At 46.4% G+C, this 144,179-nt stretch overlaps 1 protein-coding gene across 3 annotated transcripts; it reads left to right on the top strand.

Annotated features, from left to right (window-relative positions):
• Window positions 1-35,581: 35,581 nt before the first annotated feature.
• On the top strand, window positions 35,582-137,505 carry ARR3 (arrestin 3). 3 transcript variants are annotated; one of them, XM_069209797.1, is made up of 17 exons: window positions 35,586-35,692; window positions 63,380-63,423; window positions 71,106-71,171; window positions 76,529-76,559; window positions 90,567-90,627; window positions 91,370-91,414; window positions 93,546-93,736; window positions 96,140-96,199; window positions 98,044-98,111; window positions 98,685-98,820; window positions 98,958-99,042; window positions 102,223-102,295; window positions 104,060-104,197; window positions 112,081-112,164; window positions 119,691-119,714; window positions 124,032-124,084; window positions 137,444-137,502. In XM_069209797.1, the coding sequence occupies exons 2-17, from the start codon at window positions 63,407-63,409 to the stop codon at window positions 137,455-137,457; spliced, it is 1,146 nt and encodes a 381-aa protein (XP_069065898.1). In that variant the 5' UTR covers window positions 35,586-35,692; window positions 63,380-63,406; the 3' UTR covers window positions 137,458-137,502. The 3 variants fall into 3 exon arrangements, with proteins under 3 accessions (XP_069065906.1, XP_069065898.1, XP_069065915.1); XM_069209805.1 differs by lacking the exon at window positions 71,106-71,171 and having other exon boundaries at window positions 35,582-35,692; window positions 137,444-137,505; XM_069209814.1 differs by lacking the exons at window positions 119,691-119,714; window positions 124,032-124,084; window positions 137,444-137,502 and having other exon boundaries at window positions 112,081-112,168.
• Window positions 137,506-144,179: the final 6,674 nt, after the last annotated feature.

The following is a 144,179-nucleotide window of genomic DNA, read 5'->3' as shown; positions in this document are numbered from 1 at the left end:
GGGGATCTCGAGTTCTTTGGGCCACATAGGGGTCGGATGGTATTTGTGCTATTGTCCGCAGGTCACTCGGTGTTGACCATTAGGTCATAACTCATCATCTGTGTTTTTATGACAAAAAGGTAGTCAGGTTTTGAGGAGTAGAGATCGTCCAGACATTCCATTTTTTAAATGATTTCTGCACAGGCTTTCCTTTCTTTGCATGGGAGTGCCCCATTCGATGGTCCCTGGTACGATCACTCTAAAAGTTTCAGGCCCTTTTGTTGGGTGACAGGGAGATAAGAACGCAAACATGGTGAGTGATTGCCCAGCCTGGCAGGGAGTCACAACCATTGGAAAGAATGTCGCTTGACTCCTCAGCTCCAACTTTTCAGGGAAAAGGGTGGTTTTGGGTGGTTTTACTGAAAGTGACTGAAGTTCACTCATGCAACAAACTGACTTTATCACAGGGAGGAATACGGATAGGAAATGGAGCAGTCAGCTATGCTTTGGCTTAAGGGCACACACATTAGAAACGTCAATACCAAGTTCAGATCCCGCTGTGGCATCGCATACGGTTTGGGAGGGAACATGTGAGTCAAACCTTTAACCCTTTCCCAGCTGTGGATGTAATGGTTACGTCCGCGGCTGCGACGCTGAGGCGCCACGGACTTAATCATTACGTCCTGGTACCGGCCCTCGGGGGAAGCGCTAGCGCTCCCCCCGAGGGCTGACCCCCAAGCCCCCCCAGGACAGGGCTGTAAGGGGAATCGCTTTCCCTTCCATCCCGACCCCCCAAACCTCCCCCAGTGACGTCTCATGACGTCAACATGCGATTGCGTGCTGACCTCATCAGAGGTCACCTCCATCGCGCTGGAAGCATGCTTCCAGCACGATGCGGAAGAGAAATGCTCAGCATTTCTCTTCCACTCTGGAGGATAGGGCCGGCAGAGGCATGAAAGGAAAGGAAAGGCCTTTCCTTTCATGTCTCTGCAAGCATTTCTGCTGCGCGATCGGGCAGCAGAAATGCTCACTAGGCCCCAGGGATTTATTTTTATTTTTTATACTGACACATAAGGGGAGCGTCCCATTGGGCAAGGGCCTCCCCAGGGGGCCAAATTATTTTTAGGCCATTTCTGCCCCCCCTGGGAGCAGATCGGCCTAATATAATTTGGCCTATCCGGCCCCGGGGAGGCAGAAACCACTAGACACCAGGGATTTTTTTTTTTATATACTTACACATAAGGGGCGCGGACCCTTGGGAAAGGGCCGCTACCCAGGGGGGAAAAATATTTTTAGGCCATTCCTGCCCCCATTGGGACAGATCGGCCTAATATAATTAGGTCAATCTGCCCCCAAGGCGGGCAGAAACCCCCTAGACACCAGGGATAGTGTTGTTTTTATTTATTTTATATGTGGGGAGCGACCCCTTAGGCAAGGGTCGCTCCCCGGGGGGGTGGGCAAAGTCTTTTTAGGCTATTTCTGCCCCCCCCGGGGGCAGATCGGCCTAATATAATTAGGTAGATCTGCCCCCAGGGGGGGCAGAAACCACTAGACACCAGGGATTTTTTTTTATACTTACACATAAGGGGAGCAGGCCTTTGGGCAAGGGCCGCTCCCAACGGGGGCAAAATATTTTTAGGCCTTTTCTGCCCCTTCAGAGGGCAGATCGGCCTATTATAATTAGGCCGATCTGCCCCTAGGGGGGGCAGAAACCTCTAGACACCAAGGATATATATTTTTTTATTTACTTTATGTTTTTATGTATGGGGAACGACCCCTTAGGCAGAAATCACTAGTCACCAGGGAATTATTTTTTTCTATACTTGCGCATAAGGGGAGCTGCCCCTTGGGCAAGGGCCACTCCCCGGGGAGGGGCAAAATATTTTTATGCCATTTCTGCCCCCCCCCCCCCGGGGGGCAGATCAGCCTATTATAATTAGGTGATTTTCTAGTTTTTTTGCTCTGTTTCAGATTTGTTACATGATTACAATCCAAAAGATTATTTCCTTGTAGAACCTCCTGCTGGTTGGTTACATGGCACAGGTTGATGTCAGGTATTTTGTCTTTACTGACATTGTGTACTGTATTAAAAAGTATGACTACTATTTGATATTTGCTCATTATGGGTCATATTTATGGCAACGTGGTGCAGTGCAGCACAGCAAGCCGCCTTGCTGAACTGCGTCACTGGGAAACGGCAGGAATGCGCCGTATTTAAGGTACACAGCACATTCCTGTCCTTTCCCCCTGCACTGGCACACAGTGGGCTGCGTAGCGTCAAAGCGGGCTCCCTTGCACAATGGTGCACGGGAGCCTGTGTTGCATGCAGGATTGTTTTGGGGCAGGAAGGGGCACCTTCCTTCACAAAAGCAATCATGGGAAACATATTCTTCTTTCTATGCGTGCTGCAGAACACATAGAAAGAGGACGAAACAGGGAGAAATAAAGATATTTCTCCTCATTACGCCTCCCCTGGGGAGGCGTGAGGTTTTGGCGCATTCCCAGGTCTACAGGTTCTTGTAAATCTGGGAATGCATCAAAATCAATGGGAGTTGCGTGGGAACACCCCGGGCATAGTAAGGCAACGCATCGATTTGCACTGCGTTGCCTTACTCCATATTTTTGGAGCCATAGAGAGTAGCTTTGCGTGGCTACAAAAATATGACGTAAGGTTTGTGTCACGCATGTAATTCGTTGCATGGTGCAAGCATGATGTAAACCGCTCATAAATATGCCCCACTGTGTCTTAGTCGCAGCCATGTTTTTTCTGCCTGGAAGACTCAAGTTGAAGACAACTTATCATAATTATACACAGATATTTGTTTCTCTTCACAATTGGACCACAAGTGTTTTTGTTGTGTATTTGCAGTGATCATATGGTGTGTTCATTACTGTGTTGGTTGATAGCCACACCATGCTCCAAAAGTGAGAGTACAGGTTTGATCCAAATTCTCTCACTCTAATTGGTCTTTGTACTATATTTTGATGTATTTCCAGGTTAAGACAACGGTGGATCCCTACCTTCGTTTTCCTGGACCACTGGTTGTACCCTTTATTTATTTTCATTTATGTTTTCATTTGCAGGTAATTGTTGGCAGAGTGTCTACGAATAGGTCCTGAAGAATGCCACTGCACCTACTAAAGGGTAGCAAATAGGCTGAAACACATTGACTATTTACCCACAATTGGGTTGAAGGGACCCCCCTCTCCCTTTAAATACTGTCCCAAAAATGAGCAAGTTTACAGGATCATTTAATATACCAGAACTACCATTTTATTTCAGTAACATTACAAATTTAATAAAAAGATCAAGCTAAATCAGGCATTTATCACAGAGAAAAAGAATATTGTTGAAGCATCATCTCGGCTTAATCCACTCAAAGTGACATAGATCACGACGTACAGAATGTCTCCCTCTAGAAAGAATGGTGCTTGCAACATACAGCAAATGTTAAGTAAAAAAAGAAAACACTTGCAAATAAAGGGTATGAAATTAGTCAACAAAAGGCAGTTTTGAGCATTTGGGACCCTTTGGTGAACATCATATGTTAAGGTGTTTGTACCTTGTTACTAAAGAGGGCTCTCTATGATGGGCATCAAGCTGGACACAGCAGGCTGGTAGCAGCATGGCACAGTTGTCTTCTATAAAATGGCTTCCCCGCAGCTGTTTGCTGTGTTTATTTTTATTTGTTTGTAGGTATGAATTCTCCTGTGTGCTCTTTAGTTCTAATCCCTTTGCAAGTGGCCGCTCTCCATGCATCTATCCCTTGCTCCCACCTCAGCTCCTGTGTCCTTAAGTGTCCTGTAAATGGCAGATAACAGCACCAGGAGCTCTCCTCACGTCTAGCTTAGGCTCCCACCTCAGCTCCTGTCGCGTTGGCTCTCATTACCCTAAATTAAACTGCTGGATTCGGGCGGCAGCACCACTAGGCTGTGGGGAACTGAGTCCAATTCGCCACCGTGTGGCAACTGTTGGCCTAACCCTTCCCACCAGCTAGCAATACCTCACGAGCACCTGAAAATGGCGGTGATTAGTGGCAGCCGTGCGCATGACATTCTCATTTCGCAGGGAAATCGTGGTGCAAGCGATCTCATCTTTTCTCTCAGTTACATTTGTCTCACACATTCAAAAGACAAACAGAAGGACAAATCGGTTCAATGTGTTTTATTGAACCAAATACGTTCTGAATAAAATAGCGTGTACTGCAATGATTAGGATGATAAAACATAATAATAGCAATATGATGACAAAGAAAGTGAAACATAAGAAAAGTCCCACCATAGTGTCAGAATGCTAAGGGTTGGAATTCCTACCTACGCCACTAAGGTACTACTGGAGCACAGCAGTGTTAGCCCTAATCTGCCCTTCAGGATTCCTAGGAAGACTCCATCCCCTATACCTGAATATGGTAGTAGCGAAGAGGGCTGCTGATATACGGAGAGTCCTTTCTCATGTGGCCGGAAAGATGTCAAGTCTCAGCAGAAAGCTGTAGTGAAGCTACAGCATGCAGTGGCAATTCTTCTGGCGAAAACTCTCCTCTAACATATAGGGGGCAGAGGGATGTTTTATAATAAAACCGCTGGTATTCTAAGAAAACTGCCCTAACGTAAGAGCACATATGTTTCTCGTGAAGTGGCAGAGATTGTGGTGTTCCACTTTGTACTGACAACTATATGGGTACAGCCTTGAGCAGAGCACAGAACGTGAATGTCAGTCTAAGAAGAATGAAAACAGTTCCTAGGCTAAAAGTGTATTAGATAAAAGAAATAAAACATCACCGCAGAATGAAGCTTCTGCTCAGAAAATAAAATGAATAAAATAATTTGTTATTAGGCTAAAGGGCACAAACAGGAGGACTATGGCTAAAATAATGTGCACATAAAAAGTTCACTAAAATAACCTCGCAACGCTCCTGTGGCATTTGAGTTTCCTGTAAATGGCAGAAAACAGCACCAGCAGCTGTCCTAGGACAGCCAGAGGGAAGATCTTAAGGAGAACCTTTTTTGTTGGACTTGTGAAAGAGCAGACGCTATCTCACAGCCCTCAGACTCAAAGACTATGGTTGTCGTTCTGCAGCTGCTCTGTGCATACGTGGGTGGATAGCAATGCTGCTTCCATATGGCTAGTGCCGGAGATCCTGAACCAGGCCTCTACTTACAGTGGCGAGAGAGGCTGCTGTGTCGCTTGCATCCTACATGAGTAGCATATGTCACCTTCTGCAACTGAATCCCTCAAGATCTTCACTTATCCCCTTGGCCTGCTGCAGGCCCCACTGGTCACATCCAACCTCTGTAAGGAGCCAAATGGATTCATTATTGTTGTCTAAAGCATCAAGGTCCAGAAAAATGTGGACAACACTCAGCTTCACTTAAAGATTGATCCCATCAATGGCATTGCCCCTGAGAAGCTCCCTTTCCACAGCTCAAGGAAGGATATTAAAGATCTCCTAAAAGCTCAAGCCCCTGAAAGAGAGGTCGCATCGATTGCTAACAGAAAACTAGGAGAGGTCCAAGAAAAGCTCTTGTAACTGAACTGAAAGGAATCAGCCCTAGTACTGTGAAATAGCACCAGAACTTCTGGATTCCACATGGACAGTGGTCACACTTTTGAGGCCCACATCGCCAAGAAGCTACAGACACTGTGACACCAGACCCATCTAGATGTCACCTATTTGAACACAACTTCCAAACAGCCATTCTGCCACCCAGATTCCCACATGGCTGTCCTGAGGAGCACACAGGATATTACATGCAGCCATAGACCTCCCAAGGGGGGAGAACATATTGATAGATTAACCCAACTCTTAAGGAGCTTTTTTCCTCCCACTGCCAGCTTGCATCATTGTTAAGGCTTGCTTCATCACCTTTAATCCTGCGTCCTCTGGCATGATGCTTTACCTGCTGCTCACAATTAAGATCTCGGATAGTCTTGGCAACTCCCAGTGCAGTCCCTTTACCAGCCTTGGGAGCAAGAAGCAGAAGACCAGACATGGAGCCCTGTCCTGCTCCTGTTACTGAATGAGTGATGGGTGAGGGCTCACTGGTTGACTAGGTAGCTTTATGTCATTTTTCTGTAGGCGGAAGCTTATCTGTACTGTTTTGAGAGATACTATGTGTAGGGGAGGTGTTGATATGTAGTGTGAGTGATTTCAATGTGATCAAGGAGCAGATGTTCTTCAGGCTCACCTAAAAGTGGTGAGGATAGTCATGTGGTCTTCAAATGAGAGTATCCATGTAAGCGTGTTACGTGGTGGAAAGGACAGCACAGGGATGGCTTGCTGCCCATGATAAGTGTAGGTTCAATGTTATGTTGCCTGGTGCTAAAAGTCTTGAGGTGGTCAGTGTGTGTGGGCTGCATTTGTTTGGTGGCAGGGTCTCCAGGCAGATTCAGATCCCAAAGGTCAATGTTATTGGCATGGTTGATGTTTGTATTTGTGTTGAGGTCAGTGATTTACTCAGTGCTGTGGTTTATGTTTTATGTGCAGATCAGGCTGAGGTTGACTGGTGGGGGAGGTGGGGACGTAGATGTAAAGGACTAAGGTTTGCTATATGTCCATGCAGGCACTCGTAAGATGTCTTGTGTTGGGATGGAAAAAGGTCACCCCATGGCTCTGGAGACCTTGCCCTTCTGCCGCGAAGTCCTCATAGCAAACTGTTGAGTTTTTGACCCCAACCTCTGCACACGCAACAATCATGTCTGCCAAGTGCAATGAGACTCCGAGCAGGACTCTGTGGTCAACAGGGCCCACCAAGTGCACCTCCCATTCCTAGGAGAGTGTCTACTGTCGTCTCCTTGGGCTGCAAAGAACTTGCAGTGGTGGCAGCAAAAGAAATATAGTGCTGGGTTGGCCTCTTACCCGTTTGACTGCTTTGGGAGAGCAGCCTACTGGCCGCACCCAGGTTTGAAATTGTTCTATCAACCCTTTACAACATGAAATGAAAAAAAAGACTTATAGAGCACTCTAAACCCGCAGGTATCAAGGCGCTGTGTTCTTGAATTCCTAAACCCCCTCGCTCAGGGGAGAGGAGGCAAGCCTAAGATGAAAAAAGGCAAGTTTTAGGTGTTTTCACAAAGGGGCAAAATAATCTATTTTTGCTTTGTGTCTTGCAGAGCATGTGTGTGTTTCTGTTTGTGTGTGTGTGTTTGTGTATTCTACAGTTGTCTTCATATTGCATGTGCTTCTGTTGCCTACATGGGTGGAGTGCATGCGGAGGGTGGACAGAGAATATGGCTCCATCCACAGTAGGTTGCTTGTATCAGGCATAATCAGATCTTTACCTATGATGAAGGCGTGGAGGGAGAGTCTAGACCGCAGGTGAATACTGAAAGACTTCCCCCTAACACTTCAGGGATTACTTTTATTAGATCAGATAGTGGAGTTTTGCTTAAATTAGGAAGATAAAATATGGTCTCTTAGAAGCTACTGAGTTCACTATCCCCTTTCTTGCCCATTGATCCCTGGGAGAGGTTACTTCCCAACAGGTTAACCGGTAGTTAAGGGGGGCAGCCTCCCCGGTCCTTAAGCTCATGCTTTGAGTTACTCCTGAGGGGTGACTTCCACCTCCCCTTGACCTCATGCTCAGGCTTGTCACAAAGACCATGGTCAGGTCAATCTACATAGAATTCACAAAACAGCAAAGAAGCTGATTCAGAACTGAACTGTTAGAGTACACAAAGGACTCTATGGAAACTGATATAAAGATAAGGCACACACTTCCAGTTAGGGTGCCAAGATTTTCAGTCCAGAGTCCTGGAATCCCACACCAGTGGATACCAGGAGATTCCCTTGAGCTCCAATGGTGGGGTGCTGGCCGCCAACTCTCCTCGCCAGGTTTTGGATCAGTTAACTGGGAATACTGGACCAGTCTGCGACACATTGCTGCCTGTAACTAACTTTGAAGGAGAGAGCTGATTGTGCAGGAGCGATGCTAGAGGTGACCATACTTGAACAAGACACTGCTCAGAAGATGCTAATGCTGTTAAGTGGCTCAGCCAGGCAAAGCAACACCATCACTGCAGCACAGGGTGCAACCCACCTCAAGAGCTGCACGAAGATCCAGAGGCCATGTGTGGCTCCCCCTTAGGGTTCGAATTGAGACCTGGGATGCAGAGTGCCAAAGAGTTATGCCAAACGTGACAGTCGGGTATGGTCAGACTTCCAAGAAAGACTTCAAGTGCAGAGACAAGTCTGGAGGAATGTCACTGATGTGCCCTTGGCAAGTAGTTGTTTGGGAAGGAGGGTTTGAGATTGAGCCCAAGGAAGCCCAAGGCGACAGGATCCCCAACACCACAAGCTCTGTGACCCCAAGCGCACCTCCAACTGACTGGCAGTGCTATGACTTACCTGAGGTTGCGGGCTACAGGGGTCCTGTCAGCTGGTCTGGAGTGGGGGTGGCACTGTCTGCACATTGTGCATAGTAAGCTGCACATCACCAGGAACTGGTCTCTTCCTGGTGACAGTGAAGCTTGCAGGAGCCTCCTGCAGAGAAAGATCTCACAACCTCTTCCTCGGGGGACAGAAAGCTACGGTGGCATCACGCCCACACGGGTGAGAACAGTGTACTTGAGTGGAGGGGGAAACCAAGGCAATAAACAAACTCCACAAGGCCCACCCCAGTGAGGTCAACTGTGACTTCCCCCCTCTGGACCAAAGGCCAATGCCCCTGCCCATGAGACTGTCACCAAGTCACCACTGGTGCTCTTTCCACTGGTACTAGGAATAATGATGTATTTGCATTTTCAAATAAAAGGAGTAGATAAAAGCGTATGGACAAAATCTAAATCTCGACTACAGGAAGCTCCCCCTGTGCCATCAATCTCATCAGAGAAACATTGGGAACAGTGAGTTGGTATAATACTCAACGTAGAATATACAGTCAGGCAGATAATACTCCTAGCTAATATTAAATGTTACACAGGCAGTAGTTTATTAATTGTTGCTGGATGTTTTTGAGTGCTGAGTCTTTAACCCAGCACCACATCCCTGAGTAAGACTTTGTCTCTGACTTCGCCTCCCTGAGTGTTAAGGGCTACGGGGGGGGGGGATTAACTTGATCTCAGGTCCAACAGTGCAGGAAAGTCCCTGAACACAAGGGATAAATAACTCTGGTAGCATCTGAGCCCAGTAACCTCTGACTTCCCAGAGTCTCCTGAAATGTTTCCTACATTTGATAATGCAAATGGCTGTTTGGATCAGCTTTTGAGCAGAAAAAACATTTCATACTGTAAGTTGTAAAATGGGTGATCTGGTTTTGCGTGAAATCCAAATGCCAAATCAAACCAGGCACAAACAAGAGGCAAGAGAAGAACAACACGATATTCCAAGAAAAAAGTTGTCTCGTAACCGTGATATGACACATTTTAAGTGGCATACCCTTTGCTAGTTGTCCATGTGTTGAAATCTGTACCTCGAATACAAGTCCCACACAAGCCACGCTGCCTTGAACCACAGTGTAATGCTTGGTGTCAAGCAGAACCAACATTTCTTCCATGGACTCCACCAATTACATCATATTTGTGCCACATTGTGGAGATATGGTGTTGTACCACTTTGTGGAGCTATGGTGTCGTGCCACTTTGTGGAGATGTGGTGTTGTACCACTTTGTGGAGATATGGTGTTGTGACACTTTGTGGAGATATGGTGTCATGCTACTTTGTGGAGGTGCGGTGTTGTACCACTTTGTGGAGCTATGGTGTTGTGCCACTTTGTGGAGATATGGTGTTGTGCTACTTTGTGGAGATATGGTGTTGTGCCACTTTGTGGAGATATGGTGTCATGCTACTTTGTAGAGATGTGGTGTTGTACCACTATGGTGTCATGACAGTTTGTGGAGATATGGTGTTGTGCCACTTTGTGGAGATGTGGTGTTGTACCACTATGGTGTCATGCCAGTTTGTGGAGATATGGTGTTGTGCCACTTTGTAGAGATGTGGTGTTGTACCACTATGGTGTCATGCCAGTTTGTGGAGATATGGTGTTGTGCCACTTAGTGGAGATGTGGTGTTGTACCACTATGGTGTCATGCCAGTTTGTGGAGATATAGTGTTGTGCCAGTTTGTGGAGATATGGTGTTGTGCCACTTTGTGGAGATATAGGGGCAGATTTAAGAAAAGTTGTGCTGCATCCAATGCAGTGCCACTTTTCTTGCGCCCCTTAGCACCCCCCTAACGTCACCATGTGTCTGTCGTATTTAAGATAGTGTACCATGGCAGTAGTTAGGGAACAAGCGTTAAAATTTGGCACTTTGCAGGATTAGCTCAAAAATGTTGACACTAACCCTGCTAAGCACATTGAGGCTCATTATAAATAATGGTGTGCCTCCTTTTAACGCCTGCTCTGTGCTAAAAATGTGTTAAAAATGCTGCAAAAAATGGCACAAAGAAATCTTTTAGATTTATTTGTGCAATTTTTTCACCCCCCCCAACGGGGGAACGCCCCCCTTGCATACCTTATGACTGGCGCAGGCATAATATGGTGCAAGGGGTTACAAAGTGGCGCGATGCAGGCATTGCGCCACTTTGTAAATATGGCGCAGCGATTTTGGAAGCCTACCTCCAAATGTGCATCAAAAAAATTACGCTAATGTGGCGCTAGAGCTTCTTAAACATGGGCCATGGTGTCTAGCTACTTTGTGGAGATATGGTGTTGTATCACCAATGCGGAGATATGGTGCTGTACAATGTTTCCTTGTTTGTGTAATGCAGCGCTACCCAAGTGCAGATGTTTCTTTGACAGTGCATGGCCAGGCTGTTTTGTTATGTTTACTGTTTGTGGTTTCAAGTGATGTGTTCAATGTTGTTACTCTTGGGGATGAGGATGTCAGGGTGTGTGTGGAGGTGAAGATGGCTTGCTTTCCAGTGATGAAGAGTGTGTTGTGGTTGTCTGAGGGGGTGAAGTGAGCTTGTCCTATTGGGAGTGTGTTCTTACAAGCTGGATTGCAAACAGCCAATTTTCTGTTTGTATAAATGTAGGCCCTTATGTACTAAGGCCTTTTTCCATAGACACAGAATGGTTTTTCATACATGAGGCTCCAAGCCTTGAGAAAGACTGCAGTGGGATGAAACGTGTGAGGGTTTCAGTTTATTCTGCTATTTCAAGACAAAACTGGCACTTGTGAAACTGCTCCGAGCTCCGCACCTTGATTAGGAGACTTTGCTGAAAATGATTGTTGAACCAGCGGACCCCTGTTATGGCAGCTATGTGTAATAGTCCACTCTGAGTTTTATACAGAATCAAATATTTACTAATTTTTATGTATTTATGTATTTCTCTTTATTCGTATATTTGTAGTTCCACATTTGTTTTTATTTTATGTTTTTGTAATTGTATGCATCTATTTGTTAACGTGCATTTATTTATTTCTATTTATTTTTGTGTGTATGTAAGTATTGATTTAGTTATATTTATTTGTATTTATCAGAGTTTACTTTTAGCGTCTTCTATTGTAGTGATATATTTGTATTTGATTTTTACTACTATATTGATTTGTGTTTTCTTGTTTATTTTCACGTATTTATGATGTTATTTCAAAGTGTTATATATATTCGTTTTTACGTGATTCTGAGTGTATCTTCAGTAGAAATGCATGAGAATGTATTAGGATTAACAAGAGATAAGTAGAGACCTAAATAGAAAAAAGCAACAAATAAAGAGGGATTGGAAGGAGGAAAGAGCAGCTCTGCCTTTTATGGAGGGTGTGGGTTGGGTTTCCCCATCTCCTGAAACAAAACAAGAAGAAAATGTGCATTATTTGTACACCAGAGTGCCTTTCCGCAACCAGGAACTGTACACTGTGCACGTTTTCACATTCGAGAAATGGCAGCATTTTAAATAAAAAATCACGACTCACTGAGTCGTACGCCTAGAAAGTTCGGTCGTGATTTACATTTCGGGGACGGGTTACTCCGAAATCTTAATCAGGCCCCTAATGCTGATTGCTTCATGAAGAGGCCAACGACTGAATGGGCAATGACATGTCACTTCTTTCTTAGCCCGGGTCGCCCCCATGGCCAGTAAACCGTGAGTGGGCATGACGCCTGTATGTTACTCGGGATCTATGTGTACACGTCTCTGTGTGCATGCGATATACACAAACTGGACATACCGCCAGCGCGCATTCTCTTTGTATTCTGTCCGAGCTGCCAAATGACCCAAAGGGTGAGTGACACCATCAGCCAGCACTGGCTTTCGAGAGAACGTCACTATGCATTCTGGGAACTGTAGGCCCACACTTAGAATGGCAAAGACAAAACGACAAGTACCAGCATGCAGCGGGGCTGACAGAAGACAGCACACGTGGAACTTAGGCCTCTTGGCAGCTTTGTTAACTTTCCATGTGAAATGACAGCAGGAACAGACCCTGGTGCGCCTCTGAGGCCTGACATGGCACAGCTTGAGATCCAGAGCCCCCGGGTCCGGTGCCCCCACCCCAGCTCAGAGTCCAGGTGAGCTGCTGCCCTGCTGGTAATCGCTGTTAATCTATGACAGGACAATCTCCCATCCTGTGCTTGATTAATAGGATCACAGACTCAAGGTGCAAGGAGTACGTGCCCTTTCGGATTAGACACAGCACATGGCACCTGAGAGCTGCCCTTCCATCGGCTTACGCCCCCGGGGGCACAGGTGGGTGAGGGGGGAGGCTATCCGTGAGCACGCACAAGGGGGGGGGGTACGCTGTCCTTGTGACCAGGGCTGGTACAGGTGAAATCTCCTTCCACAGTAAAGCTGTTGCTTTGCACAGAAGAGTCGGGTCCAGGCCTCTCCTACTACAGGCACCAACAAATGTGTGTAAACAGACAAGCCAGGAAACAGCAGGGCACCAACACTCCTGCTATGCAGTCACTAGAGTGAGAGATGAAAAACATCTCCACCCTGTGCTCAGAGCCTTCGTGGCACTGACCCCTTTGTACAATATACCTACTAAAAAGCTTAGCCCTAACTGTGGTGTCAGCTCAGGCCTCTTCCATTACAGGCACCAACAAATGTGTGTAAACAGACATGTAAACACCAGGGCATAAATATTCCTGCTATGTGGTCACTAGAGTGAGAGATGAAAAACATCTCCACCCTGTGCTCAGAGCCTTCGTGGCATTGAACCCTTTGTACAATATACCTACTAAGATGCTTAGCCCTAACTGTGGTGCCAGTTCAGGCCTCTTCCATTACAGGCACCAACAAATGTGTGTAAACAGACATGTAAACACCTGGGCATCAATATTCCTGCTATGTGGTCACTAGAGTGAGAGATGAAAAACATCTCCACCCTGTGCTCAGAGCCTTCGTGGCATTGAACCCTTTGTACAATATACCTACTAAGATGCTTAGTCCTAACTGTGGTGCCAGTTCAGGCCTCTTCCATTACAGGCACCAACAAATTTGTGTAAACAGACATGTAAACACCAGGGCACCAACACTCCTGCTGAGCAGAGACGAGAGTCTGTGCTAAGGGCCCAGAGGAACAGAGGAGCTCAGCTTCAGGACTAGACTGTTGTGTTTCGTCAGTACTGGTGGCAGCATGTTGCAGCGTTTGACAGCGCTCTGTGATGATCTGTTCCAGGTCTACAGCTATCTTAGGTGCAGAGGGTCGATCCATCCCAAATTGTCGATGACGGCTGCTCTTTCCAGAGTCATCGATGCATCAGATAGGGAAAAGTGGTATGTGGGCAATGCGTCTCCAGCCAACCATTTTCTTCAGAGTCAAAGAAATATGTGGTACCCCCTACAACTACATTGAGGCATGCCGAAAAGAGAAGTGAATATTTCAAGTCTAACACACAGATTCGTTTTTTTTCACTGCTATAAATGAGCTACGTTGTTTCTGGATTGTGATTGTGTAATCAGGAAAGAACATAATGTGAGCATTATCCACCTTGATCTCCGAGAATTTCCTGTTTTCACCCAGTATTGAGTCTCTGTCATGAAACTGCAGCAGTCTAAGTGCCATTGGGCGAGTGTTAGACCCAGGCGGGGGATCATCTGGCTGGAACACGGTGTGCCCATGTGCCACTTGATAGAGAAGTATTGTGATAGCACATGTGGAGGAAGCAATTCCCGTAGCCATAGTTCCATGTGTTGCACTGCGTCGCGACCATCCGTGTCCTCCGGGAGACCCACTATGCAGATGTTATTCCTCCTGGATCATCCCTCTACATCTTCAGCTCTCCGCTCCAGGATGCTGACACGCTATTGCAGCGTCTGCGGAGAGGAGGCCATGCCTCTAGATTTTGGCTGTATGCCTGTGAGGGTCTGTTCTGTCAGTGCGACTCTATCAACAAGCTTGCGGTGGTCAGCATGTAGTAACATAAGATATGTGGCCACACTGTCAATCTTGGCTTCCAAAGATGTTCGGGAGCACTCAATAGCAGCCAAGATCATGTGTAGTTTATCGTCTATGGAGGTTTGAGTAAGAGGAGGTTCCATTAACAAGCCTTCTGTGGTGGATGCGGTAGAGGCCGTCAGGCAGAGGGTGCGCTGGTGTGCCCTGAGTATTATTCCGTGTTGGTGAGTGTGAGGGAGTGCTCGGTGTGACCAGTACTCCCAGTGGTGCCTTAGAGTGTTTCACGGTTGGCAAAGTTGTCGATACTAGTGGCAGTGTTTATCCCCTGGCAGCGGTAGGGCTATCCAACCACTGAGTGCGGGGTCAGAGCGCCTGCATGCAAGTGGCGCCCTGGAGTTCATGCGGGTCACCTCTTGGCAGGTATGATTGGATGAGGTTAAATAGATTTTTTTTCCCAATATTTTTTAATAACTTTTTTCCTGTTATACAAGTACAGTACATTTATGACAGAAGTTGTCTCTCGTTTCTGTGTCTCATGATGTTAAATGATCTAAAAGGGTACCACATTGTACATTATATCGTTCCATCAATTTTGCAAATTCTCTTTATTAGGTTAATTTAAGTCTCGTGTGGGTACCTGCAAGCTTTATGAGAGCTATGCCACCAATCTGATTTCCATATCTCCAAAACAGACTTTAACTAAAACTAAACAAACTAGTGATATGATGGTGTCAATGCGGGCAGGTGATTTCACTTTCTGGGATAAACCTCTTTACATTTTCCCCAGAGCGGGGTCAGTTCTCTTCACATTCCCAGTCCACTCATTTCTAGATCGGCAGCCCCTTCATGCAGTGTCTATTTTCCCCTACCCCAATTCAGTCGGTCCTGTATCCTTAAAAGTCGAATCCCCTGGCTACATCCATTTCCCCTCTCCTTTCCATTTAGGATCTGGACCCCGGGCTCGTCTTTCCTCATCATAGTTATTGCGTCCCCTTTTCCCTCTATTCCTGTTCCTCGGTCTGTTTTCATGTCAGTCCTTCTGTTGGGGTTTCCACCCCCTTCACCACTTCCTCCCATTTCGTCAGTATCTCCTCCCACTCTGGGGCAATGGGGGTCTGGCGGAGTCCCCGCTCCTCCTCTCTCTTCAGGATCTGTAGTTCCGCTCCGGCCCACTTCTCTACATCCCGTCTCCATTCCTTCAGTGGGGGACATCTGGGGGATCTCCAACCCAATGTGATCAGTCTCCGGTATAGTACTAGAGCCAGGTCCAAGAAGCGACCCCTCACCTTCCCACGTGAGAGTCCCGTTCTAAGGCCCAGAAGACACACAGTAGGGGATAAAGTCAGTTCCATATCGAACAGTCCTGTCAGGTCTGCCAGCACATTGCCCCAGCCCCGCTGGAGTTCAGGGCAGTTCCACACCATGTGGTCAAGGTCACTGAAGGTGAGCATATAAGTGCCATTATCAAAGAATGTATTAAATCCATTACGCCTTTGCTATTAAAGAGTGGCGGCGCAGGGTCAGGTCCAGATTGCGCGGGGAAAGAGAAGAGCCAGGAGAACCGCAGCAAGGGGGAAAGTTCAGGGGCGCATACACAGGGCAGCTACCAGGCAACCCCAGGGGATCCCACGCCAGCGTGGGGCATACCAAGCAGGGACACCGATCAGGTTAAGTCAATAGGACAACCCCCAGAGGCATACACCAGACCCTCCCTAGGTCGCCCCGCCATGACAACAAGGGCTGCAGGCCTAGCCAACGCCATCCCCTTAACAGTTAAAGAAAGGGTGTGGTGAAAAGAATTTATAGATATTTTTTCTTTGCTGGAAATCCAGCTGGAAGGGTTAGATCTAACGGTATGCGATAAAAAAGATGAGGACAGGCGTGAAAGGAAAAAAGCAAGGAAAGAAAGAAATTTTGAAAATTGGCTAGACGCATTTAGGATCATGGCTTGTGTGATAGTAGAAAAATTCCCGCGTTGCGCAGCTGATCTTTGGTTATACGAATCCAAAATACACGAGGCTCACTGCCAATTCCCAGGGGGTGCATGGCTAGAATATGATAAAAGTTTCAGGCTAAAAATGCAGGCTCATCCAGAAATGGAATGGAATGATGAGGACGTGTCCAGCTACATTCATAAAATGATGGTAGCCAAGGAGGTTAGATCCTGGGCGGGGAGGGCAGAACAGCCCTTTCGGAATTCGCACTCCAAAGGGAAGTACGAGAAACACAAATCATTTCACAGGCACAAGCCTTGGATCAGTAGTAAAGGGTTTGGGGACGAAGGGACGCCGGCTATATGCTGAAAGTACGAAACAGATGAATGCACATGGGGGCACAGCTGCAAGTTCAGGCACAGTTGCTCATCATGCGGGGGGATCACCCAGCTTCTAGTTGCACAAAAAACAGACAGCGATCAGATAAAAAAGAGAAGAAAAAGAAGCATTTATACCAGCAGGCCAGCTCAGGTGAGGGTGACTAGCTGGAAGAAGTACAAATTAGCTAGATCCCCCATAAACACACATGTAATGAGAAAGCTGGCCAACGAATATTACAACAAGAAGGATGCACATTTATTGGTGAAGAGATTTGAGGAAGGCTTTCCCATCCCCATAAGAGGAAAAATTGTAGGGGTTAATGGCAGGAACCTAAAATCAGCCAGGGAACACCCAGAAGTAGTTCAACAAAAGATCAACAAAGAGTTGAGGCTGGGTCGGGTAGAAGGCCCCCTGCCCCTTCCGCTCCCCCAAGACCTGATTATTTCACCACTGGGTGTGGTACCCAAGAGAGAGGCAGGACAATACAGGCTTATACACCACTTATCTTTCCCAGAGGGTACATCAGTGAATGATAACATCCCCCCAGAAACCTGCTCTGTAGGTTATGCTACTGTTGATGACGCCATTGACATGATTAAAGCAACCGGACAGTTTCTACCTGTTAGGTTTCCAACACAACAACGACGTTTACATCGATAAAGCGATGCCTATGGGTTGCTCCATTGCGTGTGCATATTTCGAACAATTTAGTACCTTCTTGGAATGGGCATTACACCAAAGGCACCCTGCTGGGGGAAAATGCATTATCTAGATGATTTTTGATTCGTGGGAAAGCCGGACACAGGCGAGTGCGCCAACCTACTCATGGCATTTCAAAAACTAGCAGAAGAAATAGGTGTCCCCCTGGCAATGGACAAAACTAGTTTTCCTGGGCATAGAATTAGATTCCATTGCGGGAACCTCAAAGATTCTGGCAGACAAGATGACAGAATTGAGGGAAGAGATCAGGGCACTGTCAAGAAAACAAAAAGACACCCTGGCAGAGATACAACGGATGGTTAGCAAGCTAAACTTCGCATCCAGGGTGATCCCTGCTGGGCGAGCTTTTTCTAGCCGCCTATCCAAATTGACCTCGGGTCTGCGCGAAAAACACCACCACATAAGGCTGGGAGCAGGGATCAAGAGCGACCTAGCCATGTGGGATTCCTTTCTAGAACGATTTAATGGCCTACTTATCTGGAGAGAGGGCTGGATTTCAGCCAATGAAATAGCGCTATTTACTGACGCCGCAGGGAGCTGTGGTTTCGGGGCACTCTTGGACAGGGATTGGTGTGCAGCAAAGTGGCCTGACGATTGGCACGAGAGGGGGTTAACCAAAAATATAACTTTCTTAGAATTATTCCCAATTGTAGTAGCCCTGACAGTATGGAACAACAGATTGCGGAATATGCAGCTAACAATCTGGTCAGACAACTTAGGGGTAGTGCTGGCCATAAACAAAGGGTCTGCAACTTGTCCAGACACACTGAGACTGCTGAGGCGATTAGTCAGCATCCAACTTAAGGGGAACCCGGACATCAGGACCAGGCACGTACAGGGCATAAAAAATTCACGGGCGGATGCTCTCTCTCGTTCCCAGATGGTCAGATTCCGGAAGCTAGCCCCGGAGGCGAGAACAGTGATGACACCTTTTCCAGCAGACCTCTGGGAACTGGCGGAGCGGACCTGTCAATTCTGGTGCGCAATGCCCTCAACCCAAAGACATACAAGAGGTACACCAAATACGCCAAGACGGTATTGGAGATATCTGGGCTTCAGTCTCTGGGAGACCCAGCAGCAATTGGGCTAGCTGTGGAGCGGTTCATCAAATGAGCTTACCAGCAAGGAAGAACTAAGTCATGGGCTCAAGCCCACCTAGCTGCCGTGGCCCATTTTTCAAAGATAAAAACAGGGTCAGACCCCACAGCTTCGCATTACATAAAAACTGCCATGAAGGGCTGGAAGCGACTAGAAGGACACAAATCAGACAGCAGACACCCCATAGATTTTAACAACCTTACCCAACTAATAGACGCCCTGAACACGATTGCAGAAAACCCTAGCGAGCTAAGTTTATTCAGAGCGGCCTTTTCCACAGCCTTCTTTGGGGCCTTCAGGGTAAGCGAGATAGCAGCTGCAGCGAAGAAAACAGGCGGCAACTTTTGCCTCCAGGCCAGTGATTATAGACAGTGATTATAGACAAGAGGCTGGGAAAGTGCACCTTTTTCTGAGAAGATCAAAGACAGACCAACAAGGCAAAGGCAGTTGGATCGAGCTCAGATGCATTAGACAAACAAAGTACTGCCCGGTCTGTAGCCTACGGGATTACCTAACCATACGCCCTGGGGCACCTGGTCCCCTATTCATTCACAACAACGGGGATTGGCTGACAGATTCCAGTTCTCAGCAGTCATGCGCAAAGCTTTAGCGCTTGGAGGCCTTCCCCCAGCATTATTTGGATCCCACTCTTTCCTGATAGGGGCAGCCACAACAGCAGCAGGTTGTGGGCTGGAGGAAAGCGCCATCAAAGCAGTCGGCAGGTGGCGATCCAAGGTATTCAAGACCTACATACGACCACTTGATTTGCGGTGTGACGTTCCCGGAGGGTAGGTCCAAAATTCGGACCGGCGACTGAGTTACAATCAGCCGAGTCCCTGGAACGTACTCACCAAGGAGCCTGATCTCGACTCGGGGGCGGGCGACCTTACTGTGACTTAGCCTGTATACTTCAATGTAAGTGACCGGCCTACACAATTCTAACTTTTGCATTGTTAATTTTTGTTGATTTGGAGAAGAGCTGACTCACGTTTTTGCAATTTTGGTCATGATGAAGCGTCATTGGATCCGTGAGGACCGCACGACGCGAAACATGTTGACCCCAGTTTAGGGGGATCTCCAGAGAGACATCCCTCCGAGTTTATTGTTTTCTGAAAGTAATTGAGCATTGATACTCAACTTATTACTTTCTCTTGTTTTTAATCTTGGTTTCATCCCTGACTATTGATTAAAATTATGAAATATGTAGTGATAAAAAAACAATTTTATTCTAATTTTTTTGTTGTTCTCTCCTATGTGCGCTGGTGCCTGAATGCAGGCATGTTCGTTTAGATAGTTAGAACCTACCAGTCACTATTAAGAACAGTACGGCTTGTTGCCCCCCTGTTTGGGAGCCCGTCAGGCACTGCACAGCCGGCCTGGCGTGGAGCATTACCCGATGATGATGCTAGTCATCCATTGTGATGCTTGAGGGTATTCGCTCCTGATTGTTCAAGTCTCCCTAGTCCTTTCTTGCGTGGAACAGTGTACTTTCGGTTTTTGTACTACATACGACCACACCTGATATAATGGGCTATTGTTTGTGATTATATTGACAGGTACTCTCCACAGGACCATGTGGGTGGTGGGGCACTCCATCATTTCTAGACTACAATCTTGGTGGAAGCGGAACAGCAGCATGGCGAACAGAAAACAATCAGCAACAAACATTACCTGGTGGGGGATCCCGGGAATGAAATGGGCGCAGCTGTCACAGACAGTGCAGGGGTTAGTGGAGACAGCCATGAGACATCCAGACGTCCTGATCATACACCTAGGGGAAAATGACCTGGCCACACTAGGGAGAAAAGCACTCATGAGGGAAATCAGAACGAGCCTGCTTGAGATAACACGGCTCTGTGGCAACACCACCGTCATTTGGTCTGAAATAATCCCCAGAATCAAGTGGCGTGGGGCCGTCTCTGGCAAGGCTGTCGACAACTCCAGAAGAAAGCTAAACATTGCAATCACCAAGCACTGCAAGGCAAATGGCCTTGAGAGCATTCACCATGGCTTAATCCACCCCAGGCGGCCAGAGTTATACGAGCACGATGGAGTACACCTGTCAGACGAAGGAATGTCGATTTTCTGGGCAAACCTGGCAGAAGCATTTATGTAATTCGGCAAAAAAAAAAAAAAAAAGTTTTGAAATAGGATGGGGGGAGCTGCCTGGAGACGTAAGCCCCTCAGGCAGCGTGGCGGAAAGTAATGGAGGTTTTTACCAAAAATGGACAGTGAGCACACCTAGTAAGGCGGTGTGCAATGGAAGGCCACACACCTGGGGATGCCTCACGGCAGGGTGTAAGGAGGCCGGAGAAGGGGAGTAAGCGGAACACGGCACTCGCAGCCCAGGGCACAGGCACACGACAGGTAGCGAGTTTGGGCCTAATCCATAATAGAGGCTACCCCCTCAGAGTCATAAGGTAAAAACAACATTATGGAATAAGACCCCTCCAAAATAACGAAACGTGGGATTGCCCACGCCCATAAGGGAGCAAAGAGACATTACAGAGGCCAGGACTAAAGGGCCGATCAGTCACTGTCAAAAACAAATCTTTAACACTAATTTGAACACAGTTGAAGTCTTGTAGTATTGAGCTCTACGCTAAGTGTGATGTGATATTTGTAATCTTTCAAAATGGTCATGGGTTTAACAGTGCAGTCAATGTTAAGGTTTTCATGGGCAATTACTCACATTTGTGATGTCAAATAAAAGCGGCCAATTTTTACCCACTGTCAGGTGAGCCAAGTATGGTCTTTTGCGCGCCGCTGGCACCTTACAATATCATGTCTAAGGACTGGAGTGCGACAAATGCGGGAGTTAACTAAGATGCTGACCTGTAACTGAGGCGCCACCTCAGGCCTCTTCCCATACAGGCGCCAACAAATCGGTGTAAACAGACGGGTAAGGAAACTCCAGGACAGCGCTGTGAAGAGGGAAAGAGACGCTCAGAGCTGGGGGCCTTCGTGGCGCTGAACTCAGTGCCCAGTGCACTTACTAGAGTCAGCCAGACCTGGGCCCTGGCGGAGCGCAGCCAGTCCAGAAGTGCCAGACCTAGGCCCTGGCATAGCGCAGCCAGTCCAGAAGTGCCAGACCTAGGCCCTGGCATAGCGCAGCCAGTCCAGAAGTGCCAGACCTAGGCCCTGGCATAGCGCAGCCAGTCCAGAAGTGCCACACCTGGGCCCTGGCAGAGCGCAGCCAGTCCAGAAGTGCCAGACCTGGGCACCGGCAGAGCGCAGTTAGTCCAGAAGTGCCAGACCTGGGCACTGGCAGAGCGCAGCCAGACCTGGGCCCTGGCAGAGCGCAGCCAGTCCAGAAGTGCCAGACCTGGGCCCTGGCAGAGCGCAGCCAGTCCAGAAGTGCCAGACCTGGGCACTGGCAGAGCGCAGCCAGTCCAGAAGTGCCAGACCTGGGCCCTGGCATAGCGCAGCCAGTCCAGAAGTGCCACACCTGGGCCCTGGCAGAGCGCAGCCAGTCCAGAAGTGCCAGACCAGGGCACCGGCAGAGCGCAGTCAGTCCAGAAGTGCCAGATCTGGGCACTGGCAGAGCGCAGCCAGACCTGGGCCCTGGCAGAGCGCAGCCAGTCCAGAAGTGCCAGACCTGGGCCCTGGCAGAGCGCAGCCAGTCCAGAAGTGCCAGACCTGGGCATGGGGGCAGGCGACGGCCGCAATAACACCCCTGCTGCGGTCCTAGCCCACAGGTGACCCTGCCGGTGGGTTAATTACCCAGGAGGCCTTTGTTTGTGCGGCTTGAAGCATGTTGATGAGTGTGTGCCTTGATGGATGGGACTATGGAGGAGGATGGGTGAGGCCCTGAGGACGGTGAGTGGATTAGAGTTTCAGGGTCGATGATGGTTGAAAGAATGTGTGAGGAAGGGGAGTGTCCTAGTGGATGCAAAACTGACTAAAAGAATGAATGAATGAATGAATGAATGAAATGTGAGGATGATTGAATGATAGCATGTGGCTAAAAGAGTGGATGGGTGAATTACTTAATGCCATTTGAAGGAATGAGTGAGTGAATGAATGAATAAAATATGTGGATGATTGAATGATCGTATGTGTCTAAAAGAGTGGATGGGTGGATGACTTAATGCTGTTTGAATGAATGAGTGAGTGAATGGATGAATGAAATATGAGGATGATTGAACGAGGTCAGGTGTCTAAAAGAGTGGATGGGTGAATGGCTTAGTGCCTTTTGTGTGGATGAATGAGATGGGGGTGGTGGACGTTTCACAAACAGAGACTTCATTCTATCTGCAGCCATGAGATCGGCGGATCCTCACTGCCCTGCCTGTGTTGCTGTTATGTTACTAGGTGGGCACTCAGCCCATGTGACAGGTGATGCCATGGTCTGCCCAGGTGCTCCCCTCCAGTGCTCGCTGTAGTGTATGCCACTGGTGGGCGCTCAGGCGGATGCGCTTCCACGTGAATGTGTGATTTATTTAAACTGTCCTGTTCTTGGCCTCTGCTGTGTTTCTTCTCCAGTGTCTGAATCACAGCCCCCAAGCCGGCATCACCCAAGCGGCCTAGCCTACTGATAATCCTCGCTGCTGGGATATCAATGTCTCCCTGCCTTGGAGTCCATGTCTTCCTGCCCCAGACTCTGTGTCTCCCTGCCCCAGAGTCCATGTCCTCCTGCCCCAGACTCTGTGTCTCCCTGCCCCAGTGTCTGTGTTTCCATGTCTCACTTTCTGTGTCTCCCTGCCCTGAAGGTTATATCTCTCTTCCAGATTCCTGTGTCTCCATGTCCCAGTGCCTGTGTCTCCATGTCCCAGTGCCTGTGTCTCACTTCCCTGGAGTCCATGGCTCTTTGCCCCAGTATCTAAGTTTCAATCACCGTGGATATGTTGCTGGGGTACATTGAGGCCTGATAGCAGAAGCAAGGACCATTGCTAAACCCTTCATACAGGGTCAGAAGGCTAGGGCTGACAGACCCTTCCAAGGAGAAAGCAGGCATGGTGGACCGCACCTTAAAAGAACAGTAACCTCCCAATCTCAGACTGAAATTCAGGCTGCAAAGGTACTTTAAAGGAACAGACATTGAAAGTCCTGGGTATCAGGAACCGTCATGTTTTACTTTTTAACAAAACTGCCCCTCTTTATAGACTGTAATACCTGAATAAACTAAAGCGCCTGCTAGGTTGGGCATGGCTTGCACCCTTGCTGTCGGACTGACACTTGACTATGGGAGAGACCTGCTGCAGACCGGAGCCTGAGTTCTGGTGTGGGTTTGTGCTGCAGATCTGCTGCAAGCAGGAGTTAGAGACATCTAATCTAATGGGCAAGGAGTGCTAACAGGTTATCTTTGTCAGTAGCAATGCTTTCCTGGTCCAGTGTGCACATGTACTATTCAAAATGTATGTGTTTCTTTGCCTCAATGTGCAACCCGGGTCCCCAGGTTCAGTGTCTTCTTGACAATGCCTGTGTTTCACTGCACTGGTGATCATGTTTCCCTGAGTCTAGGAAAGTGTCTTTATATTCACATATTGGTGTCCATTAGTCCTTCTTCATTGGCCCCTTGTCCCAGTTTTAGTATATCCATACTCCAGTGTCCATTTCTCACTGTCATCGTGCCCATGTGACTATTCCCAGTGTCTGTATCTATCAGTTTCACGGTCTGCTTCACTTCCACAGTATGCAGATCTCCCTGCCATTGCATTAATTGTGTAACCCTCTTCCAAAGAGTTCCCACAGTTCTCTTCACACATATTATTGCTTTGCATAGAATACCATAAGTTCTGATAACTGACAGGAGTTTCAATTTACTTCAAAATGATGCTCTTTGCGTAAAAGATTAGATATGAAAGTCTATCGACTAGTTATCATCCTCAGACAGACAGGCAGACAGAATATTTGAATCAATGTGTTGAACAGTATAACATGTTGTGGTAGGAAGAGGTTTTAAGTAAGACAATGCAGTTAGCAGAATTAATATCTACCAACACTGAACATTCTGATCAGGAATATAGCCCTTCTGTTGCATGTATGGACATCAGTCTAGAATAGTGCAACTGGAGTGACCATCTTCTGTCAGTTCCATCAGTACAAGAACGTTTAACAGAACTCCAAAAAAGGTAAGCATCAATATAAGTCATTAGAAAAGGTCAAAGCTAAAGGTTGTATGCCTATCGAAAAAGAATTCCAGCTCCTGATTATACAGTGGACAAAAACGTCTGGTTACTCCCTTAAGGAATTTAAGGAAAGCTTTGAAGTTGCCACCTAAGTTTATTGGTCCATTTATCAATGCCTATATTGTGACTCCTGTAATTGAACACTTAAGGTTGCCCCAGTCCATGAAAATTAATATTGTGTTTCATGTGCCTTGTTGAAACTCTGTTCTGCAAAACCATGTAATGCTCTATGTAGGAAAATGCCACTGTTGGCGTGGTTACCTCCCCCACGTTTTGCCTATTGTTGATGCCAACTGTGATTGAAAGTGTGCTGGGACCCTGCTAACCAGGCCCCAGCACCAGTGTTCTTTCCCAAAAACTGTACTTTTGTTCCCACAATTGGCACAGCCCTGGTACAGGGTTAAGTCCCTTGTAAAAGGTACCCATGGTACCAAGGGCCCTGTGGCCAGGGAAGGTCTCTAACGGCTGCAGCATGTATTATGCCACCGTGGGGACCCCTCACTCAGCACACGCACACTGCCTTGCAGCTTGTGTGTGCTGGTGGGGAGAAATAGGCTAAGTCGACATGCCACTCCTCTCAGGGTGCCATACCCACAAACCACTACCTGTGGCATAGGTAAGTCTCGCCTCTAGCAGGCCTTACCGCTCTAAGGCAAGGTGCACTATACCACAGGTGAGGGCATAGCTGTATGAGCAATATGCCCCTACAGTGTCTAAGTCCATTCTTATACATTGCAAGTGCAGTGTAGCCATATTAAGTATATGGTCTGGGAGTTTGTCATTACGAACTCCACAGCACCATAATGGCTTCACTGAATACTGGGAAGTTTGGTATCAAACTTCTCAGCACAATAAACCCACACTGATGCCAGTGTGGGATTTATTGAAAAATGCACACAGAGGGCATCTTAGAGATGCCCCCTGTATGTTAGCCCAACTGCTAGTGTAAGACTGACCGGTCTGTGCCAGCCTGCTACTTTCAGATAAGCTTCTGACCACATGGGGTGAGGGCCTTTGTGCACTCTGTGGTCAAAAACATAGCCTGTCCTGGGTGGTGTGTTTCACACCTCCCCTTGCAGGAGCTGGTGGTGAGCCTCAGATTACAGTGCCCCAGGGCACTCCAGCTAGTGGAGATGCCCGCCCCCCACTTTTGGCGGCAAGTCCAGAGGGAAAATTAGGAAAAACAAGGAGGAGTCACACCCTCAGCCAGGGCCACCCCTAAGGTGTCCAGAGCTGAAGTGACTCCCTCCTTGAGAAATCCTCCATCTTGCTTTGAAGGATTAGGACCAATAGGGATAGGAATGGACCGCCCTCCCCAAAGGGAGTGGAAACAAGGAGGGTGTAACCACCCTCAGGGACAGTAGCGATTGGCTACTGCCCCCTGACCTCTAAAACGCTCCTAAATCATGTATTTAAGGGCTCCCTGAACCAAGCTAGTCAGATTTCTCATGACCTCAAGAAAAGAAGAAGGAGTGCTGAGCTGAAAACCCCTCAGAGAAGAAAAGGACACAACAACTGACTCGGCCCCAGCCCTAACGGCCTGTCTCCTTCTACAAAGACCCTGCAAAAGAAAAGCAACGATTTCTACAGGACCAGCGGCCCCTGAAAAGCCTCCAGGGGACTGCCTGCATCACCGAGGACCAAGAAACTCCCGTGGACAGTGGATCTGTCCAACAAGAAGAAAAGGAAACTCCTTCCAAGGGACTCTCACTTCACTCCAGAAGCGTGAGTCCAAAACCACTCTGCACCCGACACCCACGACCTATGTCCAGGTGGCCCAACTAGCCAGAAAGGATCCCCAGGCGATTCTGACCGAGTGTCCACCTTGGGCTGACCTCTCCAGAACCCCAGGACGACGCCTGCAGAGGGAATCCCGAGAACCCCTTGACCGCGACTGTCCAGGACGAAGACATCCGACGCCTGGAGAGCACTGCACCCGCAGTCCCCGGACTCGAGAGAACCCGACCACCAGTGCAGCTACGACCAGCAGGTGGTCCTCCTCCCTACCCAGTCAGTGGCTTGCCCGAGAAGCCCCCCTGTGCCTTGCCTGCAACGCCTAAGTGACCCCCGGGGTTCCCACATAGAGTTTCATTGGAAACCTGATGCTCTGTTTGCACTCTGCACATGGCTGCCCCTGTGCCGCTGAGGGTGTGCTTTTTGTGTCTACTTGGGGCCCCTCCAGTCTAAACCCCCCTGGTCTGCCCTCCAACAATGTGGGGCTTATCTGCAAGCAGACCAGAACCAGAGTACCCCCTTTCTCCATAGGCACCCACGTTATTTTAGCTCATGCTTGACCTCCACCCCTAACAGGCCCATGTTGCTGGTACTTTGTGCTTGGGGTTATCTTGAAAGCCCAACGGTGGGTTACCTATGCCCCAGAGACTAAGCCTGTCAGTTTGTTACTTACCTCAAAAACTGTACTTTACTTACCTCCCCCAGAAACTGTTGAAAATGGCAGTGTCTACTTTTAAAATAGCCTTTTGCCATTTTAAAGAAAACTGTATACATTGTTGATTCCATTCAAAGTTCTAAGTATTACCATGCAATGTATCTAACATTTTGTGTACTTACCTGCAAACTGAATCTTGTGGTTCTAGAAATAAATTAACAAAATATGTTTTTCTATGTAAAAACCTATTGGCCTGGAGTTAAGTCTTTGAATGTGTGTTTCACATTTTGCCTGTGTGTGTACAACAAATGCTTAACATTACCCTCTGATAAGCCTAAAGGCTCGACCACACTACCACAAATAGAGCATTAGTATTATCTATTATTGCCTCTGTGAAGCCTCTTGGGGAGCCCCTGGACTCTGTGGACACTATATCTCACTTTGATACAGTACATACAGAGCCAGCGTCCTACAATCCAAAACCTGCACCAATAGAGGTGAACACTGAAAACATATGAAGCACATAAGGTTTTAGATACACAAATTGTTAGACAACAACTGCAATATTCGGTGCATTGGAAAGGGTTCAGACCCAAGGTGCGATCATGGGAATGAGCCTCCAGTCTTCATGCTCCTTGCCCATTCAGAGAATTCTACAACACTCATTGTTAGACCTGACAGCCTTAGGGTGGTCATCCCCTAACTTTTTGCCTGCCTCCCTCCACTTGTCTGACACTTATTTTTCTGGTTTTTGGACTCTGCACACTTTACCACTGGTAACCAGTGCTAAATTGCATATGCTGTCTCCCTTAAACATGGTAACATTGGTTCATCCCCAATTGGCATATTTGATTTACTTATGATTCCCTAATAAAGTGCACTACATGTGCCCAGGGCCTGCAAAATAAATGCCACTAGTGGGCCTGCATCACATAAGTAGCCCCCTTAACCATGTCTCAGGCCTGCCATTGCAGGGCCTGTGTTTGCAGTTTCACTGCCACTTCGACTTGACATTTAAAAGTACTTGCCAAGCCTTAAACTCCCCTTTTTCTACATATAAGTCAACCCTAAGGTAGGCCCTAGGCAACTCATAGGGAGGGTGCTTTGTAGGTAAAAGGCAGGACATGTACAGAGGTGTTTTATATGTCCTGGTAGCGAAAAACTCCTAAATTAATTTTCCACTACTGTAAGGCCTGCTTCTTTCATAGACTAGCATTAGGGCTGCCCTCATATACTTTTTGAGTGGTAGATTTTGATCTGAGAGGGGTAAACTGGTCATATTTAGTATGGCCCGAATGATAATGGAAAATCCTGCTTATTGGTGAGGTTGGATTTTATATTACTATTTTAGGAATGCCACTTAAAACCATCTGTGCCTTACAGTCTGTCTCCAATTAATGTCTGGTCTGTGCTGGTTGACAGCTCCCCGGTTCACCTCACCCAGACAACCACAAACACAGGATACTCAGTCACATCTGCATTCATCTGCACACTGAATGTGTCTTCCTGGGCTGGAAGGGTGGAGGGCCTGACACTTACATTTCAAAAGCCAGGGTCCTGCCCTCACACAAAGGACTGATAACCCCCCACAGGGACCCTGGCAGACAGGACTGGGCTGCAAGGGTAACTTGTGCACTTCAAAAACACTCTTTGAAGTCTCCCCAACTTCAAAGACATTTTTGGGTATATAAACTGGGTCTCTGACCCCACCAACTCAGACACATTTGGACCTATGCCTGCACCCTATCAGAGGAACTGCCTGGCTGCCCAAAGGACTCATCTGGACTGCTGGACTGCTTGTTGCCCTGCTGGCCTCTGACTCTTCCTTCCCCTGAAGTGCTCTCCAAGGGCTTGGATTGAGCTTGCCTCCTGTTTCTGAAGTCTCAGGGCCAACAAAGACTTCACCTCTTCAAGAAAATCCTTGTGCGTCGAAAATCGACACAATGCCTACATAAATCGATGCAAAGCCTGCATTGCGCCTGAGAAATCGCCACACAGCCTACCGGCACGTCGCAGCACCAACATCCCGACTGGAAATTCGACACAGCATCTACCTTGCGACGGAAAATGCGATGCATCTCCTACCGGATGGGCGGAGCACCTGCTCCTTCTTCCAGCGCGTCAAGGATTTTCAACGCATCTTTCCTGGGCGTCAAAATATCCTTGCATCGCAGTGAGGAACCAAACTGTGCACTGAAAAACGACGCAAACCCCTTGCAGCGTGGAAAGAAATGATGCATCGTCTGTGCCGAGTCAAAAAATCCGATGCAACACCTTCTTTTTCAACGCATCTCCTCCTCTGCGGTCTCTGTGCATCGTTATTTTTTACGTATCCCAGGTACTGTGTGTAACAAAGAAACAACTGTTTATTTCCAAGGATTGAGACTCTTTTAAACCTTTTAAAAGTGAAATTTCAACTGGTGCTTATTGGATCTTTGTCACTTTGACCTTATTTTATTCAGATAAATATTATCTATTTTCCTAACCCTGTGTGGTATATTTTTGTGGTGTTTTCACTGGGTTACTATATGATTTATTGCACAAATACTTTACACATCGCCTTCTAAGTTAAGCCTGACTGCTCAGTGCCAAGCTACCAGAGGGTGGGCACAGGATAATTAGGATTGTGTGGTGACTTACCCTGACTAGGATTGCGGTCCCTATTTGGACAAGGGTGTATACCTCTGCCAAAGAGAGACCCCATTTCTAACACTCATCCAAATAAACCAGGAGCCCAGCTGCCGAAATATCAGCCGTTGGTGGGATAGGCACTGTCAGGATTTTTGATTCTGCCCTAGAATGACTGATGGACAGATTATTTTCAGTATCAACACCAAGGTGGTGAGTAACTGTTGAGGTGGTAGCTACCAACCTGTTGGTGTAGTTTCTTTGCACTATATTGTGGTTAGTGTTGAAACTTAGGATCTTCCTCTGTTCCCTACTCATATAGGTGTAGTAGTTGCATGATGAGATCCTGAGATCCTCTCCTTCTACACTCACACCAGACATCTCTGCTGCGCCCAACTAGCCCTGGCCACCATCCCACGGATCCGCAAGACTACGCTAGAGGAGGATCCTTCTCCTACCTCGCTGCGAAGACCAGGAACTCCCTGCCTCTGCACCTCAGGCAATCACCACCGCTGCCGCAACTCAGGAAGGAGCTCAAGACCTGGCTCTTCAACTAAACCACAGATCCACACCCCCCCCCCCACCACTCAGCACCTTGAGACCCTTACGGGTGAGTAGTTGCGCTTTATAAGAATCCCGATTGATCCTGATTGATTGAGGAGACCCCTTAAATACTTTGGGGTCGAAATTTTGACATACCCCCCCCATGTCGGTTGACATCTACAATTAACATGCAGAGATTGTGAATCCATGGAAGTTTCCCTAGATTTACATGAATCTGGTAGATTACAGAACCACTGGGGATTGTACAGTGTCCCTGTGTACTGAATGTTTATTTAATCACCATGTGAGAACTGCGCCGACTGCACTACTTGTTCACATTTGCACACCTTGTTTGTATGTGTATAAATACAATACGTGTATGACGTAAACTCTCACTTGTACAGCACATTATTAATTATTATTCACAGTAATGTTCCTATAGAATTAAGTTTGAATTGAATGTGATTAATTGTATTACAGAGCCCTCGTGCCTATGGATGAGCCCTCTGGATATGAATGAGTCCCACATGACTTTTTGTACTAATTGAATATAGGAATATAGGATAACACTGTGTATAATATCTGTAACAAGGACAGTCCTATATGCCCATGGGACACGTGTGTGTGTGTGTGTATATATATATGTATATATACACACACACACACGTGTCCCATGGGCATATAGGACTGTCCTTGTTACAGATATTATACACAGTGTTATCCTGCATGATATGAATGGGGCCACTAACCTAACTAAACTAAAGTCTTGGTCTGGTTTCCCCCAGAGGACGATGAGTGGAATAGGGAAGTGACAGGGATGGCAGGGCATCGAACAGCTGCAAGCCTTGACCAACATCTGGGATCACTTTCAGCACTGCAATCCATGCGACATGCAACAAGGGAGCACGCCTTGTGTTATAGGCATATGTGACAGGGAACCACTTGGTACATTCCTCTGCCTAGAAGTCTGCTGAGGACGGCTGTGGAGAGGTGCAGTGTGGGACAGGCATAGCTGTCAAGATTCCCAAGTCCATGTGTGATGTGCTACTCCAGTCCAGTTTTTTTTTCCTTTGCATTCTGTTTTATAATTAAATAAACAAGCCTACAATAACCAGAATTCAAAGAAAAAACCTGGACTGGATCAGCACATCATGCAAAGACCTAGAAAACTTGCCAGGGCTGGACAGGAATGGTTTATAAACTCTGCTGTTTGGGATGAGCTACTTCTGAAAGGATTTCAAATTGCAGAAACCCTGTAGTTCAATCAGTCAATCAAAGATTTGTAAAGCACGGTTAATCATCCATGGGGTCTCAAGTCGCTGCTTGTGGGTGTGTCAGTCGAAGAGCGAGGTCTTGAGGTCCTTCCTGAACTGCTCCAGTGATGTGTCTGCCTGCGCTTGAGAGGTAGTGTGTTCCATGTCCGGGCTGCCAGGTAGGAGAAGGATCTTCCTCCTGCTGTGCTTTTCCGGATCTTGGTGACAGCTGCGAGGGCCAGCTGGGAGGAGTGGAGACGTCTGTTGGGTACGTAGAAGGTGAGGCGGCGGCTGAGGTATGCCGGTCCTATGTTGTGCAGCACCTTGAAGGTGTGGATCAAGAGTTTGTATGTGATGCGCTTGTTGACTGGGAGCCAGTGTAGGCCTCTGAGGTGGGAGGAGATGTGGCTGTGTCGTAGGATGTCCAGGATGAGTCTGGCTGCTGCATTATGGACTCTTTGTAGTCTTGATTGTAGTTTCTTGGTGATGCCGGCATAGAGTGCATTGCCATAGCCCAGTTTGCTGGTGATAAGTGCGTTGGTGACTGTCTTTCTCGTGTCGGAGGGAATCCACTTGAAAATCTTCCACAGGAGGTGGAGGGTGTGAAAGCATGACGAAGAGACAGCGTTGACTTGGTGGGACATGGAGAGAGGAGTACAGGGTGATGCCCAGATTGCGTGCGTGGTCCGCGGGGTTGTTTCCCAGAGCAGTCGACCACCAGGAATCATTCCAGGCAGAAGGGGTGGAGCCGATTACGAGGATCTCTGTCTTTTCCGTGTTGACTTTGAGGCAGCTGGCCTCCATTCATGCGACGACTGCTCTCATCCCGTTGTGGAAATTTATCTTGGCCTTAGCAGAGTCCTCGGATGGGGAGAGGATCAGTTGGGTGTCGTCGGCGTAGGAGACTATGTTTAGCCCGTGCTGTTTGATGATCTCAGCAAGCGGGCCACATAGATGTTGAAAAGCATTGGGCTGAGTGAAGATCCTTGGGGCACTCCGCAGCATGTGTCTTTGGGTACTGACGTGAACAGCGGTAGTCTGACACTCTATGTTCTTCCGGTGAGTAAGGACCTGATTCAATCCAGTGCTTTATCTCGGATGCCAGCATTGTGTAGTCTGTCGCAGAGGGTGGAGTGGGAGACGGTGTCAAATGCAGCGGAGAGGTTGAGGAGAATGAGTGCGGGACGCCTGCGCAGTCCAGTATGATGCGTATGTCGTCGGTGGCCGCTAAGAGTGTGGTTTCAGTGCTGTGGTTGCTTCTGAATCTGGATTGGTATGGGTCCAGGATATGGTGTGTCTCTAGGAATTCGGTGAGTTGCTGGTTAATGGCCTTCTCCATTACCTTGGCTGGAAAAGAGAGCAGAGAGATGGGTCTGTAGTTCTTCAGCTCCCTAGGGTCGGCGGTGGGTTTCTTGAGTAGCGGGTTGATTTCGGCATGCTTCCAGTCTGAGGGGAATGTGGCAGTCTCGAAAGATCGGTTTATGGTTTGGAAGACCTCCAATGCTATGGTGGCACTGGTCATGTTGAAGATATGATGAGGGCACTGATCCGAGGGTGCTTCTGTGTGAATGGAGTTCATCAGTCTTTGGGTGTCCTCTTTGGTGATAGGGGTCAGGAGTTCAGTATCTGGTGAGGTGCTAGGTCCGTGGTGGTGGGTGATGCTGGTGAGTTTTTGGAAAGAAAGTTGAAAGAAGGTGGGGAGGTTGTTGCAGAGGTCTGGGGAGGGAGGGATGGATGAGGTATCTGTCCCAGAGTTCGTGAACTCTTTGATGATGGCGAAGAGGTCTTGTCTGTTGTGAATGCTGGCATTGAGACGTGCTTTAAAGCCAACATTTTTGGCGGCTCTGATGTTCTGGTGCTGTGTGGTGTTGGCATTCTTGTAGGCTGTGCGGTCTTCAGTTGATTTGCTGATCCTCCATTTTCCTTCCAGTCGTCTGCAGGAGCACTTGGATTCCTGTAGGTCTGGCGTAAACCATTTTGGTGTTTTGGTCTGTCGATATCCTGGTGATTTCCTTAGGGGGGCTACGTTGTCGCGCAGTTCGATAGCCAGTGGTGTAGATTGTGTGCGGCTTCTTTGGCGTCCACTGCGTCCAGTGGGAGGGAGTGGTTGAGAGCGTTGGTGAGTTGTGCTTCTGCGACTTTGCCCCAGTGTCTGCCGGGGGGACAGGGGGCGTAGTGGCGTGCGGTGTTCTTTGTGTAAGTAAAGTGGACGCACTTGTGGTCGGTCCAGTAGTGTTCGGAGGTGTGAGAGATGGTGATGTTGTCCCCTGCTGAGAAGACTGGGTCGAGAATGTGTCCGACTCTATGGGTGGGGACATTGACGAGTTGTTTGAGGCCAAGAGTTGTGAGGTTTTCCAGGAGGTTTGTGGTGTTGGGGTCATCGTGGGTATCAAGGTGGAAGTTGAGGTCGCTGAGCAGGATGAAGTCAGAGGAGATGAGCGTTTGGGGTGGCGACGAGGTCGGCGATGTGTTCGCAGAATTGTGGTCAGGGTCCGGGAAGCAGGTAGATAAGGGTTTCCCAGAGGGAGGTGTTTGAGTTGGTCTCACCTGCGACTCATTGGTGGTTGTCAGGCAGAGGTTGTTCTTGTAGACTATGGCAATGTCTCCTCCAGGTCGGTTGGCTCTGGCCTTTGTATGATTTTCTAGTTGTCCGGGATGGCTGTGGTGATGTGTGGGGTGGCGGTGATCCATGTCTCTGTGAAGAAGGCAGCGTCTGGGGCTGTTGAGTCGAGGAGGTCCCAGACTTCTACCGCATGCTTGACGAGGGAGCGTGTGTTGAGGAGCGTGCACTTGAGGTGGCCATCCTTGCTTTGTGCAAGATCATGAGGTGGTCCTTGGAGGGTGCTGGAGCAGGTGCGGCAAGTAAAAGATCCATGAGTGTTCTTGGGTCAGCTTGGTGGCAGGCCGTGGATCTTCCTGGGTTGAGGGCGCATGGAGTTCTGGCGTCGAAGTGGCGGATGGGGCGAGAACCAGGGTTCATAGCACTGGGCGTGGTCCAGGCGTGGACGGGTGCAGACGGCCGCCTTTAAGAAGGGGAGGGAGGTCTTGTCAGGTGTGAGGGCGGTTAAAAGCACTTCGTGGGAAGGGGGGCAGGGCTGCAGGGGCAGTAGCGGCACGAGGAAGTACTCGTGAGAGTGAAGGAAAAGAAACAAAAATTAATAGACAGAAAATGAAGACAGAAGTAAAAGACAGAAGTAAATGCAGAAGTAAAAGGCAGGAGTAAAGAACGGCAAAAGATACTTACTTAGATGGCCACTAGGCCACCAGGGATGAGGCGCAGGCGGGAGCCTGCGGGAAGAGGTGGTCCTCGAATGAGAGTCAAGCAGGCTCCCACGTCTCCCAGCGTCACCAGGTGGAGCTGCACAGGGGAGGGCAACAGATGCTGTAGTTCTGTAGAGTTTAAAATAATTGTAAGGTCACGTGACAGTGTCACTGGCAGTGTTCTGTTCTGTATACATTCCTTTACTGACCTTTTGCAGAGAAATGTGTTTATGTTTCATGCAACATCCATTACAACTTTTTTTTTTTCAGATCAAAACAGGACCTCATGTAGGAGAAATGGGCGGGGGTCACAGAAAGTGTTTGCAATAATATTACCGAGCTGCTGCTGTGTTACAGTGTTGAAAACACAAGTCGCTGTCCCTGAATATCAGATGTCAACACATCTAGAATCTGCACCAGTGACCTGTGCACTGTCAGGGACCTGGGCAAAGAGGGCTTCAAAGAGGTGAAACTGGATCATGAATTCAAAGCTGTTCCGAACAGGGGCCCCTAAAATACGTTCGGACCTGGGGCCCCCAAACCCTTAAGATGCCCCTGGTCTGAAGGTGCAGTGATGGGAGGCAAACACCTCCCTGGTCCCCTCCCCCACATCATCTTCCAGTCTCCACCCCGAGGACCCCACCACACCCTCACCTCCCTGCTGAAATCCCCGCCGACAGCCCCTAAGCGCCTTTTGCAGCCCCAGCTCAGGGCGGATATTTTTATCCGCCTCTTCAGCCCCCACCTGCTAACAAACTAATAGGATTGCAGGAGTAAAGAGCACAGAGGAGCCGCCGCCCCCCCGTAGCATCCCTGGGTGCTAGCGGCTCAGAGGCGCAGTGAGGCGGGCGGCGCTAGGTGACCCCCCCCGCATCCCTGGCGGCTCAGAGGCGCAGTGAGGGCGCTAGGTGCCCTCCCCCCAGCATCCCTGGGCACTAGCGGCTCAGAGGCGCAGTGAGGCGGGTGGCGCTAGGTGCCCCCACCCCGGGGGGGGCGCGAGGGTGGGGGCTGTATAAGAGCAGAACCACAGGCCAGTACGTGGACACTGACCTGCTTTCTGACAGCTGCCCCAGACCGCACCGGAGGGTTCTTGGCAGGTACGTTGTGTGCCTTTGGTCTTTATTTTTTTATTTTATTTATTTGTATAGCGCTAGGAAGGACTGGCAGCTCCCTCAAAGCGCTAGCTGGTGAGCGTTACAGAGACTCGGCACTCAGGGAGGGTTTCCATTTTTTATTGACGCCCAGGTGCTTTTGCTCGGGTCAAAGGTCAGGGGTCTGCAGCGCGTGGTTCTTTCCCCCACATCTCTGCAGGTTGTAGCTGGGGGCACAGGCAGGTTATGTTTGTGGTGTCTGGCGTCTTGCTCTCTTTAAGCTTTGTGAATTAAGCAGACCCTTGAAAGCGACCCTTTTATTTCGACCAGTAGCCTCCACTGGCCAGGGACATCTTAAGGATTTTGGGGGCCTAGGGCCAATTGTATTTTAGGGCCCCTTTTTCAGAACAGCTTTGCGTTTATGATCCAGTTTCAGCTCTTTCTTGCCCTCATTGTCCAGGTCACTGGTCCAAATTCTAAATGTGTTGACATCTAATATTCATAGTAGTGATGTGTGATTTCAATACTGCAACACAGCAGTAGCTCACTAAAATTACTGCAAATAATCTCTGTGACACCCTGCATTTCCCATTTGTGAGGTCCTGCTTTCATCATAAATAACCTTTTTATGGATATTGCATACATACAACATTTTCCTGCAAAATGTCTGTGCTAGACTCTCAAACATCACCCACATTAAAAACAAGCATTTGTAATGCAACGGTCTCGCATTTCTCCGAGTTAGAGTTATTAGCAGTTGTAAACTCCCAACCGGACTTTTCTTGCCTCATTAAATGGAAAAAAACCTAGCGCGACGCGCTGCTAAAAAATGGAAATGGAAATACAAACGGTCTCAGAGTCGATGTCATGCAAAGCGCTCGACTTCTGCCAAGCGAGATCGCGCTGCAGAAAAGGGAGAAAAAGTAGTCCACGAACCGGACGGAAAACAGCGAGCCTCGTATGTTTTCAGTACTTGGCCGCTGCGCTCGAGGAGGGCTAACCACCGGAAAAGGCATGACGTATGCATGCCTTCCACTAATGAAAGACAGCAGATTTTAAAAGGCAAGCCCACAAACCAATGAAAGACACTAACGTGAAATGGGCGGGGCTCGTAAGCGCATGCTATTGCAGACTCGACCCTAAAAATAAAGAGAAACTGTATTTAAAACAATGTGTTTGAGAATCATTCAAGGTCATCAGGGCAACACTCTGCAGAACACAGATGGGTCTATCAGGGCCCCCTGCAAGGCTGGGACGTAGGGTCAGAATCCACTTTGCCCAGGCCGTAAAATGTCTCTTCCTTTGGCCAGTGCTACAGAACACAGCTCTAGCCAGCAGAGCTACGCCCAGAATTTTAGATCATTCTAGAGAACGACGGGGCTGGGCACCCCCATCACTCACTGTTCAAACCACTTCTGCAGAACAGGAAACCTCTCTGTTGTAATACAGAGGGGTCTCTATACCGTGGTGTACCAACCATTGCTATACAAGTGTGCCAGGATCCCTTGTTGATAGCATCTGCCCACCTGCTCTGAATGCAGGTTCCATACGTACATTTAGGATCTAGGACCCCTTGGTTCATTCACCTGAAGTACCACAAAAAATTTGACGATACAAATCTACTCAACATGCATGAATCTGCAGTGGGGACAGAACCACTGCTACACAAATTATTTGCATGCCCTAAGTTATTGCGTCCAACTCCTTCATTAGAGAAGGAACCACTGCTACACTAATGTACTAAGACCCTACTGACCTATACTTTACGAGCACCTACATGCTGCTAGACGCATATCTGTATTAACGATCCGTCGAACCATCATGGCAACGGAGTGTACAAAACCATATCCTGATGTGTTCAAGGATGACTGGAGAAAGCTCATAAGATACGGGCCACAATAGCATTGAAGGAAAATACTTACTGTGCTGTGCACAGGGTGTAAAGTGTCCTGGCTGCTTCATGCCGAATTGTAAAAAAATGAATACACTTTGAGAAGCCTACAAGCAGTGATCCGAGTCATCGAAATGGCTAGCACACATAGGGGGTTATTACAACTTTGGAGGAGGTGTTAATCTGTCCCAAAAGTGACGGTAAAGTGACGGATATACCACGAGCCGTATTACGAGCCCATTATATCCTATGGAACTCGTAATACGGCTGGTGGTATATCCGTCACTTTACCGTCACCTTTGGGACGGATTAACACCTCCTCCAAAGTTGTAATAACCCCCATAGTGTTTGCCCAGAAGTCTAATGGGTCTGTGTGCATGTGTGTGGTATTGGGGATCTCCACCACACCAGTATACATCTCATCGGTGGACAGATTTTGGTGTTGTTGAAAAGAGTTGTGGTCTTGCCCATGCTAGACCTCTTCTCTGCTCACCTGCACGTTATGCTGCAAGAGAAGTCTGATCATCAGCCCACGTCTTTTGTAATGTCAGAGTGACATAAACCACGTTTCCACATGCGTTATCTTGGCCCTCGGTGCGATGTACTTTCAGGATTATATTTTGCCACCGTTTACCCAGCTATATAAAACCGACTGGCGGCACAGGGACTTTCACTGAGCGCAGGACACAAGAAGCAGTTACCCTTATTCCTTTGCCTGTGGGACTATTGCTCTAACTTTCTGCCACAGTTTGAGGACAAGATACATCATGTGTGTTGACTGTAAAGTGTTAGAGATATGTTTGCAATAAATAGCGTGAAAGGGAAGTCAGTAGTATTAAAAATGACATCACTAAGGTACCATCATTAAAATGAATTGCTACCAGGCTTATATCAGTGCCGGTGATGGGAGCTGCTATAATTTAGGGCAGTCCTCATGCAAGTCGGTAGGAGAGTGTAGCAACTTCATCGAGAACAAGTACAGAGGCAGAACCTACAAATTTGGAAGTTTCAAAATATTCAGCGTGCATTGTTAGGGTATCAGTAGAATCTAGTTATCCTTGTGGGGAATGAGTCGGTGATCCCCAGTGACTATATCTGCTCTCAAGATTATTCAAACCAAGGGGTGATAGACAAAACTGCAAAATACTCTAAAATGTCCAAGTGCTGAATAGGCTCCAAGTGTTTTCAAACATGCAGGAGTATGTATCAGGTGAGTAGAACTCTGCCCTTAATTTGATAAAAATGAATTGCCAGGGCCCCGGGTATTCCGCTTCGACTGCACCACGCACGGCTCCTGCCACTGCTGCCAAATGGCAGTGCCAGCAATTCTTACGTACTACCACACTTAAACAAGTGTGACATTGTGGACTATTGCAAGTCATCCTGGACGTGCAAGTTTTATCATTTTTAATACTATGTATTGCAAAATATTGGTGCTGTGCTGAAAAAAATAGAGTGACAGTGCCACCATTTGGCGTACTCTCACAAACAAGTGCCAATGTTTAAAATTAAGTGCTGGTGCTGAGCACTGGAAAACACCAGCACAAATTAAGCATGGGTAAAACTTTATCACAGACTGTCACCGATGCCGTACTCTGGGAGGGAGTGATGAAGACAATCATTAATGTATGTGAGGGATGTGTCATATTAAGGATGATGCCTTCAGGAAACTGGAGTGGCACAGGGGATGGTAACTTCATGAAAAAGGTTGAAACTTATATAAACTGGGGGTGGCTAGGCAGGAATAATTGAGTTTTATTAGAATGTTTCTGAAGAGGTGAGCTGTGATGACTGCATGGTTAGTAGATTGTGCTGTTTGTGGTCCTATCAAGTTTGACAGGAGGAATACCTGTTTCAAGCACTGTGACATCAGCGTGACTTTAATAAATCATTCTATAAGGTCTAATATATGATGCCCATCTTTAGATAGATCAGCAGAGCATTAAATGCAAAATTGGGTGAAAAATCATTTATCACTGTGTCCAGTCCAGTCCAACGAGTACAGGCCCCTGACCATCTATGGGTCAATTGAGCCTTGGCCACTCTGGACTCTAAACTGCTTTGCCCATCATTCCTAAATTTGTCTTCATTTTGATACTCTTCCATTCATGAAAGTCTGAAATAAAAATTGTTACTGAGAAGAGATGATTTTCTGTAGGAAAGTGAATCCAGAGGAACAGGAACTTGTGATTCAGAAAGGAGTGCAACCAATATCCAAAGAGTTACAGAGGTTTTAGGAAGGGGTCAAGTGAAGTGCATCTAAAAATCCTTATATCACCCCGTCAGCAATGGGTTTGTTGAACGTTTCAGTGAAGCCGTGAACTTATCATTGGTTAAAATTGTGAACATGATAAACGTGTTGCCAGATCTGCTGTCGGGCTATCGTGCAACATCTCATGAGAGCACCAGTTTGTCTCCACATGTGCTATTTCAAGGTGGGATATCTGGGACCATGCTGCTCTTGGGATGGACAGGAAGGATGCAGGTCAAAGAGACCAAAGCAGGGGAGGTAATAGGGAGATTAGGGGGTCCCAGGACAAACACAAAGGAAGGACAGGGAACCTGGTAAGATGTGGGACTGAGAGTAGGTTGCGAGTTACCAAGCCAATGCTCGCAGCTGTGCTAAAGGACACATCCTACCCAGTGCCTAATTTGAGCCAGTGGTTTCCGGTGCTCAATGCCGGCACTTAAAACAGTCTGCCACATGGTGCCGCTGTTTGTGAAATTTGAAGATAAGCGCAATAACAGTTGTTTATTAGTTCGATATACATTATGGGGGTCATTCTGACCCTGGCGGTCTTGGACCGCCAGGGTCATGAATGACGGAAGCACCGCCAACAGGCTGGCGGTGCTTCACATGCCATTCTGACCGCGGCGTTAAAGCCGCGGTCGGCCCGCCGGGGCCGGCGGTTTTCTGCTGTTTTTGCCCCGGCTGGGAGAATCCACCAGGGCAGCGCTGCAAGCAGCGCTGCCCTGGGGATTCTGACCCCCGTACCGCCAGCCTGTTTCTGGCGGTTTTCACCGCCAAGAAGAGGCTGGCGGTAAGGGGTGTCCTGGGGCCCCTGGGGGCCCCTGCACTGCCCATGTGTAGGAAGTTGGCTCTGTATGTGCTATTTCAAAGTAAGGAATAGCATGCACAGAGTCCAAGGGTTCCCCTTAGAGGTAAAATAGTGGTAAAAAGAGATAATACTAATGCTCTATTTTGTGGTAGTGTGGTCGAGCAGTAGGCTTATCCAAGGAGTAGTGTTAAGCATTTGTTGTACATACACATAGACAATAAATGAGGTACACACACTCAGAGACAAATCCAGCCAATAGGTTTTTATATAGAAAAATATATTTTCTTAGTTTATTTTAAGAACCACAGGTTCAAATTCTACATGTAATATCTCATTCGAAAGGTATTGCAGGTAAGTACTTTAGGAACTTCAAATCATCAAAATTGCATGTATACTTTTCAAGTTATTCACAAATAGCCGTTTTAAAAGTGGACACTTAGTGCAATTTTCACAGTTCCTAGGGGAGGTAAGTATTTGTTAGGTTAACCAGGTAAGTAAGACACTTACAGGGCTTAGTTCTTGGTCCAAGGTAGCCCACCGTTGGGGGTTCAGAGCAACCCCAAAGTCACCACACCAGCAGCTCAGGGCCGGTCAGGTGCAGAGTTCAAAGTGGTGCCCAAAACACATAGGCTAGAATGGAGAGAAGGGGGTGCCCCGGTTCCGGTCTGCTTGCAGGTAAGTACCCGCGTCTTCGGAGGGCAGACCAGGGGGGTTTTGTAGGGCACCGGGGGGGACACAAGCCCACACAGAAATTTCACCCTCAGCGGCGCGGGGGCGGCCGGGTGCAGTGTAGAAACAAGCGTCGGGTTCGCAATGTTAGTCTATGAGAGATCTCGGGATCTCTTCAGCGCTGCAGGCAGGAAAGGGGGGGATTCCTCGGGGAAACCTCCACTTGGGCAAGGGAGAGGGACTCCTGGGGGTCACTTCTCCAGTGAAAGTCCGGTCCTTCAGGTCCTGGGGGCTGCGGGTGCAGGGTCTCTCCCAGGTGTCGGGACTTAGGATTCAAAGAGTCGCGGTCAGGGGAAGCCTCGGGATTCCCTCTGCAGGCGGCGCTGTGGGGGCTCAGGGGGGACAGGTTTTGGTACTCACAGTATCAGAGTAGTCCTGGGGTCCCTCCTGAGGTGTTGGATCGCCACCAGCCGAGTCGGGGTCGCCGGGTGCAGTGTTGCAAGTCTCACGCCTTTTTGCGGGGAGCTTGCAGGGTTCTTTAAAGCTGCTGGAAACAAAGTTGCAGCTTTTCTTGGAGCAGGTCCGCTGTCCTCGGGAGTTTCTTGTCTTTTCGAAGCAGGGGCAGTCCTCAGAGGATGTCGAGGTCGCTGGTCCCTTTGGAAGGCGTCGCTGGAGCAGGATCTTTGGAAGGCAGGAGACAGGCCGGTGAGTTTCTGGAGCCAAGGCAGTTGTCGTCTTCTGGTCTTCCTCTGCAGGGGTTTTCAGCTAGGCAGTCCTTCTTCTTGTAGTTGCAGGAATCTAATTTTCTAGGGTTCAGGGTAGCCCTTAAATACTAAATTTAAGGGCGTGTTTAGGTCTGGGGGGTTAGTAGCCAATGGCTACTAGCCCTGAGGGTGGGTACACCCTCTTTGTGCCTCCTCCCAAGGGGAGGGGGTCACAATCCTAACCCTATTGGGGGAATCCTCCATCTGCAAGATGGAGGATTTCTAAAAGTTAGAGTCACTTCAGCTCAGGACACCTTAGGGGTTGTCCTGACTGGCCAGTGACTCCTCCTTGTTGCTTTCTTTGTTCCCTCCAGCCTTGCCGCCAAAAGTGGGGGCCGTGGCCGGAGGGGGCGGGCAACTCCACTAAGCTGGAGTGCCCTGCTGGGCTGTGACAAAGGGGTGAGCCTTTGAGGCTCACCGCCAGGTGTCACAGCTCCTGCCTGGGGGAGGTGTTAGCATCTCCACCCAGTGCAGGCTTTGTTACTGGCCTCAGAGTGACAAAGGCACTCTCCCCATGGGGCCAGCAACATGTCTCTAGTGTGGCAGGCTGCTGGAACTAGTCAGCCTACACAGACAGTCGGTTAAGTTTCAGGGGGCACCTCTAAGGTGCCCTCTGTGGTGTATTTTACAATAAAATGTACACTGGCATCAGTGTGCATTTATTGTGCTGAGAAGTTTGATACCAAACTTCCCAGTTTTCAGTGTAGCCATTATGGTGCTGTGGAGTTCGTGTTTGACAGACTCCCAGACCATATACTCTTATGGCTACCCTGCACTTACAATGTCTAAGGTTTTGTTTAGACACTGTAGGGGTACCATGCTCATGCACTGGTACCCTCACCTATGGTATAGTGCACCCTGCCTTAGGGCTGTAAGGCCTGCTAGAGGGGTGTCTTACCTATACTGCATAGGCAGTGAGAGGCTGGCATGGCACCCTGAGGGGAGTGCCATGTCGACTTACTCATTTTGTTCTCACTAGCACACACAGGCTTGTAAGCAGTGTGTCTGTGCTGAGTGAGGGGTCTCTAGGGTGGCATAAGACATGCTGCAGCCCTTAGAGACCTTCCTTGGCATCAGGGCCCTTGGTACTAGAAGTACCAGTTACAAGGGACTTATCTGAATGCCAGGGTGTGCCAATTGTGGATACAATGGTACATTTTAGGTGAAGGAACACTGGTGCTGGGGCCTGGTTAGCAGGGTCCCAGCACACTTCTCAGTCAAGTCAGCATCAGTATCAGGCAAAAAGTGGGGGGTAACTGCAACAGGGAGCCATTTCTTTACACCATGCCACTGGCATGGGCAGTGCAGGGGCCCCCTAACAGGGCCCCGGCCAGCTTATCACTGTCTGCCTAGCAGACAGTGAAAAGCGCGACGGGTGCAACTGCACCCGTCGCACGGCCGCAACACCGCCAGCTCCATTCGGAGCCGGCTCCTGTGTTGCGGCCCTCATTCCCGCTGGCCCAGCGGGAATGTCAGAATGGGGGCCGCGGAATTTTGGCCGCATGGCGGCCAAATGGCGGTTTCCGCCTGGCGGCCGGCGGTAGCCGCCCGCCAAGGTTGGAATGACCCCCTATGTGCTGTTCAAGCCACTCTTATAGCTCTGGGGCCTGGAATAGTCTGAACTGTCACACTTGTATGAGTGAGTGTGATGGTTAGAGGAGTTGTGTTGGTACTGACACTGGCAGCGCTGGCTGGGGCAATGGGTGGTGCAAGCTGTGGAGGCCGCCTGACGAGGGCCCCAGCACTTATTATTCTACAAATTAAGCACTGATCCAACTGCACCAATCCGGTGAACACCAAACGTGTGTGGGAGGAAGCAGTGGAACTTAGGGATCAGGAAGTCTGGGAAGAGTCACAGGTGGTCCTGTGGTGCACTGAATGGGTGCTGGGGTGGAGGCCTTTGCGTGAAGAACAGGATGAAAATTACATCTCAAGGGAGGGAAAGGAATAGCCCACGACAAGCATCATTCAAAAAAAGGATCCAATCTACTCCCTTCTGGTGTGAGCGAATATGTAATGCAATAGGCTGCAGAGTCTGGGATCTTTAGTAGGGGCAGTTAGCAGACACCTTCTTCCTTCAGCATCTCCCAGGAGTGCGCCACTGAACTCAATGGAAGGTTTATATCACCAGACTGAGGCCTTCAGTTATTAACACACTTAACTTAGTTAATGTCTTTCTTTGGCAGACCACATTCTCACATGTGTAAAATCGCCCAGTTCCAATCCGAAATCCAAAAAATGAACCACAATTCGTAAAACTGCTTATAAATAATTGAGTGACCACCACAAAAGGCTGGATGCATAGCAGCTAAGATCTGGGATGCTTGATGAAGACTGCCTAGCTGATGCCCCCTGGAAAAATGTCTAGTGGAACTGTTCATACATTAGAAACACACTGGTTTGAAGTAATGTGCAGGGAACAGTTGCCCATCATTGTTTTGTCCCCCATACCTTCTGTGCCAGAAAATAAAAATCGATGCAACTAGATACAGCTGTAAACCATAATATTCTAGAGTACTTCATCTATACATCTCAGTGTTGCTCATATAATACAGAGTTGAGTGATTTATGTTAGGGTGCCGTTCAAGCATGTCAGGGTTCTGCTGGTAGAGGGGTGTGGTGTTTTATCCTTCTGCAGTCTGTCTTGGGACAAACAAAGTGTGTAATCTGGCTTCATGCATGTCCTTGTTTTTGATGCTCAGTGTGGGACTCATGATGCTTTCAGAATGTGCTGGTCTCACAGAACTGACAGGGCTGGGAAGTGGGGCAACTGCTTGTACTTCTACTGATGAGACAAATATGTATTTAGAACTCAAAAAGATTGTACTTTTGATCCCACAGCCGCAGGCCACAGGTACTTTAATAATTCATCATATTATTGATACTGCGATGGTGACAGTTTCCACGTTGTCGTTGTATGTAAAGCATGCATTGCGCCGCCAGCTTCCACACTGATGTAGTATGTAAAGCATGCGTTGTCATCCCAGCTTCCACACTGATGTAGTAGGTACAGCATGCGTTGTCATCCCAGCTTCCAAATTCCTGCAGTATGTAAAGAATTCATTGTCATCCCAGCTTCCACATTGCCACAGTATCCAAAGCATGCATTTTCATCCCAGCTTCCACATTGATGTAGTATGTAAAGCATGCATTGTCATCCCAGCTTCCACATTCCTGCAGAATGTAAAGAATGCATTGTCATCCCAGCTTCCACATTGCCATTGTAAAGCATGTGTTGCTATGCCAGCATCCACATTGCCGCAGTATGTAAAGCATGCATTGCTACGCCAGCATCCACGTTGCCGCAGTATGTAAAGCATGCATTGCCACACCAGCATCCACTTTGCCGCAGTATGTAAAGCATGCATTGCCACTCCAGCATCCACATTGCTGCAGTATGTAAAGCATGCATTTCTACGCCAACTTCCACATTGTCACAGTATGTAAAGCATGCATTGCCACAGCAGCTTCCACATTACCACACTGTGTAAAGCTTGCATTGTCATCCCAGCTTCCACACTGCTGTAGTATGTAAAACATGCATTGCCACGCCAGCTTCTACATTGCCACAGTATGTAAAGCATGTGCTGCTATACTAGCATCCACATTGCAGCAGTATGTAAAGCATGCATTGCCATGCCAACTTCCACATTGCCACAGTATGTAAAGCATGAATTGCCACAACAGCTTTCACAATACCACACTGTGTAAAGCTTGCATTGTCATCCCAGCTGCCACACTGCTGTAGTATGTAAAACATGCATTGTCATCCCAGCCTCCACATTGTCACAGTATGTAAAGCATGCATTGTCATCCCAGCTTCCACATTGTCGCAGTATGTAAAGCATGCATTGTCATCCCAGCTTCCACATTGTCACAGTATGTAAAGCATGCATTGCTATGCTAGCATCCACATTGCCACAGTATGTAAAGCATGCATTGTCATTGTAGCTTCCACATTGTCACAGTATGTAAAGCATGCATTGCTACACCAGCATCCACATTGCCACAGTATGTAAAGCATGCATTGTTATTCCAGCTTCCACATTGCTGCAGTATGTAAAGCATGCATTGTCATTCCAGCATCCATATTGCCGCAGTACGTAAAGCATACATTGCCATGCCAGCATCCACATTGCTGCAGTATGTAAAGCATGCATTGTCATCCCAGCTTCCACACTGCCGCAGTATGTAAAGCATGCATTGTCATCCCAGCTTCCACATTGCCGCAGGATGTAAAGCATGTGTTGCTATGCCAGCATCCACATTGTCGCAGTATGTAAAGCATGCATTGCCACGCCAGCTTCCACATTGCCACGGTATGTAAAGCTTGCATTGTCATCCCAGCTTCCACAGTGCTGTAGTATGTAAAACATGCATTGTCACCCCAGCTTCCACATTGCCACAGTATGTAAAGCATGTGCTGCTACACAAGCATCCACATTGCCGCAGTATGTAAACCATGCTGGCACACTAGCATCCACATTGCTGCAGTAGGTAAAGCATGCATTACTAAGCCAGCATCCACATTGCCGCAGTATGTAAAGCATGCATTATCATCCCAGCTTCCACACTGCCGCAGTATGTAAAGCATGCATTGTCATCCCAGCTTCCACATTGCCGCAGGATGTAAAGCATGCATTGCCACGCCAGCTTCCACATTGCCACGGTATGTAAAGCTTGCATTGTCATCCCAGCTTCCACAGTGCTGTAGTATGTAAAACATGCATTGTCACCCCAGCTTCCACATTGCCACAGTATGTAAAGCATGTGCTGCTACACAAGCATCCACATTGCCGCAGTATGTAAACCATGCTGGCACACTAGCATCCACATTGCTGCAGTAGGTAAAGCATGCATTACTAAGCCAGCATCCACATTGCCGCAGTATGTAAAGCATGCTTTGTCATCCCAGCTTCCACATTGGCGTAGTATGTAAAGCATGCATTTCCATGCCAGCATCCACATTGCCACAGTTTGTAAAGCATGCATTGTCATCCCAGCTTCCACATTGGCGCAGTATGTAAAGCATGCATTGTCATCCTAGCCTCCACATAGCCGCAGTATGTAAAACATGCATTTCCATGCCAGCATCCACATTGCTGCACTATGTTAAAATGCTTTGCCTCGCCAGCTTCCACATTGCCACAATATGTAAAGCATGCATTGCTACGCCAACATCCACATTGCCACAATATGTAAAGCATGCATTTCCATGCCAGCTTCCACATTGCCACAGTATGTAAAGCATGCATTGCTACGCCAACATCCACATTGCCACATTATGTAAAGCATGCATTTCCATGCCAGCTTTCACATTGCTGCAGTATGCAAAGCATGCATTGCTACGCCAACATCCACATTGCCACATTATGTAAAGCATGCATTTCCATGCCAGCTTCCACATTGCCACAGTATGTAAAGCATGTATTGCCATACCTCCTTCCACATTGCTGCAGTATGTAAAGCATGCATTGTCATCCCAGCTTCCACACTGCCACAGTATGTAAAGCATGCATTGCTATGCTAGCATCCACATTGCCACAGTATGTAGAGCATGCATTGTCATCGTAGCTTCCACATTGTCACAGTATGTAAAGCATGCATTGCTACGCCAGCATCCACATTGCCACAGTATGAAAAGCATGCTTTGTCATCCCAGCTTCCACATTGCCACAGTATGTAAAGCATGCATTGTCGTCCCAGCTTCCACATTGCCACAGTTTGTAAAGCCTGATTTGTCATCCCAGCCTCCACATTGCCGCAGTATGTAAAGCATGCATTGTTGTCCAGCTTTCACACTGCCACAGTTTGTAAAACCTGATTTGTGATCCCAGCTTCCACATTGCCACAGTATGTAGAGCATGCATTGTCATCCCAGCTTCCACACTGCCTCAGTATGTAAAGCATGCATTGTCGTCCCAGCTTTCACATTGCCACAGTTTGTAAAGCCTGATTTGTGATCCCAGCTTCCACATTGCCACAGTATGTAAAGCATGCATTGTCATCCCAGCTTCCTCATTGCCGCAGTATTTAAAGCATGCATTGCCACACCAACCACCACATTGCCACTGTATGTAAAACGTGTGCTGCCATGCAGCTTATATGCCACAGGAATAAGCTGTATTGCCACAGTACGTAAAGCATGCATTGTCATCCCAGCCTCCACATTGCCACAGTAGGTAAAGCCTGATTTGTCATCCCAGCCTCCACATTGCCACAGTATGTAAAGCCTGATTTGTCATCCCAGCTTCTACATTGCCACAGTATGTAAAGCATGCATTGGCACGCCAGCACCCACATTGCCAAAGTATGTAAAGCATGCATTGTCATCCCAGCTTCCACATTGCCGCAGTATTTAAAGCATGCATTCCCACACCAACTACCACATTGCCACAGTATATAAAACGTGTGCTGCCATGCAGCTTATATGCCACAGGAATAAGCCACATTGCCCCAGCCTGTAAAGCACAATTGCAATGCTAATAGCCCACATTACCCTAAGCATTCTATGTACCTCCACCATGCCAGTAATCAACATTGCGTAGCATAAAAAGCACCACTGCCACATTGCACCAAGCATGTGTAGCATTATCACCAGGCAAGCAGATGACATTGCCGACAGCATCAAAAGGAGCAACATCATATGAGAAATCTGTACAGATGAGGATGAAAAGTACCATTGCCATGCCAGTAGCCACATTTGCCCTGCATGTTACTGCTCTCTGTATGGATAGTAGGGTAGGACCACGGCGAGGGCCCACTTGCTGCTGCAACATACCAGGTGGGAGGGTCTCTTCACAGTGTGAGGCCAGTGTGTATGCATGTTTCACATAAAAACATTTCAATAAAAAGTTTTGTTGGTCTCAGGCCCTTTATCAATCCTAGAGGCCATTTGTTCAAAGCGATTTGTGTTTGCAAATGGGCTGTGTCACAGAATCAACCCGTTTGCCAACTCAAAAAGCCTTTTTGAAACGTACAAAGCCCTATTTGTGATTCAGTAGCCTATTACCGAATCGCATATTGGGTTTGCGATTCGGTATTAGGAAGGGGCGTGTTTAGGGTGTCCTTTCCTAATACCGAATCGCAGTAGTATGTATGAATGTTTTGCAACTTAAAAACAGTCCCAAAACATTCACATTTTATCACCTACTTTAGGTAGGTGGGTACCCATTCTCAGATGGGAATGGGTCGTCAAGGGACTTCTTCCCATTTGTGAATGTTTGTGACAACATTTTGTAAGAGTAGGCAGTGATCCCAGGGACTACTGTCTACTCTTAAAACCTGAAAAGACAAGTTTTCATGTTCCTTTTTGAAAAGCATGCCATCTTTCTCTAAGAAAAACAGGTTTCTATTGAAAAGCAATCACAGACATGGTGCTATCATCATAATTTTCTTTTAAATATAGCCTTATAGGAAAACGGGATGCATTCAAAAAGAAAAAAGAAAACTTTGAAGTTTCGTTTTTTAAGAGTAGACATTTGTGAATGGGTTATAACCTCCTTCAAGGAGTCAGTAAAATATGAATGCTTTGCAACCGTAATTCGGCTGCAAAACATTCATACATCCCATTCAGATTCGGTATTTGGGAAGGGACACCCTAAACAGAGCGAAATACCGAATCGCAATATATGTTTTGTACATACCTAAAAGCATTTCCAACTACAAAAATGCTTTGTACATGTGGCCCATAGTCCCTTCTGCTAAAGACTGCTTGCACATGGTAAAAAACAACTCACGGTCCCCAGAAGAGCCCGACGGAGCATCAGTTTCGTCCCTGCCCTCCAGCACGCACCCTGGTGTGCCTGGGAGAGGAGTTTGTGTCCCCCCCGTCCCCCTTGGATAATGCATCAGGCAGCTAAACGAGAACATCCCAGACCAGGTGATAATTCAAGGGCTCCTTATTTATTTATCTATTCAGAATTTTATAAAGTGCATGCAGGGTCCTAGAACGCCAGAGCGCTTTACAAATAACAAGACAAACATACAAAGAAGAGGGAAGAACGACATCAAACTGAAAAGACAAGGGACGGATCAGAAGCTGAGAGGTTAGAGACATTGGTGAGCTGGTGCTGCTTGAGGCACAAGTTACAACATGCCTGTAAAGGGGGAAGGGTATATGCAGGTGCCAGGGAGTCACAGCCACCGTCAGACAACTTCCGGCAGTACTTCCACAACTCAGACTTCACTCTGAAGCCTGGTGGACCAGGGTCTGGGAACATGTTAATCAGAATAAAGCCTTCAACAGTGCTTAATTTGTAAAAATAAAAAAAAATGTAAGTGCCAGGGCCCTTCTCGGGAGGCCACTGCAGTATGCACCACCTATTGCCCTTGCCAACACTACCATTGACAGCACAAACACAACTGCTAACCATGGCACTCCTACAAGTGTGACAATTCAGATGATTCCAAGCCACTGAAGCTAAAAATGGTGTGAGCGGCAGGCATTATTTATTCTTCATGTATATTGACTTATTAAACACTGTTGTGCTCATCTCAAAATCTGACAGACACCGCCACCATGTGGTGGACTGCCACCAGATGTGGTGCTGACAATTAAGTGCCTGTGCCAAGCACCGGAAACCACTGTCTCATTATTATACCCTGGTCTTCCAGTTGTTTCCTGAAAGCTGATGTGAGGGTGTGGCTGGGTGTGAGGGGGAGTGAGCTCTACATTTTTGGTGCAGAGCTTGAGAAGGGCGGCTTCTTCCTATAATGAGCCTTAAAACCATCGCTCACTCCCATCGATCATGATTACCCCAACGCTCTCTACGCCACACTTACCAAATGTTTCACACAACACCCCAGGCCATTCAGAATCCCGCTACTCGCCTCTTCTCCATCGATCGCTCCTCATCTTAAGGATCTACATTAGTTGAACATCATAACTCACTCTAAATTCCAAGCCCTCTGTCTGGTTCACAGAGTTCTCTAAAGCTCGGGCCCCCTCAAGCTCAGGAAAACATTTCAGCCCTATCAGGCCTCCTGCAGCCCTTGTTCCTCCTCAGCCAAAATTCTAGCAAGGCCCTCTGCCAAGAAATCCATGCCCATGGATGGCTGTCCTCTCTCTTCCCTGTCTGGCAGGCTTCAGAATTTGCTTACACTCTCCCTAAAATCTATACTTAATTCGATAACCTCTGGCACTCTGACAGATAACCTGATGCACTCCGTCGAGTAACCTGAACCACCCTATGAGGTAACTTGAGACGCCCCAACAGGTAATGTGATGCACCCGACAGATAACCTTAGGCACTCTCTGAAGTAACTTGAGACTCCCTAATAGGTACCCTGATGCACCCTGACAGATAACCTAAGCCACCCTGTGAGGTAACTTGAGACACCCCAACAGGGAGCGTGATGCACCCACACAGAAAACCTGGTGCACCGGACAGGTAACCTGAGACACCCTATAAGGTAAGATGAGGAATCCAAATGGAGAACCTGCTGCATCTCGGCAGATAACTTGTGTCGCCCTGGCAGATGACCTAAGACACCCAGATAGATAACCTGTGGCACATGGACGGATAACCTGTGGCACCCTGATAGATAACCCGTGGCACCTCAACAGAGACCTGTGGCACCCTGACAGACAACCTGTGGTACTTCCACAGATAACCTGTGGTACTTTTACAGATAACCTGTGGCACCCTGAAATAAAACCTGTGGCTCCTCGACGGATAACCAGTGACACCGCGACAAATAACCTGTGGCACCTCAACAGATAACCTGTGGCACCCTGACAGATAACCTAAGGAACTTCACAGATACCTTAAAGAAACACTATAGATAACCTGTGGCATCTTGACAGATAACATGTGGCATCCTGGCAGATAACTTGTGGCACCCTGACAGATAGCCTTTGGTACCTCAACAAATAATTTGTGGCACCGTGACAGATAACCTGTGGCACCTCAATAGACATCCTGTGGTACTTAAAGGGAGGAGGGAGCACACTGCCTCTCATCCCAGCACAGTTCACCCCATTGCATCCTGGTAAATGCTGTACACTTAATTCAAAATTACTGTAGTTTTTCACCAAAGTTGGTGCAGGTAGTGCTGTTATCTCTAGACACGTATTTCTGGGTTTAGCCCTTCATCAGTAGAGAATTTAAGTAGCAGAGATCAGCGGAAAGTCATCTGGGGTTGCTGGTGTGCTGCCCAAGTCTTCACAGGTGACAGAACCACTCCACGGGCACACAGGTGCATCTTAGGTGAGCTTGTCAGCTCATTGGCTCATGAGTGCCTGTGGTACTTCAACAGAAAGCCTGTGGCACCCTGACAGATAACCTAAGGCACCCTGACAGATAACCTAAGGAACTTGACAGATACCTTAAAGAACCACTATAGATAACCTGTGGCATCTTGACAGATAACCTGTGGCATCCTGACAGATAACCTGTGGATCTCGACAGATAACCTGTGGCACCCTGACAGATAACCTGTGGCAACCTGACAGATAACTTGTGGCACCCTGACAGATAACCTGTGGCATCTCAACAGATAACCTGTGGCACCCTGACAGATAACTTAAGTAATCCTGATTTATAACCTGTGGCACCCTGACAGATAACCTGTGGCACCTCGACAGATAACCTGTGGCACTTCAACAGATAACCTGTGGCACCCTGACAGATAACCTGTGGCCCTTTGAAAGATAACCTGTGGCAAGCTGACAGATAACCTGTGGCACCCTGAAAGATAACCTGTGGCACCTCAACAGATAACCTGTGGCACCGTGGCAGATAGCCTTTGGCACCTCAACAAATAATTTGTGGCACCATGACAGATAACCTGTGGCACCTCGACAGGTAACCTAAGGCACTCTGACAGATAACCTGTGGCATCTCAACAGATAACCTGTGGCACCCTGACAGATAACTTAAGGCGTCCTGATATCTAACCTGTGGCACCCTGATAGATAACCTGTGGCACCTCGACAGATAACCTGTGGCACTTCAACAGATAACCTGTGGTACCATGACAGATAACCTGTGGCACATAAACAGATAACCTTTGGCACCTTGACAGATAACCTTTGGCACCTTGACAGATAACCGGAGGCACCTTGACAGATAATCTGTGGCACCCTGATGGATAACCTGTGGCACCTCAACAGATAACCTGTGGCACCTCGAAAGATAACCTGTGGCACCCTGACAGATAGCCTGTGGCACCCAGACAGATGTCCTGTGGCACCCTGACAGATAACCCTTGGCACTTCAACAGATACCCTGTGACACTGTGACAAATAACCAGTGGCACATCAACAGATAACCTGTGGTACCTGACAGCCAGTGGCACGTGGACAGATAAGCTGTAGCACCTCAACAGATAACCTATTGCACCCTGACAGATAACCTGTGGCACCTGACAGATAAACTGTGGCACATGTGGCACATGGGCAGATAACCTGTGGCACCTCAAAGGATAACCTGTGACACTCAGACAGATACTGTGTGGCACTCTGGCAGATAACCTGTGGCACCTCGACAGATAACCTGTAGAACCCTGACAGATAAATTGTGGCACCTGACAGATAGCCTGTGGCACATGGGCAGATAACCTGTGGCACCTCAACAGGTAACCTGTGGTAACTCGATAGATAACCTGTGACACTTCGAAAGATACCCTGTGGCCCCCTGACAGATAATCTATGGCACCTAGACAGATAACCTGTAGAACCCTGACAGATAACCTAAGGCACCCTGAAAGACAATCTTTGGCACATGCACAGATAACCTGTGGCACCATGACAGATAACCTGTCGCACCTCAACAGATAAGCTGTGGCACCCTGACAGATAACCTGTGGCACCTCGACAGATAACCTGTGGGACCCTGACAGAGAACCTGTGGCACCCTGAAAGATAACCTGAGGCACCCTGACAGATAACCCTTGGCACTTCAACAGATACCCTGTGATCCTGAAACTGTTGCTGCTAGCAGAGGCTGCCCCCGGCATCCCAACTCTGCTTCCCTGTATCCATGCCTTCATTGGTACAGTACGTCCAGTTACAAATGGGGGCGGCCCTGGAATCCACTCGGAGGGGGAGAACGTGTGTTGATATTCAGTGGTGCATCTGCTCTGCCAAACTCTACATAAGTCACTTAAGTTTCCCAACGTTGACTTAGTCAGCTCTCCCTAGTTTCTCTCCCAGGTTTAGCAGGTGCATGTGTGACTAGCAGCTCCAGTCCAGGTTTTATTCTTTGCATTTTGTGATCTGTAGTCTTCTTTGTCACATTATCAGTCTGGACTTCAAGTCCCAGAATGTAAAGAAAAACCTGGATTGGAGCAGCTATCATGCATGGACCTGGGAACCACAGCAGCTATCCTGAACACATACCTACACGGACTCCATTGAGGAAATGAGTTGTATCTGAAGTATGTGTAGGAAGCTGCATGGCAACCTTTGTGACTTCCTTGGACGGATGCCCTTCTGGCTGCAAGCTTCTCATGCATCACTGCGGTGTTAGCCATGAATATTCCCGGAGTTCTTGCCAGTAAACCGCATCATCTCCCATTTAGATTGTTGGAAATGTTACCCTTTCTACAGGGCCCCCCCCACCAGATTTTTGCCTTCTGTTGCTGACCTAATTTTTTTTGCCATCTGATTCTGCACTTTTTTCCTGCTAACCTGTGGCAAAGTGGTAAACATGGTAAAAATGGCACACTCATGATTGGCACCTTTAATTTACTTATAACTCCCTGATATATGATAGTACGGGTACCCAGGGCCCGTAAATTGAATACTATCAGTGCAGTATAGAACTCATTGTGCCACCCACTAAAGTAGCAATGTAAACATGTCTCAGGACTGCCGCTGATGCCTTTAGCCCAGGTTTAAACCACTTTAAGCCACTTCGACCTGACAAAATGAAACCTTTTGCCAGACCTAAACCTTCCTTTTAACACTTGTAGGTGACCCCCAAGGTAGACCTTAAAAGCCCATAGGGAAGGGTGCATGGTATCTAATAAGTAGGACATTTATATTTAGTGATTTAGATGTCCTGGCAGTGAAAAATATACAAAGTCGTTTATCACTGTGGCAAGGCTGGCCTCCCACAGACTAATGCTGGGTTACCCGATTATATCTAATAAGAGCTAACTTCAATTTGGGATCCGCTAGAAGGATATTTCAAGGGCTCATTTCAATAGTAATTTAAGATCAAGATCCAAGTTAATGGATTTTAGGTTATACCACTATTTTGTAAATTACACTGTTAGAAAGTTGTAATTTTCCAGTTTAAACCTGAAAGGCTTCTCTGCCAGTGTCACCTGACATCTAATGACGCCCCAGGAGTGTATGTGTAGTGCTCTCAGACAGTAGACAAAGAGTTTTGAGTGTGTGGTGGTGTTCCCCTTCTTTTATCAGGATGGCCTGAGGGTTGGGCATATGATGTGGTTAACTTCCCCTGTTACAGGCAGATGCAGCTAACACCTAGCTCTGCCTAATCTCTTGTCTATCTAGCCAGTTAGGTTCCAATCATAGCCCCTGCTTGTTGACATTATAGTTACAGGCCTGCTGAAGGTTTACTTATAACACTTCAAAGAATAAGATACCAAAACTTCTGTTGTATCATCACTGTCTGGCTTGTGAAAAGCCAGCTTTTGTTGTACCAGATTTATGCCTCTGTGTTTCTTGGGACTACAAGGAACTAGAGTTTGGTTTTAGATGTAGAAGGAAACTAGGATTACCATAGTACGTTCCCTACACAGCCCTAATTCTCTGAGCCTAAAGTGGGTAGGGTTAGTTGCGGTTAGTTGCGGGAACCTTGACGTCATTGACTAGGGCATCCCTAGGAGTCATTCCCACTCATTAGCTGGTGCCAGGCCTAAATGTGGCACTTCCAGGCACGCACTTCAGAACATTATCTGCACCTGAGAAGGGCAGAAGAATGAGTGTCCTGCTGTCTGTGATCTGAGAAGAGATCTGAAGACTGGACCTGCGCTCCTTTTTGTACCCAAGACAAAGAATTAGGGTCCAAGGGCCATAAGGCTGAACTCCTGTTAAAGCTACAGGGACACAACAAGCTACAAGAGGCCTTTTCCTACAACTGCCCAGCTCACCAGTGGCAATTGGACCTGGACTGCACCCGGCTGCGGCCTCCTCCGGCCACCCTGTGAGTCTCTAAGTGCCTCCCCTGAGGTCCGGAGGCTTCAGAAATGGATTGGTACCCAGAGGACTAAAGTGATAAGGCAACATCTTTGATCAAGACAAACCTGGCTAAGTGCATGTGACCTGCGCTCTCTCGCAGGCAGCATCAAATTACTTCTAAATCCTCTTCTTTCACAATCATTGACTAATACTGGCATTTTGTGCTTCTTTGCGGTATTTTACTGAAACCTTTAAATATCCATAACCTGTTCCTCTGATTGGATTTGTGTCATTTTAGTGTCATTTTGTTTATTAAGTTTTAGTCTATTTTTCTAATTCGTTTTGGGGATTTTGTTTTGCATCTCGACTTTATTACTGTTTTAGTACTGTGTAAATACTTACACATTGCCTCTAAGTAGCTTGTAGGCTCCGTGCCATACCTGCCAGGGGATTGAGCACAGGTTTATTTAGTAACCTTTGCGGTTCACCCTGACAAGAATTCTCATCCCTCCTCAAATAATACTCCCAGCAAAGGACTGTGGGAAATCTAGACTCCCAGAAGCCCTCGGTGATTACTTCCGGTCTCGGTTTGTCTCAGACCCTCTCTGAAAGAGACCTCCGAGGCTTCGGATCCCCTAAATTCATCTTTTTTGGATTAGACTGCGGCAGGAACTGCTAGAACTGCCGATCAGGAGTAATCCTACTTTTAACAGGACAAGTTTATTTGTGTGCCCATCCGTTTCTCAATGACGGTCAAGTCAGAGTTTAAAAGGCACATTTTCATCAGAAAATATATTTCAGGGCAGAACTTGATGCTTTGCAATATTTTATTAATTGAGAGGGTTTTGTAAAGCGCTTTACTACTCCAGTGGCGTATCTTGGCGCTATGCAGCCAAGAAAGGGATTTGAGATGTTAAATTTCGAGTTTTTAAATCCTGCTCATAGATCCAGGTTTTCGGTGCTATCCTGAATTTTAAGAGGGAGGACCATACACGTATTTTAAGGGGTGGGGGGAATTCCAGATGGACACTCCGAAATGAGTAAAGTCCGGCCTCTCCACTTCCTCTGTTTGTCGTGGGATAAATTATTGTCTTCATTTGAACTATTTTCAAATTAAATTGATTATTGTGTGAATTTATCTTTACTTGTTCATTTAGCACGTTTTGTGTTTTTTCTGGGATACTTAAGCCGTCACCTAAGAGGGAATAATTGTATTTATCTGGCAGGCAGGCCTGGCAGAGCGGGGCGACCCCTGGCAAAGGGCGCCTAATCTGCTGTAATTGGAGATTAGCGCCCGCAGATCAGGGCGGCGGCGACTCGAGTAAAGCGGTTTTGGAGGGCTTTCGGGGGCTTCCAGGCGCGGCTGCTCGCTTCTACAGAGGGGGCAGCAAAGCGCGCGACAGGCAGGGAGCAGGTGTGACCCCCCCCACCTCAGGTCCATGATGGAGACCTGGAGAGACAAGTACAAGGCTCCCTGGACAACTCAATAACGTGTCAAAATATAAACTAACAAGCATTTGCAATGCAACGGGTCTCGCATTTCTCCGAGTTAGAGCTATTAGCGTCATAAACTCCCAACCGGACTTTTCTTGCCTCATTAAATGGGAAAAAAAACAAGCGAGATCGCGCTGCGAAAAAAGAGAGAAAGTAGTCCACAAACCGGGCAGAAAACAGCGAGCCTCGCATGTTTTCAGTACTTGGTCGCTGCGCTCCAGGAGGGCTAACCACCGGAAAAGGCATGACATATGCGTGCCTTCCTCTAATGAGAGACAGCAGACTTTTAAAGGCAAGCCCACAAACCAATGAAAGACAGTGAGGAGCCCTTTTCTAACTACTAAAGCGCCTCGCAAGCGATACGCATGCGCAAGCACATGCTTTGCAGGCTCGACCCTAAAAATGGAGACTGAAAAAATAAATTAAAGGTTGCAAAAATTGGCACTGCAGAAATAAATACTGCTAAAATAAGGGATACAAAGGTATAGACAAGAAGGATGCAAAATAAATACTGTTAAAATAAGGGATACAAAGGTATAGACAAGAAGGATGCAAAATAAATACTGTTAAAATAAGGGATACAAAGGTATAGACAAGAAGGATGCAAAATAAATACTGCTAAAATAAGGGATACAAAGGTATAGACAAGAAGGATGCAAAATAAATACTGCTAAAATAAGGGATACAAAGGTATAGACAAGAAGGATGCAAAATAAATACTGTTAAAATAAAGATCATGAGAAAATATCTGACAACGATGACAATTAGATGCATCTCATTCCACAATCGAGCACGTGCCCTATGATGTGTGAGCTTCCAAACAAGAGCAGCAGTTATGTTCTGAGGTGATCTGAAGTTGTTTTAACCTCCTAAAGCTCCTGGTGATGCCTACTAAACATGGCTGATACAACGCAAGGGCCTGTGGGGGAACTTCTCTGGAAGGCTCAACACCTCAAGCCTGGCGCTTCGTCCTATGTTCCTTTCAGGCGGGGCTTAATTTGTAAAAGAATGAGTGCCGGTGCCCAAATCTCTGCCCGGCGGTGCTATTAACAATTGGTGCGTCAGATACCAAGGTTGCGTAGTCTTGAATTCATTCCAGGCCTCTTTAATCCACCACCAGACCCTCCCTGCCCCTTAATCTCATTCCCGCAGGTTCCTGCTGTGGCGCTTAGGGATGGTTTAGCCATGCTTCTCTTCCTCCTTCAGCCCCATCGGTTTAGTTTTACCTCTCTTGCTCTCGGTTAATATCTGACGAGGAAAGAATTTGGGGGTCATTACAACCTCGGCGGTCTTGCAAAAAGACCGCCGAGGCTGCAGATGCCAGAATACCGCCATTGCTGGCCGTATTCCTGGCTCCCTATTATGACTTTTCCGCTGGCCCAGCGGAAAAGTCACATCAACATTGCTGCCGGCTTGTAATAGAGCCGGCGGCAATGCTGATGTGCAGCGGGTGCAGTAGCACCCGTCGCGCATTTCACTGCCCGAAATTCAGGCAGTGAAATACGCGACAGGGCTATGCCTGGGGGCCCCTGCACTGCCCATGCCAAGTGCATGGGCAGTGCAGGGGCCCCCAGGGGCACCCCAAGTCCCCTTACCGCCAGCCGTTCCATGGCGGTGTTTACCGCCACGGACAGGCTGGCGGTCGGGGATTATGACCGCCAGGCGGAAGCCTGGCGGTATGTTGGAGGGGCCGGCGGTATGACCGTGGCTATTGCGCCACGGTCATAATTGCTAGCGGAACACCGCCAGCCTGTTGGCTGCACCGACATGCACCGGCTCAAATTAAGCACTGCATCGGGGATCCGTTGTCTGATAAAGAGGTAACTCGCCCCCTTTCGTTCACCTATGCTCTCCTGACCACAGGTAAGGGTATTGCCCTTTCTGCCTCACCATGTCTAGGAGGGGTACCTGGTCCAGGCATATAGCAGGTGCCAGTGCTTAATTTGTAAAAAATATAAGTGCCAGACCCCTCGTCAGGAGGCCACTGCAGCCTGCACCATTCATTACCACTGTGAGCGCTGCCAATGACAGTGCCAACCCAACTACCAGCCATCACATTGCTACAAGTGTGAAAATTCAGACTGTTTGAGGTCACCAAAGCTAGAAGAATGGCTTGGACAGCAGGCATTGGTTGTTTTTAATGTATACTGAATTAAGAAACAATTGTTGTTCTGCTCATCTTTAAATTACACAAACAGTGCCATCAAGTGGCGACTGTCATAAGTGCTGGTGGTGAAAATTAAGTGGTGGTGCCGAGCACCGGAAATCACTGGCTCAAATTAAGCACTGTGCAGGTCCTCAAACTATCTTTAGGTTACCATCTCTTTGTGTCATCCTATGTCTGGTTTCTGAGACATTGACCTCTCGTCCACTTCTCCTACGCAGTCCTCTACTTTACCGGCCTCCCACCCCATTCAATGTGCTGCTGTTCTACGTCTGGCCACTAGAAGCGTGCGCTCTTCTTTGCGTCTTGTGTTACAGGGGGATACCCAGTAAACCTATCTGTTGTGGGAAGATTTGTGTTTGGGGGAAGTTTTAAGCCTTGACTCAAGTAAGTCTCAATAGTATGGCATGACCAGGGGTGCCACACTTAGTGCACATACATCTGTATTATCTGGGTCTGTCATTTATAGAATGGCTGAGGTAATGTAGGTGTGATGTGATAAATAAAACTGCATTTGATGGAACCTGGGAGCATCTCTGGTGTCAAACTGGGGTGGCGTGGTGAGTAAAAGAATGATGGATTTAACTCACATCTGTGACTGGGGGTGATGTGTGCCTTGTTCAGCATTCCGTCCATCATCTGTCCTTTTCGCTTTTGTTGCCCCAAGTGGGAAGGGTATGCCCAGAGGTGGGTCCCGTGCTCCGTGTGCCACTGGATTCAAGCTGGCCTGGCTGATGAGGGGTGATACCCCAAAACCGGTCCAAGGATACTTGTTTCTGTTCCAGGGAAGATCTGGCCTGGCAGTTAAGGCTGGACTGTTCCCATGGGGAGCAGGGTCAAGACAGATTTGCATATGGCTGGGTCCAAAACTGGGGTGGCGTGGCGATCAAAAGTGTGTGGCTATGAATTCTCCTACATTGGAAGATCTACTCAGGCCCTATATTGAAGGTGGCTAGTGCTTCGGTAAATGTCATGAAGGGTTCAACGCTAGTAAAGTAGTATCCCCCCGCTTTTAAAAGGAGAAGCAGGTTGAAGTGGGTTGAACTTGATAATGTTTAAATCACTGTTTTTGCAGGTAGATCTTGGTGTAGATACCTTACTTTTGCTGTCTGCATTTTTACCTCTGTCTTTTGGTAGTCTGTTTTTGCTCGAGCCCTTAGCTTAGATCACTCTTCAATTAGAAGGGAAAAAGGTAAATCCAAGAATTTCAGATCAGGATAAGCAACTTTTACCTGAGATGATATGGGAAAAGTTGAGAGCTTCTTGTCCTCTCCCACATATTTTGTGATCAGTTTTTGGGATATTGTTTTCTTTTCAAATCTATTTGTGAGTCTTAAACATATGAATGAGTCAGATTATAACATTAGTGCATTTTACTGGTTTCCAAGATAAAAACTGGGTTCTTAGGGCAATTTTCCAGTTATTGCAAAGCATCCACAATGTGAGGTCAGGTCTTCCTACTTTCAAATAAGCCTCCCTTCCTGGTTAAGTTCCCCTGTGCTGTGGTCGTAGACCTGACTGATAGGGATTTTATGACATCAAATCAGCCTAAGAAAAGGCCACACTTGCATGCACTGTCATTGCAGTTCTGAGAATGAGAAGGACATATGATCTCCACAGGTGTACAGAACTTTCCAAACCTGGGCTTTCTGCAGTGTCCGAGAACTATAGCTCTGATGGTACCTAGCCTTGATACCCTATAGTCCTGCGACCTGGTCCAGTGGGGAGTATTCACTCCCCATGTCTTCTGAATACCGAGTACGAGGCTGGATGTCTCACATTTGTACTCCTAGAGCAGGGATACTCAAAGTACGGCCCGGGGGCGAATGCGGCCCTCCTGATGTTTAATTGCGACCCCCTAGTAAGCAGTAGCACTGGGCTGCTGTTCACTTGACAGAGCAGGAACAAACAGAAAACTGTGACACAAACCGGTATACTTTATTTACATGTTAATTAAAGTAAAAGTATCGAAGAAAAGGTGTCCTAGAAACCTCTCTTTAGAAACACCTTTAGTTTTAGACATCTTGCACCTAACATGCCGAAACTTGATCAACTTTAAAAAAGTGTATTTTAGCAACATGCATGAGCATTTTACCTTAGAAGACCAGATTATATCACTGCATTAGAGATATTAGCAGTGACAGTTTTCAAACATGATCTTAGAAACATTCATGCCACCCCCATTTGGAAAACAATGCCATTATTGTGAGGTGCACCTTGTGAGTAATCTTGTTATATAATTGGAACAACATTATAGTTTTGTACAGCACACATCCTGAATTTGTATGTGTCAAGGGTCTCTTTTATGTGGTAGTGAAGAAAAGGGAGGCAAAGTGAAATTAACCAATTGCCTAGGATCACACAATTTGGTTAGATGGGGATGCAAGGACTGATAACCTGGTTTCACATTTTGTAATTCACGCACCAGATGAGTGTCTCTTTCCCTCTCATGTTTAACATTAGATGTTAATGCTTTGACTTTAATTCTAGGGGCATGATAATAGAGCATTGATGGCAGACAAAAACCATGAGAAGGCTCATTTTGTTGTCAATACCATGCAACTGCTTCGCGTCTCCCTATGCCAACCTTTCATCACCCCCAACCCTCGCAGTACTGGCATCTGTGCGGCCCTCGGGCATGCCACAGACAGAATTTTGTGCCCCCCGGGAAAATATTTGCGAGTGCCCATGTCCTAGAGTAAAGGCCTCAAGGTGCTTGCGGAGGGAGGTTTAGGAGTAATATTAGAACATGTGTCCTCACCAGCGTTTCAATGGCTGCATAGAGCTGTGGGCAACAGCCGTGTTTTAGACAAAAACAGAAAACAAATTCCAAACAACCTTGAGCGCACCCATGGGAATACTAGAACTGATAGGAAGGTAAGGCTGAAGACCATGTAGATCTGTCTGAAAAGAGAGACAAAGAAATATGTGAAATGTCGGTGCGCTGTCCTCTGTTGTTGGCAGTCACGATTATGTTCCTCATATGATGGGCTTCGAACCACTGGTTAATACTTTATCGAACTGTGGCCAAGCATGGGTGGTGTTCCTTCCCAGGGTATGGTCAGCGCCTTCCCCCAAGGATGGATTGAGTCCCAGGAGCTCCCTCACACACCGTGCCTTCAGGGGGTCCCACCGGTGCCTATGCATACAGTACTCAGAAGCACACCGACTAAAAGTTACTTGTGCCTTGGAGAGCTTCAAATGCCAAAGTCAGTACTTAAAGATGGTTCAAGAGTCAACAGAGGTAGGGGAGAGGACCTCGTGCATGCGAGCAGGTCCTGTCTGCGAGTGATGAGATGTCTGAGCCTTCGGCGAGTTGGAGCGACTGTATCGACTTCTCATTGATGGAATATTCAGGTGTCCTGATTTACCTTCAACCATTTCAATTGCAAACATTATTATGTACAGTAATACTTATAGAAAAACGAATAAGACCCAAACTGACCAATGTGTGAGGCCTGCACATGCCTCATGAATGTATCCATCTTCAGAATGCCTTATTTTTGTAATCAACCTCTGCTTCTGTCAACTTTTCACCTCCCCCTGTTCCTCTGTAGGGCTTCATCTGACTCCGCAGGACAAACATGGCGGATGGATCAAAGTGAGTACAACCTCAGTGCTTTTTCTTTATTGAGTACAAGCCATAATACTGTGTCTGTACTGAGTACAAGCTCTAACACTGTGTCTGTGTTGAGTACAAACTCTTATGTTGTGTCTGTGTTGAGTGCAAGCTGCAACACTGTGTCTGTATGGAATATAAGCCATAACACGGTGTCTGTGTTGAGTATAAGCCATAACACTGTGTCTGTATTGAATATAATCCATAATGCTGTCTGTGTTGAATATAAGTCATAACACTGTGTCTGTATTGAATATAATCCATAATGCTGTCTGTGTTGAGTACAAGCTTTAACGCTGCATCTTTCTTGAGAACAAGCTCTAACACTATGGGTCCAATTCACAAAGGGACTGACGTGTAGTAAAGTTATGAGTGTGGAGTCTCCGTATTTGTGGCACTGAGGGAGAATGCAGGGACCTGCAGGAGTGAGATAAAGGAGCAGGGAGTGCTCTCAGTGGATTAAAGAGGCCTGAGGTGGATTCAGGACCGCAATGCCTTGGTATTCAGCTCACCAATGTTTGATAGCACAACTGGAGCAAAGCTTTGGGCACAGACACTCATTCCTTTACAAATTAAGCACTGACCTTTCTAGCACCTTTTCAAAATATCACTTATGATAGAACAATATCATCAATCAAAAAATGCTATAACACTGCGGATCGGGCTGTCTCTTAGACCCTCGGTGCACGCCAAGCCCCACACCCCCACACCTCACAGCCCACCAGAGCCTACATCAGAACCACCTATCAGAATCTACACTGAATCTGTATTAAAATAAAACTGGGAGTGGCTCTGAGGTGGTTCCTTCTTTTATTTATTGTATGGAATTTTGCATAGCATGAACTAGATCCGCACACAAGGGTTGCAGCGCACAGGACATAAAAGTAGTAGGTTATGAAGAAGTGAGAAAATGAGAAAAAAATATTGTGTGCACGGCAAAGTCTAAAGCTTAAGTTAAGAGACAAGAAAGACAGAGTCACTCATTATGTGAATGATACAGTGGGTGGGGTGGGTGAAAAAGTCCGCTCCGCCGATAGACTTTGTGGAGCTTTGATCACTCCACTCTCCACTTAGAGCATGGAGTTCTGACAAAACTCCGCCAACCACTATCAGGCACAGTTTTTTCTCACACACAGCTCATCAGCGTTAAGGTGGCGAGCACTAACTAGAATTTGCCTCCCCTGGCTCGATTTTCGGATGCTAGAACGCCTCCTGGCATTCTAGCACCCAAAAGACAATGCAGTTGGTCGCAGCAGGTCACGACTGTTCGCATTGAGAAAGCTGCCGCTTGAGTACAAAATCTACTTGAGTGACAGAAAGAAGCAGTGCCCTCTGGCATGCTGTGTGGTGCCAATAGCCTGATTTTACAGCGCAAAACCAGCCCCCTGTACTAAAAAATTAGAACAAGCAGGGCGATGTGCCTGAATTCCGCCCGCAATTTTTATGTAACTGCGTGGATTTCCACTGAGGGAAACTCTGCAAGTTCCGCCCAACCCTAATAATAGGTCACTTGTGTTCAAGTCTGGAAACTAGATACATTTCTTGTGTGTACCTTGTGCGCACTCCTCACTTGTAGTTTTTACTGCAGCCTGAGAGATTGTGACCAATGAATTGATAGGAAAACTAATTCATTCAGTAGCAAACAGAGACTAGGTGATTGCTGTTCAAGTCGGGTTTTCTCCGCGAAGATCTCCCCTCCCCCACTATGATCCCTTAGTGTTCTAAAGCTTATGTTCTTTCTCACACAATCTTCCAACCTTTAAACATAGGGGCATATTTATTAAAGAGTTGCATCGCCCTTGTGCCACTCAGTCGGGCTTAAGGGCAATGCAACTCTTAAGGTAGATTTATCAAACTGCGCAAGACCACCTTGTGTGACCCTGCGTGGCTTGATAAATCTAGAGTAACGCAATGCAGCGCAAATCACTGCGTTGCATTACTATGTCCTGGGAAGGTGTTCCATGGGCGGAGGGTGAGTGTTCCCATGCATCCACCCATGGATTTTGGCGCATTTACAGATTTACCATTACTTGTAGACCTGGGAATGCCTCAAAATGCTACACGCACCCAAGTGAGGCGTAACAAAAGAGAAATATCTGTATTTCTCCTTGTTAATTTCTTGTTCTATGTGTGCCGCATTCTGCACAAAAACAATCCTGTCTTCAACGCAGGCACCTTTGCACCATGATGCAAGGGTGCCTGCGCAGGTGGTAGGCAGCACATTGTGCGCAAGCACAATGAAAGGACAAGAATACGTTGTATTATGTTAAACACCGCGCATCCCTGCCTTTCCCTTTCACGCAGCACAGCAAGGTGGTAAAGCTACATAAATATGCCCTTTATTGCGCACCATTGCATCATCCCTGCAGCCACTAACCCTCATTTGAAACAATGTTGAGACGCCCAACATGGCCGGCCAGGAAGGCAGCAGGCACCGTCAGACCCACAGCACCAGCAGGTAGGGGTCTGGTGGTCTAGGACAACACAGTGTTTGATTTTCTAGTGGGAGTCTCTGAGCGATTTTATCTTGCCCGTGTACCCAAACCTGCCTTGGCTTGACCCATATGTCCAAGACCCTTCCCCGGCTGCAGCGTCATGCCAAAGGCCGATCTTGAACTATATGTCCATTACCTCTTGAGCCCCCAAGTAAAATACTTTTTCTGAACCAAGATTCCCTATTCCATACATTTTGATATCATTATGGGTGTTTGCTGCAATTTTATTTTCACCTTTTACCCCACTGTTATTGTATAGGAATATGTTCACGACCTGTACCCACCATTAAGTGACATTATATAAATTGTCAACCACAGATCAGTAAGAAATCTGTTTCTAAGAACTTGAGTAAATATAAATAAAGGTTGTTTATAGGCAGAGCAAGGCCTAGAGGGCTGGTCATGGTTTAGATTTCCTGTCCCAGAACTTGTTTGAGCCATGTGTTTTTAAGCATGCGTTTGCTTGCTAATAAGGTGCAGGTTTGTTATAATGCGCCATTGTCCCGGAGCATCTCCACAAAAGATGGGGTCCATGCCCCAGTGATCTGTACAGTAACATTACTGAGAAATTCAGTGGTGTCTAAGACGGCAGAGAGTTGGAAGTTTCAGCTAATTTGTAGTAATTTGCACTGTTGAATTATCGGCTTGAATTTTATCTCCCGTTGCAATTTTGTGTATGTTTCATTTAAAATGTACTGTATTTTGGTTTTTAAAAAGGACTGCAGATATATGTATTGCTGAATAGTTAAAGGAGGCCTGAAGAATCTGAAATATTTCTTTTTTAAAATGTAAACGTTATTGACTTGTTCTAGCAGTACTTAGTGCCCAGCGCTATCAGTACTTAGCGCTACTCATTCTAGCAGCACTTAGCACCATCAAAGTAAGACTCTCACTCGGCTCTTCCTGCGCCCCGACAGACCACAACCGCAACCTCAGCATCGTCTTAGACAGCAAGTTATCTATGCAAAAACAGGTAAAAGCAGTCCCCCCACTCCTGCTAAGATCTTCAGGTGGCTCCCAATCAACACCAGAAGGACCATCAAACAAGCCCTCGTCACCAGGAGGCTGAACAACGGTAGCTCTCTTTGCATAGGACTCACTGCAGTCTCCTGAAGAGACTACAGACAATACAAAACTCAGAGGCAAGACTCATCCTAGACCTCCCCAGATGGACTCACATCACCCCGCACCTCAGGAAGTTACACTGGCTCCCGATCCAAAAGAGATGCCAGTTCATGATGCTGATCCACGCATGCAACACCCTGCACAACGGAGGACCAACATACATCAAAAAAACGAATGACCTTCCACCAAACGACCAGACACCTGTGATCCACATCCCTTTCCCTCGCAGACACCCCTCAGAACCGCTGATCCAACAGTGGAGGACTCACTCCCGGCCAAACCCTGGAATGACCTTCCTCTGCACCTCAGGAACGCTGCATCGCTCCAGGAAATCAGAAAAGGACTCAAGACCTGGCTGTTCAAATGAACAGAGCTCTGCAAAGCAACTAGCAACTCCAGCACCTTGAGACCCTCATGAGTGGTTTGGTGTGCTTTATAAATCCTGATTGATTGATTGATGGAGTGAAGACTCTAGCTCTGGAAATGGAAAGACCTTGTTTGACATTCATCTTTCACTTACATCTTTTGTGCCGTTTTTAATGTTTGACACGTTTCATTTACATCTTTTTTGCCATTTTACATGTTTGACAAGTTTCACTTACAGCTTTTTTTGACGTTTTTAATGTTTAACAGACATTTTTCACTTACATCTTTTTTGCAGTTTTTAAAGTGTGACACACGTTTCACTTACATCTTTTTGCCATTTTAATCTTTGACACACATCTTTCACTTACTTCTTTTTTGCCGTTAATGTTTGACACACATCTTTCACTTACATCTTTTTGCTGTTTTTATTGTTTCACACACATCTTTCACGTACATCTTTTTTGACGTTTTTAATGTTTGACACGTTTCACGTACATCTTTTTTGCCGTTTTATATGTTTGACACATGTTTCACGTACATCTTTTTTGCAGTTTTACATGTTTGACACACGTTTCACTACATCTTTTTTGCCATTTTTAATGTTTACCAGACATCTTTTACTTACATCTTTTTTGACGTTTTTAATGTTTAACAGACATCTCTCACTTACATTTTTTAGCAGTTTTTAAAGTTTGACACACGTTTCACTTACATCTTTTTTGCTGCTTTTAATGTTTGACACACATCTTTCACTTATACGTTTTTGCCATTTTTTATGTTTGACGCACATCTTTCATTTACATCTTTTTTTAAGTTAATGTTTGACACACATCTTTCACGTACATCTTTTTGCAGTTTTTAATGTTTGACACACATCTTTCACTTACATCTTTTTTGTCATTTTTAATCTTTGACACACATCTTTCACTTACTTCTTTTTTGCCGTTAATGTTTGACACACATCTTTCACTTACATCTTTTTGCCGTTTTTATTGTTTCACACACACCTTTCACTTAAATCTTTTTTGCCGTTTTTAGTGTTTGACACGTTTCACTTACATCTTTTTTGCAGTTTTACATGTTTGACACATGTTTCATGTACATCTTTTTTGCCGTTTTACATGTTTGACACATGTTTCACTTACATCTTTTTTGCCATTTTTAATGTTACCAGACATCTTTTACTTACATCTTTTTTGACGTTTTTAATGTTTAACAGACATCTCTCACTTACATTTTGTTTCTTCAGTTTTTAAAGTTTGACACACGTTTCACTTACATCTTCTTTGCTGCTTTTAATGATTGACACACATCTTTCACTTATAACTTTTTGCCGTTTTTTATGTTTGACACACATCTTTAAGTTGATGTTTGGCGCACATCTTTCACCTACATCTTTTTGCCGTTTTTAATGTTTGACACACATCTTTAAGTTGATGTTTGGCGCACATCTTTCACCTACATCTTTTTGCCGTTTTTAATGTTTGACACACATCTTTCACGTACATATTTTTTGCTGTTAATGTTTGACACACATCTTTCACTTACATCTTTTTGCTGTTTTTAATGTTTGACGCACATCTTTCATTTACATCCTTTTTTCATTTTTAAGATATTATTTTAGCTTTATGTCCACCTTGTACTTTTTCTAGTTTTTGTCACTTGTTATGTGTTTAAACCATGCTAATTTATCGTGTAGCTTAGTGTTTGCATCTGCAGAAGATGTTTTGTTAAATGTTACACGCTTATTACGCATTTTCGAAAATAAAGTCAGCATCTCACTATAATTAAATTCTTTCATTTGTGTGTTTAGTAATTTTTGACTGCTCGGTTGTGGTTGCAAAGGTATTTAAAAACCTTTTTTTATTTTGTATTGTGTAGAATAAACACAGGTAAGAGTACTAAAGGGCTGAATAATGCAAAATAGCAAACGATTCCTAAATTATATTAAAGAAATATTTATACCTATTTCTCTTGACTTCTTCAATCAAAAGTTTAAAGTGCAGTAGACACGTGTCCAGATGGGGTGAGTGCTGCCATCTGAGGTCATTCTAGACCACCATGTCAAGTTTGTGGATATGTGGCTTTTCTTGCATAGTCTGCTCACGGGTAAGGGTTAGACTTTGCAATGCTTCCATAGCGCCATGATCCATTATCAATGGTAAAGAGGCACTTTACAAAATGTAAAGCATAGAACTTAAATAGTAATTGCCAGTGAACAAAGCTGCAGGAATGAATCACAAACGCACAAAAGTGGTCATTTGTAAACCCAGACAAGAAGGCGACCCCAGTATCTGAGGGAGACTGGTTACAAATCCGGTATACAGGTAGGTCTTTAAATCTTTTTGAAAATTAATTAAATATGTTATTAGCCGGGAAAACAGCAGCAAACTGTGCCAGAAGCGAGGCGCTGCCCACATGTGTAGAAATCAGATGTGGCACAGAAAAAGGAAACAGTCCTTTTTGGAGGCAAAAATTCACAATGTTCAAATGATGCGAAAACCAGGTCTCTCCTCCATACATAGGATGCCGCCTTTGGAGAGCCAGTCACGACAATGAAAGTATTCCACATTTTCCTAATAAAGGTACAACTTATTTAACAAACACTGTACACTGGACTATGATTTATAGTCCAGGGTAGGAAAATGCCATATTTGTTTGAAGAGACCCGGCGAGGGATTTCTAACTGGTCAGATGTGTTACAAATAGTACCCAGATGTGTCTTGGGTAAGTATTTCGTGCCATGGTTGCACCGTGCTGTTATCTAAGTGTTGTAAACCTTCGCCAGAACTTTACTTCCTTCAAGGGTTTCTTTTACTAAATATTTATCCTGAATCCTAGTCACTACTGTGACCTGTAAACCCAAAACACACCATTAATTGCTGGCATCAAGACAGTGACACCAACAGCATCTTCACATGCTCTGTGCCCCTGACTCGCATCCAGCCTTTAGTAGATTGTAAAAGTTTAGATAAATTGACCTGTTTATTAACAAGAAATATACTTGTCCCTGCAGGTAATGATAACATCAGGTCTCCTATCCATCAAGATGGTATTGTCCACAGTGTGGTGGGCAGAGTTTGTGCCTTCCAGTCTGGCTTTGGCCCTGCACAGTCTCGCAGCCAATCGCAGCAGTTTCTCTGTGCCTGCTAAGGTGCCCTCAACTTTCATAAAACTATTAGCCAATCACAGCAGTCTACATCAATGCCTGTACAGCCTCCCAGCCAATCCCAGCAGAAGACCCCATGCGCCCCCTTATGTCACCTCAGGCTTCCACAACCTGTTGGCCTATCCCAACACTCTACGCCCAGGCCAGCTCAGCTCCCTAGCCAATCACAGTGGCTGATCCAGTGACCTTTCCAGTCTAGCACCAGGCCTGGCCCTCCACCTAGCCAATTTTTACAGGTGCAATAGTTAAAATGCAGTTTATAAAAAAAAACAGATCAGGTAGGACCTCTAAGCATTGCTCTGTTCAGCTCTTATGTTAGTAATGTTGGTATTTTAATCTTTAAATATGTTTATGCTAAACTTATGCCTAGACCCCAGTACATAGCTATCCTCATATTTCTCCTGCACTACTTACTACTGTTTGTTTCTTTCTTTGCCCCTCCTTCTGTCTCCTGCATTCCTTGGACTGTGTACCCGCCTCGCCCGCACTCCTGGCCTCAATGGTCCCAGCTTTTCACTAATCACTGCCCCTTTCTTGCGCCACCCGAGCTGGACCCAGCAAGGCACGCCTTCTCGGTAAGGTCCACACTGCACCTGCTCACACAGGGCCCACAAACTAGGACTTTGTGGTTACTGTCCACCTCTCCCTAAGACCACCACCCGCCACTCTAATGTGAACACCTGTGCTCCCACCTCTAATCCTAACCATGCCACTGCAGTATGTCACTCTTACTCAGTGCTTAATTTGTGAGAAAATAAGTGCCGGGCCCTCGTCAGGCGGCCTCCACAGTTTGCTCCACCTATTGCCCATGCTGGCACTGCCAATGACAGTACTTATACAACTACTAACCATCACAGTCCTACAAGTGGGGCAATTCAGAGTGTTCGAGGCCTCCAAAGGTATAAGAATGGCTTGGGTGGCAGGTATTAGTTGTTTTAATGTATACTGAATTAATAAACAACTGTTGTTCTGCTGATCCCTTAATTACACAGACAGCACCACCATGTGGCAGCTGCCATAAGTGCCGGTGTTGACAATTAAGTGCCTGTGCCGAGCACCAGGAACCACTGGTTCAAATTAAGCGCTGCTCTTACTGGCATATTTTCCCTGATAGTAAGTTTCCATATGCAGACGTAAATCTAAGCCCGGCTTGATTCTGTGAATCAGGGTATGTCATTTGGTACCACATAGCAGCTTTTGGGGTGCAGAGAAATGTTGAAATTCATGACCTTGAATATTGAAACACATTGCAAGGCCTGCCTGGGCCCCCCATTTGCAGTCTCTAGTACAACATTCTAGACCGATCCCAGCTCTACCATTACTGAATCTGATAGTAGATGAACAACTCCTGTCCGACCTAAGTTGCCTGTTTTCATCCAAACGGACTCTATGGGGATGATTCACAATTCGTTCCCGAGTGTGGGAAGTATTAGTACTATAGGAGTATCTTTTTACGTACTCTTACACCCTTTTATGAACCGGCTCCAGCATGTCCAACTCACTATTAGTAAAAGTGCAAAGATTAAATAATCCTTTCCATTACTAATTGTGCATGAGTATTTCCAGTTTAGCTGTTTTGGGCAAACTAACAAAGACGTGTAAAAGTATGTAAAAGGCATTACAGGAGTACCGCTTCACTTACTCTAAAATGGCTTTGTGAACAGAGACGTTTTAAGGTCTGAGCTGAGTGGACTCTGGCTCCGGGCCCCAGCCTTTCAGGGACCCCTGATAGAGCCAGCTCTGTTCTGCCGGGAGTCTTGCCCTGATAATTCTTAAACAGATTGTTTTAAATATGGTTTTCTTTTAACTTATTTTTAATGTGGGTGATGTGTGGGAGTCTATTACAGACATTTTGCAGAGAAAAGCTTGTTTTTTATCACCATACAGCATCCATACAAAAGGTTTCTTTTAGCTCAAAACGGGACCTCGCATATAAAACATGGGGGATCTCAAAGAGTATTTGTAATAATATTATTAAGCTGCTGTTGTAATATAGTATTGAAAACACACACCACTATCCCCAAATATTACATGTAAATGCATATAAAATCTGGACGATTGTGTCTGTGCACGAAAGAGCTGAAATTGGATAAAAAATTTAAAACTGTTCCAAACAGGAGCCCTCAAAATACATTTGGCCCCAGGCCCCCAAAATCCGTAAGATGCCCCTGTTGGTGAATATGTCCCATAACTGTCTTTAGCTTTCCCCTTGCTTGCTCAGCACCGCTCGGTCCCTGCTGCTGCATCTGCCGTCCTGCTACGGATACTCCTCCCTGGGTGAATTCTGTTACTGATTTCCCCTCATAGTCCCTTCAGGAAATGGGCTCCATAAATCTATATCCCCTTTGTGAGGAACTTCCTTATGTCACTGTCTTTGTGAAGTCAATGCTTTCCTGATGGAGTTGTATATTATAATCTGTTGTACAATCCACCGTCTGATCCTGAAATATTAGAATTGGCCATGTGTTAAGTTCTTTATGGAAAGAAATAATGAGTTAAAATCCAAAGCTTCACAGGAAGTGAGTTTCAAAGAACAGCAGAGCAGCAGAAGGAAGGTCCACCAGTGCTGCCGTAGATGAAACAAGGAACATGTAGAAAGACCTTCGATGCCGAGCAAATAGAATGACATGCAGCATGTTATGTTATATTGATTTGTATAGCACACTGATCACCCGAGAGACTATCCAGGCGCTTGGGGGGTGGTTAGGTTTGTGGTCCCCAAGGTGCATACACGAAGAGCCAGGTCTTCAGCTTCTTGCGGAAGTCAAGAAGTGAGGAGGCGGCTCTGATGTGTCGAAGGAGGCCGTTCCCTGTCTTGAGTGCGCTGTAGGAGAATAAACCTCCAGTTTTGCTTTAGCAGGTGCGGGGAATGTGTGCGAGTGAGATTGAGGCAGAGCATCACCAGAGTGTCTGGTGGGTTGGTGAAAGTGTACGCAGCATAAGGCAAAAGCTTTGCACACAGGTCCAGAGGAAACCTAGAAAGGAAAATCTGATAAGGGATAGATGGGGCTTTTGTAAGAGTCTCTCTTGAAAATATTTAGTCAAAGTAGTTTGAACAGGAGCAAATTTCCTGAAGTCCAGGAGGTGGTGAGCCCCTACATTCTGGGGGGCTTGGAGCCACTCAACACAGTAAACCCCCTTCCCCAGGGAAAATCCCCTGCACGGCTATGGGCAGTTCAGTTACCCTGTGTTGCTCACCTGTTGATTTCTGTCTTTCAGAAGGACCATTATTGACTTGTCCATTTGTCCATTTGTTATGCCATCAATCTTTTTTAGGTTTAAATATGTTTTATTGGTTTCAGAGAGATGAACAATACAGAACATTCATCCCACCTACATGCATAGGCCAGTAAGGCATAGTATAACATAGGGATGGAGACAAACTGTGAGGTGGGGAGGGAGAGGTCAGGAGGTTGCTAATGTCCACAGAAGAAAGGGAGTGGTGGGGCAGAAGGTGAGGGAGTAGTGTCCAGGTGCGCGGGAAGTGCATCTCGACGAGTCCTGTCATTGCTTGGTGTCCTAACCGTAGGTCTGGGGATGAACGCAATAGTCCATAGCTCAGTCTCACTAGGTCATTCAGCATCGTTTGCAGAGTGTGTAAGTCAAAGAATCCACTAATAGGCAGGACAGGACAGTACCATGAAGTCTCATGCCAAGATTTGTATGCATTGACCCCACATCTTATCAAATTGAGGTAGCTTGTGTTCAACGACAGCTGTCAATTTCTCAATGCCAAGCACTCCCCAAAGTTTGTGTAGACAGTCCATGTGCATGGATTTCTTTTCTTTGCCCAAGTTGGACAGAATGACCTGTTAGGCTGCACACAGGGCAAGCGTGATGGCCCTCCCAACTACAGAGTGGAGGGGGCATGTCAGAGCATTTGGGAGCCCCAACAAAATGTAGCTAGGGCAAAAAAAAATTAAATTAACACTCAGAGATTACCTGCCTCCAAGGCTTCTCAGTTAATCCGTAGAAGCTGGGACGATTCCATCCCCTTGGAAATCTGCAATAGTGATGATCTTGCCTTTTTGTGTGTTTTAGTAATATTTCCCAGTTACCTGTGCCAAATAACATTTTGGAACATGCAGTAAAGAAGCAGCTCTCAAGCTTTCTTGAAACACACTCTCTCCTAGACAACTCATAGTTGCGTTTCTGGCAACAGGACAATATCGAGTGCTTGCCTAGTAGTCTCAGAACGCTTTGTACCATTTTAGACAAAGGAGGTCATGCTGGTTTGGTGTTATTAGACCTCTCAGCTGCATTTGACACCATGTTACACTCCTTTTTATTCGAGCAGGGACCCAGCAAGGGTATTCGTGGCTCGGCGCTCAGGTTGATACACTCTTTTCTATCAGATCACTCTCCGAGAGTCACCTTCGGCCCTTACAAACGTATTGATTTGCAGTTCTGGGAGTCCTTTGGGGCTCTTCACTTAGCCCTACGCTGTTTAATATGTACCTAAAACCTTTGGTCCGAACTGTGTAATCCTTTGGATTCTCCATTGTGTCCTAGACCGACAATGCGCAGCTCATTGTGTCTAGGGCCTGATTTCGATCTTGGCAGATGGAATACTCCGTCACTAATGTAACTGGTATTCTGTCCACCATATTAGAAGTTCCATAGGATATAATGGAATTGTAATTTGACAGACTGGAGATTTGTTACGTTTGTGACGGAGTATTCCATCCGCCAAGATCGTAACCATGTCTGATCAAACTGCTCACACCCAAGAGCTCTTTAAAGACTGCTTATCGCCAGTTACCATATGGATGCATAAAAACAGTCTGCAATTCAATTCCTCTAAAACTGAGATTCTAGTTTTCAGCACGTCAGCGTCTTTTGGTCCCATTCTTTGTGGATTTTGGATCTAGGTCGCACTCTGCCTTCAATCGAAGCCAGAAACCTTGGTATTCTCTTTGATTAAGAGCTGTGTTTTATGTTTTATTGATTTGCCCCAGTCTGTTGGGCATGGATCACAGCTAAGTTGAATATGGCAACGCATTGTACCTAGGACCCCCAAAAATGCCATTGAACAACGGAAGACGATACAGAATGCTGTGGCTCAACTTGTCTTAAAACTACTGACCCACATTTCAGTTCAGAGTCACCAACTCTATCCCTATTGGCTCCCCATTCATAAGAGGGTGTCTCTTAAGACTCATTCTCACTTGCTGGGTAATTAACTAGACTGGTCCTTTATAGCTTCAAAGGCTAGTACTGCTGCACAGTCCGGTGGGAGGTTTAAGATTCAGTTAGTCACTACAGCCAATTTTCTGCATGCCAGAATGGGTGGACATTTTGTTCCCTTCCCGTGACAAACACCGGAACCTTCTCCCTGTTGACCTGCATATGGTACCTATCTTTACAAAGTGTCGAAACCACCACCCACCCTTCACCCACTTATCTAGCTTTCTATCCCTACTTTCCAAAGCTTTGCCCATTCATCCAGGACTCTGCCCACACATTTATCCATTTTCCAATAATACGTTCACTCACTTTTCATTGAGCTCAGTAGACGGTGCACCCATTAACAGCTACTCATCCATCACCTACTCACACCATGCGCACATCTCTCATTGCATCCTTCCTCTGGAACATAATTATTTAGCAGGCCAGAAATCAATCCAAAAATCCAAATAATCATCACATTGAGAAGAAAGACTAAGAGTGATGTCCTCCAGAAAACAAAGGAAGTGGTTAGAACTCAAACTAATTCTGTAATCTACCACCCCATCAATTTGTGAGAAATATACAATAGCAGACAATGGGCTATGTAGGTCTCTCGTGAAAGTGGTCAGTATATGTTGCGAGTCCCAGAGGCCAGCCACGTCTTTTCTGTCGGTCGCAAATTAATGATGAATTGAGATTGCAAACTTTCTTGACAAGGCTCTATACAATTGTCACATATACTTTCATTCTTCTTTCCCTGTAGAGTTTACAAGAAGACCAGTCCAAATGCAAAGGTGAGTGCCATTGATGTCTGCAAGTTGTACAGAAGGTCACACGTCATGTTCTACCCTGAATTCCTATTTCTGCCATCCAAAGAGGATTCACAGACACCGTGTGCAGCGGGGGGGGTTGGTCGCCTGCCAGAGGCCAGGCCCTCCATCCAGCATCCCACTTCAGATGTCTGAAAGCCATGCTTAGTGGGGGAGTTGGGTGAATATGATACAAAAAAACTGAAATTCACTCCCAAAAAAATTAAAGTGATGTTATTGATGGGTATGGCGATAAGAGCTTATCTCACGCCAAAAAAAACCTCATTAATTTGCTTAAAACCACAAAAGTTATAGTGATGTTATAGTTAGGTATGACAATGAGTTCTTATGTTAAAACAAAACTAGAAATTCACCGAAAAATCAAGGGTCAAATTGACATTTTACATAGGTTTGCCAAAAACACAAAAACAAATGTTTAAAATTAAAAACACTCTGAAATTCACCATGTTGGAAAATGGGTTATTGGTAGGGCAGGTAGGTACCTACACCTAGCAACAAGCCACTAACCTCCACATAGGTACAGTTAGGTCTCAGTAAATTAATCCCAGCTCAACCCTTGGTAGCTTGGCAACGAGCGTCAAGGCTTAATTTAGGAGACAAAATGTAAAGCATTCAAATATCACAAAACAGTAATTAAATAAAACACAGGAAACAGTTTAAAAATCCAAAACCAATTTATAAAAATAGTTTATATTTTTATCTTTAAAATGACACAAAAACGATTAAAATCGGTTCAGGGGAACCGGAGATATGAATTTTTAAAGAATTATTACTTTTCTAGCGCTTAGAAACAAAAAGCGCCAATCGGGTCATCTGGTTGCACCTCGACCGGGGCAAAGTCAAACTTTCAGGCCGACCGCGATGGAGCCCTGCTCGGCTACAGGTCGCGGGAGGCCTCGGTTAAAAAGTTACCTTCTGACTTAGTCTTTATTTTGAAGTTTTTCTTCACCGGGACGAACCTGCCAGTTGAATCCGACCTCCTGGAGCTCTTGTCCGGATACGCGATGTGGGTTTCCTCGGTGGAGACTTTTACCTTCGGACTTAGTCGTTTTTTCGAAATGAAAATCCTTCGACCGGGGTAAACCTGGATCTTGATCCGACGTCCATGGAGCCCTTCTCGGATACGATGGCTGGGAGGTCCCGGTCAACTTTTTACGTTCGGACTTAGTCTCTTTTTTGGATGTTTTTCTTTACCGGGACGAACCACGAAGTCAGGCCGGGTCGCGGTTGAGGCAAGCCGGCTAGAATTTCCGCGGCGGGTCGGTCCCTCTCTGGAGCTTTTTTCCAAAAATTCTCAAATCTTTTCCAAACTTCTGGGGCTTCACCCAGATGTTCTTTTAAGGTTCTTTTGGGGTCCACAGCTCACCCCAAGGGTCCAGAAGTTCTGTGATGGTCCTTGGGGGGTGCGGACTTCAACTCCCAGAATGCACCTGGCGCAAACTCCTTTTTGGCCACTGGACAGTGGTCAGCTGGTCGCTTTCTTCAGGAGTTGGTGCAGGGGACTCTGGTTTAGCAATTTTTCACCTGTAGCAAACAGGGAGTCCCTCCTTGAACCAGTTGAAGCCAGGCAAAGTCCTTCTTGTGGTGAAGCCCAAGTGTGCAGCTGGTGCAGTCCTTCTGAGTGCAGGGTCCAGGTGCAGGCCAGGGGTCCAGCAGGGCAGTCCTTCTTCTTCTTTAGTTCCTTTCTTGTTGAATTCTGGAGGGGATCTGAGGTGTGGGTGCAGGTCTGCCAGTTTTATCCTTGCTCCTGGGTGAAAAGCAGGGGGGCCCTGGTTCTCCAATCAGGGACAGGGTCGTCCCCCTGTGATGACCACTTCCTGGGAAGTGTGGCAAAAATCCATCCCAAAAGGCAACAGTCTCTAAAAATCCAACATGGCTGAATCTGATTTTTGGAGGTTACATCTGGCTGAGCCCACCCACTGGTGTGGCTAAAAATCATAAACACACCCCTCTCCTGCCCTCTCCTAATCTAATCAAGGGGGCACCTAGTTGTCTGGGGTTGCAGGATGTGGGGGTGTTGCTGGGTGCTCCAAATGTCCTTCTCTGCCTTTGAAGACCAGTTTGGCCGCCCTCCCCCTTCCTGCCTCACCATCTGCTGAGGGGAGATTCTCTCCCCCAAGCACATTCCTTTGTGTGAAGTCAGGCCACTTCACACCTCATCAAGGCAGCCTGGCAGAAGCTGCTGCAGGCTGGCCAATCAGAGCACAGCAGCAAAAACAATGCAGAGCTGAAATTGGCAACTTTTTAGGTAAAGTCTAAACTTTTTACCTGAACAAGTTATATTAAATCCAACAACTGGAAGTTGTGGGATTTATTACAACAATTAATTTGATACCAGATTCTTGGTATGTAACATTTAAGGAGACTTTAAAATTTAAAATAAAGTCTGCCCATTCTAGCCTATGAAGGCCATTTACTTCAATGAGGGAAAAACAAATGTGGCTGTTTTTACCTCACCAGGGCTTATAAACCTATTTTTATAAAGTCCCTGCTTATAGTTACATGGCACCCAGCCCTAGGGGCACATAGGGCACACCTTAGGGGTGACTTATATGTAAAAATAAGGTAGTTTAAGACTTTGGAAGTACCTTTAATTCCAAAGTCGAATTTGCATATAACTTTAATTTAAAAGCAGCCAGCAAGGCAGGCCTGCTTTTAAAATGACACTGGGCACCTCAGCAGTGCACCTAGGTGTGCACCACCTATGCTGTGGTCCCTAAACCTACATGCCCTACCATATACTAGGGACTTATAGGTAGGTTCACTTAGCCAATTATAATTAGCCTAATTTGCATATTGATTTTACACAGAGCACAGGCCCTGGGACTGGTTAGCAGTACCCAGGGCACCATCAGAGTCAGGAAAACACCAGCAAAAAGAGGAAAATGGGGGCAAAAAGTTATGGGGCCTCTGCAATCAGCCCTGTTTTCTCACACAACCCCCCCCCCCCAGCCCACACGCCCAGGAGACTCAGCCCAACCCTGGGAGAGTCTTCCTGGCTTGTTAGGCGAGGAAGACAGTGAAGAAAACTGGCTGTCCCTTTGCAGGGCCTACTCTGCCTTATATCCTCCTGTCAGGGTCACTCCCTATGGGTAGTGAAGCCATCCCAACAGTAAAAGGACCCAACTCAAACTGAAACTTTCCTCTAGGGGGGTCTTCCTCCTTTCTCTCTGCCAACTTGGGTAGTGAGGTGCCCACCTCCCCTACTCCAAACTTTGCTAGGGCAACACCTAGCTTACCCAAAGAGGTCACCCAACACTTGAGCAACCCCACCATGACCAATGGGGTCAGGGGGCCTACTTTGCTATTGGCTTTGGGGTCTGCCTCCCAGGCCAAGTACAGTGCTGCCAGGAAGGCTAGCACCCAGCAGAGGCTACTGACAGCTGTCAGTACCCAGAACCACACCCTAAGCTCTCCACTGACAGGTGGCTGAGCTGCTTTAGGGGCAACTTTGGGGTCCTGGCACCCCTCTTGCTGTCTAGAGTGGGGGGCTACCACCTCCTGTGGCAGACACCCTCCTTCCACTCTCCCTTCTGTCAGTGCAGGGGCAACACCTTGCATCTGGACAGCTGCCTGACTACTCAGGACTTCCTTGGGGTCAGGTGAGGCCTCACCAGTGCCAACTCTGGGCTCCCCCCTTACTGGGGCAGAAGGCCCTTGGCTCCCTGGAACTCTCTTTAAGAGTGGCCTACCCTTCCTTTTCTTCTTTCCTTTTCTTGGGGACCCCTGTCTCCTAACTGTAGGGACTGACTCCCCAGGACTTTGGCTTGGGGGGGCGCCCTGGGCGACCACCCCTTCTGGGACCAGACTCACCTCTGGGAGGTCATTGCCCAGGATACAATCTAGGGGAAGGTCAGCACTGACTACCACCCTAATCCAGTCAAGGATACCCTCCCTCTCTAGGGGCACTATGGCTACAGGTTTGGAGGTGACCTCCCCTGTGGCTATCCTGACTTTCTTTGTCTTTCCTGGGACATACATGTCTGGGGTCACTAACCGGTCACTCACTATAGTGTGACTGGCACAGGTGTCTCTCAGGCCAGTGGTAGGGATCCCATTCACTTGAATGTGGTGGAAGTGCCTACTCCCACCCTCAGGGATCACCAGCTTACCATCTGGTCCTGTCTCCCAGCTCAATGCTAAGAGGACTTCATCATCTGAGGAATCCTCCTCCATGGCTACACTGGACAGCCCAATGCTAACCACCTTCTTTGGACAGGCTGCATCTCCTCTGAAGTGACCTGTCTGCTGACAGTCAAAGCAAGCCCTACTGTCCAAGAGCTTTTTTAACCCTGGGTCTCCCTGTCTCTGCTTGTCAGAGTGGGAGTGGGATTTTCTCTCCTCCTCCTTAGGGTTCTGGGGTACAGAGGGAGTCTCTGTGGTGGGCTTACCACCTCCCTCCTTAGGTTTTTGGGGACCTGACCCCCCCTTCTTGGAGTCTCCCCCCTGGGACTTGACAACCACCCTGGTTCTCAACCACTCATCAGCTGCCTCCCCTAGCTCTCTAGGGTTGGTCTGCTTAGAGTCCACTAGATGCTGGCGTAACCTTTCTTGGGTACAATTGGTCAAGATGTGCTCTCTCATGATCAGATTGTATAACCCCTCATAAGTATCTACTTTGTTACCAATAATCCAGCCCTCTTGTGCCTTTAGTGAAATGTCCACAAAGTCAACCCAAGACTGGGTACTGACCTTCTGGGTGTCCCTGAACTTCATTCTATATTGCTCTGGGGTCAGACCAAACTTCTTGGCTAAGCACCTCTTCATACTAGGGTATGAATCTGCCTCCTCCCCCCTTAAGGTCAGAAGCCTATCCCTCCCTGAGTTGGGGACCAACTCCCACAAAAGGGAACCCCAGTATTGAGGCCTAACCCTTCTCATTTGGAGTGCCCTCTCAAAGGCCCCCAGCCACTTATCTATGTCATCCCCCTCTACATAAGCAGGAACTACCCCCTTGGGTAATCTGGGGCAAACTCCCCCACCCATGGACACCTCAGCTTCTTTATCGCTGCTTCCATCTCTTTTCTCTTTGTATGCCCACTTTTTCTTTTCTAGGGCCAGCTTCTCTGCTTCCAAAGCTATGTATGCTAGCTGGGCCTCCAGCTCTCTTTCTCTGATGGATGGGTTCTCTCCTCCTGAAGGGACCCCCTTCCTACCACTAGCTTTGGGCCTGCCCCTAGTGACTGTATCTACTGAGGACTGTTCTTCCTCATCCTCACTTAGGGTCAGATGCCTTCCCTCCCCTGAGTGGTTAGAGCTTGCATCCTCCCTTCTTTCTCCCTCCTCTGGAGCTTCTTCTGACTCTACCTCTTGGGCCTCAGCCCATGCTGTCAGGGATGTGATCAGGATTTGCTTCCTGAGATCAGTGGTTGCAGGCAACCCTCTTTCAATACACAACCCCCTAAGCTGGACTACTGTCAGTGTGGGTAGGCTAGCCAGATCAAGCTCCATGGTTCCCTAGTTTTGTGTCAACAAAAACTTTTTGCAAAAATTGGAAACAGGAATTTAGAAAAATTACAAAAATTAAAGAATTGAAATTAATCCAAATTAAAAAGTAAAAACAATTTTTGCACTAGGACAATTTAAAGGATTTTTAATTTGTTTTACCTAAAACTGTAACGTGATATTGAACACAAGTACAGGATCCCGTCGCTGCTTCCAATTATGTTGGAAAATGGGTTATTGGTAGGGCAGGTAGGTACCTACACCTAGCAACAAGCCACTAACCTCCACATAGGTACAGTTAGGTCTCAGTAAATTAATCCCAGCTCAACCCTTGGTAGCTTGGCAACGAGCGTCAAGGCTTAACTTAGGAGACAAAGTGTAAAGCATTCAAATATCACAAAACAGTAATTAAATAAAACACAGGAAACAGTTTAAAAATCCAAAACCAATTTATAAAAATAGTTTATATTTTTATCTTTAAAATGACACAAAAACGATTAAAATCGGTTCAGGGGAACCGGAGATATGAATTTTTAAAGAATTATTACTTTTCTAGCGCTTAGAAACAAAAAGCGCCAATCGGGTCATCTGGTTGCACCTCGACCGGGGCAAAGTCAAACTTTCAGGCCGACCGCGATGGAGCCCTGCTCGGCTACAGGTCGCGGGAGGCCTCGGTTAAAAAGTTACCTTCTGACTTAGTCTTTATTTTGAAGTTTTTCTTCACCGGGACGAACCTGCCAGTTGAATCCGACCTCCTGGAGCTCTTGTCCGGATACGCGATCTGGGTTTCCTCGGTGGAGACTTTTACCTTCGGACTTAGTAGTTTTTTCGAGATGAAAATCCTTCGACCGGGGTAAACCTGGATCTTGATCCGACGTCCATGGAGCCCTTCTCGGATACGATGGCTGGGAGGTCCCGGTCAACTTTTTACGTTCGGACTTAGTCTCTTTTTTGGATGTTTTTCTTTACCGGGACGAACCACGAAGTCAGGCCGGGTCGCGGTTGAGGCAAGCCGGCTAGAATTTCCGCGGCGGGTCGGTCCCTCTCTGGAGCTTTTTTCCAAAAATTCTCAAATCTTTTCCAAACTTCTGGGGCTTCACCCAGATGTTCTTTTAAGGTTCTTTTGGGGTCCACAGCTCACCCCAAGGGTCCAGAAGTTCTGTGATGGTCCTTGGGGGGTGCGGACTTCAACTCCCAGAATGCACCTGGCGCAAACTCCTTTTTGGCCACTGGACAGTGGTCAGCTGGTCGCTTTCTTCAGGAGTTGGTGCAGGGGACTCTGGTTTAGCAATTTTTCACCTGTAGCAAACAGGGAGTCCCTCCTTGAACCAGTTGAAGCCAGGCAAAGTCCTTCTTGTGGTGAAGCCCAAGTGTGCAGCTGGTGCAGTCCTTCTGAGTGCAGGGTCCAGGTGCAGGCCAGGGGTCCAGCAGGGCAGTCCTTCTTCTTCTTTAGTTCCTTTCTTGTTGAATTCTGGAGGGGATCTGAGGTGTGGGTGCAGGTCTGCCAGTTTTATCCTTGCTCCTGGGTGAAAAGCAGGGGGGCCCTGGTTCTCCAATCAGGGACAGGGTCGTCCCCCTGTGATGACCACTTCCTGGGAAGTGTGGCAAAAATCCATCCCAAAAGGCAACAGTCTCTAAAAATCCAACATGGCTGAATCTGATTTTTGGAGGTTACATCTGGCTGAGCCCACCCACTGGTGTGGCTAAAAATCATAAACGCACCCCTCTCCTGCCCTCTCCTAATCTAATCAAGGGGGCACCTAGTTGTCTGGGGTTGCAGGATGTGGGGGTGTTGCTGGGTGCTCCAAATGTCCTTCTCTGCCTTTGAAGACCAGTTTGGCCGCCCTCCCCCTTCCTGCCTCACCATCTGCTGAGGGGAGATTCTCTCCCCCAAGCACATTCCTTTGTGTGAAGTCAGGCCACTTCACACCTCATCAAGGCAGCCTGGCAGAAGCTGCTGCAGGCTGGCCAATCAGAGCACAGCAGCAAAAACAATGCAGAGCTGAAATTGGCAACTTTTTAGGTAAAGTCTAAACTTTTTACCTGAACAAGTTATATTAAATCCAACAACTGGAAGTTGTGGGATTTATTACAACAATTAATTTGATACCAGATTCTTGGTATGTAACATTTAAGGAGACTTTAAAATTTAAAATAAAGTCTGCCCATTCTAGCCTATGAAGGCCATTTACTTCAATGAGGGAAAAACAAATGTGGCTGTTTTTACCTCACCAGGGCTTATAAACCTATTTTTATAAAGTCCCTGCTTATAGTTACATGGCACCCAGCCCTAGGGGCACATAGGGCACACCTTAGGGGTGACTTATATGTAAAAATAAGGTAGTTTAAGACTTTGGAAGTACCTTTAATTCCAAAGTCGAATTTGCATATAACTTTAATTTAAAAGCAGCCAGCAAGGCAGGCCTGCTTTTAAAATGACACTGGGCACCTCAGCAGTGCACCTAGGTGTGCACCACCTATGCTGTGGTCCCTAAACCTACATGCCCTACCATATACTAGGGACTTATAGGTAGGTTCACTTAGCCAATTATAATTAGCCTAATTTGCATATTGATTTTACACAGAGCACAGGCCCTGGGACTGGTTAGCAGTACCCAGGGCACCATCAGAGTCAGGAAAACACCAGCAAAAAGAGGAAAATGGGGGCAAAAAGTTATGGGGCCTCTGCAATCAGCCCTGTTTTCTCACACACCAGTTATAATTTACTGAGCTAGCTATAACTTTCACCCCGCTGCTTATGACCTCCCATATACAACACTCATGACATGTTGAATTACTTAATTGAAGACATCACTGATGATATCTCAAATAAAGTATCCATAAAAAAAAAAAAAAAATGACTTATCTTCGGTAATGCTATTTTTGGTGGATGCTCTAGTTAACTGGTGATTCCTCACTGCCATTCCCTGTTCCATTTTTGACATCTAAAAAGGTTCCAAAGTAAGCGATTAGCACACGTTTACCAAAAATTGTTCTTGCTCTGTATCCAAGAGTGTGGAAAGGGAAAAGACAAGGAAATTACATTCTCACAGAGGGGTGGCGCCTGTGTACAGCTCCGACTCACCTAACTGGACTTGGGAGCACTGGTAGAATTAAATCTGTGTATCCAGTCTACCACCTGGGGTATATTTTACGGTGAGGATATCCGATTAGATCGAGTATCCACCAGAAAGAGCCTTACCAAAGTTACATAACTTGTTCTTTTGAAATAAAATGGTATCTTTTGATAATGGACGTATCCAATCTGAACAGATCTTTATTTAGAATACAAAATATCATAGAACAAGTGCTTCCTATTTAGTTTTTAGAAAAAACACAACCTATGATTAGTCATTCTTAATAAAAGGATGACTATTCCAATAATTCAGACAAAAATATGCTTTTGGACATTATCAAACATAATATTTAAGTTTTTCCAACATAATCAAATATACCTAGTAATTTGATGAAAATTATATAATTTCAAACCTAATAAAAATTACTTAATAATATAAGTATACTATTATGCATTTGAATGTTATACACTCAACAGATCAACGAATCCCTCATCAGCTGTGTATCTAGCACTAAACTAGCAGTCATGCATTCTTAGACGATGCAAACTCCAATCTTACCGGAAGGCAAAGGATGAAGATTTGTCAGACTCTACATTTTTGTGAGTAATCTGCTGGGAAAATAATGGCCACTTTTGCTTATTCATAACACTTTAATTTCTAACCCAAGTACTGGGTACAAAATTAGCCTTTATTATTTTTCCTATAATTTGCTCTGCAGCGGTCGGAGGATCACTGGCAGCCCACATTGCAGTATAGGGGTGTTCTATCACATTATGAAGTTTTATATTCTGACACACAAAAGCAGTGAATCCAGAATATTGACCACCACTACTACTCCTACAACACCATCCAGGTAAGTATATCATCACTGTACGTGGATGTCTAGTCAAGAATAGTAAACCTATACTTACCAATGTATGATGACTGTGAAACAGTGGTAGCCAATATTCCGGATTCAGTTTTTTATTGGTTCAACTAAAAAACTTGATACTTTCATATGGAAACCAGTATCAGTTAATGGCTGTTGTTGCAGCCAATTATGTATCAAATTTGAAAATACATTTAAGGGCCATATATATGAAGCATTTTTGCATTTGCCAATGGCTGCTTGTAAGCGCAAAAAGTTTTTTAAAATTATTTATGAGACACAAATTGCAATTCGGTAACATGGCAACGAATCGCAATTTGGGTGTGTGACCAAATACCAATTCCACATTTGGAAGGTGCGTGTTTAGGACATCCCTTCCAAATACCAAATTGGACTTGTATGTATTAATGTCTTGCTACCAAAATCTAATTGCATAGCATTAATACTTTACCAACTAGGTAGGGGTAAGGTGTTCACAAACAGGAATGGGTCCCCCAGGGGCCCATTCCCCTTCGTGAATGTCGATTTTTTTTTTTAAGTAGGCAGTGGTCTGTCTTAAAAATGTTAGAAGCATTTTTTTTTTACGTAGCCCGATTTGTTTCATGGACAGGCTGCGTTTAAAAAACATGCATTATTTAAAAGCAGTTACAAACATGGTGGTCTGCTGACCTCAGCAGGCCACCATCTCTGTGATGGCTTTAATCCCTAGCAAGTGGCAATTTGCAGGCTATGTCATTAATATTGATGAGATAGGTCGAATTGTGACCCTCTAAAAATCTGTATTTTGCGAACTAACCTATTAGCACAGTTCGCAAAATAGCACATTGGTTACAAAATTACTGGTTGCAAAAATACTGGTCCCAAATTGCGAATTTTGTAACCAGTGCTATGTACATCTGCCCCTAAGTATTAACTTTTATGGGCTATCTGGTCAGTTAAGAAAGTTCCAGAGTATATGTTCTATAATACATCCAAAACTACCTAGGCACCTTGGAATGCTATGTACTTGATGGACTCATTTATACAAACATTGTTGAGACATATAGGGGGTGATTCTGATTCTGGCGGGCGGCGGAGGCCGCCCGCCAGAATTCCGCCCCCATTATACCGCTCCGCGGTCAGAAGACCGCGGAGGGTATTATGAGTTTTTCCCTGGGCTGGCGGGCGGTCTCCAAAAGACCGCCCGCCAGCCCAGGGAAAAACTCCCTTCCCACGAGGATGCCGGCTCGTAATCGAGCCGGCGGAGTGGGAAGGTGCGACGGGTGCAGTGGCAGACACTGAAATACTTTGCGGGGCCCTCTTACGGGGGCCCCTGCCGTGCCCATGCCATTGGCATGGGCACGGCAGGGGCCCCCAGGGGCCCCGCGACCCTCCCTACCGCCATCCTGTTCATGGCGGCTTTCCCGCCATGAACAGGATGGCGGTAGGGGGGGTCAGAATCCTCATGGCGGCGGAGCGCGCTCCGCCGCCATGAAGGATTCCCCCGAGCAGCGGTAAGTCGGCGGGAGCCCGCCGACTTGCCGCTTCTGACCGCGGCTGAACCGCCGCGGTCAGAATGCTCGTGGGAGCACCGCCAGCCTGTTGGCGGTGCTCCCGTGGTCGGTGGCAGGGTCAGAATGACCCCCATAGTCATCTGTTCCTTTGGTTAGTTTTTCAAATATTTTGCCAAGTGGACTAAGTCATGGGTAAACTCAGATCAAGTTCCCATGCTACTTCTAAATCGTCAATTAATTGGGAATAAAGTTGGTCTTTACAGTTTTAATTATGGGAAGTTTGTAGTAATGTGCCACTGGCTATCAGATGTCATTAAATATTTCAAAGACACAAAGCACTCTTGTTTTTGAACTAGTCTACCATTAATTACAACAATATTTCAGATATTTAATTCCACTTAAATCACCACAGGAGAGTTTTGAGATCAGTACATCTTAGCCATTTGGTGATTCCAAAGTCAAACATTTCCAGGGCAGAGTATTTTTTTCCTTGCATCAAAATAGTGTAATAATTCAAGACCTTAAATTATAAGTCAATTTGCCCTCAACAAACCCTTCAAAAGCTACCACTTTCCAGCTTGATTTGTTTGCTGCTATCTGCTTGTGTTTCTGTTGGCTTCAACTGACCAACTTCTACAAAAGAAGCCACAATTGGCCAACAATTCACTTTATAAGCCTCCATACCAGTAACATGCATTTTCCTCTTCCCTAAACCCATTGTGCTGTTCAATTGATATATTTCCAAATCTCTAAAACTTCATCAGTAGATTTTCATCTCTGGTTTACCAATCTCATAAACTCTAGTAATGTACCCCAGAAACATAACCAAGGGATGGATCTCCAAATCTTTCTCACAATTTGGGCTCAAAACTATATTAAAGTACTTTCCTCATTATCAGGTACAATATTCTTATGTTAATTTTAAAAATAATAATTTTTCGTGACCCACACACTTTTGGTAGCCATCTTACAATTCAGCATTTTAACTATGCTCAAAAGCAGGACATCTATCCCATAATTAAGGAAGATTAGTACTATCAGATTAGCTACTTTCACTGGCACTGCACTGAATCTCACAGTTTAATTGGCTGTTGAAGACCATTAAATGATATTCTAAGAGTTATCTCTGTTCATAAGAATTTTAACCATCTTGAATTTAGTTGTCTAAATAAATAATTGGGAATATAGCATTGTTTACATATTAATGTATGAATATTTTCGTAGAACATTAGTATTTATCATATCAATAACAGCAAGAATTGGCAAAATATATGCAGACTATGGTTGGCTTGGCTTACTCTGTATAAACAATTTTCTGAATTTTCCTTGAAGAGACTCATGTAATCTTTTGGGTGAACAATATTATTTTTACCCTCACTCATGTCAATGCCCGAGATGTCTCAAAATCTTTCCAAGATTTTTAGCAGTGGTGGATAATATGTGTCTGCACCTTTAAAATGTAACAGACAATCCTAATTTACTAGGGGTGATTTATCTCATGTGTCAGATATTTACTTTTTGTTATGCTCTCCTAGCAGTCAGTATCAAAGGTTGCATGGAAAGAACAAACAAATGCTGTGACAAATCCCATCTTTTATCCCTCCCCCACCCCCAAGGAGAAAATTAAGTGTTCTTGAGATAGCTTGAAAAGCCAAACGGAGCAGGGGTCTTAGAAAATAATTAGTGTTCTTAGAACAGGATGTGTTTGTTAGGCTAGAACTTGACCTCTAAGGGTAGTCTGTGATACAAGACTAGAGATATTCATCAATGAAGATCCATTATGACGGTCCGAAGTCAAGATGGTCTGTCACTAGAATGCTGTAAAAGAGGGATTTAGCCCATGATTTCCTCTATGCCGACTTGACTTTTATCTCAGACCGTCGTCATAATGGATCTTTTTTGATGAATATCTCTAGCCTTGAAAAAGCACCAGGTGTATCCACCCTTAGGAGGGCAAAACACGTTTCGGCTGTCCGATTTGAAGCTTGCAAATCTTCTTAAAATGACATCTACAATGCTGTCTGGATCTTCAGGACAACAATAAATTGATTTGGACTTACCAATTTGACTTGGAGCATTAATCTCAAATAATCATTAATAAGTCCACTAATTATATATGGAAGTGGGCTTTCAACTTCTTCACTAGTGCAAGCATTTTGTCTCGGGGTAAAACTGGCCTACACCTCCTTTGACAACACACAGCAAGGAATATAAATGGGCATTTCTAGGAAGAGAGCAGTGGGCTACAACAATTTTGTTTTCTGAATAAATAGAATGTGTGTACTTGTCATTGCAGATCTGTATGTAATAGAACGGGATCTCCTAGAATATACTATGTTATCTTAGTGTAGTACAGGGCATCCTACTGTAGGATGCAAGCTCTCAGAATGGAATGTATGCTCTCAGACTAGAATATATGCTCTCAGAGTAGAATGTATAATCTCAGAGTAGAATGTGTGCTCTCAGAGTAGAATGTATGCTCTCATAATGGAATGTATGTTCTCAGAGTAGAATGTGTGCTCTCAGAGTAGAATGTGTGCTCTCAGAGTAGATTGTATGCTCTTATAATGGAATGTATGATCTCAGATTAGAATGTGTGCTCTCAGTAGAATGTATGCTTTAGAATGGAATGTATGCTCTCAGAGTAGAATGTGTGCTCTCAGAGTAGAAGATATGCTCTTAGAGAAGAATGTGTGCTTTCAGAGTGTAATGTATGCTCTCAGAGTAGAATGTGTGCTCTCAGAATGGAATGTATGCTCTCAGAGTAGAATGTGTGCTCTCAGAGTAGAATGTATGCTCTCAGAATGGAATGTATGCTCTCAGAATACTGTGCTCTCAGAGTAGAATATATGCTTTCAGAATGTATTGTATGCTCTCAGAGTAGAATGTATGCTCTTATGTATGCTATATTATATATAGTATAGGCAGCTATTACACCTTTTTATATAATGTGAGTTTGTACAACAGAATTAGTATATATGGGTAATATAATATATGCTCCTAAAACAGGATTTGTGTTATATGTGGTACAATATCCACTTGCACATCCACTAACAGAGTTCTTGTTGTGTTCTGGACTTTTCTCCAGCTGTCCATCTACCTGGGGAAGAGAGATTTTGTTGATCACGTACAACATGTGGAACCAGTGGGTGAGTATCTGAGGATCATCTTCACAGTCCACAGGTGAAAACAAACACCCCCTATTCTCAGCACAAGAAGGTGAAATGAAGGAGGGAAAGGGAGCCAGGGACGTTGGAAGGAACAAAGAGGGGGGAGAGGAGAAAAGTTAAGAGAAGAAAACAAAAACACACACAAGAAGCGAAAGACACTGAGCCAGAAGGAAGAAATGGAGAAAGCAAGCAAGGAAGAGAGGGGGGAAAGAAACAAGGGGGAAAGGAGAAAGGAAAGGAGAGAAGAGAAGAAGGAAAGAAAGGAGAAGAAAACAAAAGAAGGAAACTGAGATGGAAGGAAGAAATGGAGTGTGGGTGGAAAGAAGGAAAGCAGAGGGGATGAGGGAGAGAAGGATACATGGAGAAGACACAGTGAGGGAAAGAGAGAGAACGTGGTGAAGGGCCGGATAGAGAGAAGCAGGGGTAAGGGAAGTAAGGAATCAAGGAAAGAGTGAATGGTGAAGGATGAATAGAGAACAGAAGAAAGTGGGGGAAGGAGGGAGGAATGAAGTGACTCTCCTACTTGAGTCCCATCAGTCTGAAGTTAGTACCGAATGATGACATTCTGCAGGGATACTAGCACCTAGAAGCCATCAAGGAAATGGAGCATAGATGCTAAACCATAGATGGTGATAAGGAGAGTGAGGAGATTGGTACCCATTCACCCTGCTTGATGTTTCAAGTCATAGATCACAGTTCAGTGTCACACTTGTCTTTGCAGATGGTGTTGTTCTGCTCGACCCAGAATACCTGAAGGACAGAAAAGGTAAATAATTACCATACATAGCTTCCTTGTGTCATGGGTGAACTATAAAACTATGAAAGTGCTAAACTGACAAATCAGGAAAACACAGATGAGAGGGCTTGATAAGAATGGCATTGATGCTGCAATAACAAGACCAAGGAGGGGTGTGAATATCTCTCTGTTGTTACACAGTGAGCAGCAAGTACTTTGAGGCAAGAGAATTTAAGGCATGTATGTGGCTTAAGTTAAGGGAAAGAGATCTGAGAACATGGGGATGCAGAAACATCCCTGTAAGTATGATAACTACAGGTGGAAATTAGGGAGAGAGGAAAGAGAAGGTCCTAAAACCCTAAGGCTCTGTAAAGGATCTCAACTCTAACACAATACTCAGAGCCTGTAACAGGGAAAACAACCTGAACCTCCACAAAAGCCTCTGATACCTGCCACTGGAGCACAGACTCTTGGAAAAGAAGCTGGCAATGAGGCACAGAGGGCAGGACCACATTTGCAGTTGTTTTATTATTTTTTCATTTGCTGTTTTTGTTTTAATCACAGGTAAGACCTTCTAGAGTGATGGTGGACTTAGCAAAGGCAATAACTGGAAGAATACAATTATCAAAGCATTTAGGGCCAGATGTAGCATTTTCCGATTTTGCGAATCGGAAATTTCCGATTCGCAAAATCGTATGCAGAACGGTGTCTCAGACGCTATGGGGTTGCAAAGACCCACCTCATTAATACTAATGAGGTGGGTCGCATTTTGCGACCCCATAGCGAGTCCCTGCACTCGCTGGGATGGTGGCCTGCTGAAGTCAGCAGACCTCCATGTCTGTGACTGCTTTTTAAATAAAGCAGTTTTTTATTTATTGCGTGACACTGGTGGTAACTGCGAATTGCTTTGTGACCGCATTTGCGGTCACAAAGCAATTAAGCATAGCGATGCGAGTCGCAAATAGGAAGGGGACAACCCTTCCTATTTGCGAGTCGCATTAACAATTTGCAAGTCGGTACCGACTCGCAAATTGTGAATGTGCATCGCAATCGGCATTTTGCATGGCGCAAACTGCGATTTTCGCAGTTTGCACCATGCAAAATGCTTGCTACATCTGGCCCTTAGTGTGATCCCAGTACACAAGCATATTTGCAACAGGAGGCTCAAGCATAGCTGGCAGGCAACAGGAGACAGCTATGTTAAACACCACAAGGAAATACAGCTAAAAGTAGAAACACCCACCTTTCTGGAGTTTTACAGACTCTGTGAAAATAACAGGAGGAGAGACCAACATGGACCAGGAGCTGTATGGAGGAGAATGAGGCTTCGTAGAGGATATTGGATCAGGATGTTGTGCCAGGGGGTAGACATTTAGACATATGAGGAGTGGTGCAGAACACAGGAAAGGAGTCATGCCCGGCTCGCTACATGCAATCACCCTCAGAACCGAACCAATCAAGGCTAGGATCTTCTACACCCCAGTGCATTTTCTAAACACCTGTCACTAATTCAAGACTTGAAGTATAGAGGTAGCAAGATGGTTGCCTTTTCCATTGTTGTGGCACATGTGGGCACAGGATGGTTACCTTTATAATTATGATAGATCAGGAGGGCAGAGAAAGTCTGAATTTCCCAATATGATGGCTCATAAAGACACAGCATGGCCACCCTTCCCATCACCATGGTTCATAAGGACACAAAAGAGCCCAATTTCCACTTCCCCCTTATCAGAGATGATAAGCACCTAGAATGGCTGGTTTTCCCCTCACTCCTAAGGCACACAACAGATGCTTTCTCATTATCACGGTTCCTAAGGACATAGCACGGCCAACTCTCCATCCACCATGAGCCTGTAGGACACAAAACCTCCAGGTGTCCTGTTCATATGGTCCCTAAGAACATATGATGAATGAATTTCCCATCATTATCATAAGGACAGTATTCCATTCAGGCACAAACATGCTGTTCGGCTTTGTCACTCCCACTTGAACATATGTTGACATAAGGTAGAGTTACAAAAAGAAAAGGAGTGAGGGATCTGTTCTTTGGGTTCTGGCATCACAAGGGTATCTTCTGCTGTTGTATCTTGCCTCATCTGGTGTGTGCCTGGCTTCTCAAGCTTCCTTCTCTTCATGTTGTCCCTTCTCCTCAATCCCTCAGTCTTTGTCACCCTGACCTGTGCGTTCCGCTATGGCCGTGATGACCTGGACCTCATCGGGCTGAGCTTCAGGAAGGACCTGTATTCTTTGGCATGCCAAGTGTACCCCCCGGAAGCAAAGAAGCCCCTCACCCCGATGCAGGAGAAACTGACCAAGAAGTTGGGGCAACACGCCTACCCTTTCTGCTTTGAGGTACTGTCCACTGTCCCATATATGAACGTTTGTTTCCAGGCTCAGGGATTGATTCAGAAAGGTAACCTTACACGTTTGGGTAAGTTCACACGTTTTCATAATTCACAAAACTGCATTTTAATAGTAAGTTTATGAGTGCAGAGACAAGTGCACATCACTAACTAGAGCACATCATCTTACTGAGTGCATAGAGTGGTACATATGTCATTATACTTGTTTGAATTCCATCAGGAATTACCCAGCAGTTCATCCTTCTCAGGTTGCTAAATGGGTTTCACCAGGTCGACTAATAGAAAACTTGTCATTTTATGCTGGAGCACGTGTCTCATAAAGACACGTTATTATAGGGAAAGAAGAAAAAGCCTGGGGCTGGGTAGTACACTCAGGCTACTGGGAAAAATCTATATTTCACAGGAATTGTGTCACACCTAAGAGTTAGTTTCCATAATTTTTTATTTCTACAATTGATGGAAATTACATTATCCCTGGTAATTAGACATAGGCGTTCATTCTGAACCTGGCGGTCATGGACCGCCAGGGCCGGGGACCACGGGAGCACCGCCAACAGGCTGGCGGTGCTCCCAAGGGCATTCTGACCGCGGCGGTATGGCCGCGGTCAGAAACGGAAAACCGGCGGTCTCCCGCCGGTTTTCCGCTGCCCTGAGGAATCCTCCATGGCGATGGGGATTCCGACCCCCTCACCGCCATCCTGTTCGGCGGTGAGGGGTGTCGTGGGGCCCTGGGGGCCCCTGCAGTGCCCATGCCAATGGCATGGGCACTGCAGGGGCCCCCGTAAGAGGGCCCCTAAAAGATTTTCAGTGTCTGCCATGCAGACACTGAAAATCGCAACGGGTGCTACTGCACCCGTCGCACCCTTCCCACTCCGCCGGCTCCATTCGGAGCCGGCTTCCTCGTGGGAAGGGGTTTCCCGCTGGGCTGGCGGGCGGCCTTCTGGCGGTCGCCCGCCAGCCCAGCGTGAAACACAGAATAACCGCGGCGGTCTTCTGACCGTGTAGCGGTATTCTGTTGGGGGAACTTTGGCGGGCGGCCTCCGCCGCCCGCCAATGTTAGAATCACCCCCATAGTATTCTACAGCATAAAGCAGAATAATGCAAAAGTGTTTCGAGTCACATTTTGCTGTGGAATAAACAATACTTCAACTATAGCACATTCTGGAGTTGTGGTGACAGGTACAAATCAATCTGGTTGACTGTTGTGTAAATTGAACCCCACATTGGTATTGCAGATTTAGGGGTGTGCAAAGTATAAACTTTGTCTTTGTACTTTCACATCTCCCATCCTACTCACTACAGCAGGAAGACCAGCGGAAGTAAAAAAACATGCATTTAAAGTGTTTGCATTGCAACTTCACCCCCATACATAGTACCATAAGACAAAGGGCCTGATTTAGTTTCGGTGGATGAGTTACTCCGTCACAAAGTCGACGGATATCCCGTCCGCCAAAATATAAATCCCATAGAAAATAATTAGATTTATATGTGGGCGGACGGGATATCCATCACCGTTGTGACGGAGTCACCCGTCCAAGTTCCCCATGATATATTCTCTGTACATTTGGATATATTGCTGGTATAATAGTTATGGCATCCTGTTGTTACGTCACTGGCTCCCCTTGCTGGACCGCACCATCTTCAAAACCAGCAGCATCATTTACAAAGCCATCCTGCCTCTGCGGCCGACGAGCTCACCGCCTTTACCAGCTCTTGGCATAATCACAGCCAGAGCACCAGCAGGCGAAGAAAGGTAAAAATAAAAAATAAATAAAGCGACTACCCTTTTCCATGTCTACATCCAGGAGCTGGAACAACCTTTCTGTACCCATCAGGGCTGCCCCAACCCTGCTCCAGTTTATGAAAGAGTTGAAGATTCACCTCTTTAAGAAATAATGCATCATGATGCAGTGATAGTCCACAAACCAAAAGCTGCCTGAATCCTTGACCTTGTCCCTGTAAAGTGTTTCACTGCCTTTGGTTAGGTTCATGTTATGTCTATACCACATATGTGCATGCATATGCATACATACATACATACATACATACGTACATACATACAGTACACTCGTGTAGTAGAGCTGCTGGGCCCAAGTGACACTTCCCCTGGAGAACTCTATATCTATGTTGGCTAGACTTTTGAAATCTTGGGCTAAAATTCAACACATTTCGAACACCTCCTGGGGTGCACATCAGATGTTTAAAGAACATTGGCTAAGTATTCCATAGTTTCAAAGGTGATTTTGAAATCAGATTTGTTTAGCTCTCGATATATGACACTCAGGTGATGTCCAGATGCTAACACTTTCCCTATTATGAGGCAATCAGGCATGTGACCTTTTCAGTGATCTCTCTTGAGGATGGATAATTGTATTCCCTTTCTTTCTCATAGATGGCAACAAACCTACCATGTTCGGTCACTCTGCAGCCAGGCCCTGAGGACCAAGGGAAGGTGAGTATAACTTTGGATAAGTGAGCCTGACCCAGGATAAGCCTTGGCTTCTACTTTCTTGGCTTCTACTTCTAAGCCATTGACTAACAACCTAAAGTTTGACCCCAACTTCTGCCAATGGTCTATAGAAAGGATTTAGCTGCCCGCAGGCCGGTCTCGGCCCCAGTGAAGTGGCCCAATAATGAACAATGGCATCCAATGCAATCGGACATTGGTACAGGTCATGGTCCTGAACTTCATTGCTCACTAAGGCCTGAGATCCATATTCAAGCAGCTATGCACACAGTAGGTGGACACCTTGCACAATGGGAGGTCAATGGTTTGGGTGTAGAAAGGCCAACAGCAGGTGCTTGTACTTAGGAAAACAGGTGAGCTGAAAAGCACTGGAACCAAACTCTACCTATTGATGAAGAAGCATTGATTCAAGCACATCCACCTCTCCTAGGTGTGAGGGGCTGGTTCCAAGAAGCATCGGCTCAAGCACAATCATCTCTCCTGGGTGTGAGGAACGAGTGCCCAGACCAATCACTGAATCTAGCTTTATAGGAACAAGAAGGAACATCATTTCCTTCCGAGTTTCACATTGTTTCTAACCCTTAACAAGGACCACCACTACAATCAACTAGTAACGTGGAGGCCCTTAGTTAATTTTATTTTTAGCATTTCATCCACATTCACTCCAATCTACCCCACTTCAGCACCTTCACTATAGGTTTGCTACGGTGAATCGAATCAAAAGATCTCCAGCACGGAGCCCCCTTGAGAGGCCTGCAAGGCACTGCAGCGCCAGCGTAACGAGGAACTGCCCGATAATGAAGAATGGCACCAAGTTTGGTGGATGACGGCTCTTGCTCCTGAATATTTATATTCCATTGACCGTGTTTCTCTTTGGAGACACACTAGTGATGTTTTCACTAGAGGTATTATTAGGAACTGCATACTCCTTGTGCATTAGCTATATATAGGGGGCGTATATGCTCAACCTTAAATCCTCCCAGTCCCTCTCTGGTTGATCTGTTTCACTTCCAGGTCATCTGCTCTGCGGCTGAGTTCCCGAACTGGGGCTTATTGGGTGTCTATGTTATGTGTATTTTTTAAAGTGCACTATCGCCCACGAGGATATTGTGGGGCTGGTGACTGTGCTTATCTACAGACAGCCAATTCTAGGCCATCTCTTCAATGGCCAAACTTCTGTTCCACCAGAGGTTTTCAGATGTCTGTGCTGATCCATAAGCAGCCATTACCAGGGCATATGTTGGTTGGCCAAGCGTCTCTTGAATCAGAGTTGATTTGATGTGTGTTGTGACCAACGGGCAGCTACTACCATGGCCTCTCTTCCGTGGCTGAGCTTCTCTTGAACTGGAGTTTATTGGATATCTGTGCTGATCCATGAGAACCCAGTACCACAGCATCTCTTCAGTGGCCAAGTTTCTCCTGACCAGGGATTCACAGGGTGCCTGCGCTGGTGTCCAGGGAGTCAGTATTTTGGAATTTCTTTGAAGACCAAGCATCTTCTGAGCCTGTGAAGCAGAGCCAACAAAGAGAAACCGAGGGAAGGCATTGGTTTTAAGGGATAACAGATAAACTGCAGAGGAACTGACATCATAGGAGGGATGTTCTAGTGGTTAATTTCTTGCTGTGGATCCAAAGGCCTGAGTCTTAATCCAGGGTATCCTAATTTATGGCATTTATTCACTGTTAGTCCATTAGTCCTTAATGACTGTAGTTTTAGCCTTCCTGGACTTCCCAAACACTTGTAGTTCTTGTGTTTATGAGAGGCTTGTCCTTGTTATTTCTAGTTCTCAGTGCACCCACACTAATGGTGTCCCTCTTGTATTTCACAGTCTTGTGGAGTTGACTTTGAGGTCAAGGCATTCTGTGCAGAAAACCTGGAGGAGAAAATTCACAAGAGGTAATATGAAACTGACTTGCTTTAGTCCAAGTGCAGGCCTAGCTATCCATAGGGCAGCGGGCCACTGTTCTTCCCTTCAGTCACACACGCTCGCGAGCAGAGTTCTCGTACTGGCCCAAACCTGTGACTGATAAACTCCAAACTCAAAACCCAGTGAACCATCTTGGACTCCTCCATCCCCCCCTGCTGGTGGTCTTGATGAGATTCGTGGTCAACAAGGCAAGGGTGCTTGTGCTATATGAGAAATCTTTTAGATACCACAAGAGGTGACTGTGGGAAGAATCGGATAGAGCCTGTGGAATGAAGACCTGGGAGTGCTCTGAATTACGCATCTGAAAGATCAGGAGTGGGGAGGAGGCAGGTAATCAGGGTGCTAAGGCTCTGGTGCATTCTGGGGTCCATATCTGCTTAGTTTCCTCTGGTGCACATGTCCTTTAGAGGTTCTGGGGTACTGTGGGATTTGTGTGGTTGAGGGACACAGGACACTCAGGAGGTGAAAAGATCAAGGGCTCCGTAACTGCTCGACATCATCACTCAAAAGCTTAGAGTGAGCTACGTTTCTGTTTCTTGCAGGAACTCAGTACGACTAGTGATCCGAAAAGTCCAGTTCGCTCCAGTCAACCTGGGCGTTGCCCCCAAGTCAGAGACCACCCGCCAGTTCATGATGTCTGACAAGCCACTGCACCTGGAGGCTTCGCTGGATAAAGAGGTAGGTGACTTCCATGTCACCTCTGCCTTGTACAGGAGCCTTGATCTGCACCAAGGCTGATTCAGTATGTGATCCTCTCTGCACCTATTTTAGTTTTCTTGCCTATAAGTCTGTACTTCTCTTTGTGTGGTTCATAGATTTACTATCATGGGGAGCCCATCAATGTGAACGTGAAGATCAATAACACCACTGGAAAAATTGTAAAGAAGATCAAAATTATAGGTGAGAAAGACAGCCATGTGTCCTCTTGTGATTAGAGAAGCATTTATCCATGTATATATGTGCCTTGTTTTTTATCATGGCAGGATTCTCTCCCGAGCTTTGACATTCTTGCTAGAGTGCCATGGGTGTCATCTGAGACCTTGGAGTTACCAGCTGCTTCCTCTGGTTGGGGTTTCTGGGTCTGACCAGAAGCCTTGCATTATTTATGGAACAGCAGAGTTCTCCGTGGAGTTGTCACACCCACTGTTACACAGTTCAGAATCCCGATGGATCCGCTCACAAGCTACTTTGGGTCATGTTACAGCCTGAGGATTCTCATTCTGCTCCTCAGAACCTCAAGGCTGGTTCTATAAACGTGGTCCTTCCTCTAAGGTCTCAAAGTTCTCCTTGAACATCTTCTTTGAGCATCAGGGTCCTCTGGTGCCAACTGCTTGCAACTGAAGAACATACCTGTCTGCCCTCACAAGGTGGCGCACTCCACCATCTTTGTGTCCGTTTTGTAGGTGCATTATAAAGTACAACCACATACAACACCACAGAGCTTTTGAAATGTTCCAGCACCCAGCAGCCTTAATATCAGCCTGAGTTTTCCTTACACTGCAGACTTGATCTTGGAGATGCAGAGGTCGTGTTAGTCTCTTGAGCCTTATTCACCAACCCTGCTCCAGAGATTAAGTATCCTTTCACACCAAGCATGCACTGCATGACTCACTAATGTTAGTATCTGTGTGATGCACAGACACTGATTTTTCATACATGTGAATAGTCGATGCAAGTCATGCATGCGTTATACTCAAGTAAGTGCCAGCGGGGCTGGTTAAAGTGGCTGTATCCCAGGGTATGTCACGGAGTGACCATGGAAATGCAATGCAAGTCTAGTCCGGTCCAGCCTTTTTCCAGCATTCACAAACTTCTAAACAATAAATAGCAGAAACTTATGGGAGCATCTAACTTAAATAGCACAGAACATCAGCCTGTCCACTTTTTCCTGTTGTGGATTTCAGGAAAATATAGTACTGGAGTAAAAAACAGATGAAATATTATTAGGATTATTCCTTTCCCTACTCAAGAGCAATATATTCAGTGTATACATAATGTACACATTGGATTATCAAAATGAGTGCAATCACCATTATATGTGAATACCATATATAGTCTGAACATTCTGACATACATTCATTACTCATGAGTTACAAGGAGATGCAAACTCAACATAAATCATACTTTATCATCATCCCACTTAAATTTCAGACCACACTTGACATAGGGCCTGATTTATATCTTGATACAGGGGAATACTCCATCACAAATGTGAATGACATCCCGTCTGCCTTAGTACAATCCCATGATATTCTATGGAGATCGTAATAAGGCGACAGGATATCTGGCACATTTGTGACTGAGTATTCCCTCCACCAAGATCTAAGTCAGGCCCATGGTCTAGTTCTCTTACCTTGCATGCTTTCGTCTTCTGTTTATCATCCCCATCACTTCTCCTGTTGAAATCTGCCAAGGCTTTGTGTTCGGTCACCTCTTCACTTCCTTTCTGGATGCATTGATTTCTTTCCATGCCTTCCACTCGCATCTCTTCACCGAAGACTCACAAATCCTCTTCTGCTTTCCACCTCCTTTAAATTTCCCTTTATTCTTCCCTCTCCATTTGTCTTACAGCCCTGAAATAACCTTGGAGGCACTTAGGCTATTTCTCCATCAGACGATCAAACACCAAAGTATTCTTCTTTCCACAGCATCTTGGCCTACCTCCCTGTTTCAAACTCTCCGAAACCAAAGTATCTCCTTCCCACATCCACTGTTAATCTCACTTAATATCCTCTTCTATTACCTTACCTACTCACAATCCCCTTAACGTTCTCTCTCAGTAATCTGGACATCTTATTTCATCCCTCTCTCAACGCTCTGATGGCCTTCAATCATACAGTAGAGAGTCCCAATTTGCAACCTATGTCATTATTATTCATGAAGGTCAGATTCCAATCTACTTTGATTCAGAGTTTTAAGAACCAAACTTTTAGTGAATAGGTTGGTTGTTCAAATCCTTTTTAGAGGTTTCAAAATGCGACCAGTATTTTGCTACCAGTAAATAGTACATCTGTCCCTAAGGTCTTTGTAGCGTCCTCCCCAGCCCGGGAGCGTACTAATGCATACGCCACACCTGGAGCTCTGTAACAAACGTCTTTATTCTTCAACGCACTATAGTGTTATGTGCGCATTGCGTCATAACTTTCATAACCACACCTTAACACCTCCCACCAGATTACGTACTTCCTGTCTAATATCCACCAAGGGCAGCGGTGGTCCTAGCACACAAGACACTACATCTTTCAACTTCAAATCACATGTTTAATCTTGGCTTTGGCCCTTGATTTACCAGTACGTATACATCTGCAAAGACAGTTGTGCAGTGCCCTGTCTAGTGTACCTCCAGTTAGATCTTCTCTCTGCCCACTCCCCCAACACACACACACGCACACACTGTTAAATATGAACCACTTTGTACTTGTGATATTCCTGTTACAATAGAAATATGTTTTGTAAAGTACTACACTGGACTGTTGAGCTAGGTCGATGCTATATCTAAAACCTAAAATACAAAGACAGCACAGAGATGACCTCTATATTTGGACCTCCATAGGTATGGTATCCGTTTACACTAAATCTCTCACTGGCATCATTCCTAGCAATCATAGTAAAGATGATATCTGGAAAGGGCTTGATTCCCACATATGGAAAAGTGTGAAGAAGTGTGCACGTCTGCCAAACACTTGAGTTTCCAGTCTATGAACACTTTTCATAAACATGAACATGAAATGTACACCATATATGCTTACAAGTATCAAGATGTAATTCAGTTCAGTGTCCTAAAACAGGGTCTGGCTCACATAGCAGCTCAGATTGTGTATCATAAAACAAGGTCTAGCGCACATAGAAGCTCAGATTGTGTATCATAAAACAAGGTCTAGCGCACATAGAAACTCAGATTATGGATCATAAAACAAGGTCTAGCTCACATAGAAGATCAAATTGTATGTCTTAAAGCAAAGTATATCCCACATAAAAGCTCAGATTCTGTATCATAAAACAAAGTCTAGCTCACATAGAAGCTCAGATTGTGTATCACTACTAATACAAGACTTAACTGTCTCTTTTCAATCCAATCAGTCGAGCAGGTCACAGATGTCGTCCTCTTCTCCCTGGATAAGTACGTCAAGACGGTGTGCGCTGAGGAGATGAAGTAAGTTGGATTAACACACTGGCATCAGTGGGTACTAGCTGTGTGTGGGGTCATCAAAGGAGCAGGAGGACATCCAGGGGGACACAGTGAGAAGGGATAGATGGATTAACTAGTATTTAAAGTACGGACAAAAGACTGCTGCAGAGGAGAGCAAGGTAAAGGAGACATGAACATATTTACTGATACACTGTGACCTTTCAGAGGTCTGTGGTGGGAGCATGGAGCCAGTCACATGTAGAGCCCTGCCTTACAACAACTGTTGAATGATCCTGTAGAGCATTCATCTCAGACTAAAGAGGCTTCCAGCAATTGGCCATAATCTTGATAAACCTCCTCTCTGTATCAACAAGCCGGATTTAGGAAGATTTACACTAAGGGCCTGATTTAGATCTCGGCAAATGGAATACTAAGTCACAAACATGACGGATATCCCATCTGCCATATTACTATCACCTTACGATATAATGGGATCATAATACGGTAGACGGGATAGCTGTCCCTTTTGTGACAGAGTATTTCCCTCTGCCGAGATTTAATTCGGGCCCAAAGTCTCTCCTCAGACCTGAGTTTCAAATCCTATGTGCACAGCAGACGGTGTCCATCCATGCATCACTTCCACCTGTACTGTGTTACCGAAGCTAACACAACTTTGAAAAACTAACTAGACTGCCCAACATGCCACACAAATGCCTCCATCTTCCAGTCACCAGCGCTAGTATCCCCTGCTGCTGGTGTAGCTAATCAGAAGATGTCTGCCATTCTAGAAATGTTTCATTGGACTCTAAAATCTCTGACACCACTAAAGGGTTCCCCTTTGCCTCTGACACAATAACAGCAGCTCAAGTGACAAGCACAAAGAGCCCAATAGTTAAGTAGTTTGGCATTTTGTTTGCTATGTCCTTCCTGGATGTTCAGGGCTCCAGGGTCCAGAAGGTAAAATAAAGAATAGGAGTAAAAAGAGAAAAAAGTCTACGGGTCACATGTACAAACCATTTTGCCGGTCACAAATGGGCCGATTCACTGAATCGGCCCATTTGCAAATGCAAAAAGGCTTTTTGACATGTACCAAACCCAAATAACGATTTGGTAACCTGTTACAGAATCGCCATTTGGGTTTGCTATTCAGTTTTAGGAAGGGGCGTGTTGAGGGTGTCCCCTCCTACTACAGAATCGCAGTGGTATGTGTGAATGTTTTGTGACCAAAATGCGGTTGCAAAACATTTGCTCTTTACCACCTAACCCGTTCGCAAATGGTATGGGGTTCACCAAAGGACCCATTCCCCTTTGTGCATGTTTGTAAAAGCATTTTTAGAGAGCAAGCAGTGGTTCCACGGACCAATGCCTGTTCTTAAAAAATGAAATGATAACTTTTTATTATTTCTTTAAAACACATCCTGTTTTCCTTTAAGGAAACAGACTGCATTTAAAAAAAAAAAAGATTGCTTTATTAAAAAGAAATCACAGACAAGGTGGTCCGCTGACCCCAGCAGGCCACCATCCCTGTGATTTTTGCGATTCCCAGTGGGTCGCAAAGCGAGATCAGTCTCATAATTATTAATGAGGTAGGTCTATTTGCGATCCACTGGAAAACTCAAGCTAGTTTCAATAATTTTCAATAGTGATTTTCTAATTGTGATTCACAGGAAATCGCAATTAGGAACTTGCTATTTCAAACTTTTGTATATGTGGCCCTACAAGTGTTGTCTGCATCTGACTAAAGTACTGGGTTCTGTCAAATTAGTGCTGTTCCCTTGCTTCTTCTAGTGACACCGTGTCTGCCAACTCTACCCTGTCAAAGACCTTCTCAGTCACACCGTTGCTGGCCAACAACCGGGAGAAGCGGGGACTGGCTCTGGATGGGAAACTCAAGCATGAAGATACTAACCTAGCGTCCTCCACCATGTGAGTAAACTATTCCCCGCAGTGCCCTGTATCCCACACCTTTACCACAGTGTTAGGAAAACTCTCACCATAGTACTGCACATCCCAAATCTCTACTACTGCCTAAGTAAAGCCTTCTGTGCCAGGCTCCACACCTACTCCACCGTCAGTAAATGCTCACTGCAGTTACATACATCCCACACCTTTGTCAGGTCCATGGGTCCTTCTGTGTATTACTTTACATTCCATGACTCTACCTCTGGGCAATGAGAGCCTTCAGTGCAGACTTCACCTCCACCACTGTATACCTGAAACCTTCACTGCGCTGCAGTTCTCGACATCCCACACCTCCGCCCCTATGTAAATAAAGCTTTCAGTGTGGTACGGTGCACCCCAGACCTTCACCAGTGAAAGTAAAGCCTTCACTCTGGCAAAGTCTATCAAATTCACTGATATGTAAGTAAATGAACTGTTATGTCTTCAGTGCATGCTGAATGTACAGTTTGTCACAACTTACAACCAAAGTGTTGTGTACGTACAAAGTTTACTTCAGTGGGATCCCATGCCACACATTATCTGCTACCTCCTTTACTCTAATACTGTCCATTGCTTACATCTTTCCAGTATGTAAATTAAGCTTTCACCGAAGTGTGTGGACCCCTGTTTCTGGCAGAGCATGGATAAAACACTCTCTGTGGTAATGGGACATCCCACACCTCCAATTAAAAGCCGATGCCTTGTTTCCAGTGCTTAATTTGAGCCGGTAGTTTCCAGTGCTCGGCACCTGCACTTCATTGTCAACACTGGGAGTTATGACAACTGCCACATGGTGGCGCTGTTTGTCTAATTTTGTGATGAACACAACAATGGTTGTTTAATAATTCTATATACATTAAAAATAACCAATACCTGACACCCAAAGCTATAGAAATAACTTGGGTGGCAGGTATTGGTCATTGTTAGTGTATAAAAAGTCTGTATTATCATTAGTAGTGCAAGCTGTATTGGTCTCTTGACACGACAAGGATGCTGGCACTTATTTCTTTACAAAGTAAGTACTGCATGTTTCTTTTTTTACTCCTGGCTTCACCATCCCTCCCTGTTTTTTCACTTCTCTGTAACATTCCCTCTCCCACTGCTATTTCTTTCACTTTTCCTGTTTCTTCCACTCCCTCTAAAGCTCCACTGCCATTTTGTACTCCAAGCTGTGAGACATTGGTAAAATATATCAGGGAGAATACAAAGATGTAGGAGTTATACTCCTACATAAAAACACAGCACTATAAAACAAAAATAATACTTGTATTGGTGCGAGGATCCAAAGTTGGGGAATGAAAGATGCAATACAAGAGCATTCTACTGGGTTCACACTCCCACTATTGTCTATTGTTTACTAGCAGCGGTCAAATACTGACAACTCTCCTTTCAACAATGGGCATGTGAATTACAAAGCTTTGTAGTGATCTTAAGATTGGCAGTCAGGTTAAAGAGCTCGGGACGTGGGCAAAGAAGGGTGGCAAAGGACAGGAAGCCAGAAAACAGAGATTAGAACACAGAACATTGGAACATTAGGAGCTTCATTGCAGACAGTGGAGTGCTCTGGGCTTCTAATGGCTGGTAAAAGCCCCACGCATCAACACTCCAATGTTCTTTGTTCACAGCAAAAGCTGAGAGCAAAGGCCTCACAGACCCGTGGGAATTTTAGTCCCCTTGGGCTCTGTGAGGACTTTTTTTCTTAGAACATTCTGCCCACTACTGGCAGAATGTTCTAATAGCCTTATAGACCTTTGTAGCTGGGCTATACCCGCAGTTAAAGTCCTGCTACCTTGTTAAAGGCCCTTGCCTTTGGCTCGGGCCGTTAACGCTGGAGCGGGCCTTTAATGGCCGGTGGAGCCCGCTACACCATCTTAGATAGGGAAAAGCACATAGAACAGAATGGACTAGGAACCATAGAGAGTAGGGAACAAGGAATGCTGGGAAGAGAAGGTACTATGGGAAAGGGGGAAAACATAAAAGAAGGCAGAACCAGATGTCCAGAAAAAAAGAAGAAAAGAAAAGAACAGGTGAGTGGGGGGGTCAGACCTGTCTAGACACGCAGTGTGCTAACAAAGAACGAGGCCCCATGCCCAATTTGGGGCCTCGTAAGGTACAGAACAGGCTGGGGGCGCGGCGCGTCTTATGACCGCGTGCTGCGGCCCGAGCCAAATGTTCGGCTCGTGCCACATGCAGTGGCGCGACAGTAGGTCCCCCCCGAAGGCCCAGGTTTGTGCGGAAACAAGTGGTGAAAATGGCGAATCAGATGAGGTGCGTGGACAGAAGATGCATCTTCCCAAGAGCATTCACTGAGAGGATAACCCTTCCAATGAATCAAATACTGAAGACGTTTGTGAAAGATACGAGAGTCACGAATCTCTTGTACCTCATATTCAGGTAAATCATCCACTAACACAGGAGGAGGACAGGGAAACTGACAAGAGTAAGGATCAGGGACATAGGGTTTGAGCTGAGAAACATGAAAGACCGGGTGAATCCTCCAGGTACGAGGCAAGTGAAGACGGACAGTGACAGGATTAATCAGCTGAAGGATACGGAAAGGACCATAGTAACGAGGTGTGAACTTATTTTGAGAAATGCGTAAAGATAAATATTTTGACGAAAGCCAGACTTTATCCTGAAGGTGATATTCTGGAGCATCCCTACGCTTCTTGTCTGCTATTATCTTCATTTATCTCTTGTTCTTCAACAAGTTAGCTCGAATCAATTTATGGATCTGTAAAAGTTGTCTGGCGAATGAAGTAACAGCAGGAAGAGAAGAGGCAGACTGAGGAGTAGTAGGAAAAGAGGTAGGATGATAGCCATAAGAACAGAAAAAAGGAGTGACCTTGGAGGCACTATGGACAGTGTTATTGTAAGAGAATTCAGCGATAGGAAGGTAAGTGTTCCAGATGCTCTGGGTAGAATTACAAAAGCAGCGAAGGTACTGCGCCAATCCTTGGTTAAGACGCTCAGTCTGTCCATTGGTTTGAGGATGGAAACCCGATGATAGTGCTATGTTGATATTCAGTGTCCTACAAAAATGTTTCCAAAACCGGGAGATGTACTGAGGTCCCCTGTCAGATACAGTGCTGTGTGGAAGTCCATGGAGGCGGAAAATATGATGGATAAATATCTGACTTAGTTCTTGGGACGTAGGTAGTTTTTTCAGGGCAGTGAAGTGAGCCATCTTAGTAAAGGAATCTATGGTGACCATGATAACCCGGTTTCCTGCTGATGGAGGTAATGAACACATAAAATCAGTTGAAATGGTGTGCCAGGGAGCCGGTGGAACAGGTAATGGTTGTAGTAATCCTGCAGGTCTGGTACGGGGGATCTTTACTTGAGCACATATGGGACAAACCTGCACGTCTTTTTCCACATCCGATTTCCAGGTAGGCCACCAGAAAGATCGCAAGAGTAGTTCTAGTGTGGCATTAATGACTCTATGACCAGCGACCGGCGAATCATGGCACATTTGTAGCGCCTTTTCTCTTACTCCATTAGTAGGGAGAAACAACAAGTTCTTATAATAATAATACCCTTGCATTTTACTTATGTTCAGTTTCTTTAATTCTTGATCAGTCAGGTTAGAATATTCCAGTTGTACCTCATCCAGAAAGACTGAGCTACTCCGATGATTTTACTGGGCTCAAGTAGATACTGAGATGGGTTAGAAGTACAATCTGGATAACGGCGAGACAGAGCATCAGCCAGAATGTTTTGGGTTCCAGGAATATAGGTGACATAAAAGTCATACTGACTGAAGAAAAAGGCCCAACGAGCCTGACGACTGTTCTGGCATAAACAATTACGTAAACATTGTAGATTACGATGGTCTGTTCTCACCTCGAACGGCTCTTTGGAACCCATTAGAAACTGTCTCCACTCTAGGCAGGCTGTTTTCAGAGCTAACAACTCCCTTTTAAGTACTGAGTAATGTTTTCTGATGCAGAGAGTACATGGGACAAATAGAACACAGGATGTTTAAGACAGTCATCTTCTTGTTGTTGGAGTAAGGCAGCTCCGATGGCTCTTTCGGAAGCATCAGTAACAACAATAAATTGTTTGTTAGTATCTGGGTGTCTCAATATCGGTGCTTGAGTGAAGGCCTTTTTTAGACTCTGAAAAGCCTTATCAGCCGCCATTGTCCAGACAAAGCCTTTCTTTAAATTTTCCTTTTTTAATGTTTGAGTTATGTGGCTGGTTTGTTCTGCAAAGTCTAAGATGAACTGCCGATAAAAGTTAGCCAATCCTAGAAAACATTGCGTTTCCTTAATAGAGGAAGGAGATGGCCAGTCTAGGATGGCTTGTACCTTTTCCTGATCCATTGCTATTCCAGTGGGACTAAGGTGATATCCCAAATATTTGACTTCGGTCTTGTCAAACTCACACTTTTCCAGTTTACAGGACAGTTGATGTTCCCGGAGTCTTTGGAGGACTTGTTTCACGTGAGAGGAATGAAGTTCAGGATGTCTAGAATAAATAAGGATATTGTCTAAATAGATGACGACCGTATGGTTCAAGAGATCAGAGAACACAGAGTCCATAAATCTTTGGAAAATGGAGGGGGCATTAGTGAGACCAAAAGGCATAACTCTGTACTCATAATGACTAAAAGGGGTCCGGAAGGCAGTCTTCCACTCGTCACCTTCTTTAATACGCAAAAGGAGGTAGGCTCCACGAAGATCCAATTTGGTAAATCGTTGAGCCCCTCTGACTGCCTCTAGTATATCCTTGATGAGTGGCAAAGGATAACGGTCTTTTATAGTTATTTTATTTAGACCTCGAAAATCCAGGCAGGGACGAAGATCCTTCGTCTTCTTGGGTACAAAAAAGAGGGGAGCCCCTGCCGGAGAGGACGATGGTACAATAAGACCGCTATGTAAGTTTTCTTGCAGATATTCCTTTAGAACTTCCCCTTCAGGTTCCGTGAGTGAATACATCCTCCCAAAGGGAACGATAGCTCCGGGTTCCAAGTGAATAGCTCAATCGTAATCTCGATGTGGAGGTAACACAGGTCTGGTTGGTTTTTGGAACACATCTTGAAATTCTAGATAGTGATCGAGGACACCTTGAACTGTATTGATGGAACATCTGGTAATAATTTCAGTAGGCATCAACCTCTTGGGTGACCAATAAGTGTCTGAAGCAAAGCAGTTCTCATGACAAAACTGTGAGGACAAGGAAATAGTCCGGGTTTCCCAATTTACATAAGGGTTATGTCTTATGAACCACGGAATTCCCAAAATGATAGTATGATTGAGGGATGATAATAAATCAAATGAGATGTGTTCTTGGTGGTTTCCGAATTGTAAACTCAGTGTCGTGGTGGTGGTATCAACTGGACCAGAGGATATTAAGGACCCATCCACTGTGTGAACTTGTTCTGGGGTTTCTTTGAGTCGTGTTGGTATTTGTTGAGTCGTGGCCCAAGTTTTATCCATATATCTGCCACTAGCACCACAGTCAAGTAAAACCATTGTTCTCTCTTGACGGCCGTCCGGTAAATGTAGCGTAGCAGGTAACATAAACAAAGTTGTGGCATTGTCCTTGAATGAACTGATGGAAGGTATAGCCGATGATCCCGTCCCCTCCCTTCTTACAGAGGACGGGAAGTGCTGCTGCCGGATGGCCTTTGAGGACGAACGGGGCAGGTACGAAGCATGTGGCCGGCAGCACCACAATACAGGCACAATCCTTTCCTACCTCTGTCTTCCCGCTCGTTAACGGAAAGTGGGCCTCGAGTGGTATCCACTTGCATAGGTTCGCCTTCGGTGTCTCTGGCGGGAGGACGAGGTTCCTCGGTACGATGCATAAAGACACGTGAAGTGCTTGGCTGAGAAGATCCTCTACTCTTTCTCTTCTCCATACGTCATTCTTGGAGATGGTATTCAATGGAAAGAGCCTGATCCATCAGACCACGAAGATCTTCAACTCGGGTGGAGTGTACTAACTCATCTTTAATCTCCTCTTTCAGTCCTCTACGGAACAAAGTCACCAGAGTTCGTTCCACCCAAGTGGTCTCAGCCGCTAGCTGTCGAAAGCGGGTAATATATTGGAGGACATCTTGTGAGCCTTGTTGGATGTCACATAAGGGTTCTTCCACAGAGGCCTCCAATCCTGGACGACTGAACATCTGTTTAAACCGATTCACGAAAGCGGAATAGTCCGATAATACTGGGTCATTGGAGGATACCATCGGGGTTGCCCAGGCCAAGGCAGGACCGGATAACGCACTGATAAGATATCCCACCTTTGTCTTGTCGTGGGAGAATTGGGTAGGTCGGAAGGCGAAATACACCGTCAATGCATTGAGGAACTCTCACAGCTTAGTTGGTTCACTATAGAAACGAGGAGTAGAGGTGGAAACTGCTGGAACATCCGCACTGCGAAAGGCCAAAGCTTGTCGTAAAGCAGCATTCTCATTGCGTAATTGTTGCAGTTCCTGAGCTTGTTGCTGAATAGTTGCCAGAAGAGATTGGTCAGGATCTGCAGCAGCCGCCACTGTATCATCCATGATGTTAGACGCCATTGGGAGTATTTGGCGCTGCAATCTGTCACGACTTATGCGCTGCTATACCCTGGAGGCCGCAGAGCGAGTGGCGTGGATCCTGTTCTGGAATGTTCGCCTTGGCCCAAGTAGGGGCGACTCTTTCTGGTAGCCACGGTGCTGCAGGCAATGGGTACGCCAAGAGCAGGCCGTGTCCCTCAGAAGTATTGCTAGAGGGACAAAAACCCTGAAAGGGGGAAAAAACCTCCAAAAAGATAGAATCCTGCAACAGGAACAAAAAGAATAGGTAACAGCAGGAACAAAATACAGGAAAATACACTGGAACGGACGAGAACCAGCACAGGAATACAAGGAAGCAGGAGCGAAGACACCATCCAAACAGAAAGTGTTGCAGCGCAAGGAGAGAAAGAAACACAGCCCTTAAATACCAACAAACAGGAAACGACCAACAGGAAGTAAAAGGACACCATCTTAGATAGGGAAAAGCACATAGAACAGAATGGACTAGGAACCATAGAGAGTAGGGAACAAGGAATGCTGGGTAGAGAAGGGTACTATGGGAAAGAGGGAAAAACATAAAAGAAGGCACAACCAGATGTCCAGAAAAAAAGAAGAAAAGAAAAGAACAGGTGAGTGGGGGGTCAGACCTGTCTAGACACGCGGTGCGCTAACAAAGAACGAGGCCCCATGCCCAATTTGGGGCCTCGTAAGGTACAGAGCAGGCTGGGGGCGCAGCGAGTCTTATGACCACGTGCTGCGGCCCGCGCCAAATGTTCAGCTCATGCCACACGCAGCGGCGCGACAGGGTGTGGGTGAGTGTGCGGATAGTAAGCTTGTGTGGATCCTCAAACATTTGTAGCCTCGTCCTCAAGGAGTCAGCATTGTCTCTCACTGAACATGCTGGATCTGGGAAAATCCTCACACATGAAGTTGGCTCACAAAGATGAGGCCTTTGCCAAAGGGCCTGATTCAGAGTTTGGTGGATGGGTAACTCCGTAACAAACGTGACAGATATCCTGTCCGCCATAATACGATTCCCAAGGGATATAATGGGATTGTAATACCACATGCAGAATATCCGTAACCTCATCCGCACACGTACATGGACCACAAGCCCACAAAGGAAGAAGGGCACACTCCCGAAAAGCAACATCTAGTGGCTATTGTAGTGATGAAACACACTGCAAAATGTCTGTGGCCGGGAGCGGGGTCTTGGTGACACTGAGGCCTACCTCCAGACTGCTCAATCTTCTAAAGTCATTTCTGGATACATATTGCTGTTTTTATAGCTAATGCTTGATTTTAGTTGTCTGATTGCCTGTCCTATGTTCTTCATTTGGTGACATCTTTCCTGCAGCCTGCGGCCTGGGATGGACAAGGATGTGCTGGGCATCTTAGTGTCCTACAAAGTGAAGGTGCACCTGATGGTGTCCAGAGGAGGGTAAGTGTCCTGGTGTCCAGTGCTGCTGTCACAGGGCTCGGAGTGCGAGTCACGAGAAGTGAATGCAATTGCTGCCAGCACTCTGTATTGTATTTCATTCATTACTAATTTACAGAAGAAGTATGTAATTCAAATGAGTCTCACTCACTGTCGCATCAGAAGCGTCCTACTCTTCAACAGACTCACTCACTGTGAGAGCACCTCCTTAGTCTCACTCACTGTGAGAGCACCTCCTTAGTCTCACTCAGTGCGAGAGCACCTCCTCAGTCTCACTCACTGTGAGAGCACTCCTCAGTCTCACTCACTGTGAGAGCAACTCCTTAGTCTCACTCATTGCGAGAGCACCTCCCTAGTCTCACTCACTGCGAGAGCACCTCCTTAGTCTTACTCACTGTGAGAGCATCTTCTTAGTCTCGCTCACTGTGAGAGCATCTCCTCGGCCTCACTCACTGTGAGAACACCTCCTTAGTCTCACTCACTGTGAGAGCACCTCCCTAGTCTCACTCACTGCGAGAGCACCTCTTCAGTCTCACTCACTGTGAGAACACCTCCAAGGTCTTACTCACTGTGAGAAAACCTCCCTACTCACACTCAGTGTAAGAGCACCTCTTTAGTCTTACTCACTGCAAGAGCACCTCATTAGTCTCACTCACTGCAAGAGCATCTCCTCAGTCTCACTCACTGCAAGAGCACCTCCTTAGTCTCACTCACTGTGAGAGCACCTCCTTACTCTCACTCACTGCATGAGCACCTCGCTAGTCTCAATCACTGTGAGAGCACCTTCTTAGTCTCACTCACTGTGAGAGCACCTCCTCAGTCTCACTCACTGTGAAAGCACCTCCTCAGTCTCACTCACTGTGAGAGCACCTCCTTAGTCTAACTCACTGTGAGAGCACCTCGAGAGCACCTCCTTAGTCTCACTCACTGTAAGAGCACCTCCTTAGTCTCACTCAATGTGAGAACAACTCCTTAGTCTCACTCACTGTGAGAGCACCTCTTTAGTCTCACTCACTGTGAGAGCACCTCCTCAGTCTCACTTACTGTGAGAACACCTCCTTAGTCTCACTCACTGTGAGAGCACCTCCTCAGTCTCACTCACTGTGAAAGCACCTCCTTAGTCTCACTCACTGTGAGAGCACTTCCCTAGTCTCACTCACTGCGAGAGCACCTCTTCAGTCTCACTCACTGTGAGAACACCTCCCTACTCCCACTCAGTGTAAGAGCACCTCTTTAGTCTCACTCACTGCAAGAGCACCTCCTCAGTCTCACTCACTGTGAGAGCATCTCCTTAGTCTCACTCACTGCGAGAGCACCTCCTCAGTCTCACTCACTGTGAGAACACCTCCTTAGTCTCGCTCACTGCGAGAGCACCTCCTCAGTTTCACTCACTGCGAGAGGACCTCCTTAGTCTCGCTCACTGAGAGAGCATCTCCTTAGTCTCGCTCACTGTGAGAGCATCTTCTCAGCCTCACTCACTGTGAGAGCACCTCCTTAGTCTCACTAACTGTGAGAGCACCTCCCTAGTCTCACTCACTGCGAGAGCACCTCCTCAGTCTCATCACTGTGAAAGCACCTCCAAGGTCTTACTCACTGTGAGAGCACCTCTCTACTCCCACTCAGTGTAAGAGCACCTCTTTAGTCTCACTCACTGCGAGAGCACCTCCTTAGTCTCACTCACTGCGAGACCACCTCCTTATTCTCACTCACTGTGAGAGCGCCTCCTTAGTCTCACTCACTGCAAGAGTGCCTCCTCAGTCTCATTCACTGTGAGAGCATCTCCTCAGTCTCACTCACTGCGAGAGCACCTCCTTAGTCTCACTCACTGTGAGAGCACTGAGTGGGAGTAGGGAGGTGTTCTCACAGTGAGTAAGACCTTGGAGGTGTTCTCACAGTGAGTGAGACTGAAGAGGTGCTCTCGCAGTGAGTGAGACTAGGGAGGTGCTCTCACAGTGAGTAAGACTAAGGAGGTGTTCTCACAGTGAGTGAGGCTGAGGAGTCTCACTCACTGCGAGAGCACCTCCTCAGTCTCACTCACTGTGAAAACACCTCCTTAGTCTCGCTCACTCCGAGAGCACCTCCTCAGTTTCACTCACTGCGAGAGGACCTCCTTAGTCTCGCTCACTGAGAGAGCATCTCCTTAGTCTCGCTCACTGTGAGAGCATCTTCTCAGCCTCACTCACTGTGAGAGCACCTCCTTAGTCTCACTAACTGTGAGAGCACCTCCCTAGTCTCACTCACTGCGAGAGCACCTCCTCAGTCTCACTCACTGTGAAAGCACCTCCAAGGCCTTACTCACTGTGAGAGCACCTCCCTACTCCCACTCAGTGTAAGAGCACCTCTTTAGTCTCACTCACTGCGAGAGCACCTCCTTAGTCTCACTCACTGCGAGACCACCTCCTTAGTCTCACTCACTGTGAGAGCACCTCCTTAGTCTCACTCACTGCAAGAGTGCCTCCTCAGTCTCATTCACTGCGAGAGCATCTCCTCAGTCTCACTCACTGTGAAAACACCTCCTTAGTCTCGCTCACTGCGAGAGCACCTCCTCAGTTTCACTCATTGCGAGAGGCCCTCCTTAGTCTCGCTCACTGTGAGAGCATCTTCTCAGCCTCACTCACTGTGAGAGCACCTCCTTAGTCTCACTAACTGTGAGAGCACCTCCCTAGTCTCACTCACTGCGAGAGCACCTCCTCAGTCTCACTCACTGTGAAAGCACCTCCAAGGTCTTACTCACTGTGAGAGCACCTCCCTACTCCCACTCAGTGTAAGAGCACCTCTTTAGTCTCACTCACTGCGAGAGCACCTCCTTAGTCTCACTCACTGCGAGACCACCTCCTTAGTCTCACTCACTGTGAGAGCACCTCCTTAGTCTCACTCACTGCAAGAGTGCCTCTTCAGTCTCATTCACTGCAAGAGCATCTCCTCAGTCTCACTCACTGCGAGAGCACCTCCTTAGTCTCACTCACTGTGAGAGCACCTCCTTTGTCTCACTCACTGTGAGAGCACCTCCTTAGTCTCACTCAGTGTGAGAGCACCTCCTTAGTCTCACTCAGTGTGAGAGCACCTCCCTAGTCTCAATCACTGTGAGAGCACCTCCTCAGTCTCACTCACTGCAAGAGCACCTCCTCAGTCTCACTCACTGTGAGAGCTCAGTCTCACTCACTGTGACAGCCCCTCCTTAGTCTCACTCACTGTGAAAGTACCTCCTTGGTCTCCCTCATTGTGACAGTACTCCCTCCTCCTTAGTATCTGTTATTGTGAGAGCACCTCCTTCTCCTTAGTCTCACTCAATGTGATAGTTCCCTCCTCCTTAATCTCTCTCTGATTGTGACAGCACCTCCTTAGTCTCCCTCATTGTGACAGTACCCCCTCTTCCTTAGTCTCACTGGTTGTGAGAGCACCTCCTTAGTCTCACTCACTGCTCTCACTGCGAGAGCCCCTCTTTAGGAACACTTGGTTTTAAAACCACTTCATGATGTTACTTGTTCGTCAAACCTTCTAGTAACGTTACCCTAACAGGGTGAGACATTAGATAGGGCGAGATGTTAGCTAGGGTGAGATGTTAGATGGTGTGAAATGTTAGCTAGGGAAAGATGTTAGGTGGGGTGAGATGTTAGCTAGGGCGAGACATTAGATGGGGTGAAATGTTAGCTAGGGAGAGACGTTAGATGGGGTGAGATGTTAGCTAGCGGGAGACGTTAGATAGGGTGAGATGTTAGCTAGGGCGAAACATTAGATGGGGTGAAATGTTAGCTAGGGAGAGATGTTAGATGGGGTGAGATGCCAACTAGGGTGAGACATTAGATGGGATGAGCTGTTAGCTAGGGTCTCTTCAAGCCACCAATCAAGGATAACTGAATTTTAAGATATGAAAAATCTAAGTCTGTTTTAAAAATTTTGTCTGATGTATACACATATCATCTGTAGTATGTTAGTGAAATATTTCCATAGGCATAGAAGAAGCTTCAAGACATTATTCGTAGGGTCATTGATACCAAAGTTCTGTGTATGTAGGCTGCTTGCAGATGTGTTGTTATTCCAAAACTTCACTTAGATATTGAATGACTCATGTTAATGGAAATATGTGCAATCAGTTAATGGTCTCAGTTAGAGTAGGAGTCGGTGTAATGAAGATTACTGGTAGCTAGAGGGGGCCCTCTTCAGCTCAAGACAGGGCAGCGCAGGTGAAGATGGGAATTGTAGTTTCTACTTTGAGCATTGGTCGAGCATCTGGAACAGACGGGTTGGTGGCTGGGAAGAGTGCACAGAGGAGCAGGTGCTCTCTGCCGAGGGAGGGGGATTGTAGGAGGCTGGACTGGCTTGTAGTGAGTACCAAGGGGTACTTACACCTTGCACCAGGCCCAGGTATCCCTTATTAGTGTATAGGGTGTCTAGCAGCTTAGGCTGATAGATAATGGTAGCTTAGCAGAGCAGCTTAGGCTGAACTAGGAGACGTGTGAAGCTACTACAGTACCACAGGTGTCACTTGCACAATATCATAAGAAAACACAATACACAGTTATACTAAAAATAAAGGTACTTTATTTTTATGACAATATGCCAAAGTATCTCAGAGTGTACCCTCAGAGTGAGGATAGCAAATATACACAAGTTATATGTACACAGTACTAAAAATATGCTGTATAGTCTTAGAAAACAGTGCAAACAATGTATAGTTACAATAGGATGCAATGGAGACACATAGGGATAGGGGCAACACAAACCATATACTCCAAAAGTGGAATGCGAACCAAGAATGGACCCCAAACCTATGTGACCTTGTAGAGGGTCGCTGGGACTATTAGAAAATAGTGAGGGTTAGAAAAATAGCCCACCCCAAGACCCTGAAAAGTGAGTGCAAAGTGCACTAAAGTTCCCCCAAGGACAAAGAAGTCGTGATAGAGGAATAATGCAGGAAAGACACAAACCAGCAATGCAACAACAATGGATTTCCAGTCGAGGGTACCTGTGGAACAAGGGGACCAAGTCCAAAAGTCACAAGCAAGTCGGAGATGGGCAGATGCCCAGGAAATGCCAGCTGTGGGTGCAAAGAAGCTTCTACTGGACAGAAGAAGCTGAGGATTCTGCAGGAACGAAAAGGGCTAGAGACTTCCCCTTTGGTGGACGGATCTCTCTCGCCGTGGAGAGTTGTGCACAAGTGTTTTCCCGCCAAAAGAACGCAAACAAGCCTTGCTAGCTGCAAATCATGCGGTTAGCGTTTTTGGACGCTGCTGTGGCCCAGGAGGGACCAGGAGGTCTCAAATTGGACCAGGAGGTAGAGGGGACGTCGAGCAAGACAAGGAGCCCTCTTAGCAGCAGGTAGCACCCAGAGAAGTGCCAGAAACAGGCACTACGAGGATGCATGAAACAGTGCTCACCCGAAGTTACACAAAGGAGTCCCACGTCGCCGGAGACCAACTTAGAAAGTCGTGCAATGCAGGTTAGAGTGCCGTGGACCCAGGCTTGGCTGTGCACAAAGGATTTCCGCCGGAAGTGCACAGGGGCCGGAGAAGTTGCAAAAGTCGCGGTTACCAACAATGCAGTCGGACGTGGGGAGGCAAGGACTTACCTCCACCAAACTTGGACTGAAGAGTCACTGGACTGTGGGAGTCACTTGGACAGAGTTGCTGGATTCAAGGGACCTCGCTCGTCGTGCTGAGAGGAGACCCAAGGGACCGGTAATGCAGCTTTTTGGTGCCTGCGGTTGCAGGGGGAAGATTCCGTCGACCCACAGGAGATTTCTTCGGAGCTTCTAGTGCAGAGAGGAGGCAGACTACCCCCACAGCATGCACCACCAGGAAAACAGTCGAGAAGGCGGCAGGATCAGCGTTACAGAGTTGCAGTAGTCGTCTTTGCTACTATGTTGCAGTTTTGCAGGCTTCCAGCGCGGTCAGCAGTCGATTCCTTGGCAGAAGGTGAAGAGAGAGATGCAGAGGAACTCTGATGAGCTCTTGCATTCGTTATCTAAAGTTTCCCTAGAGACAGAGACCCTAAATAGCCAGAAAAGAGGGTTTGGCTACCTAGGAGAGAGGATGGGCTACTAACACCTGAAGGAGCCTATCAGAAGGAGTCTCTGACGTCACCTGGTGGCACTGGCCACTCAGAGCAGTCCAGTGTGCCAGCAGCACCTCTGTTTCCAAGATGGCAGAGGTCTGGAGCACACTGGAGGAGCTCTGGACACCTCCCAGGGGAGGTGCAGGTCAGGGGAGTGGTCACTCCCCTTTCCTTTGTCCAGTTTCACGCCAGAGCAGGGCTAAGGGGTCCCTGAACCGGTGTAGACTGGCTTATGCAGAATTGGGCACATCTGTGCCCAAGAAAGCATTTCCAGAGGCTGGGGGAGGCTACTCCTCCCCTGCCTTCACACCATTTTCCAAAGGGAGAGGGTGTAACACCCTCTCTCAGAGGAAGTCCTTTGTTCTGCCATCCTGGGACAAGCCTGGCTTGACCCCAGGGGGGCAGAAACCTGTCTGAGGGGTTGGCAGCAGCTGCAGTGGAACCCCAGGAAAGGCAGTTTGGCAGTACCAGGGTCTGTGCTACAGACCACTGGGATCATGGGAGTGTGCCAACAATGCCAGGATGGCATAGAGGGGGCAATTCCATGATCTTAGACATGTTACATGGCCATATTCGGAGTTACCATTGTGCAGCTACATATAGGTAGTGACCTATATGTAGTGCACGCGTGTAATGGTGTCCCCGCACTCACAAAGTCCAGGGAATTGTCCCTGAACAATGTGGGGGCACCTTGGCTAGTGCCAGGGTGCCCTCACACTAAGTAACTTTGCACCTAACCTTTACCAGGTAAAGGTTAGACATATAGGTGACTTATAAGTTACTTAAGTGCAGTGTAAAATGGCTGTGAAATAACGTGGACGTTATTTCACTCAGGCTGCAGTGGCAGGCCTGTGTAAGAATTGTCAGAGCTCCCTATGGGTGGCAAAAGAAATGCTGCAGCCCATATGGATCTCCTGGAACCCCAATACCCTGGGTACCTCAGTACCATATACTAGGGAATTATAAGGGTGTTCCAGTAAGCCAATGTAAATTGGTAAAATTGGTCACTAGCCTGTTAGTGACAATTTGAAAGACATGAGAGAGCATAACCACTGAGGTTCTGATTAGCAGAGCCTCAGTGAGACAGTTAGTCACTACACAGGTAACACAGTCAGGCACACTTATGAGCACTGGGGCCCTGGATACCAGGGTCCCAGTGACACATACAACTAAAACAACATATATACAGTGAAAAATGGGGGTAACATGCCAGACAAGATGGTACTTTCCTACAGGGATGAAGGATGTTTGCTTTGTGAATGGTCTCAGCTGGGCTTCCTTAGCGCCTCTGCACAGAGTGGGTGCTTCGCGGAGCTTTCCCAGACGAGAGGCGTCGGCTAGTGAGACATCAGCCACTCTCTGCCTGCCACCCCGTGGGTGTCTGCCCTGATATATTTACTTCTCTTCATATGTCTCATCACCTCTCTCCTTTATCGAGGGTGTCTCTTGTGACATGGTTGTCTTTTTCCTTGCAGCATCCTTGGGGACCTGACTTCCAGGTAAGGATATATTCACTGATAACCAACAGAAAGCTATAAGCTGCTTTAGAAATGACACCAAGACACACCCACCGACCACTGCCATTCCACACACACACGAACACACACATGCACACACACAAGCTTGTTCAGTGCACACAATAGCAGAGGTCATTGCCACAGTATCCACAGTAGTTGAGGTCACTGCATCTTGTAGGCACTCCCACTGTACACATGAACTAAGGACCTTCTCTCTCTCTTCGAAGGGTACAGGCAGGCACTCATTTTGTACACACAACATCTCATGGCATTAATACCACACACCGTACTTGAGGACATGAACGCCATACACACAGTGTCTAAGGGCATGCAAAGGTCAGAGTGGTGAAATGTACTCACACCATACACCAAGACAAAAGGTTTGGGGCTGACACAGTCCTGATGGCACACCACACTCACAGAAGAGGAGAGTCACACCATACACACAGTCTCTAGGGGCATACACAAGTCACAGAATGGCTGAATGTACTCACACTATGCACACACAGTACTGACAGCACACCATACTCACAGAAGATGGGGAGAGTCACACCATACACACAGTGTCTAAGAGCATGCACAAGTCACAGAATGGCTGAATGTACTTACACTATGCACACACATTACTGATAGCACACCATACTCACAGAAGATGGGGAGAGTCACACCATACACACAGTGTCTAGGGGCATACACAAGTCACAGAATGGCTGAATGTACTCACACTATGCACACACAGTACTGATAGCACACCATACTCACAGAAGATGGGGAGAGTCACACCATACACACAGTGTCCAAGGGCATACACAAGTCACATTCATAGTGTGTATGTACTCACACTATGCACACACAGTACTGACAGCACACCACAGTCACAGAAGAGGAGAGGCACACCATACACAGTGTCTAAGGGCATGCACAAGTCACAGAATGGCTGACTGTACAAACACTACACACACACAGTACTGATAGCACACCACACTCACAGAAGATGAGAGTCACACCATACAGACAGTATCTAGGGGCATGCACAAGTCACAGAATAGCTGAATGTACTCACCATATGCACACACAGTACTAATAGCACACAACACTCACAGAAGAGGAGAGTCACACCATACACACAGTGTCTAAGAGCATACCCAATTCACAGAATGGCTGAATGTACTCACACTATGAACACACGGTACTGATAGCACACCACACTCACAGAAGATGAGGAGAGGCACACCATACACACAGTGTCTAAGGGCATCCACAAGTCACAGAATGGCTGAATGTACTCACACTATGCACACACAGTACTAATGGTACCACACTCACAGAAGATGAGAGTCACACCATACACACAGTGTCTAAGAGCATACACAAGTCACAGAATGGCTGAATGTACTCACACTATGAACACACAGTACTGATAGCACACCACCCTCACAGAAGATCCGTGAGGCACACCATACACAGTGTCTAAGAGCATGCACAAGTCACAGAATGGCTGAATGTACTCACACTATGCACACACAGTACTGATGGCACCACACTTACAGAAGATGAGCACATGCACACTTCATACAGAGGGTGAGGGCACTCGCACAGTACTCAAGGTAGCTGAGGGCACCTACACCATAAACATACAGTGTTTGAGGGTACTCCCATCATACCCTCTAGCGTAGGGCACGTACATGGCACTCACAGCAACAGAGGACACCCACACTGTACTCACAGTAGGTGGTGGCTCACACCCCACATGTAGGGAAGCTGACGGCACTTGCACTGTACACACTAGTTTAGGGCATGTACACACGAAGTTGGAGCACATACAATATAAGCACAGAGTAGCTGAGGGCACTCACTCCGTACACACTAGCTTATGGCATGTACTCCATGAACAGTACTTAAGCTGCACATGCAGTATCTTACAGCAGGTACAATACGTGTGCAGTAGTTGAGGCACATGCACCATAAACACAGAGTAGCTGAAATCATTCACACAACATCCACACTCGCTTATGGTACACACCTCATGCACACAACTGACAAGACGTACGCTGCACATAGGGCTCGATCACTATGCCCACAATACTTGAGCCACATGCCCGGTAACACAGAGCATCCGAGGATGCTCACACTCTGCTCACTAAGTTACTGCACATACTCCATGCAGAGAGCAGCAGAAACCCCTTACACTGTACATGCAGTATCTTAGGCACATACAGGATAAACACACGGCACTCACTCTGTACACAGCAGCAGAGGGGACACGCCCTCCGGAGAGAGCAGCACATGCAGCATCTTAGGCACATACAGGATAAACACACAGCACTCACTCTGTACACACAGCAGCAGAGGGGACACCCCCCCCGCCCCCGGAGAGAGCAGCACATGCAGCATCTTAGGCACATACAGGATAAACACACGGCGCTCACTCTGTACACGCAGCAGCAGAGGGGACACCCCCTCCGGAGAGAGCAGCACATGCAGCATCTTAGGCACATACAGGATAAGCACACGACACTCACTCTGTACACGCAGCAGAGGGGGCACGCCCTCCGGAGAGAGCAGCACATGCAGGATCTTAGGCACATACAGGATAAACACACGGCGCTCACTCTGTACACGCAGCAGCAGAGGGGACACCCTCCGGAGAGAGCAGCACATGCAGCATCTTAGGCACATACAGGATAAACACACGGCGCTCACTCTGTACACGCAGCAGCAGAGGGGACACCCCCCCCCCGGAGAGAGAAGCACATGCAGTATCTTAGGCACATACAGGATAAACACACGGCACTCACTCTGTACAACACACGGCACTCACTCTATACACACAGCAGCAGAGTGGACACGCGCCCCCCGGAGAGAGCAGCCCATGCAGCATCTTAGGCACATACAGGATAAACGCACAGTGCTCACTCTGTACAACACACAGCACTCACTCTGTACACGCAGCAGCAGAGGGGACACGCCCTCCAGAGAGAGCAGCACATGCAGCATCTTTGGCACATACAGGATAAACACACGGCACTCACTCTGTACAACACATGGCGCTCACTCTATACACGCAGCAGCAGAGGGGGCACACCCTCCAGAGAGAGCAGCACATGCAGCATCTTAGGCACATACAGGATAAACACACGGCGCTCACTCTGTACACGCAGCAGCAGAGGGGACACACCCCCCCGGAGACAGCAGCACATGCAGCATCTTAGGCACATACAGGATAAACACACAACACTCACTCTGTACACGCAGCAGAGGGGGCACGCCCTCCGGAGAGAGCAGCACATGCAGCATCTTAGGCACATACAGGATAAACACACGGCGCTCACTCTGTACACACAGCAGCAGAGGGGACACGCCCCCCACCCCCGGAGAGAGCAGCACATGCAGCATCTTAGGCACATACAGGATAAACACACGGCGCTCACTCTGTACATGCAGCAGCGGGGGAGCACGCCCCCCGGAGAGAGCAGCACATGCAGTATCTTAGGCACATACAGGATAAACACAGGACAGTCACTCTGTACACGCAGCAGCAGGGGAGCACGCCCCCCGGAGAGAGCAGCACATGCAGTATCTTAGGCACATACAGGAGAAACACAGGACACTCACTCTGTACACAGCAGCAGAGGGGACACGCCCTCCGGAGAGAGCAGCACATGCAGTATCTTAGGCACATACAGGATAAACACACGGCGCTCACTCTGTATACACAGCGGCAGAGGGGGGCCACACCCTCCGGAGAGAGCAGCACATGCAGTATCTTAGGGCACATACAGGATAAACACACGGCACTCACTCTGTACACACAGCAGCAGAGGGGACACGCCCTCCGGAGAGAGCAGCACATGCAGCATCTTAGGCACATACAGGATAAACACACGGCGCTCACTCTGTACACACAGCAGCAGAGGGGACACGCCCTCCCCCCCCCCGGAGAGAGCAGCACATGCAGCATCTTTGGCACATACAGGATAAACACACGGCGCTCACTCTGTACAACACACGGCACTCACTCTGTACACACAGCAGCAGAGGGGACACGCCCTCCAGAGAGAGCAGCACATGCAGCATCTTAGGCACATACAGGATAAGCACACGGCACTCACTCTGTACACGCAGCAGCAGAGGGGACACACCCTCCAGAGAGAGCAGTCTTCATGGCAGATGTACTGATGGTGAGTCTGTGTTCTGTGCAGCGCTTTGTGTGATGTCAGTGCCTCTATGAGACATATTGTAAAGGTATTCTTCATCCTCTGGCCCGGTCCTAACGCACTGCCCTCACCTCTCTTGCAGTGATGTTGCAGTGGAGTTACCCCTCACTCTGATGCATCCCAAGCCTTCGGATGGTGAGTGCTGGACTGATACACACATGGCGGAGGGATGGGGCATGTAGCAGAAGCGCAAACTGAGCTATCAAGGATTGGTGTGCACCACAGTACATTTGTGGGCATCTCAGTCATAACTCTCTGTTGATTATAACAATATAAACATAATTGCCTCATTCATGAACACCTGTCGTAGCTTCTACACATGTAGTATCTGCAGCCCCCGCTACTGCGTTGGTCCCACCTTGCCTCACCCCTCTATGAACAAATAAAGCAGTGCCCTGCTCTCCTTCTCATAGATGCCCCTGCTGCTCATTCTGCCAGCAGAGGACACCTCACACCCTGGGGGCCACTACTAATAGTACAGGAAAGATGCAGGTCTTACCTCTCTCCCGAGAGTGTTACATTTGCACATGTCCACTCTTCGTATGCAATGTTCCGTCTCTCCTGATTGCAACTGATCTTCTGAAGAACCACTATTTTTAAAAGATACGCTTATCACTTCCCACTCTTAACAGAAGGGATCTGGTCTGCAGATTTAGCAGAATCACTCCAGCTTTTAACCCTCACAAGGCTTTTTAATATTTATTAAAGAGTTGTGTCGGCCTCGCCCCACACAACAGGGCACAAGAGCAACGCAACTCTTAAGTGAGATTTATCAAGCCATGCAAGAGTGACTCAACTACAATGTCAGATTTATCAAGCCATGCAAGGCCACCTTGCATGACCCTGCGTGGCGTGATTAATCTAGAACAATGCAACGCAGCGCAAATCGCTGCATTGCGACACTCCTGGGAAGACGTTCCATGAGTGGAGCTTGGGTGATCCCACACATCCACCCATGGATTTGGCCACATTCCCAGATTTACCATTAGTGCTAGACCTGGGAATGTGTCAAAGTCCTCATGTTCCCAGGTGAGGAATAGCAAGGAGAAATATCATTATTTCTCCTCGTTATTTCTGCTTTCTATGTGTGCTGCACCTTGCAGCGCACATAGAAAGAGTAAAATGCCTCTCAGGATTGTCTTTGTGCAGGAAGGTGTCCTTTCCCTGCTTACAGCGTAGACACACTTGCACCGTGGTGCAAGGGTGCCTGTGTTGCGCTGGGGAGCACACTGCGCCAGCACAGGGAAAAGACAGCGATGGGCTGTATCATGTTAAACACGCTGCATTCCTGCCCTTTCCCCATCACGCAACACAGCAGGGTGACTTGCAGCGCTGCATTTTTGTTCCATAAATATGCTCCAGTGTGTCCCTGGAATAAATGTACTCATTAACAAGCAATGATTGCTGACCTTCACACATATTCATAACACATGTCAAATATCTGAGGCTGCAAACAAAAGCTGAGAAGCACTCATTTTGTAAACACCGAAAGGTGCTTAATGACATAGATTATTATTTGTGTTTGTCAAAGGAGTGAGGTCTCCTTTGTGTTTGACTGGGACAAGTTCAAAAGATGAGAAAAGCACTGTCGGAAAAAGACCCCATAGGCCATTTGTGTGCTGGAGAGTTGCAGAAAACCTGCCTTAGCATCTTCTACACAAACATTTGAAAGGGACTGTTCATATCAAAGTGCATGCTCCTTTCAGGTGTGCTACACCTCATAGCAACCAGGGGTGCTGGGACTCTCATTTGTTGATTGGGAGCCTTATGGATACTGACCAACCAGGAGCTGTTCCTGGGGCCTTGTCTTCTCAGTAGGACCGGACACGCCCATGACCCTCACCACAATCCTTGTTTACGTGTTACTCCTCTAAGGCCGCAAGAGGACCAGGTCCAGTGGACACAAAAGGATCTGTCCAGCTCCTTTCACTGGATGCGAATTTAAAACCCGACACATGCACTTGGCTTTTCAGTGGGTTGTACGAGGGGACGGAGAAAGGACAGACCCTATAAGGGGACATGCAGGGAGAAGGGCAGTTTGCAGCTCAGACCACCACAAGTCCTTGTTTACGTGTTACTCCTCTAAGGCCACAAGAGGACCAGGTCTAGTGGACACAAAAGGATCTGTCCAGCTCCTTTCACTGGATGCATATTTAAAACCCGACACATGCACTTGGCTTTACATTGGGATGTACAAGGGGACAGAGAAAGGACAGACCCTATAAGGGGACATGCAGGGACAAGGGAAGTTTGCAGCTCAGACCACCACGAGTCCTTGTGGACACTCTACTACCACAGGGGATTATGCGTCTAGGGGGCATCCGAGTCCTGGGGTAGCCTCATCTCTCATATACCCAAGCACTTTGAAGCTTATTGCATACAATGAGGGCCCAGTTATGTCATACTACACTGTGAGGCATTTTCTTGCTGAATGAGGATAGTCTGAAACTGTGGGGCCCAAAATGTGACAACTAAAGCTGTTTACAGCTGGTGTCCTGGGATGACACTGCTCTCAAGATAACAAGGTTGACCATTTCAAGAAGCTGGTGTGCAATTAGACACTCAGAATACAGTTAACAAAATCATAGTTGTCAATAAAGGTACAACCTAGTCAGCTCCTTACTTTTGAAAATAAAGGATGTTTTTATTTATAAGTATGGAATTTTGCACACAGACATCCAGAGATATCTGCCACCTTCATAGCAAGAGACCTGACCCCAAAGAGTGATGTACCTCATAACCACTAAGTGATATGATTACGGCTAACACTGAGCCTATGGACCACACTAGTGTATGAGTAATGATTGCAAAGTTTCTGCAAGACACCACAGTGCAACCAAAACTACCAATCTCCAGTGTCAGGGAACAAAATGCCCAGGAGGTTCAGAGATACACTTCAAAGGCTAAAGTACGGTTCTTGGGTTTGTACTGCTGAGATCATGTTTTGATGGGCTTGTCATTAGTTTTTAGATGGAATTACCAGGCTAGCCGTGAACTCACCGTCCAAAGAATGAAGTCACCACCCTAAGATGTAGCTTGTCTGGTCTTTGGTGACTTGTGCTAGGGTACCACTCAGTCACGTCCACATGACCAGTACCCAATGGACAACTAGATGGTAAAAGCGAATGGTCGAAGTGGCATTCCACTTTGAATGTCCAATTTCAGTAACAGTATGTTCAGGAGTCTGCATCTTAAAACCCAAGGGTGGAGGGGACAGCCACAAGACAACTCTGGAGATTAAGGAGGCACTCTTGTCCTCATGGTGGCTCAAAAAAAGATATCTCTGAAACTGCTTGGGCTAGAAGAGTAACTCAAAATGTTTTAGCATCAAGGCGACATCCTTTAGCTAGCCGAAATGATCTCCAGGGAAACCACAAAACATTGAGGGGTCACTAGAGAGAAGGATTCAGGCTCCCCATGGCCTGGGAATGGTCAGGGATGAAGCAGGCACACCTTGTTGGCTTGTACAGGATGAACGTTCAATGAGCCCAGGTGGCTCTAGTTCTTGCTTCCTGGTCAGCTCGCTTCTGACATATCACTAGCAAAATTATTGCAGTACTAAATATTGCAAAAAATATTGATGACACAAATATTGACTTCAAGTACTGTATGTGTAACGTACAAAAATATTAACTACAAAAATATCATGGACTAAAATATTGTTATTAAACAGATAAATGTATAGAATTTAATTGTAGAATCATTTATTGGAGATCTGCAGGCTGGTGCATGGACAGTTATTTATTTGTACTCAAATTAATTATTAAATGAAGAAATATGTTTTAAAACAAAGTATATCAAATTTAAAATAATTAACATATTAACATTAAAATCTGAATACATTTTATACATTAAACATAAAATAGAAACGTGTAATCTAAGAAATGTGTAAAAAAATATGGAAATAAATAAAACTATTAAATAAGCATGGATAATACATGAAAAATAATAACAAATAATTAACAACACCATATATTAAAAATGATACAAAACATAAACCTATTAAAATAAAACACAAATAGAATATTACTCAAATATAAAAAAAACTAAAATGAGCCTAAGATAACTATAACTATAAAAATAATTCACAAAATTATATGTTAAATAAATTAAAACAAATTCAAATACAAAAATAATTAGACTTGTGAGGGTCAAATTCACTAATTTCACTCTAAACTAAACAAAATGTTGGAAGTATCCATAGGTCTAGGAGTGTCCTGAAGAGTGGGTCTGAGGGTCACATTGTTCTACCTAGCACCTCCTTTGAAGGGGGAGATTCTTCTGGAGTTTCCCCCCTACAGTGTTGTCTGGAATTTACTTTCTCCCTGCCCTGATCCCAGTCTGTCTAGGGGCCCAATAGGCAGGTGTGAAGTCCTTTGTGTGTGAGCTGAGCCAGTGCCTTTGAAGTGCAAGTATGGTATGTGAACGCTCTGCACCCCCTTCCTGCCAGAAATGGCCCATTCTGCCAATTACCAGACACTCTGTTGTGATGCTGTTTGGGAGGAATACTAAAGGCCAACTACAGACAGTCATGTGGCCCAGGAACAGACTGCAGGCACCAAATGGTTATGACAGGAGAATGCCAACTTTCTAAAATTGGCATTTTCATAATTGTGACTTAAAATCCGACTTTGCCATTAAAGAGGGTTTTTATATTACAATTCCTCAGAAACCAAAATATGACTTTCCTACCTGCTCCCAAACAAAAATGAAAGTTGTCACTTATTAAATAAATATATATATTAAGGTAATCCAATGTTGTCCCATGGGAGAGGTAGGCCTTGCAATAGTGAAGAATGAATGTGTGAGTTTTTCACTACCAGGACATGTAAAACATAAACGTACCTATCCAACCTTTTAAATACAATGTACCCTGCCCTGTGGGCTGTTTAGGGCATACAGTAGGGGTGACTTATATCTATTGAAAATAAAGGTTCAGGCCTGGCAAAAGGTTTATTTTGCCAGGTTGAAATAGCAGTTTAAAACTGCACACACAGGCTGCATAGGCAGACCTGAGATATGCTTAAAAAGGTTACTTGATTGGGTGGCACAATGAGTGCTCCAGGCCCACTATTAGCATTTAATGTACAGGCCCTGGGTAGCTGTAGTACCACTTTACATGGAATTTATAGGTTCATTGAATGTGCCAATTGGGTGTAAGCCAATTTCCCCAGATTTCAAGGAGACGGCACAAGCAAATTAGCACTGATTAGCAGTGGTGAAGTGCAAAGACTCCTAAAAGCCAACAAAAATGGGTGAAGGCAAAAAGTTTGGGGATGGCCCTGCAAAAACAGCCAAGTCCAACAGTCTAGCACTTTGTTAGTGAGCAACACAGAACATCATGCAGAGAATCCCGCAGGTGACTCATACCTTCGGTCTCCTTAGTAGGGACGCATATCTCGTGGGTCAGAATGAGAACATGAGGAGCTGGTGGTAACATGGGCTGCATGCCAGGGACATAACCCGATGAGGAAGAGCATGAGCCTCCTCTCCCTACCAAGAACTAGCATCTCTTCTGCACTCTTTGTCCTTCTTTCTGCTTGTGTCTCCTGCAGTAAGCCGTTGTTTTGTGTCGTTGCCATTCTACACCTAAGAAAATGTTTAGCAACGCAGATATTAGGCTTGTGAAATAGACCATTTATTTTCCTAGTTTTTACACCGGATTTTTTGTGCAAGCTGCAGCTTCATTGTCCAGTAGTAAGGGCACAATTCACAAAGGGACTTATGTGTAATAACGTTATGGGTGCGGTGATTCCTCCCCTAGTGTGGTGATTCCTTCCCTATTGTGGAGATTATGCCCCGAGTGCGGAGATTCCATCACAAGTGCAGAGACTCCACACTTATAAGTTTACTACACGTAAGTCGCTTTCTTAATCAGGCCCTAAATTTTGTTTTCAAATGTAATCATATTACAGACTACCGCGTCTTTCTGGCCTCTACTTTCTGAAGGAGGTAACACAGCTACAGTTAGTTTCTTTACGTTGCTTCAAACTCTGGTCCCGATTCACAAATGGAAACTTAAGGGATTTTTGGTCTAAGTTTACACCAAAAAGTCTACGTTTACGACTTTTCGGTATTCACAAAGGTAAGTAATGAGTAGTATCTTTACATCCACACTCGGGGTGGTATCTCCTAACTCAGGATGGAATCTGCGCCTGAGTGTGGAGATTCCAATCCGCACCCAGAGTGTGCTCTCCGCAGCCTGAATGTACTCTCCGCACCTGGAGTGTGCTCTCCGCAGCCGGAGTGGAATCTTCACACACGGGGAGGTCCTCTGCGCCCGAGTCTGCAGATTCCAATCCGCACCCGGAGTGTGCTCTCCGCAGCCAGAGTGTACTCTCCGCACCCGGAGTGGAATCTTCGCACACGGGGAGGATCTCTGCCCGAGTGCAGAGATTCCACCACGGGTGCGGACGTAAAGATACTACTCGTAACTTACCATGTGGATATCGAAAAGTTGTAGACTTACAATTTTAATCTAAACTTAGACCATAAGTCTAAGTTTACCTTTGTGAATCTGGCCCTCTGGCTTTAAAAGTAGAATACAGGAGACGTGTGTGTTGGTCAGGATGTAAAGAATTACTTTTTACTAGAAGTATGATTGTGCCAAGAGAAGAAGACATTGAAAACCCAAGTGTGATATTTGAAATCAGATGTGATATTGACAGCCAGTCAGATTTGCTCCCACTTTGGAAGTCAAGAATCCAGCAAACCCTGTCAATCTGCAGGGGCGTTTTTTTTTATTGGGGCATAGGAAACGTTACTCCCCTGTTTGCTTTGTTCCCCTGGGCCCCATATTAAATGTTTGAAACAGTTAGATTGTTTTTAACAGGCGGCAGTGCACTGCTTTAACTTCAGTGACATCACGGCAGAGTTTGCCTTTCTGCATGAGTAGGGTGGACTTGGGTGGGGGGTTTTATTGACAGCCTGGTTCAGCTCAGCAGGGCTTTGGGGTGAAGTGCGCATGTCAGGTTGGACAGGTGCCTTGCACTGACCAGCCTGACATGCGCAGTTAAAGCCTCTCCTGCCTGAGCAATGTTAGGAGCTCGGGGGATTACAGCCCGAAGTCTCCTACAGAGCGTTGAGTTGACCTGACTGAGCCAATCACTGTGCTGCTTATGCAGAGACAGCAAGGGAGCAGCATCTAGATTGGCTGAGGAGGGACCCTGGGGTACAAGGGCCAAACTGTAGCACAAAGCGTGGGTGGTCACAAGGGTGCATTACCAGTGCACGCCCGGGGGCGGTCCCCGCTCACGAGGTCTGAACACATGTAATGTAGGTAAGAATCGTGCTGTCTCTGAAGCAGGTAGTTTCAAAAGTGCATTATAACGTATGAAAATATGCTCTGGATCCGCACAGACTGTCATTGGGAGATTAATACCGACGCTGAGTCTCCGCCTGCGGCTCTCGGGCTCCAAGCACTGGCGGTCCAGTGTCCCTCCCCGTCCCCCACGGCCTCTCCCTCTGATACCGCTGCGGCATCATCATCACCACCGGTCCCACAAATAACGCTCAAGGATGTCATTCAGTGCAGGTCCGAGCCTGGCGTCGTGATATCAGCGCAGCTGCCTTCCCTGGGCTGCCCGGGAGCGCGCCCGGCGTGGCCTGCGGGTGGGACTCTCCCCCCCTTGGCTGAGAGGGGTTTATCTCCTCAGCAGCCCCCCTGGTAAGTATCTGGGGGAGCCCCGGCTCCAGACACCGGGGACGCGATGGCCCATCCACAGCAAACGCACGGAACAGGAGAGCCAATGTGTTCAATTAGCAAAACCCATTTCAGGTTGGAGGCCTGCCCACGGCGTCCAGGACTGGATGGAGAATTTGAGCCTGTGGCACACACTGTCATTAGGCAGTCGTTTCCTTCTTTGAAGTTCGTAGATCTAGTACTAGAAAGAAAGAGTGGTGGGCACAACATCAAGTCTGCACTTTTCACCAGAGCACTTCTTGAAATGTGTGCCCAGTGTGGGGGCAGACAAGAGGCCGAGGTCGTGGTCGCTGTGGGGCCTCTCAGCCTCAGGCCGCACTTCCACTGCCCTGCAAGGCTGTTGGGGGGAGTTTTAAGAGCCAGAGGTGAAGACTGCTGAAGGTCACACCATGAGGAGGAGAGACAGGCCCCTGCAGCCAGCTCCGACAGGCCATACTGTGCACATGCGCATGTGTCTCGATCACCTGGAGCCGGCTTCAGGGCGCTGCTGCCCTGATGTGATGACAAGAGAGACTGGAGCATAAGGAGGGCGAGCTTCAGTGAAGAAGGAAATACTGGAGTGAGTGAGGACGAAGAAAGTGCCGGCAAATCGAGAAGTATCTCTCTAGTATCACCTATTTTGTTACTCAGCAAGTAGAGTCAAGAAGAGGCGGTGTCTACAGAAGCAGACCCCCAGGGTTAGTGTCCACAGAAGCAGACCCTTGGGTTAGTCTCCACAGAAAGAGACCCCTCGGGTTAGTGTCCACAGAAGGAGACCCCTGGGCTAGTCTCCACAGAAGGAGACCCCTTGGGTTAGTCTCAACAGAAGCAGACCCCCTTGGGTCACTGTCCACAGAAGGAGACCCCTTGAGAAGGAGACCCCTTGGGTCACTGTCCACAGAAGGAGACCCCTTAGGAAGGAGACCCCTTGGGTTAGTGTCCACAGAAGCAGACCCCTTGGGTTACTGTCCACAGAAGGAGACCCCTTGGGAAGGAGACCCCTTGGGTCACTGTCCACAGAAGGAGACCCCTTAGGAAGGAGACCCCTTGTGTTGGTGTCCACAGAAGCAGACCCCTTGGGTTACTGTCCACAGAAGGAGACCCCTTGGGAAGGAGACCCATTGGGTTAGTCTCCACAGAAGCAGACCCCTTGGGTTAGTGTCCACAGAAGGAGACCCCTTGGGAAGGAGACCCCTTGGGTTAGTGTCCACAGAAGGAGACCCTTCGAGAAGGAGACCCCTTGGGTTAGTGTCCACAGAAGCAGACCCCTTGGGTTACTGTCCACAGAAGGAGACCCCTTGGGAAGGAGACCCCTTGGGTCGCTGTCCACAGAAGGAGACCCCTTGGGAAGGAGACCCCTTGGGTTAGTGTCCACAGAAGCAGACCCCTTGGGTTAGTGTCCACAGAAGGAGACCCCTTGGGAAGGAGACCCCTTGGGTTAGTGTCCACAGAAGGAGACCCCTTGAGAAGGAGACCCCTTGGGTTAGTGTCCACAGAAGCAGACCCCTTGGGAAGGAGACCCCTTGGGTTAGTGTCCACAGAAGGAGACCCCTTGGGAAGGAGACCCCTTGGGTTAGTGTCCACAGAAGGAGACCCCTTGAGAAGGAGACCCCTTGGGTTAGTGTCCACAGAAGCAGATCCTTTGGGTTAGTGTCCACAGAAGGAGACCCCTTGGGAAGGAGACCCCTTGGGTTAGTGTCCACAGAAGCAGACCCCTTGAGAAGGAGACCCCTTGGGAAGGAGACCCCTTGGGTTAGTGTCCACAGAAGGAGACCCCTTGAGAAGGAGACCCCTTGGGTTAGTGTCCACAGAAGCAGACCCCTTGGGTTTCTGTCCACAGAAGGAGACCCCTTGGGAAGGAGACCCCTTGGGTTACTGTCCACAGAGGGAGACCCCTTGGGAAGGAGACCCCTTGGGACACTGTCCACAGAAGGAGACCCCTTGGGAAGGAGACCCCTTGGGTTAGTGTCCACAGAAGCAGACCCCTTGGGAAGGAGACCCCTTGGGTTAGTGTCCACAGAAGGAGACCCCTTGGGAAGGAGACCCCTTGGGTTAGTGTCCACAGAAGCAGACCCCTTGAGAAGGAGACCCCTTGGGTCACTGTCCACAGAAGGAGACCCCTTGGGAAGGAGACCCCTTGGGTTAGGGTCCACAGAAGGAGACCCCTTGAGAAGGAGACCCCTTGTGTTAGTGTCCACAGAAGCAGACCCCTTGGGTTAGTGTCCACAGAAGGAGACCCTTTGGGAAGGAGACCCCTTGGGTTAGTGTCCACAGAGGGAAACCCCTTGGGTTAGTGCCACAGAAGCAGACACCCTTGGTTAGTGTCCTCAGAAGCAGACCCCCTTGGTTAGTATGTGTGTAGTTAGATAAAGATAACTGAAAGAGGGGTGTCGCAGACATCATGTGGTCTGTGCGTGAGTTTGTGAGAAGCAACTGGGACTAGAGGGAACAGCAAACAGAATGAGAAGGATGGGACGAGGAGAGGATAGGAAACCAACGGCAAAAGAGAGTGGAAGAAAAAAAGTTCAGAGAGAGAGGGCACGATGAGAAACGTCCTAAGAAAGACCTTATAGAGCGTAGTGACCAGATGACCACATGCCTTCAGGGACCCCGCGCTTCCTTTCACCAATCATTGTTTTTAGGCATGTTAATCCATTCTCCTTTTCCTGTTTAAATCAGTAAAGACAACAACTCCCAGAATGCAATAGCTTGTTAAAGGAAATCCTTGACTGGCCTATGGTCCCCCTGATGACATGGAGTCATATAGTAACCTCAACAGAATACAGGGGGCGAGAGGGCGGTACCATCCGACAGTGAGAGGGGAAGCTACTTCAAATCAGAATAGAAAGTAATAATAATGCTGTTAGATTGGCTGTTTTAATGACATAAACCATTACAATCATGCACAGATGGGAAACTATGGGCAGAACTATGTCAGACTTCAAACACAAGTTTAACAAATAATAGTGGGGGCTGCCCTAATAAAAGAACTTAAAAACAGTAATCAAGCCCATCGCGCACAACCAAGGCCTTGAGCATATTTTTGTTGCAAATTATTGGGTATCAACCCACCCTGGTCCCAAAGCCGCACATGATAGCCACAACCTTTCAATCAGTAGCTGTACGCTCATCTTCACTCCTGCTGTTGCAACCAAGTGCTAATCCCTCTAATTTCACAGCAGATGTTTCCAAAAAGTTTACAAGGCAGTCTGTAAACTGCCAGCTGTTTGTTGTAAAGCAAGGATCACTTGCATTAATCCTAACCCTTGCCCAAAACTGTTACTACAGTCACCAGTAGACTTGATTTGCAAAGGTGTTACACAAGTGCTTTAATGATCTTCTTGCTTTCTCAAATTTGCTTGAAAATGCACCATTTACCCACTCTTTTTTCAAAATTTTCCCAGAAGGAGAAGCCCCTCTGAACCTCCCTTGTGATGGTTGGGCTCGCTTGCTACGCTCGCTCACCACAGTGCACTCACCCCGAACTTTTACGCCCCACCACTTTCAAATGTGACCAGCCGCCACCGTCAATCTGAGCCGCCTGGTGACACTTTGAGCCTCTACCACATGTGATCTGAATATGATTTCATTGACAATCCGTTCAGCAAGTGGAATGAAACTATGATCATTATTTAGTTCCCGACTCAAGTGGTCCTTCCTTTTAAAGATGCATGAGGAGCCCTCCCCCCATTTCACTCAAACGCCCTGCCATGGTAATTACATGGGGAGTCCACATGCCAGTGGTTCCTTCTGTGCTGAACCCAACCAGAGAGGGGTTGGGAGCTTTATGAACCGATGAAGGTCATGCGAGCTCTTAATTGCAAGAGGAACTTACAGTTTTTCTCCTTCTTGAGACTTAGCATCCTAGACCTGTGCAAAATCATAAATTTTGCAAAGGCATCAAACTTTTCAACTTTACAAAGACTTTAAGTTCACCGACTTTGCTTACTCCATAAATCCCTGCAAAACCATCTTGTGGGAGATGTTTCCCACAAAATATGTTTTTTTCAGGCGAATTCCCTTTTGGTAGGATTTAAACTGGTTATCTTTATTTAATATTTGCCAGTGTTATAAAGTTGGTAACGTTTAAAAATAGCGTTTAACCACTTGGAGAAAAACACCTTGGCATTAGTGCTCAGATCTTGTGAACTTTAGGTAGCTTGCACTAAGTGGTCCCCAGAGCTCACAGCACCACAGGAAGGGTCTGAATGTTAATGCAATAGATGGGATGGTCACTACATTCAGACTGATGATGCACTAACCTTCTTCCAGTTTTAATTCGCTTTGTATTGCACATTTGTCATGCTAGATGCAAGGGTAATTTCTAAGCACTGTTTAAGCGGTTAAAAGCTCTTGGGAATTACTCCTGATCTGCTATAGTGGATGGATTTAAAGTCCAATGTGTGTTCATTTAGGTAAAAGGGATTAAAGGATGTACTTGTTTTAAATAGCACCACTTCAGCTGAGTGTGGGTTTATCTACAGCGTGGAAAAATCCTATGTTCACAGATTAAAGGCTTCTGCTCTCAAGCAGGTTTTCTCCTCTTTAAAAATGGACATGCAGTTCCAAAGAGGGCATCTCACGCTGGATTGTGGGTATGTTAAGTTAAACTACAGAGATTCCAACAGAGACCGAAATTAGCAACCTGGCTTGAAAATATGGCGGATCTGGTCATGCCATTGCCAGCAGCACTCCGCCATGTTTAGATCTGAGACTTCAGACAACTAGTCCATCCCAAATGCTGTGCAGCATGTCTAAAAGAGAAAAAACGCTTTTGAAGCAGCCACTTTGGTCAAATTGTGGACCTGTGCACCAAACACTTTTTTGCTTTTTAGGTACCAATCTGAGTTGGATTGATAAAGAAAAACAAAACAAAAGTAGCAAGGGTGGGTGAAGCAACATAGGGGGGCGAAAGCAACACAGAAGATGGAGTGGTGTGCAATCATGAATGGTGCGGGAAAGCAACAGAACGGCTGAAGGAAGACACAATGGGGCGCAAGAAGGAGAAGCAACACGGAGGGTGTGGGGTGGGCACCAAACAGAGAGAGAGCGCGACAGGAGAGAAAAGCAAATGAGCAAGAGAGAGGGGCAACATGGAGGTGGTGGGAGAAGCAGATGGCTGATTAGGCAACATGGGGAGAAGGAGAAGCAGATGAGGGAGAAGACATTAAGGAAAGGGGCAGCGGAGAAGCATATGGGTAAGAGCGAGCAATATGAGCACGATAAAGGGGGAAGAAGTACAGGATGAAGACAGCTGGAAAACACATGCACACTTGTGGAGTGCTTAAACAAAAAGAAAAAAGTAGCAACTGAAAAATGAGCAGTGGAAGGACACAAGTAATGCATTCATGCTCCAGGAGAGGAACAAACATAAGAAGAGGACATAAGCCCCAATAAAAGTAACAAATAAAATGCAAGCTGATCAGAGTGACATTAAAGCCAACCAATGGTAAGTAATGATGAGTTCTAAGCTCAATGTAAGCTGACGATGGGTATTTATGCCTCCAAACAGCTAGCACTGTCTCGTCAGAGATACTTAAAAATGTCTGCTCAATCGCCGTGCAAGTCTGTCTGCGGCATAGGTGCTCACTGGATCTGTTAGGAATAGGTTATTTATACTGAGTGTTGTTGAGTAAAAGTAGTCAAATATCAAACCTGTTCAACTATGAGCTAGTGGGATTCGGCTAAGTGGGCCTTTCTCTGATGCATTATTATTTTTCTTTTGGGGAAAATGCTGAAATTTTGTCTGTCACCATTAACATTGATTTGCTAATTATGCTCGATTTCTCTTCTTTTGCATACTGCAATTACAGAAACGCCCAGGTAAGTGGCTCGCTGCACCCCTCGAACCCCCACTGGCTGCCAGTGTCTGACATGATGATATGTGTACATGATGATTGCTTCCTATTGGTTGTTATTTAATATTTGTAAAACACTTTACACAAGCTGTATTCTATAGATGTTCATTTGAGACACTTTAAAGCTTATAGGCAGAGAAGGCCTCATCAGGAACACATATGTCTCCTGCTTAGACAACAGACCTAATTAACCATTGCAACAGTCAGGAGCACATTCCTCAGAACTGCAGCAAGTATTTCACCACCAGATAATGCATTCAAAATATGCAAAGGTATACAGGTGTTGTGTTTGCACTGCAGAGGAGCAGTGCCCCCTACAGTGAGCTGGACCGTTCTTGTAATGGCAAAGGCTTGCTCACCACTAGGCCAGCAGATCAGAAATTCTCAGGTTGGGGCTCTTACAACTATTGTGTATCCTCTGTCCTGCTCACAGGGAACTGTGATCCATTTCCCTCAAATACCCCTATTGCTTGTCCTGAACACTGGCTGACATACCTGTTGGGTGAGTAGAAAAAACCTTGGCATTTTGAGTAGGATCTGCAGGTCATAGAGAGGCATGATGGAGGTGGTTGCTGCCTCCAGAGGTCTAACTAGTCTGTGGAAAGATGTGAAACACTTATTCATGAATCTGTCAAGTTGGCACCTTGCATCATACTCAAGTTTGGATGCAAGTATTCAAATACATTTGAGGCGTTAATAGCTGTGGGAAATCAAGACATATAAATCAGCATTTGCAACTACACTAGTCTTTGATAATGCTCAGTCCGAGCTAACACATCCATGTGTTTCCATTGGTAAAGATCCCCTTGGCATTGCAATTAAATTCAGGATCAAAAAGTATGTTATTTTTCCAAGGTTTTAATGGCTCTTAGGTTTGCTCAAATATTCATGATCAGCGTAGGTCTCGATTGCTTTTAAACAAAGACAAAATATTTGAACCTCATTTAGGAATAAAAAAGAAATTGCAATATAATGGTGCTAAAGAAAACATTTCGCTGCAAAAATGATGGTCAACGAGGAAGCCTTTGTTGCAATGGACAGTATGTTTCATGCTGAATGAATAATTGAATATTTGGTGGGGGCTATCACTTTCCTGATGCTGTGTAAAGATCTTGAAGTCAATAAATAAAAGATGTTTAAAAAATGCAAAAGATAATTGTACACAGTTACATGCAATTATTACTACAGGACTCATAAAACAGACACACAAAGATTCAGAGAATCTTCCTTGTGGTTTAATAAAAGCAGGGATTAACTAATTATTACAACCTTTGTCGCCATGTCCCTTTGCAATCACAAATACAACTTTTGCATCAACTAATCAGATTGCAGCTTACTTTCCGAGAAAAATACAGGATGCAATAATTGGGTAAAACAATGTAATTCTTTTTACCCTTGATTTGCAAAACCTGTACATGCCCGTAATAAGAGACTGAGATGCTGGAATGGTTATTACTACCAGAAAAATCAAATTTTTAATGTGGTTTTACATATAATATTGTAATATTAAACTGTAATTGTTTTAGATATGACAATAATTAATTTTTACAGGTGGCTGGAACAGCCATAGGCTCTAGCACAGTACCCTTGCACGAAAATCCATATATGCATCCATTTGAATTGGATTATATAGCATAGAATGATAGATGGAAATGTTGTCTATATTTCTGGGTATGCTAAATAAATAATATATTTACAATTTGAAAGAGTACAGAGGGACAACAGTTTGCCATTGATGGTGATCTCAGTGTGATGCATCAGAAGGTTAATTTTACAATTACTTTAGGCAAAACATCTATGAACTAAATAGTTCTCAATGTTAAATATGGAAGTGTCAGTTTTAGAAGTAGTTTGTTCTCAAACCCTGAATATCTGGACAACCATTTGCTTGCTACAAATTGCCACCAAAAATAAACAATTATTGATCTTTAATATAGCCAACTGGTGCACTCCAAAAAACGTGTTTCTGGCACTGAGTACTTGCATATTTACCTAGAAAAACCTCTCCATTCATTAAGGGATAGATCATACATTGAATATGCATTGATAGAAACAATATGTACATCTGACTTGAAAATCAAGTCAAACGCTTTTAAGCATGAAATCAAAAAGAATAATCTTGTGTCAAAATATGTTAATGTGGCTCCAGAAATTAGAATGAAAATCCAATTCGCAAAGACTTGACTGTGACTTACTCTGTTAGAACTCCTGACTTACTCCTAAATTATTCCAGGATTTCTACAAGTGTACTCCTGGGAATCAGGAGCAAGAGCCCTGCAAGCAACAGCGACACCTACTCATAGGAAACACTTTTTGAACTATGGTGGCATTGGAATAGTATCAGTGCAGGCTTAAAATTAAACCAATATCTGCATACTAGACAAAACCTGCTTCTGAAGGGTAAAACGATCAACGTAGAGCCTACAAAAGCTATGACTGGCAACATAAAACTGGTGTAATTCTCGGCTTAAACTGTGAAAAATGCATTAACATCCATAAAGAAAGAAAATTATTAAAACTATCAAAATAAAGCATTGAAGCTGGATACATTAGGGTGTGTGGTAGGTCACACCTTCTTTATATAGTTCACTGCCCTTACGGACCATGTTATAACAGATGGATTTGAAAAAAGTGAAAAACCGCTGGGAAGACTTGGATTTTAGAAACAGCAACCAAAACATTCCAATAGTATATCACCAGACTCATGGCAGACATGAAGGAAAATTCCAAGCTTCAAATTCCACAAAACAAAATCTAAAAATAACTCAGAAAAGAAACAAGCAAAAGGAACAAAGTTATCAGCATCAATTATGTTACCGCCATTTATCTTCACCTTTTGGGCAATGCCTCGAGATGCAGCAGAAATGCCTCAGAGTAATACCAAAGATATTGTCTTGTGTTCAGCAGCTTATTCTGAAGGTGGGCTTAGGATGGTGATGTATTCCCTTCTGTCACACCTTATGCTTAAAGACCTTGATAAAGATTAGTAAAGTAGCACAGTGGGTTGTAAGTTAAGCATCCACCACATGCTGAGTTGAATTTGTATCCTTCTGTAATATAGTATATAATATTAGAAACATTTATTTGGGTAGTGACAATCTAGAAACAATTTGGTGCATTATGTGTACTATACAAATGGCCATTATAATGCACCATATACTGAAAGTGCACACCTTCCCTTCTGTAGCCATCCAAGCTCACTCTAAGTTTAAAAGAGCTGGTGATCATCTTTCACTGCACACTGTTCCTGGGTCAGTGCTGTAGCTGTACTCCTGCGACCCTATTTGGTACCCGACTGCGCAAGTCAAAGATTTGTGACTTACTCTAATAAGATATTTTCAAGCCTTGAGTGAAGGTCAGAGTTGTGCTTTTAGGAGCTGCACTGAAAGTAAATTCCCAAATGCAGTTGGTTGTGTGTCGGAACAACGAAGGCATTTACGGCGCCTGCCTTAAGAACGTGGCACAAACCACGAATGCGTTCCTACAACGCATTTCTTTACCACACAAGTCATTACAATGACTTGCCTTGGGGAAAGCGCTGGAGTTTGGAATAGTATAATTTACTATTCCAACTCCAGTCTGCGCCACAGTAGGGAAAGTGTTGGACATAAAGTCCAACATCAGTCCAACAACACTTTCCCTAAAGCAAGTTGTTGTAATGACTTGCGTGGTTAAGGAATGCGTTGTAAAGACATGTTCGTGGTTCGGGCCTCGCTTTAAAGGCATAGCGTGGTTTGAGCCACGTTGTTAAGGCTGTTTCCCAATGTGGTTTTATATGGTGCATAATATTGACTTTTCATTTTGCTCTGAATCACTCCCAAAATTGGCATAGGGGACATGTGGCCAGCTGATGGGAAAACAATATTGCTAAAAAGGGGTGCGAGAATTAGAACAGATTCCTCCTGGGAACTAAAGTCAAACATTTAGCAATCTGACTTCCACACTCCCTCCGACCAAACGCAGTAAGATAGAGTGTCAGGCCTGGTTTACTTCACATTTATGTCTTTACTTATAACAAATTTGTAAGAGTGTTTGTTGTATTGCATGCACACTCTGTCCATTAGCACAAGATGCACCTTACTGCCAAGCAAAAGATCTTTGACTTTTGATATTCAACCTGTTGACTTTGCCCACAAGTTACTTGAACACTCTGGTATCTTGATCACTTTCCAGTTATTTTGATTCCTACTGTAGTCTGGTTCTAGCTTCACTGTTCTTTCTTTCTCCTGCCTTGTTTGCATTCTTTCATCTGGACACCGATGTTATGCTGTATCTCTGCCATGTCACAGGAGGTAATCTTTATTAATTGGCCACTCTCCATCACCCCTTGGATGCACCGCAACCTTTAGAGGTTGAGAGTAGCCTGTGACGTGTTACATTCTAGACTCCAGCCTTCTCTGTGGTCTGATGTGGTGTTTGCAACCCCTAGTACTCACAAGGTTTAAAGAAGTGCATAGCACCCCAGTTTGAGTTTGATAGAAGCCTGCTGAGAAAGACTGAGCATACTGATTCTCCAAGAGGTGGCGTGGAACAAAGTCAAGGGGGGGAGCACATGCATTACACGCCTTACTGTCTACAAAGAAAAGCATCCTACCCATCCAGGCACAATGGCCTGGTGGAGAAGGATTTAACACAGGAATCCTTCCTACTGTGTTCTTGTGTGGCATCAAAGGGACCGGTGAGCTCTAACTTGCAAAGTGAAATCACACTATGTGGAAAATCCCAGCACTGAGCACTTGATCTGGCAATTTATGAGTGAGTAGGTAGGGCCGAGCCTTTTATGCATCCACCATAGGATCTCCATTCGGAGGTGACAATGTGGGTCAAAGAGGTGGAACCAGGGACAATCTAACAAAAAGAAAGGCCCTCACCCTCCCATTCATAACCTTTCACATTGTCTGACCGTCCCAGCAATCAGCGGGTGATCATGGGTGTCTCAGGTTCTCATTCATAACTCAATAAGAGACCAGTGAGAGAACTTAGAACATTCTAAGGCAATGATCCCTCCGAGGAGTAAACAATTATTCTCATTGTCTATCTCTGCAGAGGGGCATGGGACAGCCTACTCCTGTCCCCAGCACAGCTACACTTGTTGGCATTTACTCCAATCCAATCTCCCAGTGCCAAAGGGAGTAATGTCTGATTTCGCTGATACAAGAAGACTCAGAAACACTAAAAAGCTGTACAATCTAAAATTACTTGGCTAGGCCACAGCAAACATTTAGACTGGCAATGGCTTACGTTTTTTAATGTAGAATCGGGACAGCAAAGGGCTAAATGCTCCTCCTGACTTCGAAATGTGAATTACAGCACTACACTACTAGTAAGTACAAGGTGCCATCCAGTTCCTCACCCCCCGGCCCCACCTCTCCATCCTTGTGCCAGTGTTCGTGTCCAGTCAATCTCAGCGCTAACTCTCTAGGCCAAAGTATGTCCACCATTTCCTCCAAATGGTCTCAGATTTACGTGGGCAGCCCCTGGCCGGGTATATCATTTTGCCACACCACTCCATGCCCTTAGTCCAGGCCTCCATGGATGGGGCTTCAGAAGAGTCCCACTGCCTAGCAATGTTCCACGAGCGTTCTATCACACGCGGAACCTCCCACATCGTCCAGTATGCTCTGCAGGGCAACAATAGGGTGTGCCTCAATTTGTATCCCTACCACCCTGGAGAGGGCATTCATGACATCAGCTCAGTACTTGTGCGTAAAAAGGTATTTTTATGAATTAATTATGTATGTCACAAATGGCTTTTGCTTTAAAAATCGGTAGCTTTGGTCACAGATGATTATTTTTTTTTAATACACTGATCTGTTTTTGCCAATTTCAGAAAATAAATTTGGGGACAAAATCTAGAAGATTGCCAGCATTAGTGCTGCTCTGTGGTTTGATAAGACCTGGGTGCAAAACAACATTTAGCAGCGGAGCAGTGTGGTTGTAGCTACCCCAAATGATCCCTAACAAAGCTGTCTGTAACAGCTTGGGAAGAAATTAGCACAAGCCACCAGCTCTTCATCAGGTTCCTAGTCTAGGCCTGGGCGCAACTCGAAAAGTTTTACTCCACTGAATTCCGCTGAGTTACATAAAAACTCTGCGAGATTCCATCGAGTTCCACGAACTGGTGGAGAGGGGCCATGTCGCATTGCTCGCACTGATGTTTGGTGCTGGGAGCTTATTGCGCTCCATAAAATCAGCGCAAATGGCATCACGCGGCACGCAAGAGGATGCTGCTTCTTTCTGCTGCTCAAGTATATTTTCTACTCAAGCAGCAGTTTTCTCAACGCGAACGGTCATGACCTGCTGCAACAGACCACGTTACGAAATCTCAAAGGGAGGTTTTAGCACCCAAAAATCGCACTAGGGGATGCACATTTTCACATGTGCCTGCCAACTTAACATTGACGAGCCGCGCACAAGCAAAAGCTCTGCCATGTGGTGTTTTGCCAGAAGTGGAGCTTGCAGTGGGCAAAGCTCAGCTAACTCTGCCGACAGAGCAGAATTTTGCGCCCACCCCTAGGGCCAGATGTAGCAAAAAGAAAAGTTGTGAGTAGCAAATTACGTGTCCATGCGACTCGCAATTTGCAACTCGCAAATTGGTATGCAGTACGGTGTCTCAGACACCGTCTGCGAGTCGCTATGGGGTCGCAATGACCCACCTCATTAATATTATTGAGGTGGGTCGCAAATTGCG

The sequence above is a fragment of the Pleurodeles waltl genome, chromosome 2_1, assembly GCF_031143425.1.
Source record: "Pleurodeles waltl isolate 20211129_DDA chromosome 2_1, aPleWal1.hap1.20221129, whole genome shotgun sequence".
Lineage (NCBI taxonomy): Eukaryota > Metazoa > Chordata > Amphibia > Caudata > Salamandridae > Pleurodeles > Pleurodeles waltl.
This window is presented reverse-complemented; position numbering and strand designations above follow the sequence as displayed.

What these genes read in the sequence shown, in the direction of transcription:
- ARR3 (XM_069209797.1), top strand. An exon ending in ACAACATGTGGAACCAGTGG is followed by an intron (nt 90,628 to 91,369) that starts GTGAGTATCTGA and finishes TTGTCTTTGCAG; the next exon opens with ATGGTGTTGTTCTGCTCGAC. An exon ending in AACCTAGCGTCCTCCACCAT is followed by an intron (nt 104,198 to 112,080) that starts GTGAGTAAACTA and finishes TCTTTCCTGCAG; the next exon opens with CCTGCGGCCTGGGATGGACA.